Genomic DNA, 144,179 nt, shown 5'->3' with positions numbered 1-144,179 from the left:
ACAACCAGAACTTAGAATTATTCAAAGGTTGTTTACAAGTCAAACTATGGGCTTTATCCAATATTTTGGCACATACAGTGCTCATTTACAAACTTAGAGCTTGTGCGTGTATACCAGTCTATATAATTTTTCTGAAAAACAATAAATATTCAATTTAATGAAGAACTTGGACATCCATTAGTAGCAATAGTTTGCCCGAATATCAACCTAATAATCATTTGATGTTGCTTCTCTACAACATAATGTAAGTTGCATATTCTCTCTGCACTTTTACTTTAAATATACATCGTGGTTATAATTTTACTTTTGCTACTTGAACCGGTGTAGCTGGAAACTCTTTACCGCATGGGTACTTATTTTTATTTTATTTGCTGCCATGTGTAGATGACCTGCCATCTTGTTACTACAATGGGTCGTATTTTGACAATACGAAACTGTAAATGATTTTTTTTTATGGAAGATAGGAGTTTAGGACGACATCAAAGAGGTTATGAAACATTACAAATTCGAAAATTTTTCCAAAATAAGATTATTGCATTTAAGAAGGTGAAATAAAAGTTAATAGGAAAGTACACAGATTTGTAACGGAGATCCCACCACAGCAGTCTCGGATGTGAGGACTCAGCAGGTCATCGAGCCTGTCACATTCGAGGTATTGTACAAAATATACGTCTAATATTCATTTGATAAATTTGTGAGTTCATATGTGTTTTTGTGTTACTTTTATTACATTTGTTACAAGACATATGAGGTTTACACAGGGCATAATCAGTAACATTATTTGTGTATCTTTCACTTCCTTATTTCTACGTGTTGTCTGCATGGTTCTTGTGTTGTCTGTAAGGTAAAATTTTAAGCTTAATAGCCAATTGTATAATTTTCTTTACTTTATTTAAGCTTAATAAACAATCATATCATTTAAATCACAAGTGTTACACATATTAAAATATTTAATGACACTGGTCCATTTCTTTGCTCTTTAATTTTGATGTGTCTTACGTCTAGGTCTGCACATTAATCTCACTACCTGTATCTGTTTCAGCATTTGATTCTTTTTCTGTGTTTGTATCTGTGAGATTCCCAGTATCCTATTTTCATGTTTGCCCTTATTCGTGTACGTGATTATTTTTGTTTGTATACTTCATGTAAGCTACTTGACACTTGTAGGAAAGATTTTCAGGCTGTGCACTAGAGGATTTGCCATTGTTAGTAGTGTAGAGTCACGACTTGCCATTAGGAGCCGGTTCTGGTATGCAATATAGGGTAGCGACCAGAGGTGTACAAATTCCCCTTGCAGCCTGCTTGCCCCTAGCACCTCTGCAACCATTCATGCAGGTCAGCCTGCCGCGATGTAAACACAAGAGTGCGCGTGTACTGAGGCATAGTGGCCAATGCGGGCGATGCGGGCTCCCGCAAGCCCGGGCTACCTGGGTTCCCGCAAGCCTGCCAAGCTTCACGGGACCCGCTCAGCTTGCTGCGCCTGACAACAGGTTGCGCTGTCAAGCTACCGTGACTAGAGTAGCCAGGTAGTTAGCCTGCAGTTCATTTATCGCAACGGTGGAGGCAGCACAATGAATTGGTCGAACTTTAGTGAGATTGAAAAAAAATTGACAACTGGCGAATACATGCTGGTAACGAAACAGAGCACAAGTGCCGCATGGGAAACGTTTTCGTGTGTTTATGAGGCCGCTTCAAATAAATCGGTAGGTGTGTCTCAATGCAAACTATGTAAAAAGCTCTTAAGTACTTATTCGGGAACCTCGAGTATGTTACGACATGTGTGCAAATTTGACAAGCAGTTCCCTCACTCCGTAAATATCTTGAAAGAGGACAAAGATTTAGTGGCCGAAAAGTGCGTCGAAATGTGTGCTAAGGACCTGAGACCATTTAGCAGTATAGAGGGAGAAGGATTTCTTAATTTAGGGCAGACACTGATCGACATAGGTAAAAAATATGGCTCAGTTGATATTAAAAATGTTATGCCTTCCCGAGTGACAGTAGCTAGGAAAGTTCAAACCTTAGCTGATAAAGTGCGCAGCAAAATGCTCCCAGATATAGTGCATGCGATTCGTTCTGGTATATGTGCCAGTACAATTGATCTATGGACAGACAATTACAAAGGGGTGCATTACATGTCCGTGACAATGCATTACATAAATTCAGACTGGCGTTTGAATAAATATGTACTAATGTGCTCTGCGTTTCCTGACTGCCCAAAAACTGGCTCGAATATTCGAAACGAGTTGGAAGATGGCTTAGAAACTATGGGTGTTTCTCGTTAAGACATTGCCAAAATTACGTTTGTCACAGACCAGGGCACTAACATTGTCAAAGCTCTCGAAGTATATCAGCGTCTTCCATGCATGGCTCATAGTATAAACACAGTCTTGAAACATGTTCTGAGCGAACAGTTTTTGAAAGAAAATGTTCCAAATATATTAGCCATTCTTAATACAGTGCGGGCTACGGTTTCGTACTTCAAGAGAAGAGGTCTCTGTGTGAGACTGAACTCATCTTTAAAGCAGTGGTTTTCAACTCGTTGGAATAGTTATTTTGACATGCTTGTATCAGTCCATTCTCAGATTGATTCAGTGAAGGCTGTTTTACATAATGAAGGTGCCTCTGATAAGATGCTGGGTTATGACCACCATATAACTGGCCAGCTTATAGAATTTCTTAAGCCGTTTAAAGAAGCCACAGTTGATCTAGAGAGTGACAAGGATCCAACCCTACATTTACTTCTACCGTGGTTTTATGCCTTAAAAACTCACTGTACCGTACGGGATAACGATGAAGAGGTTTGTAATTTTATTCCATCTGAATATTATAGAACCACTTGTGAAATATGTATGTTGAGAAAATATATTTTCAGGACATGAAACCTTTGAAACAAGCCGCTGATGCCTTCCTAGAACAGAAAATGTGCGTTAGTATGTTGCATAAAATTGCAACGTTTATGGTGGCTAACTACCGCGCATTAAGAAAGTTAACCGAGGATGAAAAAATTGAAGTTTACCAAGCAGCACGACAGATGTGTGCTGAAGGTAAGCTCCTAAGATAATGCATATATTCTTCATCTACATGTACATGGTTACTCTGCAAGACACACGCAAGTGCTTAGTTGAGGGTTCATCGAACCACTTTCAACTTATTTGTCTCCTTTTCTCGAATTTCGCGCGGGATAGAACACCTACAGCTCTCCGTCTGAGCGCTGCTTTTTTTGTATTTTATTCTGATGATCATTTCTTCCAATGTATATGGGACTCAACAATATCTCTTCGAATTCGGAGGTGTAAGTTGGTGATCGAAATTTCATATATAGATCGCGCCACGTCAAAAAACGCCATTGTTGAAATGATTACCACCCCAACTCTTGTGTAATTTCCGCGACACTCTTCCCCCTGTTTTACGATCATACCAAACCAGCTGCCCTTATTTAGACTCTTTCGACCTCTTCCGTCAATAGTAAGGCTCTCCAACTTCGTAGCAACGCTCCAAAAGAGTGTTTTGTCATTAAAACGCCTACAGCGTTTTCTGTGTGTCCATTCCTATTTAAGTAGGTCGTAATTGTAATCAGAGGTATTAAGTAGAATCTACAGCCTTTAGATTTGACTGGTTGATCTTGTAAACGAAGTTTAACGGACTTAGTTTAGTACACACAGGAATAACCTCGCTCTTGTCATTATTTATTGCAAACTGCTAATTTTCACACCAAAAATATATACCTTATTTAAATCGTCCTGCAGTTAGTTTTGATCTTCTGGTGACTTTACAGGGCGATAAATGATAGCATCATCTAAAACCTATTATAATTTCAACTATGTGTAGTACGATCTTCACATTATTCTGCAAATATTAATTGGAACCTGTACAGTTTCAGTACAAGTGCCCAATCACAGCAACCAAGAAACAAATCCAGGGCCGTACAAAATGGCGAAATTTGAGGACTGGGCAGAAGAGCCTCCTCTCCTACATGATGAAGTCAGCAGATACTTGCAAGAACACTGTGTGAACGAGGGAGATATTCTACAGTGGTGGAAAAATAACTCCCAACGACTTCCTCGACTTGCGTGTGTGGCAAGAAAAATATTAAATATACCAGCCACTAGTGCGTCTAGTGAGAGAATTTTTAGTTGCGCTGGAAACCTAATTAGCGAAAAACGATCACGTCTTAATGCAGACAGACTTAACGATCTCGTCATAATTAATTCAAACACTAATCAGCAGACACATTGAAAATACAGTAGAACATTGAACGGGAAACTATGAGTTTGAGCGCAAATTTACTAATTAAGAGTGCAGATTTCTTTCTTGTGCTTTCTGGGCGTCAATTTCTGAGATAGAAATTTTGTAATGCATACAGTTCATTTTTATTTTAGACTAAACTTTTTGATTTCAATCCTTCCAAGTGACATTAATTATTGTTTGTAAACCATTTTCTGTTACTTGGGTTTGCAAAAGTAGCCAAATATTTTTAGGAGTATCTGGTTTGGCCTAAATAATACTTTCAGGGGAACTGAAGGAAAATTTGTAAAGATTTTATGTTGAAAAGTGTTCTGCAGAATAAAATATTCATTTGTGGAGTAAGGCAATACACATTATGAGTTTAAATTACAATTTATTTTGTTGAGTTCCACACACATTGCAAAATGTAATTTTATTCTTGTATTTCTATATTAAGGGGAATCCCACATGCAGAGTCAAGATGCTGAAGACCTAGACACTACAAATACTCCTAAAATGAAGAGCGTCTTTTTCCATGAATGTATTGTAGTAGGAATATAATGGAAACTCTGAGCCACTCTCCACAGCGTCTATATCTGCGTCATGAGGATTCAGACTCGTCGTTTAGGTCTGTGTTATGAGGGTCTAGAGTCGTCGTTTAGATTTGCATCATGCATGTAAACACTCGTCGTCTTAGTTTGCATCATGATGGTCCGAAATATGGTCCCTCATGATGCAGACCTAGACTACAAGTGTGGACTCTCATGACGCAAACGTAGGAGCCGCGAAAAATGGCTCAGGGTCGCCATTGTATTCCCAGTACTATAGTTTTTAGACGAACTGGATACGAAACAAGTCCTTCGATTTTGTTAAAATGCATTTTGGCAATTTAGAATGATTTTTCCAACTTCGAATGAATTCACAGAACCAGTAAAATACATCCTGGAAACGTAGTTAAATATTTATATAATTGATGTCATACTTGGCTGAAACATACTAAAGTTAAAGAATCTAGACTTCCAAAATCTTAATTTGGTTCTCATTGCAGTACAGTGGTTAATAGGGGCGTAGATAATTTATTCTTCTGGGGAGGTGACCAATCTTCTTTTTGGGGGGTGGAGGTTCACTTCTTTAGAACAAATATCCATCCGTTTCGGTGTTGAAAAGTGCAGCACAGACTGCATTGCGTTGCCTGGGCATTTATTTATTCCATACTCTCGTAGTCCATCTTCCCTCCCGTATTTTCTCTCTATCCATTTAGTCCTCTCCCACTGTCTCTTTGATCACCTTTGTACTTTCCTTTTAAAATTGTGGCTTCTATTACGTTGTTCTTTAACTTCTTCCCCGCAAGCCGGGTGCCATTACAAAGACGTGGCTGGTTTACCTTTCGCAACATGATTGCCGATCCGACTTCATTACAGATTGGGAGGCGGTAATCCGGGGAAATCCAGCGAATTTAAAAATTCCGTAGGACAGTTGACTACATCATCTTAGTTAGTAACGGAATAAACCGACTTGTATGTCAGCAATTCGCCAGGTGTCATATTTTGAATCTGAAAATTCATTTCGTTAACATCAAGGTTTTTTGCAGCCAATATAACACGTTCACTCAACCAAAAATGGTTTGCAACTGTTAAACGACATTTGCTGTGCGCGAATTGTCCAACACGATGACTGTGAATGTGTCAGACAGCTCTCAAATTTCAAAAAGATCATAGACATTTCGTTTAAAAGAAATATATATATATATATATATATATATATATATATATATATATATATATATATATACACATTTCTTTTAAACGAAATGTCTATGATCTTGAAGAGAGTACCTTACAAAAGATTTTGACATCGTTTGCGGGTTACCATGAAAGTTCACTATGTACGCATGTTTCCATGGAGAATGTTTTTGAATATTTACATGTCCATGTATATGTATATATATGTATTTGTCTATGAGTGTGTATATATATATATATATATATATATATTTATTTATTGAAGGTGTCCCGACAGGGCAATATGCGACATACAAATAGCCATGTGAAAAACATGATTTTCAAGATTGATGCCACAAACATATATATATATATATATATACATATACATAAACATATATATATATATATATATATATATATATATATATATATATATATATATATATACATATATATATACATGCACATGTAAATATTCAAAAACCTTCTCCATGGAAACATGCGTACATAGTGAACTTTCATGGTAACCCGCAAACGATGTCAAAATCTTTTGTAAGGTACTCTCTTCAATGTACTGTCCGAAATATTATGTAGACAGTGATGTTCCTCTTGATGGTCAAGTGTGCAAAATTTCTTCAAGATCGGAATAAAATTGTAGGTTTGTGTAGAAGTGTGTACGTAAAGTACCCTCCGCCATGCACCATTCAGAATTTTAAGCAGGCAGCGCCCTTCATCCTGCTTTGAATATCAAGTGTGCCAAATTTCATCAAGATCGGAATAAATACGTACAATTTGTCGAGTTCCGTTATGTAAAGGAACCTCTGCCATGCACCATATGAAATTTTATGTAGACTGTGACCTTCCTCTTGGTTTCAAGGTATAGTGTGCAAAATTTCATCAAGATTGTATGCAATACAAACACACGGACACAATGAAAACGCACTTTCAGTTTTTGTGAAATTTTCCAATTTTTCGGTCGATTTTCGAAAAATTTTATTTCATAAAAACCTTGTCCTGAAAATTACGAACACAGCAAAAAAAATTTAGCCGAACTGGTCCAGGCGTTCTCGAGTTTTACGCTTATCAACACATTTGGCAATTAATTTTTATTTATATAGATAAGAAGCCCGAAATATACGCGTAAAGGAAGAATATACAAATAAAACCAATATTTTTTTTACCTGAAATTAATACATATATATAATGTTGGGGTTTGTCTTTTGGTGCTCAGGTAAAATAAAAACTTTTGATTAACGTTCATAATACGACAATGTCGGGCGCAGACTAAACGGCTGCGTAGCGCAGCTCAGCAGTAATATGGGCAGGCAAGCAAGTTTCCCGCAGCCTGCCCGGGTTGGGTTCTGCTTGGCTTGGCTGGGAGTGAAGCAGCCTGCCCGTTCTGTTGACAACGAGCGGCGGCCTGCCCGCCTGGCCACCGGGCAAGCATGGGCGGGTTAAAAGCGGGACATGTACACCTCTAGTAGCGACACAAGGATCAAACTGGATTATAGTTGCAGACAGTTAACATGGGTCTGGACAAGGTGATCAGAGGTTTACTCGTGAAGCTGTTTTATCAAAATAACAGCAATAGTGCTGCTGCTCTTAGCAAGTATTGACCATTGCTGATGAGGTCACTCGGTTACTCCGTAACACATTTGGTGAAAACTGAATCATTGGCCACTCATTTTAAACTGTGTGGCCACTGCAATCACCAGATTTGAACCCATGTGATTTCTGGCAGTGGGGTTACCTGAGGGACAGGACTTATCAATGGGACACTAACACGTGTTCGAGGTTGAAGAGCATAGCGACGGAGGTAGCCAACATTCCAGCCGAGAGGTTTTGGACAGCAAAAGAGCAGTCTACAGCGCAGTTTCAGTCTGTCACAGATGCAGATGATCATCACACTGAGCAACATTTATAACCTGGATTGTACACATGATACACAATTAACAAATATTACCCTCTCAAGTGAGGATTACAATGTGTTTCTTTCAATGGTTTATTTGTTATTTCTCTTCTGCATGTGCTTACAATTCTTTCCACAAAGTTTCACTGTCCTATGATCACTCATTTTTCATGAGAGCCCTCTCAATGAGCAGAAGTTTAATTATAACAAGCCTGTGTATGCACTGTCTCTCATCTACTATCATACATGAAAAATATCTGTATACCCATCATATTATGTATTAACAGTTAGCAGTTTCAGATACACTTGGTTAATGGTCTAACATAAAGGCCGAAACTGGCTGTTAGGACTTAATAAAGTTCTAATTAAGCTACTGGAGAAGATTTTCATAACCTAACAAGAACTTTACATGTAGATATGGTAAACAGTTAAGATCAGAAAGCAGCCAGTGTGACTGTAACTTCTCAGCAATAAATATTTAAAACAGTGGCTACACTACTGATCCGCTCCTAACAGTGTGATTGGAAGATTTTGGTAAGGGACTGTGTGTGTAAATTTTTTTTTTTTTTTTAAGTATATCCAAGGTGATTTTTTTACTTCAGAGTCTCCGTTTTCAAAAATTTCTGGAGTACGGACATAATTTTGAAATTGCAAATTCTAGCCAAAATTTTGTTCTTAAAAATGGATCAATGGTTACTTAACATTGTTTACTTGCAAACCAGGTGCACTTAACATGTGTTAGGTTTGACTTACCACTGTTTACTCGGGGTTGGCGAGTTAAAAACCATCACTGTGCAATCTCTCAAAAATACAAATGTCCAAAACTGTTTCAGTTTATGACACTAAAATTTGCTTTACCAGTTTTTGCAATAAAGTATTGTACCAGAAAATTAATCTATAGTTCACTTTACTATCATCTTACAATGGCATGTAAGTTTTTAGATATGAAGTGATAAGTTTGAAGCTTAAAGTGATTTTATCTCACTGTGGAGAGTGAGACGCCGTGGTGGTTAACAGCAGAAAGTACTTGACACCATAATACCGCAACTTTGGACCTTAAAATGTCATACGCCAACTGGTTTAAATTAGACTGTAATGTCACATGCAAGGAAATACATATCTGCGTTAAGTCCTAAAATGGGCAAATGAGCTGCAGTGCAGGTATAGAGAGTAAAACAAGAGATACACTAGGGTAGAGAAAAAAGACCAATTCACAGTTTTTCAAGAGAATGATCAGCTGAGAATAGTGTGTAAGTCCTTTCTGTTTGACTTAGTATACTATACACCATGATCAAACAATAAGGGAACTGCGAATAGTATATTGTGGCAAGACTTAACACTGCACAACAGGACTGTAGTGCCGACTGTTGTGGGCCCATGTTGCACTTGAGCTAACTTCTCGTCCTTTGATGTGCAAACTGAACTCATGGCAATTTTTATTCACCTCTGTTACAAAAATATTATGCTTGACAACTAATCTTTTCAAAGTTTCATATTGCATAGTGTTTCCTATATGCAAGCTTCTGAAAATTGTATTTTTATGTAACTGTGTCAATATTTAACTCTTCATGAGTATGAAGTTTGAAGTCTCTATCTCCAACAGAAATACATTCTCTTCATTTTAATTAGGGCCAGTGTTACATTGGTTATTGAAGTATGATAAATTTTCGCACCAGGAAAAGTTTTCTTCTTGTCATTGTGTAGCTTAAAAATTATTACACAAATTGAAATAACATCTTGGTGCCTACACAAAATGAAATTGTTTAAAATGCAGTCTAACGTACCACCAGAAGAAAATTTCAGCTGGCTGAAAAATATTTCTTAGTCTCACAAGAGAAAAGAGTAGTTGAATGGAATAAAGTGACAAGCACAAGTTTCAGTAGAAGTAAGAGGTTCATTAAAGTACTCGGTACTCTAGTTGGACAATGGAGAAGCTCAGAGTTGATGGGACTATTGCTGCTCGCAGTGACAGATACAATCATGTCTTCGACACACTGATGTACGAGTTCTATTGCACTGAAATGTCAATGGTAGGGAGGCATTCTCAGCATTGTATTCAATATTTTATTGTCATGTCATTCTCAAGATAAACTGCATGCTACTGATTGTGCTACAACCCAAGTTCTAATATTTATGTCCTTTTCCGGTTACTGTCAAATGGTATACAACATTTCTCTAGACAGAAAACAATGTCTCTTTTTCTTCATTGTCTTTGTGGGCACCTTATCCTGCACACCTGAATGATATGGGCATTATCCACAACAATTACAACCTTCAAACCACTTCACAAACTTACCTTGAGTTTCTTCGAGCTTTCAGGAGGTCTTAATTGGAATGAATAACAGCAGACAATTTAGAATCAAGCCTTTTGATGTTCCAACACATACTACAGTTATTCTCTTCCCGTTGCTGACCAGAGCTGCCATATTACACCTTATGGTATTGTTGTCCAGCCTTCTTTTAAGCTATGTCACATTCACCTACGTTTTATCAAGCCAAATGATACCATCAAAATTTGTCCCTACTAATTCTCTTAGAAAATGACAGTGTCTGGCTGCAATATTTTGACATTCGATTATAAATTTTGAGCCTACAAATAGACTTCTAGCAGAATCATAACTTTTTCACCATTTGTAGCGAGGAATGGGGATAAGGAATGAAAGAGGAAGCCATCTGGTAGAACTTTGCACAGACCATAAGTTTAAGAATTATGAAAGAAGGTTGTCTACGTGGAAGAGGCCTGGAGACACTGGAAGGTTTCAGATAGATTATATAATGGTAGGACAGAGACTTAGGAACCAGGTTTTAAATTTTAAGACTTTTCCAGGGGCAGATGTGAACTCTGACCACAATCTATTGGTTATGAACTGCAGATTAAAACTGAAGAAACTGTAAAAATGTGGGAATTTAAGAAGATGGGACCTGGATAAACTGAAAGAACCAGAGGTTGTAGAGAGTTTCAGAGAGAGCATTAGGGAACGATTGGCAGGAACAGGGGAAAGAAATGCAGTAGAAGAAGAATGGGTAGCTTTGAGAGATGAAATCATGGAGGCAGCAGAGGATCAGTAAGTAAAAATATGAGGGCTAGAAGAAATCCTTGAGTAACAGAAGAGATACTGAATTTAATTGAGGAAAGGAGAAAATACAAAAATGCAGTAAATGAAGCAGGCAAAAAGGACTACAAACGTCTCCGAAATGAGATCGACAGGAAGTGCAAATTGGCTAAGCAGGGATGGCTAGAGGACAAATGTAAGGATGTAGAGGCATATATCACTAGGGGTAAGGTAGATACTGCCTACTCGAAAATTAAAGAGACCTTTGGAGAAAAGAGAACCTGTTGTATGAATATCAAGAGCTCAGATTATAAACCAGTTCTAAGCAAAGAAGGGAAAGCAGAAAGATGGAGGGAATATATATAGGGTCTATATATTGACAATGTACTTGAGAGCAATATTATTGAAATGGAAGAGGGCGTAAATGAAGATTAAATGGGAGATATGATACTGTGCGAAGAATTTGACAGAGCATTACAACTACTGATAGCCTTGGGAGAACCAGACCTAACAAAACTCTACCATCTGGTGAGCAAGATACACAAGACAAGTGAAATACCCTCCGATTTCAAGAAGAATATAATAATTCCAATCCCAAGGAAAGCAATTGTTGACAGGAGTAAAAATTAGCGAACTATCAGCTTAATAAGTCAAGGTAGCAAAATACTGACATGAATTCTTCACAGACGAATGGAAAAACTGATAGAAGCCGACCTTGGGGAAGATCAGTTCAGATTCCTTAGAAATGTAGGAACATGTGAGGCAATACTGACACTACGACTTATCTTAGAAGATAGATAAAGAGGAAAGGCAAACCTACATTTCTAGCATTTGTAGACTTAGAGAAAGCTTTTGACAGTGTTGACTGGAATACTCTCTTTCAACTTCTGAAGGTGGCAGAGGTCAAATGGTTCAAATGGCTCTAGGAACTATGGGACTTAACATCTGAGGTCATCAGTCCCCTAGACTTAGAACTATTTAAACCTAACGAAACTAAGGACATCACACACATCCATGCCTGAGGCAGGATTCGAACCTGCGACCGTAGCGGCAGCACGGTTCCGAACTGAAGCGCCTAGAACTGCTCGGCCACAGCGGCCGGCAGAGATCAAATACAGGGAGTGCAAGGCTATTTAGAATTTGTACAGAAACCAGATGGCAGTTATAAGAGTCAAAAGGCACGAAAGGGAAGCAGTGGTTGGAAAGGGTTTCTGAATAAGAGAAATTTGTTGACATGAAGTATAGAGTTAAGTGGCAGGAAGTCTTAAAAAAGTATTTGTATGGAGTGTAGCCATTTATGGATGTGAAACATGGACAATAAATAGTTCAGACAAGAAGGGAATAGAAGCTTTCGAAATGTGGTGCTACAGAAGAATGCTGAAGATCAGACAGGTAGATCACCTAACTAATGAGGAGGCACTGAATAGAACCGGGGAGAAGAGAAATTCGTGGCACAACTTGACTAGAGGAAGGGATCGGTTGGTAGGACATGTTCTGAGGCATCATGGTATCACCAATTTAGTACTGGAGGGCAGCGCGGACGATAAAAATCGTAATGGAAGAACAAGAGAGGAATACACTACGCAGATTCAGAAGGATGTACAGTGCAGTAGTTACTTGGAGATGAAGGAGCTTGCACAGGATTTAGTAACATGGAGAGCTGCATCAAATCAGCCTCTGGACTGAAGATCTCAGCAACAACAACAACAACAACAACAACAACAACAACAGTGAGGCCTATTTTCTATACTGAAACAGATCAGCTGCTACAAGGTGGCATGCAGCTTTGTAAGTGTCAGATGCTTCTTTCTTGTATAATACGCATGTATTTCACAATTTGCATTTTCCTGAAAAGAGTCTAGATTTGTGACCCTCCTTTCAAGTCACCTCTTGTTTCCTGGTGTCACCAAGTTAGATGACTTCCTTCATTCTTCTTTCACGAATTTGGTCTTTGCAGATTCTTATTACTGTCCATTCGCTGCTCTGTAGAACAGCTGCAGTTTGCTCCACCACCTTAGGCAAAGCAATGAGAGAAACTCCTGCATTCCTCTCTCGCTAAATATTCTCTCAAGGGAGAACTGACTATGTATTATCATGCTGTGTCAACCACTTTTTGAAAGCTTCCTAGGAGTGCGCGGCCTCAGTCTGCCTCCCTTTCAACTACTTTCATCATGCATAGTAAGACACTGAAAGCTAATAGCTACCCATATCTGTTACAACACCTGGCTGCCATAGTGAAGATGACAAGAGCGTGGGAGCCGAACGAACGAACGAACCGGGCTTTTGCAGGGTCCCCCCGACCCCTGGTTGGCGGAGTCCTAGTAGGCTTGCCCTACTTTGCCTCCAAGTCTTCTTACATTTGGAATGGTTAATTCTTCTCTTTCATTTGTGTCTTCTTGTGGCCCTTCTCAGGTTGGTTAAACTTCTTTGTTTCTGCACTGCAGACACTGGGTGGGCCCATGACAGGCCGACTTCGCTGCTCCCGGCGCAGACGGCGTTGGGAGCGCCTTATTTCGATGTCTGTTGAACAGCCGCCGGTGAGGCGATCATCACTGTTTCGGCCACTCTTTGCAGCGTGTCGGCAAGGTGCGTTACTTTGTCGATTGCCACACAGAGTGCTGAAATTGCTGCAGCCAGCCCTCCTACAAGCACTGCTGTTGTGGCGCCTTGGCTGGATGCTGCTGGGTGACGTGAGGCGGCTGGCGCGTTACCACGCCTTTCGCCTCCCGTCGATGCGTGGTCTTCTTTGCGCGCCTTCCCTTGGACGTGGTAGGCGAGCTGGTCTTCGGGTGTGCGCTCGTGCGCACGTTTTCCAACGTGGATGTGCCGGATTCTGTTGCCCCCTTCAGTGGGGACGGAGTTAGCAGCATTGGTGCCGGCGCCTGTCTTGCGTGTGCCGGCCGCCTCGCCAGTTTTGCGCCTGGGCGCAGACGGCGGAGGGAGCGGTCGGCGGTCGGCAGTCGTTGTGGCCTGCTGCCCGTTTTGGCGAGCTATTGCGGCTTTGAAGACTTCGCAGCCGCGGTAGCTTGCCACGTGTGGGCCGCTGCAGTTCGCACACTTGGGCGCGTGCGACCGCGGTAGCGGACACAGTCTGCTGGCATGGTCCCCGGCACACTTCACGCACTTCTCAAGGAAGGAGCAGTGGCGAGCCACGTGCCCCATCCCCTGGCAGCGAAAGCATTGTACCAGGCCCCTCTTCTGCTTCACGTTTTCGACGGTGACCTTTGTATTGGCCACCCTCGTCACCTGGTAGAGCCGCCTGTTTTCCGGTGTATCGGTGGCGATCACCAGAAGTGACGGAGACTCCATGTGACTGACGTGCGACTTCACGCATGTCACATTGCGCACGCAGAAGTCGAGCTCCGTCAGTTCTTCTTGTAGCAGCTCTGGTTGAGCTGCCATGGGTAGTCCTTTGAAGACTATCTTCAGAAGTCGCTCGGGGACGGCGGTGTGTGTGTACCAGTGGAGGCCTTGTTTTGACGCCTTGCTCGTCACCCGGATGTAGTCTTCTGTATTTGCGACTTGTAGCTGCACCAGGTTCCCTGTTGCAGCTCGCAAGGTGAAGTCGGCAGTCGTCCACTGCCTCACGAGCTGCAGGAAACCCTTGTAGTCTTCTGCCACCTCGAAAACTATGTGCGGCGGCCTCCGGTGTGACCGTCTGGTGGTGGGGACGGCTTCTTCATCGTCTTCATCATGCGAGCGGCCTGCTTAGGCAGCGGCCGTGGAGGCCGACTGCTCGGATGCAGGCTGCTCAGTCTTCTCTTCGACCACAAGTGCCTCAAAACGGTTTGCAGTCAATGTGGGCGGCAGTGAAGGCGTCGTCCAGGGTCTGGCCGCACGTTTCGACGTGACGGTCGTCCAGGTCGCTCCCGCACCGCTGTCATCAGGTAGGGCGCGTCGTCTGCCCCCGTTTGTGGAGACAGCGAGCTGCCTCCTCTTCTTCGGCGTCTTTTTGGCGCCGGTTGCTGCGGTTGTGTGAGACCTCTTGCGCCGCTCGCTCGCTGGGCGTTGCTGCGCGCTGGCCTTCATTCTTCGCGCCCTCTCGTCGGCCGGGAGTGCGTCGTGCACTATGATGTCTTCTCCAGATACGTCGTCTCATCCATGTCGTAGTCCGTGGACGGTGGCCGGTTTGTTCTAGGCGGCGGGTAAGACGGGGCCACCGGGGGGAGCACGCTCCTCCGGACGACGGTCTGCCACACCAACATCTCCAGTCGTCGTAGTTGGGGGGCCGGATGGGGCCGTCGACCGAGTGGGCTCGGCCGAACGGCGATCCGCCACACCCATTGCTCTGCTGAGCGATCCTCGAAACTCCGGGCATGCCCACGACATCACTGCCCACTGCCGGAGCGACGACTGGAGTGGGAGCCAACAGCATCAACTCCCACTGGTATATTTCTGCCTTCTGCCTGTCAAGTGACAACTAGTTTAAATTGGACTGTAGTTGCCAACAGCATCAACTCCCACTGGTATATTTCTGCCTTCTGCCTGTCAAGTGATAACTAGTTTAAATTGGACTGTAGTTGCAAAAAATGATACCTTAAAACTATAAATATATATATAACAGAAATATTATAATTGCTAGTTGAAAGCAATATTGTTCAAATACTTGTATATTTATTAATAGAAACTGACGTCATTCGTGGCCAGTAATGTCACTGAGCTTGTAGCCTAAGTCTACAAGTTTTGTTGAGAACCTCTGTCAAGTTTCTTGAATTTCTAACCTGTCATGACTAATAGCTCTGTGCACAACATTATGTCTTTATCTTGGGTTCCATTGCTCACAATCACCAATATAAGGGGCAAGTGTTTTGGATACCACTTGCCTACAACCACTTGTATACAATCTGAAGAACGAGCAGGCTGTAGCTATCCTATAGTAAAGGATTAAAATCAACACTTCCTCCAGCCCAAGCAGATTGCTTGGTTCTTTTGCATTAGCAAGTGGTCTAGGGTGGGCTTTGGATGGCTTATTAAAAAACCATTTGTTTATTGATGGCTCTTGAGATGACTCAGAAAAATCACGATTCTTGAGTACCAGAAGTACCACATATATAATTTCTATTCATGACAAATGGTCAATATTTTTACCATATTTTCTTAAGATGTTCTCAGGGAAACCTGAAATATTTTTAGACATCCTTATTCGTTACTGAGATCCAGAGGTTCAAAATTACTGTAATTATGCAGTTAATATCTGGTCTGAGGTGTAAATGTAATTGTCTAATTAGCTAATGTAGTGATTGTTGGTCCTTCCTTCTCATCCCATCCAGTAAGTCACCCCTCGGGTTTCTGGACGAGTTTTTCATACTCTGCCAATTTCCTACACCTCGCCAGTCCTTTTTCACCTTGAACCCCTCTGCCACACGAAGGAGCCACTGGCTCCTAAAGCTTGCAAATTTCCTCTACCTTTGTATGTGTGTATTCTCTTGCCGCCATTTGGTGAGTATACTTTTTATCTATGCTGTTACATTATATTTACAAAGTGTATCAATAAACTGTCAAAACTTTACTGACCTACAGAATTAATTTCATACAAGCAGCACACCTGCTGCAACAGGGCAAAGAAGGGAACAAGCTGAAAAATGCTCCTATCGGAGCAAAAAAGAGATGAATATGTTCCTCTTTAAAAGACTGACAGAAGAGTGGGGAGCCTGCTGTCTCAATACTAATTCTGCCTTCCTCACCAAAAATCTTGGCAAGCAAACTTGCACATTTTTGTGCTGAAATAGAGTAGCAGTGACGTAGTGACAATGGAATAAGACAGGAGAAAATGCTAGTGGGAGAGAGGAAGTGGCAGTGAAAGAGAATGAGAGGTGGACGAAGACAACGTAAGAGAGACCCAAAGAGACACGAGATAGTGATCATCAGCAAGACACAGTGTGTAGTGTTTCAAGAATTTCTGCGTAAATTCTAGAACCACTTGGCCTTCTACAGTCTCGAACACATGATATTTTAAATATAAGTGTGAGAGAGCCTATCTACTGTGCGTCACCTGTCTGTGTGTGCAGGTTCGAAGTGTGTGGTGAGAAGGCTGTAGACACGGCAGCCGAACGGCACTGACAAGAACTTGTCAGTCGCGCCAAGGAAGGTGTAATGAAAGAACACGGCAGCCCCAAGGAACTTCTATGTTATTCCGTGCTGTTTTATAACTTTGACTATTGTAGTGATGAGAGGGGGGAGGGGCAGGGGGGGGGGGGAACATTGAGCTGGGAAAAAATTTTTAGTAACTTTTAACACAGACGTGCTAAAGGCAAGACTTGTTCGTGATTCCCGTGGTTGTTGAATCAACTACATGGTAAATGTATCATAATTTGTGTCTAATGTGAGATGACACATGTGACTTACAAGAAGTCTAATGTTTATGTGAGAAATGATAATTTTGTTCTTTATGGAAGTTGAAATACATTGACAGTGAACTTAAAACAAATATTCACAAGTAGGGGGAGGGGGGGGGGGCGAGAGAGAGAGAGAGAGAGAGAGAGAGAGAGAGAGAGAGAGAGAGAGAGAGAGTCATATATATTCCTTTAACTAGCATCATTCATCGGAGAAGTAGTTTTTGGAGACTGACATAGCCGGCTATCCAGAGAAGAAGATCAGCTGCGCATACCAAGTAAGTCTACATGTGTAAAAGAAGTGAGAAAGTTGCAATCCAACTTCACACATTCTTGTCATCAAAAACATTAGAATGTGGCAACCGTGACAGGACCGAAGGAAAAAAGGAATTCTGAGACAAAAGCGAGAGAAAAAGCTATCAAGTGTTGCCATAGCAACCGAACATAACAAGACAAAAAAACCATTTCACGAAATTGGATTCTGCCTAAATATCTGATGGAGAAAATTTGTAAATGTAAATAAGGGAGAAGAAGTGAAAAAGCCACAACGAGAATAACCGGAGAGAAGATCTCGACATATTAGACTAAGAAGAGATACACCTAGAATAATACAATTAAGAAAATCTGCTGTCGAGAGTATACAGTTCTCACACATCGTGGGTATGCAGAAACCAGCATCTGACGCCAGCAGCACCAGTTGTTGTTCACCGGTGCTGACCTATTTCCACAGCCGCTCACCAACGCCTACGTGGAAACCAACAACTGATGCCACCGGCACCAGCTGCTGTTCACTGGTATTGATTACACATGCACTCATTGACACAGCCCAAATTCTATGCCGGGTGAGCGTAAAACAGAATTTTATTGTATTAATACAACGTGGAATAAGCCATTGAATGAACATTATTAGTGTAATTATTATACTTAACCCTTAAATGCACAGTGTAGCTGATCCGCTAGAAACCATTCCTCTTCGATTCACAGCACGAGTTTCTTTGTTACTTGTAACATGTACCATTTTCATTTGTGTACATTCTCAATTTGACACATAGTATAAGAAAACTGCAACCAATCGCACCACAAGGCTGCTACAATCGATATTTCATAAAGTTGTGTTGCTGCTGACCTGCACGTTTTGTTTGTGAAAATGGAAGTGCAGAAAGTGTGTTTGTATGTCGATTAATGTGTTTAAAAACTTTTTGGGACATGAGTAAGGTATGTGGAAATTACACTACTGGCCATTAAAATTGCTACACCAAGAAGAAATGCAGATGATAAACAGGTATTCATTGGACAAATATATTATACTAGAACTGACATGCGATTACATTTTCACGCAGTTTGGGTGCATAGATCATCAGAAATCAGTACCCAGAACAACCACCTCTGGCCGTAATAACGGCCTTGATATGCCTGGGCATTGAGTCAAACAGAGCTTGGATGGCGTGTACAGGTACAGCTGCCCATGTAGCTTCAACACGATACCACAGTTCATTAAGAGTAGTGACTGGTGTATTGTGACGAGCCAGTTGCTCGGCCACCATTGACCAGACATTTTCAATTGGTGAGAGATCTGGAGAATGTGCTGGCCAGGGCAGCAGTCGAAGATTTTATGTAGCCGGAAAGGCCCGTACAGGATCTGCAACATGCGGTTGTGCATTATCCTGCTGAAATGTAGGGTTTGGCAGGGATCGAATGAAGGGTAGAGCCACGGGTCGTAACACATCTGAAATGTAACGTCCACTGTTCAAAGCGCCGTCAGTGCGAACAAGAGGTGACCGAGACGTGTAACCAATGGCACACTATACCATCACGCCGGGTGATACGCTAGTATGGCGATGACGAATACACGCTTCCAATGTGCGTTCACCGCGATGTCACCAAACACGGATGCGACCATCATGATGCTGTAAACAGAACCTGGATTCATCCAAAAAAAATGACTTTTGCCATTTGTGCACCCAGGTTCGTCGTTGAGTACACCATCGCAGGTGCTCCTGTCTGTGATGCAGCGTCAAGGGTAACCGCAGCCATGGTCTCCGAGCTGATAGTCCATGCTGCTGCAAACATTGTCGAACTGTTCGTGCAAATGGTTGTTGCCTTGCAAACGTCTCCATCTGTTCAGTCAGGGATCGAGACGTGGCTGCACGATCCGTTTCCGCTACGCGGATAAGATGCCTGTCATCTTGACTGCCAGTGATACGAAACCGTTGGGATACGGCACGGCGTTCCGTATTACCCTCCTGAACCCACCGATTCCATATTCTGGTAAGTCATTGGATCTCGACCAACGCGTGCAGCAATGTCACGATGCGATAAACGGCAATCGCGATAGGCTACAATCCGACCAGCAACGTGATGGTACGCATTTCTCCTCCTTACACGAGGCATCACAACAACATTTCACCAGGCAACGCCGGTCAACTGCTGTTTGTGTATGAGAAATCGGTTGGAAACTTTCCTCACGTCAGCACGTTGTAGGTGTCGCCATCGGAGCCAACCCTGTGTGAATGCTCTGAAAAGCTAATCATTTGCATATCACAGCATCTTCTTCCTGTCAGTTAAATTTCGCGTCTGTAGCATGTCATCTTCGTGGTGTAGCAATTTTAATGGCCAGTAGTGTATTTAAATCATAATATGTTTGTATTCTAATGTATATAGTGTAGAAAATCGTGAGAAATACTGTTTGTAGCTATTCGGCTACAATGTGCATTTACCATATTTCAGAACATAACCTAACATGACAAGAAGAGACAGGAGAATGATATATTGGAGTGGCTGGAGATCCCTTTATGCAGTGAAGACAGTTTGGACTCATCATCTGATGACTCCTCACAAGACCCAACTTACGCAAGAATATGAAGATTCTGGCAACAGCAGTAATAATGAAAAACGAAGTGTGGGAACCACCAGACTCCACAAAGCTTACATTCTACTCCTGGGACAGTGCTACCTACTTCTTCCGGAAATTGTGCATCGATAATATCACCATATAGTAAAAGAAATAATTGGGAATCTGCAAATACTAACAATGAATCAGATTTTACACATTTGAGTGCACCAAAAAAATGCAGAAACATTGTTTGGAAAGAGAAACATTTAGTTATTTCTGAAAGTCAGTCAAAATTTCACAGAACCACAGAGTTACCAGCTGAAATAATTAACTTCGACACTCTTTATCAGTTTTTTTTACCCACATATTCCCACCAGAATTTTTTGAAATAATTGTTGAGGAATCGCACAGGTACAGTGTTCAGAAATATCCCAATAAACCACTAGCTACATCCTGTGACGAAGTGAGAAATTTTATTGGTATCGAAATTGTAATTTCTGTTGCACATGTGCCCAAAACAAGAGATTATTGGGATACTGTCATTGGTAATAAATTGATTAACACTACAATGTCAGTAGGTAGGTTTGAGCTCATCAGACAAAATCTTCATTTCAATGACAATGGTAACATTAATCCTAGGGGAGAAAATGGCCAAGACAGACTTTTCAAGTTGACCTGCTGAGATCTCGATTCCAAACAGTTTCTATAGAAGAAAACGTGTCTGTCGATGAGCAAATGTGTTCCACAAAAGCGAGGAGTTATCTCAAACAGTATATGCCAAATAGGCCACATAAATATGGGTACAAGCTATTCATCATTAGTGGAATCTCAGCGTTTGCATAACGATACCGAAATTTTCACTAATGATGAAAACTGCCATGAGAAAAGTTTTCCTGGGCAGGATGATTTAGGGTCCAGTACAAATACTGTTGTTCACCTTAGCCGATTACTGCAAAAAAAATATATAAAACATAAACTTTATTGTGACAATTACTACGCCTCATTACCACTTCTAGTTTACTTACATAAACAGGGCATTTATTGTTTAGGAACTGTGAGTAGAAACAGAGTGACAGATTGCAAGCTTCCAAAACTTACATAAACAGGGCGTTTATTGTTTAGGAACTGTGAGTAGAAACCGAGTGACAGATTGCAAGCTTCCAAAAGAAGATGATTTGAAAAAATTGGGAAGAGGTACGTGCATTGAATGTGCGGCAACTGTTGAAGGAGTTGAAGTCTCCAATGTTGTTTGGAAATACAACAAAACTGTTATGCTTCTTTCTAGTCTTACTGGAAAGGAACCTGTGGGGGAAGTTAGCAGGTATAATAGGAAAACAAAAACAAGAATAACAGTGCCATGTCCTCAGTTGATGAAGTTGTACAACAAACATATGGGAGGTGTAGATTTATTAGACAGTATTATGGGCAGACACAAAATTCTTACAAGATCTTGGAATTGGTTGGTATCTTAGAATATTCTATCATGTGTTAGATACGGGCATAGTAAATGCATGGAGGTGTAGATTTATTAGACAGTATTATGGGCAGACACAAAATTCTTACAAGATCTTGGAATTGGTTGGTATCTTAGAATATTCTATCATGTGTTAGATACGGGCATAGTAAATGCATGGATTTTGTACAAAAGAGTAGCAGAGTGTACAGGCAATCAAAAGATCATAAAGCTAAGCAAATTCCGCATTGAGGTTGCTGAATGCCATGCTGGAACCACAACACCAAAACGTGGGAGACCAAGCTATGAATTGGAACAACAAATCCAGCAAAGAAGAGAAGAGGACCAACTGCTCATGTGCCAACAAAGGATGTAACACTGGACCACGTGGGTCATTTTCCATCCCACTTGTAAATAAGGCAGAAATGTAAATTTCCTGGATGTAAAGGATTTACATGGGTTTATTGTGAAAAGTGTGTAGCACCATTGTGCTTTCATAAAAATAAAAATTGCTTTAAGGAATATCATATGCAAACAGACTGTTGCACATTCCACACTGAGTTGAAAATTTTTAAATTAATTCTGTACTTCATTTAAAAGAATTTTCATGTTGCTTTTGCAACCTACTGAAGCTTATGTGTTTTATTATTATTTTTCCTTGCCGAATGTTGGAGAATAAGTCTCTGTGAGTGTATATGGACAACGTTCACTTTTGCAATGAAGCTGAATTCCCAAGTACTAGTTGATGTAAAGTTGTCACTGTGGTATGTCAGTTAACTGCTAAATGCATTTTGTAGCTGATCAGCTACAAACCATTAATTTGTATCTAAGAGCCTCAAATTCTGAAATAAATTTTTAACTATTTTTCTGCACCCCCTAAACACAAGAGTAGGAATTTTTTCAATAAAATAAAAAAAAATCATGCATTTAAGGGTTGAAGTTAATTTTTAGATTCTCACAAGGTCTAAAGCTTGTAAAATTATGGATCAGGAATAGCAAGTTGGAGGAACTTCAGAACCACCCATGGCTATGAAAATTAGTACAGAAGTGCCAGACTGGTCTGAGTTAGTAAACCTAATCAAAGCTCAAAATACTACTTTAAGAAAGGAACTGAGTGTAACTTTAAGTGAAAAAATAGATACCCAGAGTCTTAAGTTCAGACTCAGTAAATGCTAAATTAAATGATAAATTAGATGCCCAGAGTGAAACCTTGAATAGTCAAGCAACCAATCTAGGTTTATTAAGTGCCAAGGTTGATGCACAGAGTAGAGAATTTAGTAATATATGCGACGGCATGGATGCTTTAAAGACTGAATTTGACACTCTGAATGGTAAAAGCTGACAATATGTAATTATATTTAAAGAAGGAACTAAGTAATTCTTTAAGCATTCATGTAAATCAAATGTTTGCAGAATCCAACCAAAAACAGGCTAATAATTTTCAGAGTTTGACTAAAAAGTTAGAATTGAATATTGAGGAGAAATATAGTAGCGTAGAATTAGAGATAAATGAAAAGTTAGGATCATTGGAGGAAGTATGTAATGCCCAGTTTAATGCTGTAAAGCAGGGATGGCATACTTTGAAAGAGAGCATTAATAAGCATAGCGAATTAATGCCTATCATTCAATCGCAAATTGCAGGTGTACGTACAAGAGTAGACAGTGTAGAAAGAAGCTTCAAAGAGAAGATAGCAAGCTCTGATATCATAAATGTACGTAGTCTGGAGGAGCAGGTAGAGGAAATTATAGACTGGAAAGTCACTGAGAGAATAACATCTGGGAATGCATCGCCTACCGTTTCTTCTGAATTTACTGATACCAGGAAGCACACAGACGAACTCTGGAGAGAAGTCTAACTTATCCAGGAACAAGCAGAAAAACGAGAAACTTCACCCAATGTTGTGTTGACTAGTGCAGTAGTTACTGATTTGCGATGGGGGGCGAATTCGGGGTTATCAAGACAGTTCCCTAAATTCAAGCCCGACGGGGAGGTGCATCCGACTCATTTTTTGAAAAGATTCAACGAAGCCTTGCCAAAGAACTAGGAAGATTCTAAAAAGATTGAATTTGCTGTAGGGTACCTTTTAGGGGAAGTCTCAGAATGGGGTACTGTAAATATTAGAACTTTTCTTCGTGGGGAGATTTCCAGAAGAAATTTAGAGAGAAATATTGGTCTGCTAGTGCGCAGGAGAAACTAATACCAGATTTCAGAGACCCGAAATACTACAATAATGCTTGGGGTACCATGAGGAAATATTTCGACTAGCATCTAATATGGGCAATGTATTTAGATAAGCCGAGGGAGGAAGAGGGGTTGGTTTGAATTTTGATTAGACGATTACCCATCTAAGCAAGGAAAGACATCTCATGTAGTGGCTGGAAAACAGTTGAAGAATTGTTATCCCTCACTGATGGACTAGATGTCCTAAATAAAGAATGTAATGAAACTTTACATCAAGGGGAAAACTCGAATTTCAAAAGGAATAGTGGGAATAATTTCAAAAATCATAAAGTCAACCTAGCTAGACTACACCAGCACAATACAAAAAATGGTAACAATTATCAGAACAAGCATCCACCTTCGAATTTAGGTCCAGTAACTTCGCAGGAATTTGTACCAAGTAATAATAGAGCACAAAATGGTAACATAGTACCTCGATTCGGTAACCAACCTGTGATTACTAATGAGGAAAATGTAGTGCGATCTGGATCCAGGGCTAAGGCCCAGGTCGTAGAGATACACTAGGAGGCCTGGTTAATGATAAGTATGTTAAATTCACGCACAGAATATCTACAAAAGATTGGTTACTGCTAGAAGAACCTAACATAGTTATCAACAATCCACAACCTGTTATAGCAGGGACTGTGGAAACTTCTGAAGTTAACATATTTGTAGACTCAGAGAGTGAAGTATCACTCATATATAGCACATTATTTAATTTATTACAGACTAAAGAGCACCTACCGCTATTGCCAGTAACTGAAGTTTACATAGTCGGTATAACAGGAACTAAAAGTAAAGTTGTGAAACACGAAACCCAAGTGAACTGTAGTGTTAGAAATATCTTATTTCTTCAAACACTTTTAATAGTAGAAAATATTAATAGAAATGTATTATTTAGTTTAGATTGGTTGTTAGAATTTAAAGTCATCTTAAATTTTAAGGAAAATCTTGTTTGTTTTGGTAAAAGGAACAGTAGATGCTGGATACCGTTTGTGACAGACAGCTACATTGGTAAACAAACAACGGGATGTCAGTATCTGTGATTAACAGCTACATCACAATTATCACCATAGACAGCTAATGTAGGTCCAGGAACACAACGAACTGACATACAAGACAAAGTTAACTAGTCACTAATATTAATCGAACAACAAAAGCGAGATTTTTATAAAATTTTACTGGAGTATGAAGTAGTGTTCTCCGATTGTCCCAGTAACATCTGCAACTATATTTGTAAATTCAAAATCAAAGATGGCACTCCATTCTTGTGTAAGCTGTATCCAATACCAGTAAGTTTGAAAGAAGCAGTGAGGGAGGAAAACAAGAAAACGATTGACAACAATATAATAGAATGTAGCTCCAGTGTCATGAATAGCCCTTTGGTCGTGGTGAAAAAAGCTACAGGTGGGGCACAATTCGTGTTAGATGTGCGGACATTGAATAAGCATATAGAGAGAGAGAAAGAGACAGACTGATTAAAATCGACGAATTGTTATCCAAATTCTGGAAAGCAAGGTTTTTTAGCACGATGGACTTGACTGTGGGACATTGGCAAATTAGGTTACATCCTGAATCAAAAGAGTATACAGCTTTCTTATTTAATAGTAAATCATATCATTTCAATGTATTGCCATTCGGACTTAATATTTCTGTATCCATATTTATACGTGTGATGGATGAAGCATTAGGGAGAGATTTATTGAAGGATTTAATAATACATTTAGATGATATCCTAATAATATCAGCTACTTGGGAAGAGCATTGTCTCACCTTATGCAGAACTCTGAAAAGATTTAAAGAGAAAGGTATTACGGTGAAACTGTCCAAACCGTACTTTGTGCACCAAGAACTTAAGTTTTTAGGACATATTGTAGGGGTGCAGGGAATTAAGTTGGACCCTGAACGCATTAAAGCTATTAAAGTGTGTCCACGCCCAAGAAATGTAAGACAGTTGAAGGGATTTATAAGAATGGCTAGATACTATCGACGGTACATACGAGGTCATGAACTAAGTGACCCGAAAATTTTACATTTATTAAGGAAAGGAGTACTGTAGATTTGGGATCACGAAGCAAATGATGTGTTTGAAAAGGTCAAAATGCTTGTTGAATCACCCATATTACATCATCCGGTTATGGGCGAACTGTTCAAAATTTCAACAGACGCATCTGATTACGGTATTGCTGCAGAACTTTTCCAAGGACAGTGTGATCTAAGTGGTGTAGAACACCGAACAATAGTTTTTGCTAGCCATAGTCTAAATAAGCATGAACTGAATTACACAGCTACTGAAAAGGAACTATTGGCTATTGTATGGAGTATCCAAAAATTTCAAACACTAGTATGGGGGTCATAAATTCATGTTTATACATATCATCAAGCTCTATCCTTTCTAATGAGCAGTTGATTGTTACACAGTAGATTAATGCAATGGATGTTTTTCCTACAGGAATATATTAGGATACAATATGTAAAAGGTTCTGAGAATATTGTACCGGATGCTTTGTCTAGGTTACCCATATGAATAGAAGAGTTGAAACATACAAAAGGTCCCGGGGTTATTTTCGCATTCAATTTTGTCAGTACAATATCCGAACATAAGGGTACAGGAGGTGGCTCAAAGAATAACAGAAAGTATCCATCATGATCCCTATTTTACAGAAATGTTTTCTATGTGTATTCGGAATTCCTTACCTTCTAATCAAGTGGGAAAATGGAAAATTATGGTTCATCATTTGTTTTGGAGAGACAGCGTAACATCGCAACGTTGGTATTTTATACATTCCGAAAGTAATGGAGGACGCACTTGTGTAGTACGTTCGTACAGGATATGGACACTTCGGAATCAAGAAGTGTATAACCCACATGAATAAGTTTTATTATTTTAAGAAGCTAGGGCATAAAGTAGCATCTTTGATTAGAACTTGTGAAATCTGTCAGAAGGTCAAAGAGAATCACACTCACGTGAAATACAAAATGTATCCGATTATTTCTAAGTCGTTACACGATCTCACAGCAGCAGATTTTTTTGGGCCAGTGCCGAAAGGAAAGGGAGGAGTGTCATACATTTTGGTCATCATAGAGTGCTGGTCAAAATATGTTAAGCTATATCCCATCAAAAAAGCAAATATGCCGACAGTTATACTCTGTTTAAATCAATACCTTCTAGAAGTACGTAAACCAAAACAATTTCTTATGGATAATGGCCCACAATTCGTGAGTAACGAATTTAAAGGATTTCTATTGTGGGAAGGTATTCATCAAGTGTTAATATCCAACTATAACCCTTCCTCGAACCCACGTGAACAAGTAATGAGCAAAATTGGAAAACTATGCCGTACCTACTGCCATGAAAAGCATACTTTATGGGCAACAAAAATTAAAGACTCTGAACTTATTCTAAATGACTTACCACATTTATCAACTGGATTAACACCTTTACAACTAATAGGCCAACCCTTTATAGGAGAAACTCTCATTATACATTTTAGTTGGCCTGAACAACCGAGTGCTAATTACAAAATGAACAAGGAAATAGGTTCTAAGAATTGAGGTGAAAGGGCACAACAAAAAGTAAGTAAGCTGTTGAACCTCAGTAAGAGGTCGATGACCTAGTTCTTGTAAATCATCATCTTCAAAGCTCTGCCCCGAAGAAAGAGAGTCATAAGTTTTTCCAAAAATATGAAGGACCATACCGAGTACAAACTGATCCATCCCAAGATATTATTTTTAGTACATCCTACAACTGGATCAGAAAGGGAAAGTATAATGTAAAGGACATAAAGTTATACAAATCTCCAGGGACATTAACATTCTGAGTTAACGGGTGGAGTGATGCCCATTGGGTCCCGAGTTGTTTTCGATGTTTCTTCCGTAATAGTTTTTATGCATTGAATTCCTTCAAAATCTTAAGCTACTCTACCATCCCACATTCAAAGATACTGTTGTTGTTGTCTTCAGTCCTGAGACTGGTTTGATGCAGCTCTCCATGCTACTCTATCCTGTGCAAGCTTTTTCATCTCCCAGTACTTACTGCAACCTACATCCTTCTTAATCTGCTTAGTGTATTCATCTCTTGGTCTCCCTCTACGATTTTTACCCTCCACGCTGCCCTCCAATGCTAAATTTGTGATCCCTTGATGCCTCAGAACATGTCCTACCAAACGGTCCCTTCTTCTAGTCAAGTTGTGCCACAAACTCCTCTTCTCCCCAATTCTATTCAATACCTCCTCATTAGTTATGTGATCTACCCATCTAATCTTCAGCACTCTTCTGTAGCACCACATTTCGAAAACTTCTATTCTCTTCTTGTCCAAACTATTCATTGTCCATGTTTCACTTCCATCCATGGCTACACTCCATACAAATACTTTCAGAAACGACTTCCCAACACATCTATACTCGATATTAACAAATTTCTCTTCTTCAGAAACATTTTCCTTGCCTTTGCTAGTCTACATTTTATGTCCTCTCTACTTCGACCATTATCAGTTATTTTGCTCCCCAAATAGCAAAATTCCTATACTACTTTAAGTGTCTCATTTCCTAATCTAATTCTCTTAGCATCACCCGACTTAATTCGACTACATTCCATTATCCTCGTTTTGCTTCTGTTGATGTTCATCTTATATCCTCCTTTCAAGACACTGTCCATTCCGTTCAACTGCTCTTCAAAGTCCTTTGCTGTCTCTGACAGAATTACAATGTCATTGGCGAACCTTAAAGTTTTTATTTCTTCTCCATGGATTTTAATACCTACTCCGAATTTTTTTTTTTTGTTTCCTTTACTGCTTGCTCAATGTACAGATTGAATAACAACAGGGAGATGCTACAACCCTGTCTCACTCCCTTCCCAACCACTGCTTTCCTTTCATGTCCCTCGACTCTTATAACTGCCATCTGGTTTCTGTACAAATTGTAAATAGCCTTTTGCTCCCTGTATTTTACTCCTGCCACCCTCAGAATTTGAAAGAGAGTATTCCAGTCAACATTGTCAAAAGCTTTCTCTAAGTCTAAAAACGCTAGAAATGTAGGTTTGCCTTTCCTTAATCTATTTTCTAAGATAAGTCGTAGGGTCAGTATTGCCTCACGTGTTCCAACATTCCTGCGGAATCCAAACTGATCTTCGCTGAGGTCGGCTTCTACCAGTTTTTCCATTTGTCTGTAAAGAATTCGCGTTAGTATTTTGCAGCTGTGACTTATTAAACTGATAATTTTCACATCTGTCAACACCTGCTTTCTTTGGGATTGGAATTATTATTTGGGGGAGGGGGGAATCATACTAAATAGCATTTGTGATTACATCATCCCCAATGATTCCTGGTGGAGGATTTCCTTGTTCCATAACAACCCCCATAAAATCTCTCGGGGGACTAAAGAAGCTTCTGCATAAGTGTTTCTGGTACTACTCTTATGCATCCTGCAAGAGCACGCATGAGGTAGGGATTTGCACAGTGCATTCGCATCTACCTGTCCCCAGTCTGGAAATGTCCCGACTTTTCTCAGCTGCAACATGAGGTGGAAATTTGCAGACGTTGTCACCGATCTCCGTCATTTGGCACAGCCTTGGGACAAGATATATTGATTGCACCTGGTCAGCTCTTATCTCCCTCGGTTTCGACTGGTGCGGTCTCCACGTATAATTAGGTCATAGTTAGTTTGGACCTCAGTTTCGACCGACGTGGTCTCCATGTATATCTTTGTCATACCGTATTTACTCGAATCTAAGCCGCACTCGAACCTAAGTCGCACCTGAAAAATGGAAAACGAAATCAAGGGAAAAAAATTTTCCTGAATCTAAGACGCACCTGAAATTTGAGACTCGAAATTCAAGGGGAGAGAAAAGTTTTAGGCCGCACCTCCAAATCGAAACAAAGTTGGTCCATTTTAATATGAGACAATTTAGGTCGAATGAATGACGATACAGCTACAGTAGTTTGGTTCGAGACGTAAGCTTAGGAGTTAAGTTTTACCAGGTAGCCATTGCTATGCGTCAGACGCTCCGTCCGTATTTATACGGGTACCCTTCCTTTTTCACGTGCTTCGTCTGGTTTGAATTGATTGCTTATTTTCCTTTGATCTCATAAGTGCCGTTCTCTTTGTTATAGGTGTTTACGTCACTGCTGAAATGCATTACTGTACTGTGTCATGCATTGTTTGTCACATTCTGATAATGAGTGTTTACGGTCTGTCGCCGCTCGCGGCATGGCTTGCTTTTGTGCGTGCTACCATCGCTTACAATTAGAGGGGGGGGGGGGGAAATGAATTGTCTCATTTGCGAAACAGTGGCAAGAGACTGCTATTTGTTGTTACTTACACGGCTGTTTTCTTTGATAATAATCAACAAGAACCAAATAATAGACTGCGTATGATAAAAGATGTTCTGAACGGAAGTTTAGCGAAAATTTTTCTCCATTTGAAAATCTTTGCAGACGCCTCTTCGGTGTATTACATTCTGCACAGAAATTAGAGTCATCTTAGATTTAAAATCTAGTCAATTGCCGTGCTTCATTTCTGACTGTATCACTATAAGGCATAAGAATAATACGAATATAAACATGACATGATATTATATTCTTCCGCGTTTGCTGTTGTCTCACTCTAGTTTCGTAGTTTATTAGGCAGACAAGATTTAAATGAGATAGCAGCAAACACGAAAGAATACATGCAGGGTGTATACGTGGGCAAGGAAAAAAAATTCCCGGATTTCCCGGTTGAAAATACACTTTCTAACGGGTGAAAATACACTTTTTCCGTCTTAAGTGTCAATATACTTTTCCTCGGCGCTGTAAAACTTCTTATCAATCCTTAGAATGCTTATGGTTTTCTACACAGACGTAGAATTTGCCGGAACTTTAGAAAACGAAACCCGGGGGGGGACACGTTTTGGAAAGATCTTTGATGTGCAGCAACGTGTACACTGCATTTTTTCGTGTTACGGAGGTATAAATTCGATTTCCACCAAACACTGCATGTTACTTTCCGAAGCAATGAAATCGAGATTGCGACGCGCTTTTGTAAGCTAGTCATAGCTCATGTCACGTGATCTCGCCAGCTGATGTCAGCATAGGACACATGATGTAGTCAACCAATTGCAAGATTACACGTAAGTAGCGCGAGCGCACAAAAAAGAACAGTTAATTGTTTAAATTAATATACATAGTGTTGCTACAAGAAAGACAAAGCTTTCACAAATAATATTGGTCTCGAAGATTAATAAGCTTCAAGAGAAGCTTCCACATATAATGCTGATCTTTTTGCTCGTGTTACACTTTAAGGTACATCACACAAATGTGCCAGTAAAATTTTTAATAACGACTTAAATGTCTGATCTTCTAGGCTCGAAATTCTTCTAGATGGTCGTCCTCAAAGAGTTGATTTTTAAATGAGAGTCAAACGCTCTGTGGTTTAAGAAATTCATCGTACATTCTCGCACATATGGTACTTCATCTTGCGTAAAAGGAAATTTACTTTGAAAGTAACAATTTTCAAACCACCATTCACAATATTTTCCCGTGACCTGTCAGAAATTGGTTCGTTTCAGCAGTTGCCAGAGAGCGCCAGATAACAGGCTTCACTGCGCCAGCGCAGCTACGATGACGCAGGAAGCCCGCATGTTCGTACGTGTAAAACATAAAAAGATCTTGTATTATGTCATAAAAGAAACAAAACATCAAAGGACACTTCAAGAGCATCGGAATTTCGGGAACCATACTAAAATGCATAATGCGGCTTAAAGTGCACAATCCTGTATCCAGATTCGGATGTAAATTTTCTTGAGTACCAGTACTGTATTTCATGTTCGGTTCTTTATTATGGCATAATGCCATACGAACTAGAAGATGGAAAACGTGCACTTGAAATGCAGCGAACAGTGTGCAGCCAACACTGTGAAATTAAACAATTTGTTTCAAATAAGTTGACTGCCTCGGCGCAAAAGATTAATAAAAGCCAAATCTCTTTAGCAAACCGTCAAAAATAACTTCATTGTTCTGCAAGGCGATTCATGCTTGACTGTCAGAAAGGTGGGAAAAAACCTGAAACTTACAACATATTTTAGCCTTCCGCAATTATGCGAACGTATTTTAATTCATTTGGCAGCTCCCGGCCACAGAAATCCGCTTTGTTTTCATTTAATGTGAGAGCAATAAACGAAGAGGAAATACGAAAATCACTGGAGACTACCCACATCCCCACTACAACTCAGACTGCTCTATGCATCAGGTCCGAATCTACGATATTTCCGAACCGGAGCAATTTAGATAGAGGCGCCCAGCCATACATCTGTAACCAGAAGCGGGAGATACTACGGTGTGTTGATGATTTTCACTTATGGACCGTCTGACAGCAACTGAATAAAACACAATTTTAGTGCCATACGCGTTTCGCCTTTATTTTCTGCAAGGCATCATCAGTGGCCTGTAATATGTACATAGGTTAGCTATTTTATTTACATTTTTGTCACTGTGCCTATAGGTTATAAACAGTTCTGGTGGTTGGTATTTCCTATTAAGTAGTAATGTTTTGAACTGTACTTACAGGTTGCGTAGACAGTTTCTTACATATTACGCTCCTGTTACATTTTTGGTCTTATTCTTCTTCCTATGAGCGCCAATTTGCTGTTTTTTCTGCATTCCACAGCACTATGCACTGAACGCTTTTATTTTTTAATGCAATGTTTTGGTTTCTGTTGGCGACTGTCAAATGTTTTTGCCAAAGATCGAATATTACTGCCAAACTTATGAGTGTAACTATCGAAGTATCTGTGGTCTGTTGGTGTATTCATTTGTGTGGGCGCTTTTGTGTGTGTGTGTGTGTGTGTGTGTGTGTGTGTGTGTGTGTGAGTGTTTTTTGGTGTCATATTATTTTATTTTATTGTATTTAATTATTTATTTTTGTTTATGTCCTGTGTATGTGTGTGTGTGTTTTGATATATATATATATATATATATATATATATATATATATATATATATTTTTTTTTTGTGTGTCTGCCTGTATTTTGGTGTCATGCATTTTTTTTTTTTTTTTTTTTTTGAGGGGGGGGTCTGTGTGTGTGTGTGTGTGTGTGTGTGTGTGTGTGTGTGTGTGTGTGTGTGTTTTGGTGTTATATACTTTTTTTATGTTAGCATTTCCTTTATTAAGTGTAGTAAGGAGCCTGTGCTGATGTGTGTGTGTTCATTTATCACATGTTTGTTTTCTGCTATGGCTTTCTGGATGTGGAAGTTTTCTTGCATTTGTATAAGATGTTTGTGATGGTTGCTTATTCTCATTATTTTCATTTCTTGTTCCATGTTTGTAGGGTGATGGTTGTAGTGTTTTAAATGCTCTGCAAATGTGGAATGGTTTGTTTCATACTTCCAACATCTGATATGTTCTTTGTATCTTGTTTCAAAATTCCTGCATGTCATGCCTATGTATACTGCATCACAACTTTGACATTCAAGTTTATATATTCCTGATTGTTGGAATTTGTCCCTCTTGGTAGCTGGCTGGCTTAGGTGTGATTGAAGGGTTTGCCCAGGCTTATATGCTATTTTGAAGCCCTGTCTCTTTAGGATGTTTGCAACTCTGTGTGTTAGTTTATGTGTGTAGGTCATGGTGTACCATCTGGTTCTTTTCTGTGTGGTGTTGTCATTGTGTGTGTTTGTTGAGTGTGTTTGTAAGTTTTCAGCTTGTGAGTTCTTTTGTATTGTGGAAATGTTGTGTTTGTTTTTTATTTGTGTTTTTATTTTTTGATTGAGCCTGTGTACCACATGTGTGTCATACCCGTTGTTCCTAGCTATTTGTATGATCGTGTTCATTTCTTGTTCATAGTTTCTCTTACTGAGTGGGATTCTGTTTAATCTATGTAACATGTGTCTTAGTGCTGCAAATTTCTGGCTTTGGGGGTGGTTGGATGTGGAATGTATTATTGTGTCCGTGGCTGTTGGTTTTCTAAAGATGTTAAATGTATGTTTTCCATTTTCTTTTTTAATTGTAATGTCAAGAAAATATATTTGATTTTCTTTTTCTTTTTCAAGTGTGAATTTTATGTTCTTATGAGCTTTGTTTATTTCTGAATGGAGTTCATCTATTTTTTCACTTGGCTCGTCTATCAAACAAATAATGTCATCCACGTATCTGTACCAATATATGATTTTGAAACTTTCATTTGTGGTTATCTTATCAAATATCCGATTTTCAAGGTGACTGATGAAAATGTTTGCTAGTGTTCCTGATATTGGGGATCCCATGGGCAGTCCATCAGTTTGTAGATAATATTCTTCCTCAAACTGAAAGTAGTTTTGTTCAGTTGTCAGTCTGAGCATATCTGTTATTTCTTTTATTGCGTCTGTGGTGAGGTTGCTGTGGGATGAGAGATTTTGTTCTATGATTTCTATTGTTTCTGTGATAGGGATGGAGGTATACATATTTTCTATATCGAATGAAATCAGTGGTGCTGTGTGTGGTACCTGTATGTTCTGTATATTTTCTATTAGGTTTCCTGTGTTTATCACTGTTCTGTTGTTTTCTACTTTATAGTGTTTTGTAACTAACTTTTGGAGGTGTTTGGCTATGCGGTATGTTGGGGCTTTCTTGAAGTTGATAACAGGTCTCATTGGCATTCCGTCTTTATGTACTTTCGGTTGACTGCGGAGTGTTGGTGCTTGTGGGTTTTTCTGTGTTAAGTAGTATTTTTGTTTGTCTGTGAGTGTGTGTTCAATGTTTTTCAGTGTTCGTTTCACATTTGCCTGGAATCGTGTAGTTGGATCTGACTTCAGTTTTTGTATTGCGTTGGTGTTTATGTATTCCTTGGTTTTTGTGATGTATTGCTCTTTATCCATGAGTACTGTTACATTTCCCTTGTCTGCTCTTGTTATTAATATGTTGTTGTTTGTTAACTTTTGTTTTAACCTTTTCATAGTAGCTGCTTCTGTTTGGTTGTTCTTATTGTGTGTCTGCTGTGTGTGTTTTATTATGCCTTTTATTTCTTCTTTTACTAGTTCTCTTGTCAGTCCTATGTTTATTTCACAATTATTTTGTTGTTCTTCACGTGTAAGGATGTGTTCGGTTTCTACTATGAGATTTTCTATGTATTGATTGTTCACCTTGCTATTGGTGCAGTGTTTCAAACCTTTTTCCAAGAGCATTTTCTCGTTTTCGTGTAGTTCTGTCTCTGTTAGGTTAACTAAGCGTGGATGGAATGAGTGTTGGTGTTCATGTGGTTTCACATTTAAAATGTAAATGTATTTTTGCGTCTTTTTTACTGTTAGTTTCATTATCTTGTGTTTATGTTTGTTTTGTAAATGTTTCATTGCTATGTATGTGTTGTGCTCAGTTTTTTCTACTAGTGCCATGAAAACTGCGGCGTTTCCTACGTTTTTTGCCAATTCTAGATGAGTTTCATAGAGCATCATGTTTAGGTGCTGTTTTTTCGAATAGAGCATCTTAATTTCATGTAGTAACCAAAATCGTTCTGCAAATGATTTCGACTTTTGTGCCACTGTAGAACTGTTTTTAACCTTTACATTAATGTAGCTTGGAATTAAATCGTTCTTTTTGCATGTTCTGTTGAATTTTATATGCTGTATCGTCTTATGGAGTCTCAGATGTATTTTCTTAAACCTGTTGTACACGTTGACAGGGAATGCTTGACATAGCTGTATTGACATCTTCAATTTTTTGGTCCTGTCCTCCTCAGTTGCGCGTAATACTACGGTGTGTTGTTGATTTTCACTTATGGACCGTCTGACAGCAACTGAATAAAACACAATTTTAGTGCCATACGCGTTTCGCCTTTATTTTCTGCAAGGCATCATCAGTGGCCTGTAATATGTACATAGGTTAGCTATTTTATTTACATTTTTGTCACTGTGCCTATAGGTTATAAACAGTTCTGGTGGTTGGTATTTCCTATTAAGTAGTAATGTTTTGAACTGTACTTACAGGTTGCGTAGACAGTTTCTTACATATTACGCTCCTGTTACATTTTTGGTCTTATTCTTCTTCCTATGAGCGCCAATTTGCTGTTTTTTCTGCATTCCACAGCACTATGCACTGAACGCTTTTATTTTATAATGCAATGTTTTGGTTTCTGTTGGCGACTGTCAAATGTTTTTGCCAAAGATCGAATATTACTGCCAAACTTATGAGTGTAACTATCGAAGTATCTGTGGTCTGTTGGTGTATTCATTTGTGTGGGCGCTTGTGTGTGTGTGTGTGTGTGTGTGTGTGTGTGTGTGTGTGTGTGTTTGTGTGTGTGAGTGAGTGTTTTTTGGTGTCATATTATTTTATTTTATTGTATTTAATTATTTATTTTTGTTTATGTCCTGTGTATGTGTGTGTGTGTGTGTGTTTTGGTGTGATATATATATATATATATATATATATATATATATATATATATATATATATATTTGTGTCTGCCTGTATTTTGGTGTCAAAAAAAAAAAAATATATATATATATATATATATGTTTCCTTCCATTATATATATATATATATATATATATATATATATATATATATATATATATATATATATATATCAAAACACACACACACATACACAGGACATAAACAAAAATAAATAATGAAATACAATAAAATAAAGTAATATGACACCAAAAAACACTCACTCACTCACTCACTCACACACTCACACACACACACACACACACACACACACACACACACACACACACACACACAAGCGCCCACACAAATGAATACACCAACAGACCACAGATACTTCGATAGTTACACTCATAAGTTTGGCAGTAATATTCGATCTTTGGCAAAAACATTTGACAGTCGCCAACAGAAACCAAAACATTGCATTATAAAATAAAAGCGTTCAGTGCATAGTGCTGTGGAATGCAGAAAAAACAGCAAATTGGCGCTCGTAGGAAGAAGAATAAGACCAAAAATGTAACAGGAGCGTAATATGTAAGAAACTGTCTACGCAACCTGTAAGTACAGTTCAAAACATTACTACTTAATAGGAAATACCAACCACCAGAACTGTTTATAACCTATAGGCACAGTGACAAAAATGTAAATAAAATAGCTAACCTATGTACATATTACAGGCCACTGATGATGCCTTGCAGAAAATAAAGGCGAAACGCGTATGGCACTAAAATTGTGTTTTATTCAGTTGCTGTCAGACGGTCCATAAGTGAAAATCATCAACACACCGTAGTATTACGCGCAACTGAGGAGGACAGGACCAAAAAATTGAAGATGTCAATACAGCTATGTCAAGCATTCCCTGTCAACGTGTACAACAGGTTTAAGAAAATACATCTGAGACTCCATAAGACGATACAGCATATAAAATTCAACAGAACATGCAAAAAGAACGATTTAATTCCAAGCTACATTAATGTAAAGGTTAAAAACAGTTCTACAGTGGCACAAAAGTCGAAATCATTTGCAGAACGATTTTGGTTACTACATGAAATTAAGATGCTCTATTCGAAAAAACAGCACCTAAACATGATGCTCTATGAAACTCATCTAGAATTGGCAAAAACGTAGGAAACGCCGCAGTTTTCATGGCACTAGTAGAAAAAACTGAGCACAACACATACATAGCAATGAAACATTTACAAAACAAACATAAACACAAGATAATGAAACTAACAGTAAAAAAGACGCAAAAATACATTTACATTTTAAATGTGAAACCACATGAACACCAACACTCATTCCATCCACGCTTAGTTAACCTAACAGAGACAGAACTACACGAAAACGAGAAAATGCTCTTGGAAAAAGGTTTGAAACACTGCACCAATAGCAAGGTGAACAATCAATACATAGAAAATCTCATAGTAGAAACCGAACACATCCTTACACGTGAAGAACAACAAAATAATTGTGAAATAAACATAGGACTGACAAGAGAACTAGTAAAAGAAGAAATAAAAGGCATAATAAAACACACACAGCAGACACACAATAAGAACAACCAAACAGAAGCAGCTACTATGAAAAGGTTAAAACAAAAGTTAACAAACAACAACATATTAATAACAAGAGCAGACAAGGGAAATGTAACAGTACTCATGGATAAAGAGCAATACATCACAAAAACCAAGGAATACATAAACACCAACGCAATACAAAAACTGAAGTCAGATCCAACTACACGATTCCAGGCAAATGTGAAACGAACACTGAAAAACATTGAACACACACTCACAGACAAACAAAAATACTACTTAACACAGAAAAACCCACAAGCACCAACACTCCGCAGTCAACCGAAAGTACATAAAGACGGAATGCCAATGAGACCTGTTATCAACTTCAAGAAAGCCCCAACATACCGCATAGCCAAACACCTCCAAAAGTTAGTTACAAAACACTATAAAGTAGAAAACAACAGAACAGTGATAAACACAGGAAACCTAATAGAAAATATACAGAACATACAGGTACCACACACAGCACCACTGATTTCATTCGATATAGAAAATATGTATACCTCCATCCCTATCACAGAAACAATAGAAATCATAGAACAAAATCTCTCATCCCACAGCAACCTCACCACAGACGCAATAAAAGAAATAACAGATATGCTCAGACTGACAACTGAACAAAACTACTTTCAGTTTGAGGAAGAATATTATCTACAAACTGATGGACTGCCCATGGGATCCCCAATATCAGGAACACTAGCAAACATTTTCATCAGTCACCTTGAAAATCGGATATTTGATAAGATAACCACAAATGAAAGTTTCAAAATCATATATTGGTACAGATACGTGGATGACATTATTTGTTTGATAGACGAGCCAAGTGAAAAAATAGATGAACTCCATTCAGAAATAAACAAAGCTCATAAGAACATAAAATTCACACTTGAAAAAGAAAAAGAAAATCAAATATATTTTCTTGACATTACAATTAAAAAAGAAAATGGAAAACATACATTTACATCTTTAGAAAACCAACAGCCACGGACACAATAATACATTCCACATCCAACCACCCCCAAAGCCAGAAATTTGCAGCACTAAGACACATGTTACATAGATTAAACAGAATCCCACTCAGTAAGAGAAACTATGAACAAGAAATGAACACGATCATACAAATAGCTAGGAACAACGGGTATGACACACATGTGGTACACAGGCTCAATCAAAAATAAAAACACAAATAAAAAACAAACACAACATTTCCACAATACAAAAGAACTCACAAGCTGAAAACTTACAAACACACTCAACAAACACACACAATGACAACACCACACAGAAAAGAACCAGATGGTACACCATGACCTACACACATAAACTAACACACAGAGTTGCAAACATCCTAAAGAGACAGGGCTTCAAAATAGCATATAAGCCTGGGCAAACCCTTCAATCACACCTAAGCCAGCCAGCTACCAAGAGGGACAAATTCCAACAATCAGGAATATATAAACTTGAATGTCAAAGTTGTGATGCAGTATACATAGGCATGACATGCAGGAATTTTGAAACAAGATACAAAGAACATATCAGATGTTGGAAGTATGAAACAAACCATTCCACATTTGCAGAGCATTTAAAACACTACAACCATCACCCTACAAACATGGAACAAGAAATGAAAATAATGAGAATAAGCAACCATCACAAACATCTTATACAAATGCAAGAAAACTTCCACATCCAGAAAGCCATAGCAGAAAACAAACATGTGATAAATGAACAAACACACATCAGCACAGGCTCCTTACTACACTTATAAAGGAAATGATAACATGAAAAAAGTATATAACACCAAAACACACACACACACAGAGCCCCCCTCAAAAAAAAAAAAAAAAAATTGCATGACACCAAAATACAGGCAGACAAAAAAAAAAAAAAAAAATTATATATATATATATTATATATATATATATATATATATATATATATATATATCACACCAAAACACACACACACATACACAGGACATAAACAAAAATAAATAATTAAATACAATAAAATAAAATAATATGACACCAAAAAACACTCACTCACACACACACACACACACACACACACACAAGCGCCCACACAAATGAATACACCAACAGACCACAGATACTTCGATAGTTACACTCATAAGTTTGGCAGTAATATTCGATCTTTGGCAAAAACATTTGACAGTCGCCAACAGAAACCAAAACATTGCATTAAAAAATAAAAGCGTTCAGTGCATAGTGCTGTGGAATGCAGAAAAAACAGCAAATTGGCGCTCATAGGAAGAAGAATAAGACCAAAAATGTAACAGGAGCGTAATATGTAAGAAACTGTCTACGCAACCTGTAAGTACAGTTCAAAACATTACTACTTAATAGGAAATACCAACCACCAGAACTGTTTATAACCTATAGGCACAGTGACAAAAATGTAAATAAAATAGCTAACCTATGTACATATTACAGGCCACTGATGATGCCTTGCAGAAAATAAAGGCGAAACGCGTATGGCACTAAAATTGTGTTTTATTCAGTTGCTGTCAGACGGTCCATAAGTGAAAATCATCAACACACCGTAGTATTACGCGCAACTGAGGAGGACAGGACCAAAAAATTGAAGAAGCGGGAGAATGTACTACTCATACGCGATTCAACTGCGCATGCGCAAGAGCCCGCCCGCAACTGCTCAAATGAATCTAATGTAAACAGCTGTCACGTCACACTCATCAGAGGCAATTTCTTTTTCGGAAGCACAGCATATTCTTCCTAAAGCCTTTGACACAATTGATTGGCAGACGCTTGTACGAGCACTGTTTTGTTGTTGTATATGACGCATTTCCTTTGCGACTTAAGTTTTATTTTAGTTTTTTTTTTCTCTCGTTCATGTTTTGTTGCTGCAGTATTATTCTGCAGAAGCGGGATACAGTAATATCCTTCGTTAGAGTATTGGTTCTTACCAGTCAAAATCACAAAAATTTAACTGGTAACTAAAACAATGAAAAATTCCCGGGTTTTTCCCGGATCGTATACACCCTGACATGGCAAAATGTTTATATTCGTCACAATAAAGGATGGCAGCCAAAAACAGTTGCAGGATAGAATTTTTTTATTAAAATTCTTGACCAAGGTTTCGGTACATATAAATATACCTTCATCAGAAGTAAACTTCCTGAATAGAAAGACACATTCATTAGAAAAGCCATATCAACGAAAGTGAGAAACAGAAGCTTAAATAACGGTGAAATTGCTAAAGTAATACAGGCACACAATCTTTAGTACTTACTAAAATTACATCATACACTGGAGAATAATGAAACAATTATGCCAAAAGGCGTCGTCAGTAATTAAAATATCATCTCTATTTGTACAACATGTGTAACGGGCACAGGATCAAAGCGAACAGTTTAACAATGTTACTCCGCCTATGAACTGTTGAGACACGAGTGTGAAGGCACTAAGGTAGATTGTTTCGCCGAGAGAGGGCACTTGCATGTGCCAGACTCGCGCATATTACAATCCATAAATACACACATAAGCGCATCAAAAATTATTAAAGGTTGTGTTAATTCAAACTGCAACTGTTTTTGGCTGCCATCCTTTATTGTGAAGAATTTTAACAGTTGCTGCTGCAGCCATGTTTAAAATCTTGTTTATATTCGCATTATTCTTATGGTGAAGAGAATACTGCATGTAATTCACAATTCATAAAAGTTCCTATTAGCAACCATCTCTTCTAACAGGTAGGAAAAAATTCAGAATGTAGAGTTGACCATATTGACAAAAACCCCAAACAGTCTTGCCAGTCGGATTTTCGTAGTACATTGAAATGCTGCTACATTCGAAGATGAACAATACGGAATTTGTATTTACTTCGTTGGATAAGTAATGAAAATGCAGTGGTCGAAGCTCGGGGCGGAGAAAAAAGCTCGTCTTCTACCTTTTTTTAAAATTTATTTACTGACGCAGAGGTTTTTGCGCCAGTATTTATCTTTGTGCCTGCAAAGCAAGCCTGTGTAGCGCTACATATATTCGACGGCAGAAGTTAGTTGTGGCAGCACCTGCCAACATTTTTCTGAACTTCCGCTTACTTTGCACTCGATTCTAAGACGCAGGCGGTTTTTTGGATTGCAAAAACCGGAAAAAAGTGCAGCTTAGATTCGAGTAAATGACATTTTTGTTTCGAATGATCTTCGTATATAATCTCTTCACCACTTTCTTTGCAAACCTGCGTGTAGAGGTCTTGGTAAAAACAACGTCATCAATTTTGTATGTATCATTGATATAAGGTGTCATTATGACGACTCCAACACTGGTTTTCTTGAAAGATGCCGGGTAATCTTCTCATTGGTCATCTTTTCATTGGTCACATATTTCTAGGTAAATATGGAGAACCGTGTTCTGGTGCATAACTTTCAAAATAATTTCTGAAGTCATGAGAATACTATTCTCATACTGAATGTCATATAATCGTGCCAGAGTTCAAATTTATATTTCTTGATGCATATTTCTCTTAGTGAACTGAAGGAAATATTAAGTTAGCAAAACATATAATGATGGATGACTAATTAAACAACTGTGATAACATACAATTTAGATTTTCTACTTTGTACAAAATATTTTATACCTTTTATGAGATGTGATGTAGATGGGAGGGTTTTATATCAGTTTTGAAAGGGGTAGGTATTGTTGATAACAGCATGACTTACGAGAACACATAAATCATAACTAACACAAAACACACACACCACACCTTTCAAATGACCCTCACAAACAAGTGTACCTGATTCTTCATCACTTGCCGTTTCCACTGGGTTGCTAAGATTTCCTTTGGGGAAATACAGACACAAGCAGACATATATGTCTGCTTGTGTCTGTATATGTGCAGATGGATGTGTGTGTGTACCTGTCCTTCTCACCCCCCCCCACCCAAGGTAAGTCTTTCCGCTCCCGGGATTGGAATGACTCCTTACCCTCTCCCTTAAAGCCCACATACTTTCGTCTTTCCCTCTACTTCCCTCTTTCCTGATGAAGCAACCGTGAGTTGTGAAAGCTTGAATTTGTGTGTCTATCAACATACTAACGCTTTCGTTTGGTAAGTTACACCATCTTTGTTTAATATATATATAAATAAAATAGAGGGAAACATTCCACGCGGGAAAAATATATCTAAAAACAAAGATGATGTGACTTACCAAACGAAAGTGCTGGGAGGTTGATAGAAACAAAAACATACACACAAAATTCAAGCTTTTGCAACAAATGGTTGCTTCGGAGTACGGTTGCTTCAAAGTCATTCCAATCCCGGGAGCGGAAAGACTTACCTTAGGGGGAAAAAAGGACAGGTATACACTCGCGCACACAAACACATATCCATCCACACATACAGAGACACAAGCAGACATTTGTAAAGGAAAAGAGTTTGGGCAGAGATGTCAGTCGAGGCGGAAGTATAGAGGCAAAGATGTTGTTGAAAGACAGGTGAGGTATGGGCGGTGGCAAATTGAAATTAGTGGAGACTGAGGTCTGGCGGATAACGAGAAGAGAGGATATACTGAAGGGCAAGTTCCCATCTCCGGAGTTCTGACAGGTTGGTGTTAGTGGGAAGTATCCAGATAACCTGGACGGTGTAACACTGTGCCAAGATGTGCTGGCCGTGCACCAAGGCATGTTTAGCCACAGGGTGATCCTCATTACCAACAAACACTGTCTGCCTGTGTCCATTCATGCGAATGGACAGTTTGTTGCTGGTCATTCCCACATAGAAAGTGTCACAGTGTAGGCAGGTCAGTTGGTAAATTACGTGGGTGCTTTCGTACGTGGCGGTTACAAGGATAGGAGCCAGAGGGTAGGGAAGGTGGTTATGAACTGTAGATTATAACTGAAGAAACTGCAAAAAGGTAGGAATTTAAGGAGATGGGACCTGGATAAACTGAAAGAACCAGAGGTTGTAGAGAGCTACAGGGAGAGCATTAGGGAACAATTGACAAGAACGGGGGGAAAGAAATACAGTAGAAGAAGAATGGGTAGCTTTGAAGGACGAAGTAGCGAAGGCAGCAGAGGATAATGTGCGTAAAAAGACGAGGGCTAGTAGAAATCCTTGGGTGACAGAAGAAATACTGAATTTAATTGATGAAAGGAGAAAATATAAAAATGCAGTAAATGAAGCAGGCAAAAAGGAATACAAACGTATTCGACAGGAAGTGCAAAATGGCTAAGCAGGCATCGCTAGAGGACAAATGTAAGGATGTAGAGGCTTGTCTCACTAGGGGTAAGATAGATACTGCCTACAGGAAAATTAAAGAAATCTTTGGAGAAAAGAGAACCACTTGTATGAATTTCAAGTGATCAGATGGAAACCCAGTTCTAAGCAAAGAAGGGAAAGCAGAAAGGTGGAAAGAGTATATAGAGGGTCTATAAAAGGGCACTGTACTTGAGGGCAATATTGTAGAAAGGGAGGAGGATGTAGATGAGGATGAAATGGGAGATATGATACTGCGTGAAGAGTTTGATAGAGCATTGAAAGGCTTAAGTCGAAACAAGGCCCCGGCAGTAGACAACATTCCATTAGAACTACTGACGGCCTTGGGACAGCCAGTCCTGACAAAACTCTACCATCTGGTGAGCAAGATGTATGAAACAGGTGAAATATCCTCAGACTTCAAGAAGAATATAATAATTCCAATCCCAAAGAAAGAAGGCGTTGACAGATGTGAAAATTACCGAACTATCAGTTTAATAAGTCACGGCTGCAAAATAATAACACGATTTCTTTACAGACGAATGGAAAAACTGGTGCAAGCCGACCTCTGGGAAGATCAGTTTGGATTCTGTAAAAATTTGGGAACACGTGATGCAATACTGACCCTACGACTTATCTTAGAAGCTAGATTAAGAAAAGGCAAACCTACATTTCTATCATTTGTCGACTTGGAGGAAACTTTTGACAATGTTGACTGGAATAATCTCTTTCAAATTCTGAAGGTGGCGAGGGTAAAATACAGGGAGCGAAAGGCTATTTACAATTTGTACAGAAACCAGATGGCAGTTATAAGAGTCGAGGGACATGAAAGGGAAGCAGTGGTTGGGAAGGGAGTGAGACATGGTTGTAGCCTCTCCCCGATGTTATTCAATCTGTATATTGAGCAAGCAGTAAAGGAAACAAAAGAAAAATTCGGAGTAGGTATTAAAATCCATGGAGAAGAAATAAAAACTTTAAGGTTCGCCAATGACATTGTAATTCTGTCAGAGACAGCAAAGGACTTGGAAGAGCAGTTGAATGGAATGGACAGTGTCTTGAAAGGAGGGTATAAGGTGAACATCAACAAAAGCAAAACGAGGACAATGGAATGTAGTCGAATTAAGTCAGGTGATGCTGAGGGAATTAGATTAGGAAATGAGACACTTAAAGTAGTAAAGGAGTTTAATTATTTGCGGAGCAAAATAACTGATGATGGTCGAAGTAGAGAGGATATAAAATGTAGACTGGCAATGGCAAGGAAAGCATTTCTGAAGAAGAGAAATTTGTTAACGTCGAGTATAGATGTAAGTCTCAGGAAGTCGTTTCTGAAAGTATTTGTATGGAGTGTAGCCATGTATGGAAGTGAAATATGGACGATAAATAGTTTGGACAAGAAGAGAATAGAAGCTTTTGAAATGTGGTGCTACAGAAGAATGGTGAAGATTAGATGGGTAGATCACATAACTAATGAGGAGGTATTGAATAGGATTGGGGAGAAGAGAAGCTTGTGGCACAACTTGACTAGAAGAAGGGATCGGTTGGTAGGACATGTTCTGAGGCATCAAGGGATCACCAATTTAGTATTGGAGGGCAGCGTGGAGGGTAAAAATCATAGAGGGAGACCAAGAGATGAATACACTAAGCAGATTCAGAAGGATGTAGGCTGCAGTAGGTACTGGGAGATGAAAAAGCTTGCACAGGATACAGTAGCATGGAGAACTGCATCAAACCAGTCTCAGAACTGAAGACCACAACAACAACAACAACAACAACAAAGGGCAAGCATACCTACATGGAAATAGGACGACCTGTCGCCTGAGAAATAGGGATGTTGTATATAGGAGTGTACCTATCAGAATGGAAACAGGAAGTGCTCTCAAAGGTCAACCTATATGTAAGGTATAGGTACTGATCCTAGGAGAAGGGGACAGTATTGTGACAGGAGTCACACATTTTATAGGGATTATTCTGGTAAGTTTGAATTCTATGCACAACAAGCATTTTTACGTTTTATGTAAGTTTACGGGCATCAAAAGTAACACTTTCATGTTCCCCAGAGTTCCTCCAAACTACAACAGATAATGAATGAGTACATACTTGGAAAAGGTAATACAAGAAGTGGGAACAGAAAATAAGATCACTCGTGTGCCATGGAGGGGGTGGGGCTTGGGGGAGGGGGAGGGGGGGGGGGGAAATAAATAAAAGTAAAAAAAAGAAAGAGAGAGAGAGAGAAAGAGATTGTTGCTGATGTGAAAAAGGTATATAAAAACCTACATAATAAATGTATACTGTTAAAATGAGAATTGTTATTGTTTGACAGTATTGATTATTGTACATAGTGATTATGCATAAAATATCACGTGTTCGATCTGAGGAGGGGTGTAAGTAGCGTTTCGAGAATTTCCACACAAATTCTAGAACCACTCGGCCTTCTACAGTCTTGAACGCATGATATTTTGAATATAAGTGTGAGAGAGCCTCTCTACTGCGTGTTACCTGTCTGTGAGTGCAGGTCCGAAGTGTGAAGTGAGAAAACTGTAGACACAGCGGTCGAACGGCACTGACAAGTACTTGTCAGTCGCGCCAAGGAAGTTGTAATGAAAGAACATGGCAGCCCCAAGGAACTTCTGCGTTATTCCGGGCTGTTTTATAACATTGACTATTGTAGTGACTGGAAGGGGAGGGGTGGGGGGGGGGGGGGGGGGGGGGGGGTGAATAACAGTTGAGTTGGAAAAAGATCTTTAGTAACTTTTAACACAGACTTGCTACAGGCAAGACTTGTTAACAATTTCCGTGGTTGTTCAATCAACCATGTGGTAAACACACAAAATTCAAGCTTTCGCAACCAACGGTTGCTTCAGCAGGAAAGAGGGAAAGACGAAAGGATGTGTGTTTTAAGAGAGAGGCTAAGGAGTCATTCCAATCCCAGGAGCAGAAAGACTTAGGGGGAAAAAAGGACAGGTATATACACATACACACACACACACACACACACACACACACACACATCTTTCAGCACATATACAGACACAAGCAGACATATGTAAAGGCAAAGAGTTTGGGCAGAGATGTCAGTCGAGGTGGAAGTTCAGAGGCAAATATGTTGATGAATGACAGGTGAGGTATGAGTGGAGTCAACTTGAAATTAGCGGAGGTTGAGGCCTGGTGGGTAACGGGAAGAGAGGATATATTGAAGGGCAAGTTCCCATCTACGGAGTTCTGATAGGTTGGTGTTAGTGGGAAGTATCCAGATAACCCGGACGGTGTAACACTGTGCCAAGATGTGCTGACCCTGCACCAAAGCATGTTTAGCCACAGGGTGATCCTCATTACCAACAAACACTGTCTGCCTGTGTCCATTCATGCGAATGGACAGCTTGTTGCTGGTCATTCCCACATAGAAAGCTTCACAGTGTAGGCAGGTCAGTTGGTAAATCACGTGGGTGCTTTCACACGTTGCTCTGCCTTTGATCGTGTACACCTTCCGGGTTACAGGACTGGAGTATGTGGTGGTGGGAGGGTGCATGGGACAGGTTTTACACCGGGGGTGGTTACAAGGGTAGGAGCCAGAGGGTAGGGAAGGTGGTTTGGGGATTTCAAAGGGATGAACTAAGAGGTTACGAAGGTTAGGTGGACGGCGGAAAGACACTCTTGGTGGAGTGGGGAGGATTTCATGAAAGATGGATCTCATTTCAGGGCAGGATTTGAGGAAGTCGTATCCCTGCTGGAGAGCCACATTCAGAGTCTGATCCAGTCCCGGAAAGTATCCTGTCACAAGTGGGGCACTTTTGGGGTGGTTTCTGTGGGAGGTTCTGGGTTTGAGGGGATGAGGAAGTAGCTCTGGTTATTTGCTTCTGTACCAGGTCGGGAGGGTAGTTGCGGGATGCGAAAGCTGTTTTCAGGTTGTTGGTGTAATGGTTCTGGGATTCCGGACTGGAGCAGATTCGTTTGCCACGAAGACCTAGGCTGCAGGGAAGGGACCGTTTGATGTGGAATGGGTGGCAGCTGTCATAATGGAGGTACTGTTGCTTGTTGGTGGGTTTGATGTGGACGGACGTGTGAAGCTGGCCATTGGACAGACGGAGTGGCATGGGATTTGTAGTAGGACCAGGTGAGTCTGGTGGAACCAAATGAGTTGAGGTTGGAGAGGAAATTCTGGAGTTGTTCTTCACTGTGAGTCCAGATCATGAAAATGTCATCAATAAATCTGTACCAAACTTTGGGTTGGCAAGCCTGGGTAACCAAGAAGGCTTCCTTTAAGTGACCCATAAATAGGTTGGCGTACAAGGGGGCCATCCTGGTACCCATGGCTGTTCCCTTTAATTGTTGGTATGTCTGGCCTTCGAAAGTGAAGAAGTTGTGGGTCAGGATGAAACTGGCTAAGGTAATGAGGAAAGATGTTTTAGGTAGGGTGGCAGGTGATCGGCGTGAAAGGAAGTGCTCCATCGCAGCGAGGCCCTAGACGTGCAGAATATTTGTGTATTAGGAAGTGGCATCAATTGTTACAAGGATGGTTTCCGGGGGTAACAGATTGGGTAAGGATTCCAGGCGTACGAGAAAGTGGTTGGCGTCTTTGATGAAGGATGGGAGACTGCATGTAATGGGTTGAAGGTGTTGATCTACGTAGGCAGAGATACTTTCTGTGGGGGTTGGTAACCAGCTACAATGGGGCGGCCGGGATGATTGGGTTTGTGAATTTTAGGTAGAAGGTAGGGGTGCGGGGTGCCGGTGGGGTTAGGAGGTTGATGGAGTCAGGTGAAAGGTTTTGCAGGGGGCCTAAGGTTCTGGGGATTCCTTGAAGCTCAGCCTGGACATCAGGAATGGGATTACCTTGGCAAACTTTGTATGTAGTGTTGTCTGAAAGCTGACGCAGCCCTCAGCCACATGCTCCCGACGATCAAGTACCACGGTCGTTGAACCCTTGTCCGCCGGAAGAATGACGATGGATCGGTCAGCCTTTGTGTGTGTGTGTGTGTGTGTGTGTGTGTGTGTGTGTGTGTGTGCGCACCACATTAATTAGTTTAACCCAGGAAAAGAATAACAATATTTATTAGGATATACTGCTGCTCACCACGTAGAGGTATTAAACAACAGAATACATTTAGAAGTTGACTGTTTTGGATATTACTAAGCTACTGAACAAAGTCCTTAGCCATTTCTTTCCCTGGGCCATCAGAGTTGTGTGTGTTATGTTTTAGAAGGACGATACAGTCTAATAGCGTAGTCTACTTTTAAATGTGCCAGTCTGCTGCCCCCCCCCCCCCCCCTTTACAGTAACCAATATCAATGTGTGTGCGATGAGCTTTCGTAAAGATAATACCACTTGCTGTCCTGTTAAAACTATCCTCACAACAATGATGTAACACCCCTCCCCAAATCCTCTGACTTCCCTTTTACTTTAGAATCTTATACTAATCTTACAGGTGTTTAAGCAGTTAAACAAATAGATCAATGAAACACTTATTGCATCATCTCTTCTTACATATGCTGGAATCCAATGGTTATGATAAGAAGTAACAGCCTCCAGTTTGAAGAAATACAAGTTTTACACGAATCATGTTAACTTTGAGTCATCAGTAATAAATTTATAAGCGTTGGAGCCAAATCAGTATCCTCTGTTTTCTTCAACTTGTTTTTGAGAAGATTTAAGTTACGATAATGACTAAACTGGACACATTTATTTCCAGTACATGCAAACAATAAGTTTTATATAAAAATTTTATTTGTAATTCTTCTAAGCCTTATGACAAATTCTAAATTAAAGTATCATCAAACATTACATAAATTGCTGGAGACTAAAACTGGCAGCGGTGTTCTTTCTTGTACCTGTATAAACAGGCAGCACAAAATGCAACCATCTGCTGGAAAGTTCGAAACAATCACAATTTGAAAACATTAATGCCCAAATTTTAGTTTGATCAAACATCTCTGGGATCAAGTATATAAAATATATGGCTTGCATTAATAACACTTTAAACAAATGCCAAGATCTGTAGCCTCAAAATCAGTGCAACTAGAGTAACGGCAGTACAATTACATATTGCAATATTATTGTATGATTTTAATAGTCAGTCACATATACTCAGGTTCAGTAATAACACAAAATAGCTTGGCTGATAAACCACTTGGTGAGACTCCCAATTATCAGCACATTTGTCAATGTGTAACACTGCACTACTACTGTCAAATTATTATTATTTGCCAGGTTCAAACCCATCTTAAAATTACACATTACACAAGGGGGAAAAACATGAGGGCAATTGTACCGTATCACCTTTGCATTGTAGCATAGTTTTTCTCATTACAAATGTAAAACAACTATCCTTTATGATAATGTGAAACTGATGACGTGGCTTGGATGGCATGCCTGCTTCAGTCTTATGTACGAGTTCTACTGCTCCATGTGAAGCAGCAATGTTATGGGGCAATGATCACTGCCATACACCTCACTGCGTATTATACTGTCACAAACATTTGATTTGAGCTGCTCTGACAGGATGAAGTAGTCTAATCTCCTGTAAATAAACAAAAATCATTAGTTTATGATAAAAAGGTACATATGTAGATGATAAACAATAAATACTTTGTCAATTGTGTCATTCCAATGGGATGAATTATTTACCCCCCCCCCCCCCCAAAAAGGGGGGGGGGCAAAGGATCTAAATGAATTTCACAGTGAGTTAACCTGACTCGATTAGTTATGGACTTTTGTGGGTGGCTCCTCATTTGAAGTTATGTTGTTCAAATTCTGATGGGAAAAAGGAATTTCTATTACAGTGTTGTAATAAAATTTCTAGTCAGCAAACTATGAGACAATACACAGAGTTACATTTCAATACTCTCCACAATGTCTTCTGGAGTAATGGCTTGTGAGACTGATCAGCATGTCGGATGGGGATTTTAGGTTTAGAAGCTCCCTGTGCACTGTTTGAGAGTAGACCATGTGCTGGCATCATATTTCAGTCTTTCCATCCTCTCTCATCGCAACAACAATCCATTGCTAAACAACAACACACTACACTACACTACACTTACCATGTCACATTGGAAATAATTATAGATCAAGAAAGTTACAGTTTTGTTACTGATGGGCTCAATAAGATACCCTCGAAACAGTACTATATGCCTTCTCTGAAAGCTACCTAGAACAAATAGTTAGGCACCTCACCCATGATGGAAACATATTGGATCTAATGGCACCAAACAGACCTGATCTCTTTTGAGGATGTCCACATAGAAACGGGCATCAGTGACCACGACGCAATTGTGGCAAAAATGGTTACCTAAAACAAGCCTGAACACACACACACACACACACACACACACACACACACACACACACACACACACAGTGTTTCAAAAAGGACTTCACAAATTTGAAAATTCATATACAGTAATTCATAGTACCTAAAGCTGTCATTGTTAGTGTCAGTCCGTAGGGAAATACATCAAGTTCCATTTCGTGTAGTTCGTCAGCGCATAACCACACTGTAAGGAGTACTAGTGGCAGTTGCATAAAAGATTGCTGCTTTCATTGCACCCAAGTGTGCTAGCTGTGTGTTTTGGTTTGAAGAATCGCAGTTGGCAACAATAGTTCAATGTAATTTCCATACCAGGTACGCTAAAGATCCTCCTAGCAGGCCTACAATTTTTGAGCGGCATAAATGTTTTGTCAAAATAGGGTGCTCACTAAGACATGGGAAATCATCAGGTCGTCCAAGCACATCTGACGAATTTGTTGAACGACGGAGACAACATTTTGTCAACAGCCCTATGAAATCGACCTGGCATGCTCCTCACGAACATTAAATCCCACATACAACTATTTGGAGTGTGTTGAGAAATCCATTGCATTTGAAACCGTACAGACTGACAATCGTACAAGCAATAAGACTGAGAAAATTGCTCGCAAAGAACTTCTGTGTGAATATGTTAAACTCATTTAATGAGGATGAACATTTCTTGTGCAAAATCTTCTTTGCTGACGAGTTGACTTTTCACTTAAGTGGCAAGGTTAACACACACAACTGTACGATTTGTGGCAGTGAGAATCCACATCAAACATTGCAACATGTTTGCGATAGTCCTAAACTGAACGTTTTTTGTGCATTGGGCAAGAACCAAGTGTACGGCCCCTTTTTTTTTCCTTGAGAGAGACATTAGTGGGGTAGTGTACCTGGATATGGTCCAACAATTTTTGTTACCACAGATCGATGAAGTCTGTGCACTTTCATTTCGGGAGTCAGCATCTGGGGTACCCATCATGCAAAGGTCTTCCAATAGACAAGCAATGTTCTTGTGAAATGCCGATTGTGCTTACAATTTCTCTGAGTGATACGGCGGTCATCCTGAATCAATCTGTCAACATTTTGCTTGTGAAACTTGGTGGTTGCTGTCACAGGACGTCTAACTCTGTCACGCAGGTCAGATGTTCGTGCCTCAATATCTTTAAACTTACTCGCTCAAAGACGCACAGTACTCACATCAACACAATCACCATAAACTACTTTCATTCTCTGATGAATCTCCTTTGGGGTGACACCTTCTGCTATCAGGAATTCAATGACTGCACATTGCTTAAATCACACTGACTGACCAACGACCATCTGTGCATGGTTCCATACCTTACACCGTAACAAGATGACCGTTCAATGCTATGGCTTCCTGCTAACTGGAACTGTAGAGAAGAGGCTGCGGAACACGTCAGTACCTGCCGCATACCAATGCTGCCAACTGTTGAAAAGTTACGAAGGTGAAGGCATTACTTTTCAGTAAACCCTCGTAAATTACTTTCAGACTTTCTCACAATAAAATTCAATGATGCCAAAAGGCATTCTAAGCAGAAGAAGTTTCCTTAAACATTTGTACATACATTCGATCAATAATGTCCCCCCCTCCCCCCTCCACCCACAAGCACAGATATCAGTTCATGCGCCCACTTGAGTCAGGGTAGTGAACAAATGGAATGTGTGTGACCGAGGTGAGGGATGATTTTGATGATAATTGTGAGTTTAAAGAGACTAAATAGCTATGACCATCAGTCTCTTATTCACAACCCCCCCTCCCCCCAATGAAATCTGCAGACCCCATCTGTTTAGAGTAATCTAATATGCAAGTGTGATAACATTTCCTAATCCAGAATGAGATTTTCATTCTGCAGCGGAGTGTGCGCTGATATGAAACTTCTCATTCTGGAAACATCCCCCAGGCTGTGGCTAAGCCATGTCTCCGCTATATCCTTTCTTTCAGGAGTGCTAGTTCTGCAAGTTTTGCAGGAGACGAGATACTGGCAGAAGTAAAGCTGTGAGTACCGGGCGTGAGTCGTGCTTCGGTAGCTCAGATGGTACAGCACTTGCCCACGAAAGGCAAAGGCCCCGAGTTCGAGTCTCAGTCGGGCACACAGTTTTAATCCGCCAGGAAGTTTCAACATTTCCTAATGTTTGTGAGCATGTATGTGAAGTGGGATGTGGGTACCCACCCATTATTTACTTAGTGGGATGTGGGAAACTGCCTAGAAACCACAGCCAGACTGGCCAGCTCAACTGCCTGTGTCCCAGTAGTCGTGTGGTAACATGCTTCACTATCCAAGCCGAAAAGATGAGGTATGAACAGGTTGGAGGGGTGTTGAAAATATGGCCCTGGGGTGGAACACATAAGTGTATCCAGAACACAGTTAGAAGAGGAATGGGGTGGGGGAGGGGGGGGGGGGGGGGTGGATTGCAGGGGAATGGTGGAAGATTCAGAGCAGGACCTTATCTACTGTAAACTTTACCCACCTGTATCTCCTGTCATGAACTGTTTTTTTACCTACCCCTGTACTCGCACCACTTTCACACTATGTTCCTTCTGCACATTCCTTACTCAGCACAAATTTCCAAAAACCTACCAGTCCAGTTTCTCCCTTTTCCTTCCTCAATGACCAAACCCAGTCAATATTACACATGCATGTTGTGGGAAGGAATTTTGCTCAACAGCTAAGCAATTTTTCATCCTTTTCATCTGCCTGCTCTAGCTCTATCCTCATTTATGATCACACACTGGATTTTACATCATAGCACTACACTAAAAACTTTGCACACACTCAGATGGGACAAAAATAGGGTAGGAAATTTCATCTGCATATACACAATACTCCGCAAGCCACCTAATGGTGTGTGGCGGAGGGTACTTTCGGTACCACTATCTGATCCCTCCAACCTGTTCTACTTGCAAACAGTGCGTGGGAAGAACGATTGTCGGTAAGCCTCTGTATTAGCTCTAATTTCTCGAATTTTCTTCTCATGGTCAATATGCAAGATGTATGTGGGGGGAAGTAATACGTTCAATACGTTCTCCAACTCCTCCTGAAAAGTGCTATCCCGAAATTTCAATAGTAATTCTCTCCATGATGCACAACCCCTCTCTTGTAACGTCTGCCAGTGGAGTTTGTTTAGTATCTCCATAACACTCTCTTGCCAGCTAAACAATCCCATTGCGAAATGCGCCGACCTTTGGATCTTTTCTATCTCCTCTAACAGTCCTACCTCATAGGGTTCCCAGATGGATGAACAATACTCAAGAATCTGGCGAACAAGCATCTTTTAAGCCACCTCTTTCATGGTGGAGTTACATTTCCTTACGATTCGCTGATGAATTTCAGTGTGTTGTCTGCTTTTCCGACTACCTGTTTTATAAAGTCATTCAACGTAAGGTCGCTCTGGATAGTTACGCCTAGATATTTTATCGCAGATGCTGTCTCCAGCTGTTTGTCACCCATAGTGTACCTGTACACTCGTGGATTTCTTTTCCTATGTAAGCACAATATGTAACATTTATTTATGTTCAGGGTCAACTGCAAGAGCCTGCACCATTCACCAATTCTCTGCAGGTCATTCTGCAAATTTTTACTATCTTCTGGTGTTGCTTCTTTGGCATACACAACTGCATCACCTGCACATAGCCTTAAAGAGCATCTGATGCTTTCTATTAGATTATTTATATATACATTATAAACAGCAATGGTCCTATGACACTCTGGATATTGCCTTTACATCTGCTGATTTTGTTCTGTTAAGAGCAACATGTTGAGTTCTACCTGCAAGAAAGTCTTTAACTCCCTTAGGAATTCACACACATGCACAAAGTATTGAATCCAAATGCAAGTCTGCTCCAATACTCCATAAGCTAGTATTTTCTTTCATTAAACAGCAATGCAGGACAGTGTCAAATGCCTTACTGAAATCAAGGAACACATCAACCTGACCGCCGTTGTCCACTGTGCTGTGGATCTCACAGACGAACAGAGCAAGCTGAGTTTTGCAGGATCTCTATTTGTGGAATCCATGTTGATTTTTAAAGAGATGTTCATTTTCCAAAAACATCAAAATTCTTGAGCATAAAACATGTTCCACAATTTTACAACAGATTGATGGCAACAATATAGGTCTATAATTGTGGATCTGTCTTATGGCCTTTCCTAAAAACAGGAATGACCTGTATCTTTTGATAAATTACTGCTAGAAGGGGAGGAAGTTCTTTCGCATAAGCTTTATAGAATCTTATAGGTATCTCGCCTGGTCCTAATGCCTTCCCACTACTAAGCGATTGTAGCTGCTTTTCAATTCCGCGATCGGTTATCTCAATATCTGCCATTTTGATGTTCGCACAGTGATTGAAAGGAGGGACAGTGTTACGATCTTCCACGGTGAAACAACTTCGGCAGACCAAATCCATCATTTCGGCCTTCTCTCTGTTATCTTCCATTTCTGTGCCAGTGTGGTCACTGAGAGAATGAGTAGATGATTTTGACTCATTTGACTCACTGACTTTACATACGACGCAAATCTCTTGGGGTTTTGCTCAGGTCGGCTGACAACGTCTTACTTTCAAAATCATTGAATGCTTCTCTCATTGCTCTCTTTACACTAATTTTCGCTTCGTTCAGCTTTTGTTTGTCAGCTAGGTTTTTACTTCTAATGAATCTGAGATGAAATGCTCTTTGTTTACCTAGCACTCTTCTAACATGGCTATTAAACCAGGGTGGATCTTTCCCATCCCTTAAAACCTCACTGGGAACATACTTGTCTACGGCATATTGAATGATGCCTTTGAGTTTTTTCCGTTTGTTCTCTACATCTTCATCCTCATCACCGAATATTTGATGCTGACTGCTGAGGTATCCTGAAATTTGTATCCTGTCACCCTTGCTGAGCAAATACATCTTCCTGCCTTTTTTGACATTCCTTGGAGGACCCGTTGTCATATATGCTGTCACAGCTTTATGATCACTAATACCTTCCTCTGTGTTAACTGATTTGATAAGTTCAGGTCTATTTGTTGCCGGAAGGTCTACGATCTTATCCTCTCAAGTTGGTTCTCTATCTGCTCATCGCTATGCCCTTTCAAAGGAAACATCCTAATATCTGCCTTAATCAAATTAGAATGACCACAAAAACCTTAATCTGGATACCCATACTAGGATTTGAACACAGATACTCTTAAATGCTAGCCTGAGACCACTATCCCAATGGAAAGTCCTGGATAGAATAACAACAACAACATGGGAAGGACAGATTGCTAATGACCTCATAGAGGAGGTGCTGAGTCTTCATAGGTGCAATGAAAACAGAGTTTCACTATATTCCCTGCTCTTTCAGGTTCCACCTTATCTCCTATACTTTATCAGTTAATGTTCTGCCTGCCAATGTAATTATTCCTGGCCCTTCAAACAGATCTCACTTCCTCTTTCAACATTATGTATTTTCATTTGTTTTTCTGCACCATCCTATACCAGACGTAAATTTAGTTACATCTCCTGCCTCCTCTCTTCACACGTGTCCACCTGCTGACCAGCATTCCACTAATACCATCCTTTTATTTATTTTTCTCTTTGATTTCATTGTGTTTTGATGTCTATTTAAGTTTGTTTTCGTCTTTCACTATATGCCCTACTCCTTGAGGTTTCACCTTTATCCCTATACTCCATCTGTTGCACTATTTCTCACTATCCGTATCTACCATATTTACTCGAATCTAAGCCGCACTTTTTTTCCGATTTTTGTAATCCAAAAAACCGCCTGCGGCTTAGAATCGAGTGCAAAGCAAGCGGAGTTCAGAAAAATGTTGGTAGGTGCCACTAAAACTATAACTTCTGTCGAATATATGTAGCGCTACACAGGTATGCTGTGTAGGCACAAAGATAAATACTTTCGCCAAAACCTCTGCGTCAGTAAATAAATTTAAAAAAAAAGAAAGGTGGAAGACGAGCTTTTTTTTTTCTCCGCCCCGAGTTTCGACCACTGCATTTTCATACATTATCCAACGAAGTAAATACAAATTCCGTATTTTTCATCTTCGAATGTAGCAGAATTTCAATTTACTACGAAAATCCGACTGGCAAGACTGTTTAGGATGTTTGTCCATATGGCCAAGTCTACGTTCTGAATTTTTTCCTACCAGTGAGAAGAGATGGCTGCTAATAGGAACCTGATGAAATGTGAATCACATGCAGTATTCTCTTCACCATAAGAATAATCGAATATAAACATTTTGCCATGTATTCTTTCACGTTTGCTGCTATCTCATTTAAGTCCTGTCTGCCTAATAAACTACGAAACTAGAGTGAGACAACAGCAAACGCGGAAGAATATACGTATCGTTTCATGTTTATATTCGTATTATTCTTATGCCTAATGTGATACAGTCAGAAATGAAGCACGGCAACTGACTAGATTTTTAAATCTAAGATGACTAATTTCTGTGCAGAATTTGATGTACTAAAGAAGCGGCCGCAAAGATTTTCAAACGGAGAAAAATTTTCGCCGAACTCTCGTGCAGAACATGTTCTATCATATGCAGTCTATTATTTGGTTCTTGTTGATCATTATCAAAGAAAGCAGCAGTGTGAGTAACAACAAATAGCAGTCTCTTGCTATTGTTTTGCTAATGAGACGATTCCTCTCTTTTTAAGCGGCGGTAGCGCGCACAAAAGCAAGCCGTGCCGCGAGCGGCGACAGGCCGTAAACACGCACTATCAGAATGCGACAAACAATGCAAGACACAGTACAGTAATGCATTTTCAGCTTAGGATGACGTGAACACCTACAACAAAGAAAACGGCACTTATCAGATTCAAACCAGACAGAGCACGTGAAAAAGGAAGGGTACTCGTATAAATACGGACGGAGCGCCTGACGCATAGCAATGGCTACCTGGTAAAGCTTAACTGCTAAGCTTACCACTCGAACCAAACTACTGTCGCTGTATCGTCATTCATTTGATGTAAATTGTGTCTCATATTACAATGGGCCAACTTTGTTTCGATTTGGAGGTGCGGCCTAAAACTTTTCTCTCCCCTTGAATTTCGAGTCGCAAATTTCAGGTGCGGCTTAGATTCGGGAAATTTTTTTTTCCTTTATTTCGAGTCTCATTTTTTAGGTGCGGCTTAGATTCGAGTAAATACGGTACATCCAGTTTATGGGGCACAGTATAATCAGTGGCTGGAAAAATGCTAACTAACATAAAAGCCTCAATATACCCTTACTATGCATCACTAATAATTAATAATTTATTTCATAACTGTTCAATGAGAGAAGGCACCTTTTTTGTGTTGACACATTTATTCTACTAATTTACAGATTGAGATGTCACAGCTTTTAGTCACAAGAACTTATGAATCTTTCACCAAGATGTTTCCAATGGATTGGTTTCAGACAATATACTAATTATCAAGTATTCACATATCAAAGCACAACATTAAAAACGAAAAATTATAGTCACAAAATATGAAATTAAATGTGTGAACATTCAGTGGAAAGTTACTCACCAGCCAACATTCCTAGACCGAGCATTTCCCATGTATGTCCAAAAAGTATATGCTCCAGTTTTATCAGGATACAACTGTCTGAATGAATCAATGAATCCTTCCTTGAGAAGGGCAGTCATGCCATCACGCTCCTCTTGAGTAAAGCCAGCGTTCTTTGTGTTGGTCTTGGGATTGGCCAAATCTACATAAAGTAGTCAGATGTTAAGTCTGAGTTGAAGCTGTTAGGATTACAGTGGAACATATTCCATTCTAATTTATACTCTAACATCCAAAACCACTAGGAAGTACACAAAGTAAATTATGCACAAAATGCATGTACCACTTCACATGTGGCTGAAATATGAACTACGAATTAGAAACTGAACAGGGTATCCAGCGATTCTCAAATAAAAAAATTCCAGAGTTTTATCAATTGTTGCATTTTTCTAGGGTCATATTGTGCATACTCCCTACCCAATTTTCATAGATTTTATGACTAAATTTAAAAATTTTGCTGGTATGTATAGAGAGATAATCTGAGTTTTATATACTTCAGATGTCTTCAGAGTGAACTAAAAGACTGATGCTCCAGCACTTTCTCTGTCTTTTTGAACTCTTAGACCGCGCCACTGTGCACGTAGCACAGATACACAGGCACCAGAGACGTTGGTAGGTGACGAAGTGCAATGTGCAAGATCTGTTGAGAATGTGGCCCCTCATACATTGGACAGGATGGCTCTTACAGTCCCTGAAAGATGTACAAGACACTGTAGGTACACCTACATCTTAGAGCGAAATAAATTGGCTGGGGCACAACACCATTGATACTGGTCACTCTCCATTGTACGAAACTAACAAAATTTTACTGTTCACATCATATTTCTGAGAGCTGACAGTGAAACAGGCAACTGACATTCATTTGGCAACGAATTTAATCAGGGCGTATACGTGGGCAAGAAAAACAAATTCCCAGATTTCCCAGTTAAAAACACATTTTTTCCCATGTTAAGTGACAGTATACTTTCCCTCGCAGCTGTAAAACTTACCAATCCTTTAAATAATACAGGTTTTATACATCGGTGTAGATTTTCCCTGCACTTTATGAAATGAAACAGCCAAAAAACAATGTGTTTTGGTAAGATCTTTGATACGCAGCAACAAAAAATTCCACCAAATACAGCAAATTAGCTTCCAAAGCACTGAAATCGAGACTGTGATGCGCTTTTGTCAGCCATTTATAGCCCATGTCACATGATCTCACCAGCCAATGACAGCAGATATTCAGAGCATAGGACATGTGATGTCAACAGCATAGGACATGTGATGTCAACAGCCAATACTATCGTTACTGTTAAGTAACACTAACATACAAATAGGAAAAGTTTGAGGTTCAAATTAATATACATATAGTACAGCTACAAGCAAAGATAAGCTTTCACTTATAATATTGGTTCTTTTTTGCATATGCTACCCTTTCAGATATATTAAGTATAAATGCAAAATTTTAAATATTAACATAAATGGCTGGTCTTCTGGGCCTGAAAATTTTTCTGTTTAGCAAAAGTAACAAAAAGCAGATTTCAGAGTACCTGACGGCTCAACACAAAAGTTTTGTCTCAAGTACAGACAGTGTTGAGGATCAGTGGACAAAGTTCAAAACCACCGTACAATAGGCCTTAGATGAGTATGTGCCAAGCAAGATCGTAAGAGATGGAAAAGAGCCACCGTGGTACAACAACCGAGTTAGAAAACTGCTGCGGAAGCAAAGGGAACTTCACAACAAACATAAACATAGCCAATGCCTTGCAGACAAACAAAAATTACGCGAAGCGGAATGTAGTGTGAGGAGGGCTATGCGAGAGGCGTTCAATGAATTCGAAAGTAAAGTTCTATGTACTGACTTGGCACAAAATCCTAAGAAATTTTGGTCTTATGTCAAAGCGGTAGGTGGATCAAAACAAAATGTCCAGACACACTGTGACCAAAATGGTGCTGAAACAGGATGAGAGACTAAAGGCTGAAATACTAAATGTCTTTTTCCAAAGCTGTTTCACAGAGGAAGACTGCACTGTAATTCCTTCTCTAGATTGTCGCACAGATGACAAAATGGTAGATATCGAAATAGACGACAGAGGGATAGAGAAACAATTAAAATCGCTCAAAAGAGGAAAGGCCGCTGGACCTGGTGGGATACCAGTTCGATTTTATGCAAGAGTATGCGAAGGAACTTGCCCCCCTTCTTGCAGCGGTGTACCGTAGGTCTCTAGAAGAGCGTAGCGTTCCAAAGGATTGGAAAAGGGCACAGGTCATACCCATTTTCAAGAAGGGATGTCAAACAGATCTGCAAAACTGTAGACCTATATCTCTAACGTCAATCAATTGTAGAATTTTGTAACACGTATTATGTTAGAGTATATTGACTTTTCTGAAGACTAGAAATCTACTCTGTAGGAATCAGCATGCGTTTTGAAAAAGACGGTCGTGTGAAACCCAGATCGCACTATTCGTCCATGAGACTCAGAGGGCCATAGACACGGGTTCACAGGTAGATGCTGTGTTTCTTGACTTCTGCAAGGTGTTCGATACAGTTCCCCACAGTCGTTTAATGAACAAAGTAAGAACATATGGACTATCAGACCAATTGCGTGACTGGATTGAAGAGTTTCTAGAAAACAGAACGCAGCTTGTCACTCTCAATGGAGAGAAGTCTTCCGAAGTAAGAGTGATTTCAGGTGTGCCGCAGGGGAGTGTTGTAGGACCGTTGCTATTCACAATATACATAAATGACCTTGTGGATGACAACGGAAGTTCACTGAGGCTTTTTGCGGATGATGCTGTGGTGTATCGAGAGGTTGTAACAATGGAAAATTGTACTGAAATGCAGGAGGATCTGCAGCGAATTGACACATGGTGCAGGGAATGGCAATTGAATCTCAATGTAGACAAGTGTAATGTGCTGCGAATACATAGAAAGATAGTTCCCTTATCATTTAGCTACAAAATAGCAGGTCAGCAACTGGAAGCAGTTAATTCCATAAATTATCTGGCAGTACACATTAGGAGTGATTTAAAATGGAATGATCATATAAAGTTGATCGTTGGTAAAGCAGATGACAGAGTGAGATTCATTGGAAGAATCCTAAGGAAATGCAATCCGAAAACAAAGGAAGTAGGTTACAATACGCTTGTTCGCCCACTGCTTAAATACTGCTCAGCAGTGTGGGATCCGTACCATATAGGGTCGATAGAAGAGATAGAGAAGATCCAACGGAGAGCAGCGCGCTTCGTTACAGGATCATTTAGTAATCGCGAAAGCGTTATGGAGATGATAGATAAACTCCAGTGGAAGACTCTGCAGGAGAGACCCTCAGCAGCTCGGTACGGGCTTTTGTTGAAGTTTCGAGAACATACCTTCACTGAAAAGTCAAGCAGTATATTGCTCCCTCCTATGTATATCTCGCGAAGAGACCACGAGGATAAAATCAGAGAGATTAGAGCCCACACAGAAGCATACAGACAACCCTCCTTTCCACGAACAATATGAGACTGGAATAGAAGGGAGAACCGATAGAGGTACTCAAGGTACCCTCTGCCACACACCGTCAGGTGGCTTGCGGAGTATGGATGTAGATGTACTATCCAAATGAGGAATGCAAAATAAGATAGCTACCCTTAGCATAATATTAATTTCAAATCTAGATTCTGTGACTCAAAGAACACTAATATTTTGCTGAGCGGTGATTTCAATGTCAATTTTGTTTATTCATACTCTACAATACAATTATGCAGTATTTAATATCAGGTTTACATTCACACAGGATAGCAAAAACCTAGTAAAAAGGAATGCAAATTTCTTGCAATGCCAGAACTATGGACAATAACTTTTTCAAAAAGTATAAAAAATTAACAAGGTTACCTGTGAAGCCAAGAAACTGTGTAACTGGCGGTTTATATTCTACTCGAGGAGTAGATATAAGGCCTTGTGGGTAATTTTTTTTTGCAGGTTTGTAAAACTCTACTAAAACTGTCAATATATTTGAAATAAAACATTTTATTCAATACTACTGCCCAAATTTACCCACTTTGTCAGTCTCAAGTGAACATTTACGTATGTTCATATGTATATAGCATTAAGAGGTATTACATTATTTCGTAAAAGAAACAGGACATCAGAATACTCCAAGAGCATTGCGATTTCGTAAGCCACACTAAGATGCACAATTAAGCTTAAAGTGCAGATTTGTATATCTAGATTCACAATGAAGTAGGGACCTACCTGGTATTAAGTTTTTCCGTGTGGTTTATGGATGCCAATTTTTTGGACTACCAGTATTGTATTATCTCAGGTTTGATTCTTTATTATGGCATTATGCCATACATGCCAAAAGATGAAAAATTGCACTTAAAATTCAGAAAACATTGGAAACTAGCCTGTAGTGTGGAAGCAAAAACTTCGTTTCAAATAAATTGTCTGCCTCTGTGGAAAAAATTAATAAAAGCCAAATTTCTTTAGCAAACTGACAAAAATAACTTCATTGTTCCACAAGACAATGCTTGATTGTCAATAACAAATCTAAATCTTCCATAATTATGTGGATGTATTTTAATACGTTCGATAGCTCCTAGCAACAGAAATGTGACGTGGGAACTGTAAATAATGAGAAAACAGCAAAATCACAAAAACAACTTTCAACTCAGACTGCTCTGCAAAAATGCGAATCTGGCAGCTTGGGCATGCTAGAAAAATTTTCCAGCTAGCATCCAGCTACTTGCTGCTACAGCTTAAGCAACTGTGACATTACTGCTCATCGAAAGCAGTTTGCTGGTATGAAGTATAACATAACTTTTGTCCTAAGGCCTTTGACACATTTTGCTGTCGGCAGATGCTTGTGTTTGCGCTGTGTTTTGTTGTTAATGGCACATTTCGTTTGCAACTTAAGTTTCATTACGGTGTTAGTCTCTCGTTTATGTTTTATTGTTGCAGTATTAGTCTGCAGTTGGGGGTTAAGTTAAAATTCTCTGTTCGAGTATCAGTTCTTATCAGTCAAAACTACAATAATGTAATTGAAAATTAAAACGATGAAAAATTCCTGGGCTTTTCCCGGTTTTCTCCGGGATGAAAAAATTTCCAAGTTTTACCTGGATGTCCCAGGGCATAAACACCATGTTAATTAATAGAGATAGTGGCTTCACCAGGGGTTATTCATGGAATCTGGTGCTTTCCGTAATAAACTCACAAAGACGCCACAACAGTGCTGCTCCAAATACTACACTGACATCCCAGTGTGGATTGATTGCGCAGCCACAGATATAATTCTTGCACATCGTACTTCTTTGTTGCCCAACAGTGTCTCTGGCACTTGTGTATCTGTGGCCACACGTGCAGTAGCATGGTCTGCAAGTTTAAAACGATGGAGCGAGTAATGAAGAGTCTTTCAGCACACTATGAAGATGCTGAGCAATACACAACCAAGTTATTACAAGAAGCAGCTGAATTTGCGACTGCACACCCAAAATGAAATGGAGCAGTCACTGCCCAATGAAAACATGAAGATGCATGTGTAATGGATTAATGCGTCACAGAAGTGAGACAAAATTTGATGGGGCATCACTAGAAGAACCAGTTACACCCGCTTCACTCATTTCTGTAAATAATATTAGCAATCACTATGCACAACACAGATCAACACTATATTCAGAACGGCTACTTAATACTGCAGTGCATAATATTGTTATATAGTTACGGGTGGCAAAGAGTGTCAACATTCCAGAGCATACGAAGTCAGCTGACAGAGAAGCAAAATAAAAGTGTGTGACCAGAATTCAATAATAAAAATCACACTTTTTACAAAGAGAATTAAGAATAAAATTACAGTACAATTTATAAATCTCTTTCAATGCAGGCATTGCCATGAAAGAGAACGTAAGCAAGCATGATAAATGTGTTTGAATATTCAAGTTCCCTCTTATCCCACTGACCAACATACAAAATTAATCAATGCGATCATGATCCCCACCAAATTCGTTGAGAATTTATGTTACTGACCTACCCATAAAGTATACTGAAGAGTTAAAGAAACTGGTACATGTACCTAATATAGTGTAGAGGCCCTTTGAGCACGCAAAAGTGCCGCAACCTCACATAGCGTGGACTCTACTAATGTCTGAAGTAGTGCTGGAGGGAACTGACACCATGAATCCTGCAGAACTGTCCATAACATCTGTAAGAGTATGAGGGGGTGGAGACCTCTTCTGAACAGCATGTTGCAAGGCATCCCAGATATGCTCAATAATGTTCACGTCTAGGGAGTTTGGTGGCCAGCGGAAGTGTTTGAACTCAGGAGAGTGTTTCTGGAGCCACTCTGTAGCAATTCTGGAATTGTCCAATTCTGTCGGAATGCACAACGAACATGAATGGATGCAGGTGATCAGACAGGATGCTTATGCACATGTCACCTATCAGAGTCGTATCTAGACATATCAGGGGTCCCACATCACTCCAACTGCGCACACACACACACACACACACACACACACACACACACACACTACACCACTGCAGGGCCTCCTCCATCTTCAACAGTCTCCTGCTGACATGCAAGGTCCATGGATACATGAGGTTGTCTCCATACCTGTACATATCTATCTGCTCGATACAATTTGAAATGAGACTCATCCGACTGGGCAACATATGTCCAGTCATCAACAGTCCAATGTCAGTGTTGACGAGCAGGAGAGGAGCAAAGCTTTGTATCGTGCAGCCATCAAGGGCACATGAGTGGGCCTTTGGTTCCAAAAGCCCATATCGATGATGTTTCACTGAATGGTTTGCACACTAACACTTTCTGATTGCCCAGCACTGAAATCTGCTGCAATTTATGGAAGGGCTGCACTTCTGTCACAGTGAACGTTTCACTTCAGTTCTCGTTGGTCCCTTTCTCGCAAAATCTTTTTCCGGCTGCAGCGGTGTCAGAGATTTGATATTCACGTTAAGACTCACTTAAATCTTGATAACCTGCCATTGTAGCAGCAGTAACCGATCTAACAACTGCACCAGTCACTTCTTGTCTTATATAGGTGTTGCTGACCACAGTCGTATTCTGCCTGTTTACAAATCTCTATTTGAATATGCATGCCTATACAACTTTCTTTGGCATTTCAGTGTATTTGGGAACACACAACAGACACTGGCATCAGCCTCATGACCACAAAAGTGACTTAAGGTAGTGAAACATGACAAAGCTGTGCCTAGCCATCTCTTTGTAAGGTCAGTGTTAATTGCCACTTCTGGGCATAAACATGATGCCCTCCATAAAGGAATATGCTAGTGGCAACGTATCTCAACTTCTGATTCAATCAATATTCTCATTAATTCTCTATCACACACAGGAGGAAGTACAGAGGAAAGGAGCTAAGGGGCTATCTGACTGAAATTTAGTCTGAAACATCTCAACCTGTGCAGCCATACCCTTTTAAAAAAAAAAAAAAAAAAAAAAAAAAAAAAAAAGGGAAGAAGAAGAAGAAGAAGAAGCTAGTTCTCAGCATCTTGTCCCTCAGATATTCTAAGGAATTCAGATTGTGACCTTACACTTTGATTTTACTTCCTTCTACTTATTAGGAATACTACTATTCTTCAGTGAACTGATAATTTTATTTTCCAGTTCATTGCTGTTAACAACGTCTTCCAGTGGTGCAGGTTCTGCTGCTCTGTGAGCTTAGCAGCACAGGCTGTTCTGTGTGGTTGCTCAGAACTTCCATTCTCAGTTGGTGGATGAGTGGACCTTATGCCTTGCTTGTATCAATTTTTGTTTAAGTGAAGAGAAGCACCCTTGCTGCTAGAGGCGGCAGCCAATTTATTCTTGTTGTTGTGTTGGTCCTCTTCATGCCATTTCTGCCTGATGTTCGAGTTACATTTTCTCTGCTTTCACGTAAGAGGCAGAGGAAGCAGGAGTCAGTTCCACTAGCATAGAAAGTCCGTAATCAATGTTAACATATGCCTAATCCATAAAGATGTGTACTTCATAGTATTTATTTGTCACAAAGATTGTCTTAGTGAGACGAACAGCTGTGACTGGCTGACGCCTCTTCATGTGTGGCAGAAGCCACGTCTGTAGTCAGCAGCACACTTGTTTGCCTAGGGCCTAGGTAGTCTCAACACGAGCACTCAACTGGCTTGCGGAGCTGAACCTGTATCTCCCGCACACACATTCTCTTGCTGTGACTTCATCGCACTGAGTACCAGCCAAGTCAGTCAAGTCGAGTAAATCACGATTTTATATTACTGCATTTGTGTGCGTACTTTTGAGATTATGTTTTATTGGCTATCTTAAAATGGTTATATTTACACTTTGAGAACAACGTACTACACTGTGTTTGCCCATGAGGCTATTAAGAGTGAGTATGTATGTATGTAAGAGTATATTAAGCACTAAGCTGAATAAATAACTTTCTCTTTCCTCTTGATGCCTTTCAAGATCCAAATATTGTGTGGCTCACTTTGAAGTGAACTTTTGAAGTTGTTTTGACAAATTTTATGGTTAGCTGATGATGATGATGTTGGTTTGTGGGGCACTCAACATCGAGGTCATCAGTGCCCGTACCAGTTCCAAATCTTTATAGTTCAGTCTCGGCACTTACTGAATGATAATGATATGATGAGGACAACATAGATACCCAGCCCCTGGGTGAAGAAAATCCCTGACCTGGCTGGGAATCGAATCTGGGACCCCGTGATCCACAGGCAACAACACTAGTCACTAGATCACGAGCTGCGGACATTATGGTTAGCTGATGTATGGATGTGATGCATACATGTCACAACAGTGTATAGGCCTTTGTACATGCAATACACTATGTTAAAAATTGTCTGGTGTGCACTATGTCAGCTGTGATACAAACCTTTGGTCTGTATTCACATCCTGTAATGCCAGATATATATTGTAACAAACAATGTAAACTCCACGTTGAAATATAAATAATGTAAGGAGAAGACAGACTGCTACTTGCTGTAAATATGACTCATTAAGTTGCACACATGCATAATTAAAAGACATTTACAGATTAGCTTTCAGCCACAGCCTTCACCTGAAAAAGATAGAAACACACACACACACATTCATTCACACAAGCAAGCACACTTATGCACACGTAACTGTACTCTCCGGCATCTCAGACCAGAATGCAACTATCGTGTGGAATGGAAGCAGTAACCTGGAAGGGGTGGGGAGGGGAAGGGATAGCAGTGTACAGGTGGGATGAGAGAAGAGCACTGTCTGGCAGAGTGTGTGTGTGGACTACGACTGCTAACAGGCCCAATAAACTGCTATTCTTTCCCCTCTCTGCCCCCTCCAGATTGCTGAGCCCGTTCCATGTGATAGTTGCTTTCTGGTCTAAACTGTGGGAAATGACGGACATGTGTGCTTGAGGTGTGCATGCTTTTGTGAAAGTGAATGTGTGTGTGTGTGTGTGTGTGTGTGTGTGTGTGTGTGTGTGTGTGTGGATGGTGGGATGCTTTTGTAAACGTGCAACAAACTACTCTGCCTGAAAAAGTTCACATTTTTCTAACATATCTACATCTATACTCTGCAAACCGCATATGAGGGCTGTTCAAAAAGTATCAGACTTCCCTTTATAAAACCAATCTTTATTCAGATACAACTGTTTGCCACTATAGTCCACGCAGCGTATGAAGAACTCCGACACCTCACACCACCATTGCAAACTTCCAACTGCGAAGTGCAAAAGGCTTCAAACATTAAAAATAGCTCTCTGTAAAGCAGACGCAATACTGAGACACTGCCACAAACATTTACTAAATCGCATTATATTATCAGTTGAGGTTGGAGTGTGAAGCTGCTGCGCACAGCCCACTGCAACTGTCAGGGATCAACTTATGCTCACTCAACTATAGTCACCTCCCAAAGTAGTCCCCCTCAGCTTCTACACACCTCTCCCCACGCTGCTGCCTTTGCTGGAAGCATCGCTGGAAAGCCTCTCTTGATATGGTGTGCAGCTGCTATGTTGAATTCTGCATAATGTCTCCCTGTTCTGAAATATGGTCCCTTTCAGAGTATTTTTCAATTTAGGGAAAAGCCAGAAGACACTTGGTGCTAGGTTATAGGAATATGGAGGCTGACAACCCACAGCTGTATTGTGTTTGGCAAAAAAAAACTCTCAATTAATTGAAAATGATGAGAGGGTGTGTTATTGCAATGAATGTACCAACTGTCTGCTGCACACAAATCCAGCCGTTTGGGTCTCACTGCTTCACGAAGGTGGTGAAGAACCTCTTGGTACTACTACTTACTGACATCAGTACCTTCTGGGTCATATACTCGTGATGGACCATGCAAATGGAGTCGAAAAAGATGGTCAGCATGACCTTCACACTGCTGCAAACCTAGCTCTACTTTTTTTTGGGTTTCGATATGATGAACGGTTCCATTGGGGTGACTGAACTGTGTTTCTCAGCTGTACCCTTATACCCAGAACTCATCAACAGTGATCACTGTGTTAAGGAAATCTCTGAAGAAGCTTTCTTCAGCTCCGTTGTTGGCAACTATGGCATAAATTTTGCTGAGATCCTCCCAAGTCTAAACGTTCTGTTAACATGGAATGAATGGCGCCAGTACTGATTTTAACCTCATCTACAAGTTCTCTGACTGTGATTCCTTTTTTCTGCACCACCAGGGTCCTTACGTGATCAATAAAAACTTCGCCTACGGATGATGAGGGCTTACCTAAATGTGCTCCACTCTTCACTGATGAGCAGCCATGTTTGAGGCAGTCGTATCACTCATTTCCCTGTGTGGTGCCCATTGCTTCATCTCCAAACACTTGTCAAATCATGCGGATTGTTTCAACTTGACAATCGCCAAACTTAAACCAAAATCTGATGAAATATATGATGATCCACTTTTTCTGTCTTTTACCCACAACACAAAATCCAAAAACTGACACACGTCTTAACTTGTCAGCAGCTAGCAAGTGCGCACTATGTACGTCTACAAACTTAGTGCCCCCCACCACCACAGTTAGTTTAAAAAATAAGGTCTGATTGTTTTAGAACAGTGCATATTTTTTAAAGCTTTAAATTATAGATGAAAAGCCAAAAGAATTTTATGCAGTTATAAGATTAACTGTTGTTGAACGATTAATATGGAAATATTTATCACCGAAAAGACTTGCAAAGTAACAAAGTTCATCTCCAGTTGACACTACAGCATAGACATAAACTTCTAATAAAGATATCGTATGTCATTTTGTAAACTGCCACAATATCTGGATAGTAATAATAAATATTCCCGATATAACTTGCTAAAATATATATATATCGACCTGCCAGCGCTTTTGTTTGGTAAGTTTCATCATCTTTCTTTTTAGATATATTTTTCCCACGTGGAAGTTTCCCTCTATTTTATATATATATATATATATATATATATATATATATATATATATATATATATATATATATATAAAAAAACAAAGATGATGTGACTTACCAAATGAAAGTGCTGGCAGGTCGACAGACACACAAACAAACACAAACATACACACAAAATTCAAGCTTTCGCAACAAACTGTTGCCTCATCAGGAAAGAGGGAAGGAGAGGGAAAGAGGGAAGGAGAGGGAAAGAGGGAAGGAGAGGGAAAGACAAAAGGATGTGGGTTTTAAGGGAGAGGGTAAGGAGTCATTCCAATCCCGGGAGCGGAAAGACTTACCTTAGGGGGAAAAAAAGGACGGGTATACACTCGCGCACACACACACACATATCCATCCACACATATACAGACACAAGCAGACATATTTAAAGACAAAGAGTTTGGGCAGAGATGTCAGTCGAGGCAGAAGTGCAGAGGCAAAGATGTTGTTGAATAACAGGTGAGGTATGAGTGGCGGCAACTTGAAATTAGCGGAGATTGAGGCCTGGTGGATAACGGGAAGAGAGGATATATTGAAGAGCAAGTTCCCATCTCCGGAGTTCGGATAGGATGGTGTTAGTGGGAAGTATTCAGATAACCCGGACGGTGTAACACTGTGCCAAGATGTGCTGGCCGTGCACCAAGGCATGTTTAGCCACAGGGTGATCCTTATTACCAACAAACACTGTCTGCCTGTGTCCATTCATGCGAATGGACAGTTTGTTGCTGGTCATTCCCACATAGAATGCGTCACAGTGGGTTGGCAGGCCTGGGTAACCAAGAAGGCTTCCTCTAAGCGACCCATGAATAGGTTGGCGTACACCCAACCCAAAGTTTGGTACAGATTTATTGATGACATCTTCATGATCTGGACTCACAGTGAAGAAGAACTCCAGAATTTCCTCTCCAACCTCAACTCCTTTGGTTCCATCAGATTCACCTGGTCCTACTCCAAATCCCATGCCACTTTCCTTGATGTTGACCTCCACCTGTCCAATGGCCAGCTTCACACGTCCGTCCACATCAAACCCACCAACAAGCAACAGTACCTCCATTACGACAGCTGCCATCCATTCCACATCAAACGGTCCCTTCCCTACAGCCTAGGTCTTCGTGGCAAACGAATCTGCTCCAGTCCGGAATCCCTGAAGCATTACACCAACAACCTGACAACAGCTTTCGCATCCCGCAACTACCCTCCCAACCTGGTACAGAAGCAAATAACCAGAGCCACTTCCTCATCCTCTCAAACCCAGAACCTCCCACAGAAGAACCACAAAAGTGCCCCACTTGTGACAGGATACTTTCCGGGACTGGATCAGATTCTGAATGTGGCTCTCCAGCAGGGATACGACTTCCTCAAATCCTGCCCTGAAATGAGATCCATCCTTCATGAAATCCTCCCCACTCCACCAAGAGTGTCTTTCCGCCGTCCACCTAACCTTCGTAACCTCTTAGTTCATCCCTATGAAATCCCCAAACCACCTTCCCTACCCTCTGGCTTCTACCCTTGTAACCGCCCCCGGTGTAAAACCTGTCCCATGCACCCTCCTACCACCACCTACTCCAGTCCTGTAACCCGGAAGGTGTACACGATCAAAGGCAGAGCAACGTGTGAAAGCACCCACGTGATTTACCAACTGACCTGCCTACACTGTGAAGCTTTCTATGTGGGAATGACCAGCAACAAGCTGTCCATTCGCATGAATGGACACAGGCAGACAGTGTTTGTTGGTAATGAGGATCACCCTGTGGCTAAACATGCCTTGGTGCACGGCCAGCACATCTTGGCACAGTGTTACACCGTCCGGGTTATCTGGATACTTCCCACTAACACCAACCTATCCGAACTCCGGAGATGGGAACTTGCTCTTCAATATATCCTCTCTTCCCGTTATCCACCAGGCCTCAATCTCCGCTAATTTCAAGTTGCCGCCACTCATACCTCACCTGTCATTCAACAACATCTTTGCCTCTGCACTTCTGCCTCGACTGACATCTCTGCCCAAACTCCTTGTCTTTAAATATGTCTGCTTGTGTCTGTATATGTGTGGATGGATGTGTGTGTGTGTGTGTGTGTGTGTGTGTGTGTGTGTGTGTGTGTGTGTGTGTGCGCGCGCGAGTGTATACCCGTCCTTTTTTCCCCCTAAGGTAAGTCTTTCTGCTCCCGGGATTGGAATGACTCCTTACCCTCTCCCTTAAAACCCACATCCTTTAGTCTTTCCCTCTCCTTCCCTCTTTCCTGATGAGGCAACAGTTTGTTGCGAAAGCTTGAATTTTGTGTGTATGTTTGTGTGTCTGTCGACCTGTCAGCACTTTCATTTGGTAAGTCACATCATCTTTGTTTTATATATATATATATATATATATATATATATATATAATATGGAAGGAAACATTCCACGTGGGAAAAATTTGTGACAAAGTGACAAAAAATATATAAAAGAGTCAATATACAGGGTAAGTCAGGAGGAAAGGTACATGCTTTCAGGAGTGATAGTATCAGTGATTCTGAACAAAAAAATTTCATACGGATGTATGCCCTATTCCGAATGGTTTCAGAAATAGAACACATTTAATACCACTTTTGCAAGTTTTTCTTGAATAACTTGAAAATCACACCTTTCAGTGAAAACATGGCACAGTACAAAATTAAACTATATTAAATTTCCTACAAGAAAGGTCCTATTCATTTTTTTTCTCTAGAACTAATGGTTTGTGCGAAGAGAGCATGAGAATGTTGAAAAACTCACTCAACATGCATGCGCTGGAGCTTATGTAGTTTTTGTAGGCCAATTTGAGGTAGCAAGTTGAGACTAACAGTTTGATACGGGACACTTGTGGTCTATCAAGCTGTGAAACTACCTTTGGTTTTATTGCTGTCGCAGTAACAACGTGACAGTTTTTAAAAAACGCTGTTTTCAAGGAACTACAAATTAATGGCCCTGATATCCAAAAACTCTCGACGACAGGGATATGATAATGGCGCAAATATGGTTGGCATTAATAAAGAATTCAGAACGACAATATTCAATATTAATCCCTGAGCACTCTTCTCACTGTGCAGATGCCACTTTGGAATTTGCTTTCAATAGATACAGCTAACACTCCTACAACAGTTAAAACATTTTTCAGGTTCATCAATAAAGTTTATGTGATCTTATAAAAACTAAATTAAAATTGACATTAAAATCTGTGTCTGAAACATGTGGGAAAATGAAATCTGAGAAGTAAAAGTGATTTTTCAGTTTGATGATGTAATCGAAAGGGTGAATTACCAGAAAAAATAAAACTGATGACTCCTAACTCTTAACGAGTGTGAAGCAATCTTGAACGAAATGTTAATTTTGAGGGTATCATTGCAATGCACATTTGTTTGTTTTGTTTTGTTTTGAGGTGCTAATACAACTAGGGTCATGTGTGTCCAGGTCAAAACCGTAGAACACGAAGACAAAGAGAGGAGTTAAAAACTACTACATGTCAATCAAAATTGACGGAAGAGAAGAAAGGTGAAAACAGGGACATGAGAAAGGTGTATAAAATATGACATAGTGAAATGGAGGTCCAGAACTAAAAATTAATTGGTCTTTGCCATGTTGCTACGACGGATAAAAAGTAAAACAAAGTTGACAGCTCACATGTCGTTCACTAAAACAGTACGCAACCTAGTCAAAACGATCACCTTGTGGCGAGAGGACCAAGAGGGGGCCATCCAAACCACCTGGACAGGCTTAATAACCCGGAACTTGTTCCCATGAAGGGAGGACCAGTAGTGGTGCCAAAGTGACACCACCTGCTGGTGGACAGCAAAACAGAGATCAACAGAGGGAATATAAGTACTAGCGGGCTGAAGTACCAGGACTACAGCCATGGCAGCAGCATCAGCGGCCTCGTTTCCTGTCAGATCGACATGGCCAGGAACTCTCAATAACATCACAGTAGTTCCAATGAGAGTGAGAAAGTGACAGCATTCCTGATCCCGTTGCACTAAGGGATGGATGGTGCGCTGCACAAAGAGACTTTGAAGAAGCAGATGAGGCACCTGAAAAGCCTGTGTTGTCGGATGTACTGTGTGGCCTGACACAGGATGAAGAGCTCTGCTATAAATACCGAGCAATGTTCCAGAAGCCAATACCGAAAAACATTGGTGCCAATCACAAAGGCACACACGACATCACCGTCAGTCCGAGAGCCATCAGTGTAAAAAAAGGCACTATTGTGAAGTTCTGTGCAAAGGTCATAAAACTGAATGCAATAGAGCTGGGCAGAAGTAGTATCCTTAGGAAATGAATAAAAGCCAAGACGAAGAAGGGCTGCCGCACAAAGCCAAGGTGGTGAAGTGTTCACACCCACTCGGAAAGTTGCAGGTAGCACGAAGTTAAGCTGCTGTTGGAGTAAGAGCCCAAAGCAAACTCCAGGAGGTAACAGATAAGAGGGACACACCCCATACTGGCAATCAAAGAAATCGCTGAAGGAGGAGGTATAGGATGGAGGGCCACACATGGCAGACAAACGGAATGCATATCTGTTGAGGAAAAAGTCACAGAGGTAGGACAGTGGTAGTTCGGCAGCTTCTGCATACAGACTATCAACCGGGCTAGTGTAAAAGGCGTCAGTGGCCAAATGCATGGCCCAATGGTGAATAGCACTGAGACGATGTATGAGGGACAGACATGCTGATGCTTAAATGAAACACCCATAGCCTAATTTTGAACGGACAAGGGACTGGTACAAACAGAGGAGGGTGGTTCGATCTGCACCACAGGAAGTACCATTGAGAACATGTAAGATACTGAGGGACCGTATACAGCGGGCTGCTAGGTAACACATGTGGGAGGAACAAGAAAGTTTCTTATTGAGCTTGAGCCCCAAGAATTTCATGGTTTTAACGATTGGAAGAGCAACAGGCCCAAGATCTAAAGCTTGTGGAAGAAATCAATTACGCCCCCAGAAGTTCAAACAAACGATTTTGTAAGTGGAAAAACGAAAGCCATTGTTGATGTACGATGAGTAAAGACGATCGAGACATCGCTAAAGATGCAGCTTTATGAGAAAAGCCCGTGGAGAACTGCAATAGATGGCAATATCGGCAACTAAAAGGGAGTCAGAGACGCCCGGCAGGAGACAGGCCATTATAGGGTTAATGTCGATAGCAAAAAGGATTATGCTAAGGATGAAACCCTGAGGTACACCATTTTCCTGGATAAAGGTGTCCGACAAGGCACAACCCACATGTCCCTTGAAAACTTCATCTTTTAAAAATTCCTGAAGGAAGCCCCACGTGTACAGAGTACGGAGGATACCAGTCCTTCAGCAGGTATCGTAGACTTTGTCCAAATCGAAAAACGTGGCCACAATCTGGGATTTCCGCAGAAAAACATTCATGAAATGGGTGCACAAAGTGATGAGATGGTCAACTGTAGAATGCTGCACTCGAAATCCACACTGTTCAGTGGTTAGTGAATTGCGAGACTCAAGCCACCATACCAGCCGGCAATGAACCATGCATTCTATCGCCGTGCAAACACAGTTGGTGAGAAAAGTCGAGTGAGAGAAGGAAGGTGTTTGTCTTCACCGGGCTTTCGCATGGTATGACAGCGGCTTCATGTCAGCATCTGAGAAATGTACCCTCTGCTCAGATGTGGTTGTACGTATGAAGCAGCGAGTTCTTTCCCATAAGAGAAGGATGCTGCAACGTCTGAATGTGAACAGCATCTGGCCCTGGGGTGAAGGATCGGGATGAAGTGAGGGCACAAACTAGCTCCATCACAATAAAGGCGGTGTAGTAGCACTCACTATTTGGAGAAGAGATAGGTATCGTCCGAACCTCCTCCACTTGTTTCCACTGGAGGAAGGCATGGCGATAGTGGGAGGACCTTAAAATCTCTGCAAAATGGTGGTCCAAGGTGTTGGAGATAGCAGTACGGTTCACAGTGACATCGTCTACTTCTGTATGACCGGAAACTGGGGAACGGACCTTGGTCCCAGGGAGCCATCGGAGGTTGGCCCACATGACGGATGAGAGAGTGGAACTGTTAAAAGAACTAGTAAATAAAAATCAGCTAGATTGTTTGCTATCACGAAGAACGCAGCAACACTGCACATGCATCTGTTTATAATGAATGCAGTTTGCCATCATAGTATTATGGTTAAAAGCTTGGAGAGCACGTCTCCGCACACAAATTGTGTTGTGGAACACATCAGTCCACCAAGGGACCGGGACATGGCATGGTAAAGAGGAAGTGCAGGGAATGGAACATTCTGCGACGCTGAGGACAATGTTTTTATGATATTCTAGCTAGGCATCACACCCGGGGAAATGTTGCTCGTTGAAGATTGCCAAGGATGAGTAAAGCCTCCGGTCTGCCTTAGTAAGCTGCCTTTTTGATGTGCACAGAGGTGGAGCAGGAGTCAGCAAACGGATAGCACATGGGAAATTGTCACTCGAGGATGTGTCAGAGAGAATGGACCACTCGAGACGATGGGCAAGCTGGACAATGCAGAAGGATAGGTCCAAATGGGAACAGGTGCACAAGGAGTCTGAAAGCAATGTGGGTGCTCCTGTGTTAAGACAGAAAACGTTAAGATGACTGTGGAGGTCAACCAGGAGGGCACTTCTTGGACAGGTTCTGGAAGAACCCCAAAGGGGATGGTGCACATTAAAGTCACTGAGCAGTAGAAAGGGGTGAGGTAGCTGCCCAAGAAGCTGGAGGAAATCTGCCCTTGCGACATACGACGGAGGGATGTAAACGGTACAAAGGGAAAAGGTTAAGAGAGGAAAGAAAAGGCAAACTGCAACAGCTTGAAGGCGGGTAATTAGGGAGAAGGGGGGAAATATGAACGTCATCCCGTATGAGAACCATGACTCCCCCATAAGATGGAATGCCAACCTCGAGGGGAAATTCATAATGGACCGGGAAGAAATGTGAGAGCCAAAAGCGGTTGTGAGGACGCAATTTTGTTTACTGAAGGCACAGAACAAGTAGACACTGTGATTCTAAGAGCAGCCGTAAATCCTTTTTGTTGGATTGAATACCACAAATGTTCCATTGAAGAAGAGTCATGACGAGGAAAAATGAAGGGGTGTCACTTCGGCAGCTGCTGAGTGCCAGCCTTAGAATACTCGCTGCTATAGGACAGAGGCAGAAGGAGTGTCGGCATTCTTCTGCTGTCGGCCTGCAGAGTCCGGGTCGGAAAACCGGTTGGTGGTGCACACCGGCAACATGGAGGGTGGCCAGGTGAGGGTATCACATGGTGACACCGTCAAAGAGGATCATCGAGTTGGCAAAGGAGAAGACTGTTTGCCTTTGTTTGACGTCTTCAAGCCCTTCGGTTAACAGAGGAAGACTCGGGTGTTGGTTAGCTGGAGGGACATAGGAAGTCTTCACAGGAGCATTCCTTCTGTCCTTTCCAGCCTGCCGGTTGTGTAGCTGGTGACTTCGCCCCATGAGGCGAGTATTTGGTGACGTGCTGCACAGCTGGGGGAGGAGGCGGGGACGCAATGACAACCGTGATGCTATATTTGAGGTTGCATGTCTGCGTGGCGATGTTATTTGTGTGGCAAGATGTAGCAAGAAGAGTACTGTAGGTGCCAGATGGTAGAATGCATGGTTTCTGTGTAGGCAACAACTTGCGAGTAACCGGGCATGGCACTTTTCCTTCACCCACATCTATTGGACAGCCTGCTCGTCGAGATAACGGGACAATCCTGTGAGGAGGCAGCACGATCACCACCACAGTTGATGCAGCGGGGAGGAGTCGGACAGCCGCCCTCATGAGCACACTATCACAGGTTACGCATTTGGCTGTCTGTCGACAGGACTCACTCGAGTATAGTTGTGACAATTACATTGGTAGCAGCACATTGGGTTCTGAATACACAGTGTGGTTGTAACAATAACACTGGTAGCAGCAAATCAGATTGGAATATACGGTCTGACTGTGGTAACTTCATAACCTGCTTTGATCTTTGCCAGAAGAACTACTCTATCAAAGGTGAGAAAGGTTGTGCGTATGGGCACTAAGGAACCATCTACATTTTTCATCACCCGATGACTGGCAATGACATCCTGATCAGAGAGGTACATTTTGATTTCTACCTCGGTCAGACCATCGAGAAGCCTAGTGTAAATAACACCATGGGAAGAATTCAGCATTTGATGGGCCTCGACATGAACAGTATAGCCATGGACAAGCGAAGCTGCAAGCAGTAGTTGTGCTTGAGAATCAGAAGTAATCTCCAAAAGCAAATTGCCATTGCATAAATGAGAGCAGGATTTCACACGGCCAGCAATTGCATCAACACCTTTCTAAATAATAAATGGATTTATCTTACAGAAGGACTGAATGTCTTCAGTACGTGAAACCACGAGAAACTTTGGCACAGCTCAAAGGGTCTTTGAATCGTTAGTCTCATTCCGTTTACATTTTGTAGCTGTTGACTATGAAGAAGATTGGTTCATTGCGAGAAAATGCCCCATGCCCGCCAGCATCTCTGATGGCGATCTCCTTCCATCCGTGGGGGCAGGGGGGGGGGGGGCTTCAGGGGGGTGGTGCACCCGCCTTAGGTGATTGTTCACACCTCCTGAACACATGACAGAAGGACCAATTGGCAATTTGTGAAGGTAGCAGCTCAGGCAGTCACCTCTCCCTGGGCCTGGCCTGTACCAGGGGAACGTGCAAACCCTAGATGTCGACCCGGGGCTGAGAATTACGTGTTCCCAACTCACCTGTTATGCATCAATCACTTGGGGCAGCCTTCAGGAGTGCACAAGAAGGAATCAGAAAAGGAGGAATCTCAAACACTGGAGCAGAGGAAGGGCAGGGGAAGGTGAACAAAGAAAGAAAGAAGGAACAGTGGAAAGTATTTTGATATTGACTACTGAAAATGCAGAATACGTTTTCAAAATCGGCCCCGACATATTTCCCAAGGGAGGGCAGAAAAAACAGCAAGAGGATAGATATGCAGCACGGAAAGGAAAAGATGCTGCAAAGGCTGGGGGCCTGTGGTAGCTAAGCATGAACAAGCCAGAGAGTGGCGAGCCCCCTTAGGGTGGGCAGTGCACGTGTGATAAGAGAGTTTACTACATGCGAACAATGTTAAGTGAACTATTACTATTGATATTTTCCATTCATTTTGTGACTGGATTCAAGAATTCCATAACACAAGATTTGAAACAAACGTTGCAGAAGTTCAACTGTTTGCAGGAAAAAGTAGGTGTGAAATTGAGTCTTAGTTGTAAAAAACAAAAAAACAAACAAACAAAGTACAATACTTCGAGAAGGCAAAAATAGCGACATATGGCCTTTCGAACTTCACGAGGATCTCAAACTTTTAAAATCCCATCCGCTGGCCTCTGAGATGCAAAAGAACTTATTCAGTGCATTTTGGAAACTAATTTGGAAGAAGCATATCCAAATGTTTGCATTACAATCAGAATCATGCTCACAGTTCCGGACAGGGCATCATCACCCGAGAGAAGCTTCTCAAATTTGAAACTGATTAAGACAGACTTGATAAGCACGATGAAAACAACTCTGGAAAATGTGTGAGCAAAAATAAGAAACAGCTTAAAACATCACTAAAAACATAAATTGACTACGCAAGTTACTTACTTCCTCAAGAAAAGGACCTTACTCCAAAATTTTGGACTTATTTTTTTCAAAGAGATCGCAAAATATGCAACTACAGTAACTGGAAAATAGCCATTTCATTTTGTCCTTTAAACACTGGAAGCCCATCCTGTTACATTCCATGTACTCACTCATGAAATGTTTCCCTTAGATCCAGAAAACTTCAAGATTTTGGAGTAAGCTCCTTTCAAAAATGACGGATTAATAAAGAGATATACTTTCCACTTATAGTTATACTCTTTTGAGACTATATTTCAGCCTTTCAACGTTTTATTGCTTGTTCTGTAGTAGCTTCATTCACAATGTCAGGATTTACTTTTAGAATAGAAGAGGACTTACACACACTTCACACTTTTTCACAGTCAACACTCTCCTCTGCAATCTCGCATTCCCCACTCATTTATCTAACAGTGAGTGCTTGAATTTTTCTTTAGTGCCTTTTTTACCGTATACCTTTCAAACATATGAAATGTCAATGAGAACTTTGAAGTATATGCACATTCAATTTTAAGATTAGCTGGAATGCTGCATACATACCAATTGCTTCGTGAGATACATTCATGTCACCACATAAAATAACTGGTTTCTTAGCATCAAGCTCTTTCAAGTATGCACGAAGATCTGGATCCCATTTCATACGTTTTGGCAAAGTCACAAGACCACGACCAGCATTGGGCACATCTGAAAAATTAACAAAGGAATTCATCCTTATACTTTCACAATGAAATTCAGAGTACAGTAGCACTCAAAAGCTAGGAATGCGACCACTGTAGGAAAACTAACTAATTTTATGAATGACTATATGTTGTACACATTGCAGACCAGTTCCTATTATGAAACAATTTCAGCATATGATATACCAAATAATGTGATGGAAAGAGTAGAGAGAAACGAGGAGGACAGAAGAGAGCATAAAGGGGTGAAAAATAGATATAACTTTTATTCAAAATTACAAACCCATTCCAAAACAAGCGAATGCGAGCACTTAATAAAGTAACAATGTAATGCTTTGGAAAATATAAATAAGAAAAGTGTGATACTAGCATTATTTGTACCAGTAACTCCAAATTCAATTTATGAATAAGGAGTAACAAATGCTAGCGAACACAGAAAGTTTGAAACAATCAACAGAACTTACATGCACCAACAACAAAAAACTTCTCATACTCTGCTGTGATTAGTCGACCTTCTGAGTCATGTTCGTCTTTACCAATGCCGTACTTCACATCAAGTGGTTTCACTTTTGTTAACAAAGCAACTCCAGCATATCCTTCTTTCTCTCCTGTTGGAAGTACATACAAAAATAGTTAACAAACAAGGTAACTATTACAAGGGATGAACATAAAATGAAGGCACATTTCCCTCAAGGTAAACTACTTTTATGTCTATAGCACATCATTACAAAAACTACTAGATCAATATGTTACAGTATGTAGAAAATAAGATTTTAGTTGTATTTTAAAAAACGAGAAACAACCAAAACAATTTCTTTGTTAAAAATCTCAAAATAATCAATTGAACTGGGTAGTAAATAAGTCCAATTAGTTTTGTATAGTGTATTTACATTTATCAAAACACGTAGAATAAATATCATTCAGTTGTATGGACCATAATTATGCACCCAACTTTTCACCATCTTGATAGGGCATAATCGGAGAGTTTGAGGAATCGTAGAAATAGTGTTGAAGGGGTGTGTGTGTGTGTGTGTGTGTGTGTGTGTGTGTGTGTGTGTGTGTGTAAACTGTAGAGTGAGACCAAGAGATGAATACAATAAGCAAGTTCAAATGGATGTAGGTTGCATTAGTTATTATGAGATGAAGAGACTTCCACAGAAAGTAGTAGTGTGGAGGGCAGTATCAAACCGCTGACTGAGGACGACAATGACAACCATTTCCATTATGCTTTTCCTATGAAATCTCTACAGTTTCAGTGTGTAATGATTGTACATCTATACGTATCTCCAAAATCCATCTTATGAAAGGTACTTCTGGTACACTATTTTTTCCTACAGGGGGGTTGAGTAGAAAGGTCGTAGGTGATTTCGGGGATTATAGCTACCTTTATTAAGCACAAAGCTTTATTACGGAGCACATTCCATTGTGGTTATTCTATTTATTCGCATAAAGAATTCCCTGCTGGCTTTGTGCAGTGACGAACTGTAAAGCTTCACTTGACGTAATCAGAAGTGCGGCAAAGAGATTGGTACACCATATGTGGCTCCGAGGAATATCAACAACTCCAACATAATATACAGCAGTTTTGTCAACAGATACTTAACCTTTTTGCAGTAGCATTTTGTTTCAATTGATGCGTGGGAAGTCTGAATTGGATGACGGTCTAACATGATAACTCTCTCATCTGGTGCGTAATCAACATGTATTGAAGTCCGATCACAACAACAAGTTGTTGGAATCTGATTTGGTAGATGTTGCCTTCGCTATCAAACACTACCTCTCCCAACATCCATCGAACTCCAAGCCCACAACCCCATTTCTTACACACCTTATCAACTTTATCATGACTCCAAACTACTTTTCCTCTGAAGGGAAGGTTTACAAACCCATGACACACACATGAGCATCCGCATGGCACACTCCCACGCCAACCAGTTTGTTGCGGGTTGATATTTGTAATTATAGACACTCTGGAAATATTTATTATCCTTGAATTAATGTTTTATATTCCATGATGTACGTTCCTTGGAGAGAAATAAATTAATGTTGTATTGCAATCACGGTGTTGTGTATCCGTAATATTTTGGTGCCGAAACCCGTGAAGAAATTGCGATTTCCTGCGTCATTTCAACAATTAACGGCTTACTTCACGCTGTAGGAAACACATCGGACCGCATCACAAGCTAAGTCCATTCCAATATAATATGATCGCATGAACTGGTTGCTTCAAAACAATTTTTGCGGCTTTGTATTGCAACCTGAAACTTGCACTCGGAGTAGCTAGTTTTATTAAAAGGTTTTCGTTCACTTACGTTTGCGCATATGCTGCTTGTTAAACGTTTAAGCTATTCACATGCGCACTCGTAAACAATCTTACAACAGCCATCTTTAGTAAGACATAATGCAGGACGAATCAGAGATACAGTTAGAAAACTTCGAAGAAAGTGAACTAGGGAGAGGACTAATGCTATGCGGTTTTGTGCGGCTGTTGATGCTCTTACCATAGAAAGCCCGTGTGATGATTTTGAATATTACAGGGAACGTCTTCAAGAAACTCTAGAGACGCTCATTTCATTAGATGACGCTATTCATAATTTTCTCTCCGACAATGAATACAATGCAGACGTGCTGAGCTGTGAGGAATATATAGACAAAGTCAAACGCGCTATACAGAAGGCTACAAAAGCAATTGATTACAAGCTTTCAGCCACAACGTCGCAGATGAATATCACGTCACCACCAGTGCTCACACAACCCACTGTATTCCACTCTGTCAAGCTACCAGCAATTAAGCTTGAGTCATTTTGTGGAGATGTTGAAATGTGGTCCCGCTTCTGGGAACAATTTGAATCGACCATTGAAAAAGACCCATCCCTTTCTATAGTAAACAAACATGTTTTCCTACGAGGGTATCTGTCAGGCAAACCGAAGCTGCTAGTAGATGGAATACCTGTAACGGCTAACACGTACGAAGTAAGAAAGAAAATTTTATTGAATGGATACGGAGATAGCAATCGCATTATACAGGCGCACCTCGATTATTTGGATGCGCTAAAGCCTGTACACTCAGCGACACCTGAAACGCTGAACAGTACATTCCTTGAATGTAACCGTCGTATTCATGCACTGCGTGCCTTAGTAGAAGACGTCGTGGCATACGGTAAAATTCTCACTCCGAAAATTCTGCTTGCATTTCCCACTGAAATGTGCCAGAAATGGGTCATTCATGCTAGAAGAACTGAAGTAGCAGAAGGAGATGTACTGAAACTACTTAACTTTTTGGAAGAAGACGTTCATGGTGCTCTCACTGCACAAAAGATTCGTACAGAATATCAGTCATCTCCTAGCTTCACGCCCACTGCAGCAGCGCTTCACAGAAATTCAAAGCAAGCGAAAAATCCGCGTAAGCCTAAACGAGAAGTACCGGTACAACCATATTGCGTATTTTGCGAAGCTCGCTCTCATTGGGCTCAAGACTGCAACATAGTAACTGACAGCCAACAACGTATCGATAAACTGAAGCAAGATAATCGCTGTTTTATATGCCTAATCTGAGGTCATAATGCTAGAAACTGCAGTAAGAAGGGCAAGGTCTCGTGTTCTAAGTGCACGAAAAGTCATCACAAAGCTATCTGTACTGACACCGCTGCCTCTTCTTCATCTTCTCAGCAAATTAGCTCTACATCTGTAGGGAGAATCGACGTAAGTTCAGCAAGTTTTACTTATCTTCAGACAGCTCGAGTTTGGGTCGGTGGACCCGCAGGATTAAGCAAACTTACTTGCTGCGTTCTGGATAGCGGTAGTCAGTCAAGCTTCATTTCCAAGTTCCTGATTGATGAGCCAGGTTTAAGAACTATAGAACATCGTGATCTATCTGTCAACGCCTTTGAAATGCCATCCGCAACTTCAACGCATCGTAGAGTCGTAGAATTCACACTACAGGGTACATGGACTAATTCCAAGATATCTATGACTGCTTTTGACAGCACATATTCATTTTCCGTGCACCCAACTGTGCCTTCCAATTTAAGAAAACTTGTACGCACACGGGGACTTCAGTTTGCGGACCTAAGAGATGGTACAGAAGATCTTCCCATTGAGATTCTTATCGGAGCAGATTACTATTGGAAAATTGTTAAAGATTCCCCTCCGATTCGACTAACGTCATCAGTTGTTCTGGTACCTTCCATTCTAGGTTGGATTCTTAGTGGAAGCAAATCAAGCACCACGGCTAACCTTGTGACGGCAAACTACATCAGTTTAGAGACAGCGACAACAGACGATATTTTACGACGTTTCTGGAATTTAGAAACAATGTGAATCACAGAAGATGAAACAACAACTCTGAATCAGAAGGAATTGGCGATATTGCAAGATTTCTCAAAATCCTACTGCATCGAAGACAAAAGAAGAGTCGTGTCTTTCCCCAGAAAACCCAACGTTATGTTATCTAATAATCTTCAGCAAGGAGAGAAGAGATTTGCTTCACTGGAGAAAAAACTTACGGAGGACAAGAAACTGAAACAAATTTACAAGGCGCAAATGATAGAACACATCAAGAAGAAACATGTGGAAGTCACCCCTTCTGGACAGAAATTGCGGGACACATTTTATCTGCCACATCATTCAGTAAAGAAAGAAAAGTTAGGTGTCATCAAATGGAGGATTGTATTTGATGGTTCGTCGTACGACCAGAATGCACGTTCATTGAATGACTCTTTAGACATAGGTCCTAATTTACTCCTGACATTCTTTCAATACTACTGAGATATCGTCTACATCGAGTAGCCTTAATTGCCGATATCAAACAAGCATATCTACAGTTAGTTCTTCACAGGAAAGATAGAGATCTCACGACGTTTTTTTGATACAAAGTAATCGTAGATCAACAAGGAAACTATATTACAACTGACGAAAGGATTACATACCACTTCACCCGGCTACCTTTCAGACTTACCTGCAGTCTGTTTCTTCTTGCAGCCACGCTGGAAGAACTTGCTGTAATGCACAAAACAAATTTTCCGCGAGCTGCTTTACTTGTTGAAGATAACAATTATCGTACATGGATGATTTTGTAGCAGGTGCTAAAGATGACAATGTCGTAATTAACTTATATTATGAGCTTACATCACTCATGGGACAGATCAGTCTACCAATGGCAAAGTGGGCCACAAATTCAAGCTAACTGATTGGAATATGGCAATCAGAAGGTGTCATAAACACTGCAGAATACATAGAAAGAAGGATCCTTTATTGTATGATTATATGATAGCGGAACAAACACTGGTAGCAGTTACTTCTGTAAAATATCTGGGAGTATGCGTACGGAACGATTTGAAGTGGAATGATCATATAAAACTAATTGTTGGTAAGGCGGGTACCAGGTTGAGATTCATTGGGAGAGTGCTTAGAAAATGTAGTCCATCAACAAAGGAGGTGGCTTACAAAACACTCGTTCGACCTATACTTGAGTATTGCTCATCAGTGTGGGATCCGTACCAGGTCGGGTTGACGGAGGAGATAGAGAAGATCCAAAGAAGAGCGGCGCGTTTCGTCACTGGGTTATTTGGTAACCGTGATAGCGTTACGGAGATGTTTAATAAACTCAAGTGGCAGACTCTGCAAGAGAGGCGCTCTGCATCGCGGTGTAGCTTGCTCGCCAGGTTTCGAGAGGGTGCGTTTCTGGATGAGGTATCGAATATATTGCTTCCCCCTACTTATACTTCCCGAGGAGATCACGAATGTAAAATTAGAGAGATTAGAGCGCGCACGGAGGCTTTCAGACAGTCGTTCTTCCCGCGAACCATACGCGACTGGAACAGGAAAGGGAGGTAATGACAGTGGCACGTAAAGTGCCCTCCGCCACACACCGTTGGGTGGCTTGCGGAGTATCAATGTAGATGTAGATGTAGATGTAGATGCAGATACGGATGTACTGGGAGTCCACTGGAACACACAGACTGATACGCTCAGTGCTGTTCACAACAATGTTACCGACGATGTTATAAATCGTCCTGCCACTAAGCGAGAAGTACTACGAAACACTGCTAGATTCTATGACCCACTGGGTTTGTTGTCGCCTGTGTCCCTCACTGCAAAAATAATTTTTCAAGAAATTTGGTCAAGATGAATTGAATGGGATGAGCTTTTACCCCTCAATCTTAGCAAATGCTGGCGAATGTGGGTATCAACACTGCCATCATGTTCACACACAAAAATTCCCCGATGGGTTGGTGTATCTGAAAGCACTGAGCCAGAAATCCATGTCTTTTGCGATGCATCAGAAAAGGCCTACGGAGCAGTCCTTTATGTACGGTGCACCACAACAAATATGGTATCAGTCCATTTGGTTTGCAGTAAAAACCGACTAGCTCCCATCAAAAAAATAACTCTTCCACGGCTGGAACTTCTAGCGACACTTCTTGGATCAAGACTACTTCATTATTTCTGTTAAGGCCACGAACTATAATGCAAGTCGTGCAACATTGTGGACTGACCCAACTGTAGCCTTAGGATGGATACAACATGACCCTAATCGATGGAAAACCTTTGTGTCAAACCGTGTTACGGAAATACGACTAACGAATCAGTCACAGTGGAGGCACTGCCCTGGTGACGAAAATCCAGCTGATCTAACCTCCAGAGGTACCACAGCAGATAAACTTGACCATGCTTCTGTATGGTTACATGGACCTGCTTGGTTAACAAAGAACAGAACACAGTGGCCTCGAATTTTACAGACAGAAGAGCACTCTTTGCCAGAAAAGAAGAAATTAACAGACAAAGTCTTCATGGTACAAACAACGATTCCTATTTTAACAGCTACATGGTACAGTAGCTATTTCAAGCTGTTAAGAGTTACAGGATGGGTACTTCGCTTTAAACGGCACTTACTGAAAGAAAACAGAACATCTGGAGAACTAACAGCATCAGATTTGGGCGAAGCACGCACTTACTGGATTCAAGTTTTCAACAGCAACATTTTGCGCTCGAACTGCATGCACTATACAACAACATGCCTCTACCACGTAATTCTCACATAGCTCGCTACAACCCATTCTTGGATAATGGTCTTATTCGTCTCAGTGGACGGCTGCAGTTTGCAGAATTACTCAGATCAACGCCACCCGATTCTTCTTGAAGGACATCATCATTTCACACGTTTACTGATCCAGCAGACTCACATTCGTTTGCATCACCTTGGAGTAAACATAGTGTTATCTGAACTGAGAACAGAATTCTGGATCCTTAGAGCTCAACAGGCAATTAAACATATTCTACACCGTTGCCTACCTTGTAAGATGGTGAAAAGCTCACGTTGTTCAACAAACTGAGGCTCCATTACCAGCTGAACGAGTTTCACCACTGAAACCATTTACAGTAACAGGTATTGACTTTGCTGGTCCATTATATGTCAGACAAGGACATATTACGAAGAAAGCGTATATTTCTCTATTCACATGCGCAACAACACGAGCCATACACCTGGAACTAAGCTCAGATATATCAACTGACAGATTTCTTCAAGCCCTACAAAGGTTTGCCGGAAGACGAGGAGTGCCCAGCACAATTTACACTGATAATGCTACTACCTCCCATGCCACGCACTTAGAGCTGAAGGAGCTCTGGCAGGCTCTCATGGCAAGCGAGACGCACAAGTACCTCGCCCAGCAAGCCATCACTTGGAAATTCATCGCCCCACACGCGCCTTGGTGGGGCAGATTCTGGGAACGGATGGTGGGATCTGTCTAACGCTGCCTGGGAAAAGTTTTAGGACAGGCACAGTCGGACGAAGAATGTCTCAACACAATCCTGGTCAGCATAGAAGCAGCACTAAACTCTAGACCAATTACGCAAGGGAGAGAGGAATCTGAGCCACTGACGCCCGCACATTTCCTTGTAGGTGATCGACTCACAACATTACCTACTGGTCCAGAATCACCAGTTAGAAAGGACTTGTCCAAGGAATTTCAACGGCTGCAGAAGATGGTAGAACACATCTGGAACAGGTGGAAGAAAGAATATCTGATCCTGCTCAAAAACTTCCATGAAACTCATCAACCAAGGCCAGGTTCAGGAAGACTCCAGCTGGATGATGCCGTTCTTCTACAAGAGGATGTTCGTCCACGACACGTGCAGGAAGGCGTGCATAGAAGATCTTCATGAAGGAAGAGATGGGAAAATACGAACTGTAACCTTACAAACTTCAGAAGGATCCATAATCTCACGCCCCGTTCAACTGGTCAATCCTCTAGAAATTGACCAGGGTGGGGAGGGTGTTGCGGGTTGATATTTGTAATTATAGACACTCTGGAAATATTGATTATCCTTGAATTAATGTTTTATATTCCATGATGTACGTTCCTTGGAGAGAAATAAATTAATGTTGTATTGCAATCACGGTGTTGTGTCCGTAATACAGTTTATGGGTCAGCTAGAGGAAATCTTCCTAGCCACTCAAAACCCCAACCTCTAGTCTAGTTCGATTTCACCGATGATCTCTTCATGATCTGGACTCAGGGCTATGGCACCCTATCCACATTCCTTTACAACTTCAACAACTTTTCTCCCAACTGCTTCACCTGGTCCTCCTCTACCCAACGTGCCAGATTCCTGGGCGTTGACTCCACCTCTCCGATGGCTCCATCCACACCTCATCCCATTAACCACAAACAGTACCCATATTTTGACCACTGCCTTCCCTCCCCCACCAAAAAATCCCTCCCATACAACAAGTGTGGAAGAGATACCTGCAGTGACGAGTGCTCCCTTGCCCAGTATCCTGAAGGTCTCAAAGACTGGCAACGCTCCCCGAACCTAGACCACAAACAGATTTCCCATGCCATACCCACACACATCCCCAACAATCTGCTATGAAGGCCCACCCTGCTCATCACCCAATATCATCCTGGACTGAAACAAGTGCCTTTGCCAGGGCTTGATTATCTTTCGTCCTACCCTGAAATATTGAACATGTTACCCAAGATCCTTCGTACCCATCAATAACAACAGATATCAAGTAGTCTAGTTTTAGCTACAGTAGAGTAAACTGTGGAATGTTCAGGACGGAATAACAACAATATTATGAAAAGGATAGATTACTACTCACCATATAGAGGAGATACTGAGTTGCGGACAAGCATAACGGAACACTGCTATAAACTTTAGCTTTCTGCCAATTTGACATAGAAAACAAATGCACACATTCACATAATCACAAAACACACACACACACACACACACACACACACACACACACACACACACACGACCATTGTCTGTGGCTGCTGCGAGCATAGACATGAGAAGAAGGCCTTTTGCCTGAAAGGTAAGATATATAGCATTTTTTATTGTGCCTATCTGCAGCTCAGCATCTCATCTACATGGTGAAGAGCAATCTATTTTTTTAATGACACTGTTGGATTCATTAGACACAGACAGCAATAATGTGTCAGTTTTAGTGACCTATATTTTAATGTTTAAGAGAAATCAGAAGAGTAAAGCAAAATTGTGGAATACTGAAAAATTCAAAGAACTGACAATAAGAAGGGAATATGCTATAAGAACATCCAACGTTACCAATAAGAGTAATAACACTAGTCAACAGCCATTTTGCATCTGGGATGTGATACATCAACTAGTATGTATATTGGTATGTAGAATCAGAATATACCTTTCAAAATGTTCTAGCACGTACTATTTTTAAAAGGTTTTTCATTTTTCATATTCAGTATTTTGCTTTTTACTGTTTTTCTGTTCTGATGTTTAATTGTTTGTTTTTGATTTGCAGAGAAGAGCTAAAAGATCTACAAATTGTCAGTAAATGGTTGGTGTGGTAATCCAGTGGTGTGAAAGAGATGCCCAGTGAGTGTTTCCTGTGAAAGATAGTGCAAACTCAACTAAGAAAAATGGCAACTAGTAAATCTCGTTGCTGTCTAAACCACCCCAACAACTTTTGTTATGTATGTGGCAAATTCACTCCAAAAGCCCAAAGAAACCAATCACTGATTTGGTTAAAAAGGCATATAAAATGTATTTTGATTGTCCTGTTGGTGATAAAGATAAAAATTTTGCACCTCACATTGGCTGCATAACTGAAAGGAAAATGCCGAGCCATGCCATTTGCTGTTTCGATGGTGTGGTGTGAGCCTAATGACCACTGTTACTTCTGTCTTAAAAATATTTCGGGACATTCAAGCAAAACTAGACATAAAATAGAGTATGCAAATGTATCTTCAGTGCATTTGCCTGTGTCCCATGATGAGGGGTTGCCCATTCCTGTCTGTAACTTGAAAGCCACGAAACCAGACACCATGTCACGTGAATCAGAAAGTATTGAACATATAGAAGAGTACTGCCCTCAATACCATGACACTTCGTCTCAGCTCTTTCATCAAATGGAATAGAACGATTAGGTTCGCAATCTAAAACTTTTGAAACAGCAAGTTGAGCTCTTGGGGTCGAAACTGCAACAACAGAACCTTCTAACTCCAGGGAAAAAAATTTTTGTTTCAGATCAAGAGGTGCTTCCTTTGCTCACTATATCAACTCGCAGAATTCAATGTGTGTACCTACAGATGTCAATGGTCTGATGGTGTAGCTAGGTGTACAACATAATCCACAGGAGTGGCGGGCGACTGCTTATTGACTCCAGCAAAACCAGCTTGAAAGCAGTACTACTGCATAATGGCAAAGCATTTCCACTGGTACCTTTGGCTTATGAAACCATGGCTTTGCTGCTAGAGGTAATCAAATATAAGGATCATGAATGGCAGCTTTGCAGTGATTTAAAAGTTGTTGCATTCCTTACAGGTTTACAGGCTGAATTCATGAAATACTGCTGCTTTTTGTGTCTTTGGGACAGCCGTGACACCAAGAACCACTATACAGTCAAGGAATGGCCTATAAGGAAGTCATATGTTCCTGGAAATGTAAATGTGAACAATACACCATTTGTTGAGACCAATAAAATCATTTTGTCTCCCCTTCATATCAAGTTGGGCCTTATCAAGAACCCTGTAAAAGCTCCGGATAATGAAGGTGAGGCCTTCAATCACTTAAAAGAAAAGTTTCCCAAGTTAAGTGAGGCAAAGCTGAAAGAGGGTATATTTGTTGGACCATAAATAAGAGAATTGCTGTAAGATCCAACCTTTGATGCCAAACTCATAGATATCCAATTAGCTGCTTGGTCTTCTTTTAAAGCAATTGTGAAGGGCTTTTTGAGTAATAGAAAAGTGAAAACACAAAACCTATGTTACCATTGTGAATGATCTGTTGGACAACTACAAGAACATGGGGTGTAGAATGTCCCTCAATAAACACTTTTTACTTTCTCACCTTGATTTCTTCCCAGAAAATTTGGGAGCCGTAAGCAATGAGCATGGTGAACGCTTTCACAAGGACATTCTTACCATGGAACACCGTTACCAAGTCCATTGGAACCCTTCAATGGTGGGTGATTACTGCTGGGGGTCTTGTTAGGGAGAGTGATGAAACAGCAAACAAAAGACGAGCTCCATCGCCGCATTTTTCAAAAACCAAAGACAATTAGAGGTGAAAATATCTTTTGAACAAATTTGGACCTATTATTGGCACGATGCCCATATATACATATAAAATAGTATTGATTTCAAACGTTCTGAATGAGTACTTTTGTTTTGACTTAATTATGTCAATTTTCACTATTACCATTTTTTATTCTGCTGTGTATCTAGGAAATGTGACGTCATAGAGAAGAACTGACTTTCCCAGTGTATTCAGCACCCCAAAATTTGGTAAATCCACCCATTTACAAACCAGATGCAGAAAAAACATTTAAATTTGTTAACTAGTCTAATTAATACCGTGGTAACAAAAACACCACTGAGATGTTGGTGGGGGTGGGGGGACACACCCACAGATGGAAACCAACTGATGACAGTAAAGATAATAAATTTTATTCAGGAAAGAAATTCTTGGTCCTGTTTAAGGTGGTATGCCACTGCACTCCTCCAACAACCTTTGAAATAAATTATGCAGCCCCCTTTTTTTAAGACAGGGGGGGGGGGGGTGCTACAGTTTAACACGGATTCCAGACTGTGGTGCAACTTAGGATTTTCAACATTAACAAACATTACCAGGCATAAAGGAATAGTTGAATTCTATACGCAGGAATACAGAAACAGACAAAAATGGAATGAAAGATAAAGCACAATGGGTAATTAAGGCATTAGAATCAAGAGGAATGTTAGACACGAGTCATATGTTTTGACCATTGATGCAATGTTAACGACTGCTGTCATGTCACCTATAGGTGCATATACTCAGTTTTGTTTTCAGCTGGCAAAGAAGCCATTGAATGTCGCACATGGGGGAGGGGGGAAGCTGGCTGTGGCAACAGACTGATCTGCAACTTAGACCCAGGTATTAGTTAGGTTGGAAGATAACAGTTTGGTTGAGAGTTGGTGAAACAAACAAACCTGATACTAAAAAAACCTGGACTGCTCTGTAGCTTGGCGCATTTGAAAAATTGCCAACAACATCGCATTATAATGTCATACTGTTTTGGTAAGGATGAACAAAGAAACATTACTGAATACAGATGAAGTAGCCGAAAGATGGAAAGCATATTACAAAGAGCTCTATGGTGGAAAAGAAGACTATATCATGACAGAGGAATGCACTGAAGAAGAAGAAGTAGTGCTAGTAGATGAAATACGTTTTCCAAATATGAAAACTGACTTTAAAATAGTGCTGACAGAACTGAGATCACAGACAGCTCCAGGTCCAGATGACCTACCAATTTAGTTCTGGGAGAATTGTGGAGAAAAGATGAAGTCTGGAAAACTATAAATGTTCTTATAACTACCATTCTCTTCCAAATGTTGTAGGAAGTGCACAACAGTCATTCATAAAAAGAGGATGCAATAGACTGCTCCAATTACAGAAGGCTAACTCTTAATTTTGCAAGAGGTAAAAATACTCAAATCCATAATAACAATAATACTTCCTTCATCAGACCAGCTCCAGGAAAAGTTTTTTTAAAAAACAGAAAATTGCACTTGCCAAGTAATGATCCTATCAAAGTAGACCCCTTGGCTACCTATACACAGTTGCCAACATTTACTAAGGTCTTGGAAGCAAGCAGGGAAATTTTCAATTGTGATGCTTGTAACCTTATTTGTCACAGCCCGTTGGATGTCTGCAGTATCCAGATGAAGCTTTCCTTTCAGTCATCTTTTCAATCACAGAAACAAGTAAAAATAACATAAGGTGAGAGTATGGGCGACTATGGCGAAGTGGGATGGCAATAACACTATGTTTGACCAGGTACTTGGTAACAGATAAAGCAGTATGACATCTTGACTGTTATGCAATAAGAACCAGTCGTGAGAATATCCCAAATCAGGGCGGCAATGTTGAATCGCTTGTCGCAAACGTTTGAAGACTTAAATGAAAGAAGGGTTTGGTTCACTGTTTGAACTGAAGGAATGTACTCATGGTGAACTAATCCTTTACTATCAAAGAATATGATCAATATTATCTTTGTCCTTGACGGTTGTTGTCTGACTTTTTTTAAGACTAGTGGTTCAGGACTCCACCACACAGCACTTTGAAGCTTAGTGTGAGGGTTATACTGGAAGTACCAACTTTCATCCCAAGCAATAATCTTTGACAGAAATGTAGGATCACGCCTTGCACTACCCCGTGGTTCAGCAGAAATTCTTTGTCTTTCCTCTTTCTGTTCGTCTGTTAGCGTGTGTGGGATGAGCTTTGCATTTTGTTTCCATTTCTCTAAATCTTTGTGTAAAATCTTATGACACGCATCATGTACTGAAAGATACCCACGTAAATTGGGAAGATAGAAGAACAATATTATACATATATAAAAATCAAAGTGTGTGGATAAATCCCACAAAATTTTTAAACCACCTGCATGTCTCTGAATGTGTGGGTGACATAAGGTTAAGCGGAGCTGGAAATGCAACAATAGGCCTTAAAAAAACCACATCTTAACTGTGAAATATGAAACAAAAGAGTAACCCAAAAGGAAAGTCTGCCTGAAAGTACACACTTTTGTACTGTGAAATCTAAATGAGTTGTCGGGCAACATTAAATACTGTGTTCTTCCATTAATACATCATAAAATGCTTGGCTCACCCTTGACATGCTGCCTATAAGATGGACGTTACTGTTAGAGCCTTTCACACATGCCTACAATGGCCTTTCAGACGAAATCTCACTTGCGAGCAGGGTTTGTGCAATGACACACTTCAAGACTGAACTGGTCCAAAAAATGTTCAATTGGGCACCCTCCAGTATACACCCACACCGTCCTTTTTTTTCTCTTTTGTTTATGCTTATTTACTTGCAACATGCTCCATTACAGTATTTGTAATACCGAAAGGTGGGCATATACAGGTGGACTGGACATTTATTTGCAGACAGTTTCAGAATGAGTGGTAATTTCACATTACGAGAGCAAAGCAGTTGTGTGTGTCATCTGTGGAATAGCGACTTACAACATTGACAGTAATATCTCTGAACTTGTGTGTCTTTGTAGTAGTCAAATGTTGAACATGGCAGAACTTTTAGCATAGTGCATACTGGAGGAGGATTTTGCTACAGATAATTGTTAGGAATTGTTAAACTGATGGGAGGACTTACAGACACAGCATATACGGAACAGAGAGAATGGATTTGCACACGAGTATATTTTTAAGGTAATAATTTTTACTGGCACATACTGATAATGTTAGCGATTCTTGCAACAGAAGAGACCAACTCTCAACTCAGTTTAGGTCATCTCAGTGTATTCATTTCAATTTGCCTAATTGTAAAAGCATTGCCCTTTAAGACTTTTGTAAGGAAAGTAAAGTTTTTGGTTTTCTATGATTTTTATATTGTTGAGAAATAATGGTAGTTTAAAACACAGCATTGTCACTATAATGAATGGATTAGTATTTTCATTTCAAGTAAGAAGTTTTTTTTTTCAGTATGAGAAAATTATCCCAATTTTTCTCCCAGTGGTTTATTTTTGCTTTAGCATATTTTAACTGGCGAAATTTCTTCGTGCTATCCTGTTGCTGCTAATTATGCTACTATTTTTCCATGTGAGATTATTTTCATATTTGTTGGTTCTTCCATTTCTCACTTCACATCTCAAGCACTCAAATTCCAAGCATTTTCTTTGTAATTGAGATTTTTAATGCGCCAGTGAACAGTGCGTGTATCACAGTGTTGCTACGTGTGTGTGTGTGTGTGTGTGTGTGTGTGTGTGTGTGTGTGTGTGTGTTGGATGATGATGATGATGATTTTAAGACAAGGGAGAGAGTGAAACCCGGTGCTGGCAAGATTCCTTGCTCCTGCTGGAAGTGCGCCAGGAGTTGAGCATGGTGTGTTCATAAACCACCGTCTTTAAATATAAACCAATCACTAATATTTCAAAGTTATGCCTTCGGCAAGAAACTGCAATTTCTGGAGTTTTGGTAGTCAGTAAAAACTGGTAACAGTGTAGAAGGGGGGCAGGGGAGGGGTGGGAAAACGAATGCACGCAACTATCCATTCATTTGTTGATTTGAAAACCTCCCCTAGAGGTCAATTTTAATTAAAAACTGCAGGAATAATTCATAGCAGATATCCTGGGGATAGAGGGCTCATGTTTCTGTCACTAGCATTCCCTATAGTGCCTCACTTAATGTCCATCACATCAGTAGAGACCTTAGCAATGATACCTGCTTCTGCCTCTAGTAAGGATCTTCACAAATCCCACGATGGACAATGCAAGAGCATGGCAGTAGTGTTATCACCCTTCTCATGCAGAAACAGCAGATGTGTAAAATTTTTGATCTTGCTCTAAGTGAATAAGCTCGTTTCATTTTTGTTATCTTTATTATTGCAAAACTTTGGATGTGTTAGCATATGTGAAAATGCAGGACCAGAGAATTTAAAAGAAGCATACTTTGCTCAACAATGACAAATGTAATATATTTACAATTTTGGCATGCTGTTGACTTGTGACGTGTAAAGCTAAAATGCCCTGCCGAGTTTCCGTACGAGCAATTACCATAATTTATTTTCTTATTATTTATGTCTCTTCACATGCAACAACGCTACTGAGAACACTTCAGCTGTTCATTTAGTGTTCAGACCATTAGACAGAAACACAAGGACAGAAAATTTGAAGAAACAAAAGAGGCTCAAAGCATAACCCTCACTGGATCCAGAGGAGCACAGTGACTGGGGTAGCTCTTGCTGGTTGCTGTATACCTAAATAACAGTCAATAGAAATGTTTTATTTCAGTTGACGCAGACTTCTGTATTGAGATATAAGTGGTTTCATGAACACTTGTGGAAGTTTAGATCAACTAGTCCAGTTTATTGGAAATCATATCCAGAAGATGACAAAAGGGAATAAAAACAATGAATACAAAAGACAGTCTCAGGCACTTCACTTACGTCTATTCACTTGAAAGCAGAGAAATGTTTGCCATAAGTTTCTCTCTCCCCCCAGCTTAAATGTGACAGTAGATATGGTCAGAAGTGCTCTTTCTAAATGATGTGTTTTGTTAAGTAACACAAATTTGCAGACAGCGGCCACACTACACGCTGTCAGAAAGTGATGATGGCTCTATAAGGCAGAACATTTAGAGTTATCCCTTTGTCAAATTTCACTGGTGTAGATAGAAATAATCAAGAAGACATCTTGATTAAAATGCGCATATTTCATTAATTGACAATGACTACAAGAGCCAAATGTAAAGATGACAATTGCAAGTATCTCCTCCAAACTATACACAAATATTTTAAGAGTATAAGTTAGGATTTGTTAGCTCAAAGAAATATGAGTGTTTTAACTGTTTCACATTTTCACTCAAAGAAATAAGAGTGTTGTAACTGTTTCACATTTAATTTTGTAGCAGTTGCAGTAGCTAAGTAAGGAAAAAAGAGGAGATCTGGCTCCAAAGAAGCAGATAAGATGTAGACTGTCAAGACAAGAAGCGAAACTAAATTTTTGTAAACAAAATCAAATGGAAACACAAAATGAGGATAAGTGGACATTTTTACATACATGGAAACTTCCTACAGTGCGTGCGGCAAGAGAAGAGCTCAGACAGTTGACATGGCCTTGGGGCATGTGCTTTGCACATCCACGACAGCCAATCACGTTTTGAGCTTTTGTTTACGTGACCATGGCTACAATCCAGTGTTGTCAAAGTGCTGGGCAACTGTTGCTGGCTCGCTGCCCATCCATGTCTAACACTGGCAACTGCGCTGCCAGCTGTCAGAGCTCTTCTCTTGGCGTACGAAGTATAGTTAATCACTAGATAGGGGCCTAAAAAGCCAAAACCAGTTGTGGAATGAAGGAAAAGTTTAAATAACAGTGTAAGTGGAAGAAATGCTGATAAGATGATGACGTTTGAATGTCTGGAAGATCTCTACTTTTGTGTCTATGAATGTATATCACCCTATTGATCTACATCTACATCTAGTTCCATACTCCGCAAGCCACCTGACGGTGTGTGGCGGAGGGTACCTTGAGTACCTCTATCGGTTCTCCCTTCTATTCCAGTCTCGTATTGTTCGTGGAAAGAAGGATTGTCGGTATGCTTCTGTGTGGGCTCTAATCTCTCTGATTTTATCCTCATGGTCTCTTTGCGAGATATACGTAGGAGGGAGCAATATACTGCTTGACTCCTCGGTGAAGGTATGTTCTCGAAACTTCAACAAAAGCCCGTACCGAGCTACTGAGCATCTCTCCTGCAGAGTCTTCCACTGGAGTTTATCTATCATCTCCATAACGCTTTTGCGATTACTAAATGATCCTGTAACGAAGCGTGCTGCTCTCCGTAGGATCTTCTCTATCTCTTCTATCGACCCTATTTGGTACGGATCCCACACTGCTGAGCAGTATTCAAGCAGTGGGTGAACAAGCATACTGTAACCTACTTCCTTTGTTTTCAGATTGCATTTCCTAAGGATTCTTCCAATGAATCTCAGTCTGGCATCTGCTTTACCGACGATCAACTTTATATGATAATTCCATTTTAAATCACTCCTAATGCGTACTCCCAGATAATTTATGGAATCAACTGCTTCCAGTTGCTGACCTGCTATTTTGTAGCTAAATGATAAGGGAACTATCTTTCTATGTATTCGCAGCACATTACACTTGTCTACATTGAGATTCAATTGCCATTCCCTGCACCATGTGTCGATTCGCTGCAGATCCTCCTGCATTCCAGTACAATTTTCCATTGTTACAACCTCTCGTTACACCACAGCATCATCTGCAAAAAGCCTCAGTGAACTTCCGATGTCATCCACAAGGTCATTTATGTATATTGTGAATAGCAACGGTCCTACGACACTCCCCTGCAGCACACCTGAAATCACTCTACTTCGGAAGACTTCTCTCCATTGAGAATGACATGCTGTGTTCTGTTATCTAGGAACTCTTCAATCCAATCACACAATTGGTCTGATAGTCAATATGCTCTTACTCTGTTCACTAAACGACTGTGAAGAGCAATCCGAACTTACAGTCTACTGGTTACACATTCTTTTGAATTAGCACAGAAGTGGATATGACTCTTCATTCCAAGACAGAGTGGAAGAGCATGTGCCAGTGTACCACTCTGATGGATGAAAAGAAACCATTCAAAGTTACAAAATCAATTCTCATTCGCACTTTGCTGTACGTAAGTGTTCTCAACTTTAAAAGTTTATCTTCAATAAAGATAGAAGCTGAAGTAAAGAATTAATTTGTGCCATGGCTGGGATTTGAACCTGGCTCTCCTGCTTACTAAGCACAAGTGCGAACAAATACACCACCGTACTACTGTGGCTACCACAACTCCCTCCCTAACACAAACCCCAGTTCACATCTTCAGCTAATTTTCCCATTCTTAAATCATCAGTATTGCCGAGGCTCTCTGATGTTGTTGTAGCACCCCAACTTTGTATGTAAAGAGGAAATCCTACCCGTACCTCAGGTTCAGGTGATCTATTGACCTCCTGGAATTATATTTTCCTGGAGACATATGCATCTTAACTTTTATCTCTGGTAAGGATAGAAGCTCAAGTAATGGACTTTAACGCAGGTCTCCTGCTTGGTATGCAGATGGGCTAACCACTACATCACCGTACCACTGCAGTAACATTGGCAATCCTGCCAATTTAACAAGGGGAAAATTGGTTGAGGGTGTGAACTGAGGTCTGTATTACGGAGAGCATTGGACTATGGCAGTCCATGTAACTGTCTTAGCCCCAATGGTATGCTGGTGTAGTGGTCAGTATATCTCATCTAGTAAGCAGGAGCCTCAGGTTCAATTCCCAGCACAGATTTTAATTCATTACTTCAAATTCTATTCTTACCAAAGATAAAGTTGAGATGCATGTGTGTCCAGGAAAATGCAATTCCATTAGATCAACTTTAAAAGTGATCGGAAGAATATTCACAAACTTCTGATGCATGATGCTTGTGTACTTCACTATGAAAGACATGAACATCTCTCGGCATTTTATAAAACAGAACTCGACAAAGTAACCAGGAAAAGAAAGAAACAACTTTTGGTGCATCTTTCTGCTTACAAGGCATACTTCTGATTGCAGTAGAACTTCTGCAGACAGTGTGTGACAACACATGATTCCAAGGGATAATCATAAATATTATGACAGTTTGTTGATCACTGCAACTATGCATGATGAAATGCCTGAACTAGACATTGAAGAGTACTCTGATGCAGGTTAAAAGCATTATTTGAATTAGATTTTTTGATAAGAGTATGATTGTTGGCTGACTGGTTTGTAGCCTTTCATAATTTTTCACAGTAGAAAAGGGGGGAGAAACACTCACCTGATACCCAGTATGTGTGATATCCCTCTACTTTTGCTTCTGGTGGAATGTTGGCTTCTGAACATCTAACTTCTTGCAAGCATATTATGTCTGGCTTTTCACGTTTTATGTATTCCAAGCCATTTTTCTGAAACATAAAATGAAAACATATGAGGATTGAATTACACATAGGAAATTCATTTTCCTTTTTCCCATTAAGAACAAGGTATAACTATACGTGATACGGTAATGGAAATTACATTAACATCTAAGTCAACTATCTCAAATAAAGGGACAAGAAAATGGTAAATATAATGTTCACCAAACAACCAAGCACATTTTCTACATTAAAATTAAGAAGAAAAATATATACTGGGCACAACAAGGGATACATTGTGTTACCAGTGCTGGCTTTCCAGATCTAATTCATTAGCAGCTGGAACATGAATGACGCCACACTAAAAGAGTTTTGCAGACGCAAGAGTTGTCATATGAATAACCACAACAAGGAAGATATCAAGATATGCACTCTGTCCATGCATGTTTAGAACAATTTAAAACAGGAAAGATCTCTGTGCATACAGATCACTGTTGGACTCTGGAAAGGAAGCCCAGCCAATTTTTCGCACAACACAATGGTCTAATTTTCCCATAAATTATTGCAAGGTTCAAAAGACACCAATTAAAATAAATTCTAAAATGTCAGTTGATAAAGTGATCTGCTCTTTTTAATGCTGAAAATAGGCAATATCATACAAAGACTGTCGAACAATATGTATACCCAGCACAATAGCATAGCCAAACATGCTCAACCCAACTACAGCCCAGCTTCGGCCAATACTGCATCAATACAGAGAGAATTCTTCAGAAATTCATCAACATAATCTGAAAATTGCAAATTAGTTTTTCTGTTATTAGTTTTATGACATCATCTGATGTTACAAGTGATTCAGCAGAGAACATAAAGAGTACATACCATTTTATTTTGGGAAAGATGTTAATTGTGAACTTAAACCAAAGAGATATTCACTGCATGTACACAGGTCTTGAATGTTGTATCATTACAGATGTAGTGAGTACCTCTCAAGGATTAAATATGAAAAACATGGAACACAAACAAAATCATTATCCTGGTGATTTAGGGTGCATTAGAACACAAATATTAGCTCCAGAGCACAGATAAATAAAAGCTTGTATTGGAGTTGTGGAAGACCTGGAGCTATTTTGGCCAAACTTCATACATATGATTTAATAAATGGGAAACAACCGTCTGATGATAAAGCACCTTTAGTACCCTTGAAGAATGGGGTTGGGGTGACAAGGAGATGACACATAAAAATAACTTTAAAACCAATATTACTGTGGAATTTTTTGGGGTAGTTAGGTTGTTTGGTAACAGTCCCACTGACATTTTACCACTCGTTCTTGGGGTAGGAGAGTAGTGAAACAATGGATACTGCTGAACACACAGTTTTCGGGCCAGCTGAGCTGGTTTGAGACAGTCTGACGTCTTTAACTTCAATACGTATTTTCTCTTACCATACTGATATAAGATTTTTATTGTATTCTGTCGTGAGTAGAAATGCCTCCAAGGACCACAGTGTTTATCAAAGACTGGAAGATTAACAAGATCTTAGACAAGAAACATTTAAGTAGAGAGGTAAAATACTTGCAACACTACAAAAATTCAATGGCGGAAATCAGCAGCGGAATAACAACAATATGAGAATGACTGATTACTGTTCACAACACACAGGAGTCATCGGGTGACAGACAGCCACATTGAAAAACAACTGCAAGCCATTATTTAGCTATTAACGTCCTTTGTCAGATGTACATATAAAACAACAACAACAACAACAACAACAACAACCCCCCCCCCCCCCCCACACACACACACACCTGCAGACAGGGTCACTATCCTTTCTGAGCACACGGCTCGATTGCAGCTGCATCTAAGGTGAGCAATGATCTTTGCTGGTATGGGAAATGGTCATACAGAAAAGGTGTGGGGGCACAGCAGGATAGGAGAGAGGGGAGATGCTACTGCTGCCTTTGAGAGTAGGCAGGGATGTGGCTGAGACAGGATACTGGGCTGCTGGATACAGCATCAAGAGGCTGCACTGCATGCTTGGAACTTTGTTAAGTCTCCTGTGCGACACTGTGTCAAACGCTTTCTGGAAATCTAGGAATAAGCAATCTGTCTGTTGCCCTTCATCCATGGATATCATATGACCAAAGAGTAAGCTGAGTTTCATGAGTGATGCTTCGTGAATTTGTGCTGATTAGTGGAAGAAGCTTTTCTGTCTCAAGAAAATCTTATTTTATTCAAACTCAGTTATGTTCAAAAATTCTTCTCCAAACTGACATCAAGGAAATTAGCCTGTAATTTTTTGGGTCTGCTCTTTTACCTTCCTTAAATACAGGAGTCACCTCCCTTTATTCTAGTCGTTTGGAGATTCATGATAAATGCAAGTTAAGTAATTGGTCAATGTCATAGAGTACTTACTCTTGTTGCAAGGTATTTCTTACCCCATGAAAAGAACGAACACTTGTGAAAGGAGCTATGTGATCTACCAACTTAGCTGCAACCACTGTGTGGCATTCTACAAGGGCATGACTATGACAACAATCTCTCTGTTCACATGAGCAGTCACCACCAAACTCCAGCTAAGATGCAGCTGGACCGCCCAGTTACTGAGCATGCTGTCCAACATGATTTGCTAGACTTCAATAACTGTTCACAGCCTGTGTCATCTGGATTCTTCCAACACCAGATTTCGTGAATTGCACAGGTGGGAACCCTCTATGCAACGTATCTTTTGTTGCTGTAATTCCCCCTGACCTCAATCTTTGTTAGTCCTCGTCCATCTGCCTATCCTTGTACCTGCTCCCATTCCAGCCACAATGTACACGCACCTTCTATCCCCCCACCCACAAACACACACCAGTGCACCTGCACAGTCCTTTCCCCTCTCCTCTCCCCTTAGATAACTTGTGCAAATATTCTGAGAATCAATAATAACGAGGGTAGGTAGCAACTCACCGCAAAGGTGATCGCTGAGTCACAGACGCGCACATAGAAAAGACAATCACACTCTCAAAACTAAATTTCCGGACATATCCCTCGTCACAAAACAAGAATACGCACACATTCACTCAATCACGACTCATGCACGCATGACTGCTGTCTCCACTCACTGCGCCTACAGTCTCTGAGAATCAGATCCAAACAAACCATTCCTCATGCATCCCTGCCTCTCGTCTGCAGCTGCCAGGCTAGTGGTGACAAGTGGTGGCAGTACTGACTACAAGCTGAGGGAGTGCTAGATAGGGGAGAAGCAGTAGTAATGAGGGAATAGGAAAGCAGTGTACATTTTTAGCTGCACCCAACCAGTGATGCTGCGTGACATCTCAGAAAACAAACCATTTCATCTACTGAGATACAAACAAGATTTTTCCGGTGTTTCTTTTTTCCTCCAAATTTCCCTTACACATTTGAAATTCCCTGATTTCCAGAATCTGTGGCAACCCTGAGGACACTAAAAAGGAAAAACAATACCTAACAAGGAAATAGAGATTGCAAACAAGCAGCTGCCCGCATGTGGAGCATAGTTCTCATACCAAACACAGTAGTGTATGTAAGATGATAAAGTTCTGATACATTTCATAGTAATCTGACATGCCAATGAAAGAAGCTTTGCGAAAAACAATGTTGCAGCTCATATTACTGCTATATTTCTATGTAACACTCCAGTGATTTGGTGCATAATGCGGTATTTTCAGAGTGTGCTGCAATCTCAGACCAGCTCACAATTCTACATGTACACCCACATTCTGCAAACCCCTGTGAGATGCATGTCAGAGTGTACGTCCCATTGTACCAGTTATTAGGCTTTCTATCTGTTCCATTCATGTACGGAACATGGGAAGAATGATTGTTCGAATGCCTCTGCACGTGAAGTAATTATTCTAATCTTATCCTCATGATCCCTAAGTGAGTGACGTGTTGGGGGTTGTAGTATATCCCTGGAGTAATCACTTAAAGCTGGTTCTTGAAACTTTGTTAATAGACTTTCTCGGGGTAGCTTACATTTGCCTTCAACAGTTTGCCAGTGCAGTTCCTTCAGTATCTCTCTGACGCTCTCCCACGAATCAAACAAACCTGTGATCATTCGTGCTGCCCTTCTCTGTATACATTCAAAATTCTCTGTTAGGCCTATATGGTATGGGTCCCACACCCTTGAGCAATATTCTAGAGCCAGACGCATGAATGATTTGTAAGCAATCTCTTTTGTAGACTGATTGCACTTTCCCAGTATCCTACCAATAAACCGAAGTCTACCACCTGTTTTACACACAACTGAACCTCTGTGATCGTTCCATTTTTCAACCCTACAAAGTGTAACATCAGGGTTTCATATGAGTTGGCCAATTCCAACAGTGACTCACTGATATTCTAGTCAATGGATACTACTTTCTTCGTTTTGTGAAGTGCAAAATTTTACATTTCTAACATGTATAGCAAGATGCCAGTCTACCCACATTGAAATCTTATAAAGATCCGACTGAATATTTATGCAGCTTCCCAAAGATGGTCCACCATTATAGATAACGGCATTGTCGAAAAGCCAGTAGTAGCCATTAATACTGTCTGCAAGATCATTAATATACAATATGAACAGCAAGGATCCCAACACACTTCCCTGCGGCACACCTGAAGTTACTTCTACATTTGATGATGACTCTCCATCCAAGGTAACACGCTATGTCCTCCCTACCAAAAAGTCCTCAATCCAGTTGCTAATTTCACTTGATACCCCAAAAGGTCGTACTTTTGACAATGAGCTTACATGGTGTACTGAGTTGAATGCTTTTTGGAAACCAGGAAAAACTGCACCTACCTGGTTGCCTTGATCCAAAGCTTTCAGTGTCCCATGAGAAAAGTGCGAGTTGGGTTTCACTTGATCAATGTTTTCAATATCCATGCTGGTTGGCATTGAGGAGGCTGTTCTGTTCAAGATACCTCATTACATTGGAGTTCAGAATATGTTCCAAGACTCTACAACAAATCGATGTCAAGGATATTGGACAGTAATTTTGCGGATACTTCAACTACCCTTCTTGCAGACAGACCTCAGCCGCAAATTCAGTAGAAAATCTGACAGGGATTCTATAGGGCTCTGGAGCTTCAATTATAATGATTTCAGTGTAGGGGCAATTCTTCTGGGTTTTCCATTTAAAAGGAACATTTGAAAACAGAACTAAGCATTTCAGCTTTTGCTTCGCTTCCTGTCATATTCGCTACGGACTGGACACTAAATTTGATACCACTAACAGCCTTTACATACAACGAGATTTTCCTTGGGTTATGCGAAAGATCACTTGACAATATCATGCTACAGCACTCACTGAAGGCATCTCACATTGCTCTCTCGACAGCCAAATGTTTTTCGTTTAGCATCATCTCTCTATCCATAGCCTTATGCTTTATTTTACTTTAGAAGTTTCTATACAGTGACTGTATACCATTGAGGTTCCCTCCCATTACGAGCTGCTCTACTGGACACACATCTATCTAGTGCGTGGTCAACTATTCTTTTAAACTTGAGCCGAGTTCCTCTACCTGCTCCTGCCCTGTGCTGAAAGTTTCAAGTTTCTCACTGAGACAAGACACTACTGATTTTTCTAATCTAGTTTACTGAACATATATATTTTTCTGCTTGTTTTAGTTGTCCTTTGTACTCTGGTAATCACTGAGGCCACAACCGCACATCAATTTTGATGTGGAAATCTACAAAAACATCAGGTCTATTTGTTGCCATTAGATCCAATAATTTTCCATCATGCCTGAGGTTCCAAACTATCTGTTCTAGTTAGTTTTCAGAGAAGACATTTAGTAAACTTTCACGTTATCATGGCTACCACTAACAAAACTAATTTTTCAAATAAATTGTTGAATGATAAAAGTCTTCACCAAATATTACAATATAATTGTGGGACTTCCATGCAAAATGAACTGAGGTTTTCTCTAAGGTTTTCAGTTACATCAGGAGATGAGTCTGGTGGGCGATAGAAGGATCCAATTATTTTATGGCAACCCCTGATACCAAGTCTTGCCCGAACAATCTCACATGCAGCTTCAATTTCTATCTTGGTGGATTTGAGTTTCTTGTCTACCATATCAAATACATTTGCCTATCCTTTCCATATACACTTAAATTTTCCTCAAAAATCTCAGGTTTCAACCAGCTTTCTATACCTAGTATTATGTGAGCTTGACTGCTTTTCATGAGTGCTTCAAGCTCTCGCACTTCATTGCGTATGCTTCAGCAGTTTATCATTAGGATTTTAATACTCACACCTGTGGAAGGCATTTCTTTTGACCTTACACTGATACTGCTGGGTTACCCACAGCTTTTGTTTTCTGGATTAGATGGAAGTCGCCCAATCTAAAAAACCTTGTGTGCACCCCACACATAGTCAGCTACCTGAGTAGGAGATTCTGATGTTTAGTGCACATCTGACCTATTTAGGGGGACCCTACAGTTCTCAACCCCGTGGCACAAGTTGTAGCCTAGCTTGTCACAGAACTTTTGAAGTTTCTGGTTCAGTCCTTCCACTCGGCTCAGAACCAAAGGGCCAGGATCAGATCTGGGGACAATGCTCCAAATTGTGAACTTCGTTGAAGTTCCCTGCACAAGGCCAATCTTCTCAACCTTCTCCGCCATTCACTGGAATGACCCAAGAATGACTTCAGAGCGCAGACAATGGGTATCACCTGTTCCAATGTGTGCCAGTTGGTTGCACCCTGTTACCTCTGCAGCTGCCAGAATAGCCTCTTCAACACGTTGAATGAGGCCCCCGGGCATACACACTGGGTGTGCCTGGTGTCCTTTCCTGTCCCTTGCTGCCATTTCCCTACGGGATACCATCATTTGCCATACATTTGAACTGCTGACAATTAATAGACGCCTACCCTTTCGTGTTTGCTTCCTCCTGACACCAGACAAAACAGGTTTCTCCAAAACAAGTGAAGTGAGTCCCACTGGCTCAGTGTCATTCAAAGACAGTACCTCAGACTTGTTGCGTTAGCAGGATCGGTACGACTTCTAAACCTCCATGGTCCCTGTCAACCCTGTACAGGACGCCTACGTCTAACACTGATGTCCCACTCACAGTCAAGTGGATGGATAATTACAGATCCTGTACTTTCTGCAGAGGAGACAGAATCCATAGGAGAGGATAGTACTACGATGGTACCTTTGGTACCATTTTCACAGGTACACGACTCTTGGTAGCTCTTCCAACACATCAATTTGCAGCAGCTGCCAATCATTTGACTATAGTCAGGGTGATTTCCAGCAGCTCAGAAATGTCAACCAACTCATCCTGCATTTGAGAACAAACAGCATTCACAGTGGATCTGCATATTGCCTAGTGCAATGTATTACAAGGCAGTGAACTTTAAATTAAACCTGCTGATTACATCTTAATCTGTTGAGCTAAAAAGTTGCTAATTCTCTACAAGAATTGAAGCAGGTACGCAAAACAAGATTTCTGTTACGGCAACACAAAAATCTGTGGTAGAAATTACCCATTTGCAGATGAAAACTAAACAAAATACTGCCATTGAAGTTACTATCCTCATAGATCCTGCTACAAGAGATCTCTCATACCCCATATACCAATGATTCCAACTGATTTACCTATTGATTTCAAGCAATTTCAATTCTCAATCGAGGTTTCGTTCGTAAGAATGATAAGCAAGGCTCAATGCCAGAAAGTAGGGAGAGACAGGAAATGGACATAGAACAGAAAAAAGAGGAGATGGACAGAGAGAGGGAAAGTGGAGAGATAGGGCGATGACACTATAGGAGAGAAGAGGGAGGGGAGGGGGGAGGAGGAGGGCATGGACAAAGACAAGAGGAGGAGTAGATGGACAAAGAACGAGGGGAAGGAGGATGAGGAGAGGATGTACAGAGCTTGGGGGAGGGGAGGAGATGAACAGGGGCAGGAGGAGCGGAGGAGAAATTTAGGATGTACATTCAATTAAAAAAAAAAAAAAAAAAAATTAGCAACTGCGAAGCGTTGCAGGTCCGGTTGTTTATAAACCAGCTCATTTTCAGTGAATGATTCTGATCAACAGTGAAAGTGAATCAAAAAGGACTTTAGAACTTTTGAATGATATAGAAATTTATTGAGATAACTTATAGGTTTGGTAGATGTGTCATTTTGTAGAAAACAACCTCAGGTTTCAAACAAAAGTATCAAGTGTCATTTCCAACACCAGCATATGTTTGATTTTTCAGTCGGCCAAACTATTTGATGGGGGAAGAACGTACACACGGCCTTTAATGAAACCCACAGGAAAGAAATCCAGTGGTGTCAAGTCTGGGGAGAGAGATGGCCATGGTAGAGATCCTTCACAGCCAATCCACTGACTTGAGAAACAATTATCAATGAAACCTCAGACTTTCGTGAGGAAATGAGGTGGTGCACCATCTTGCTGGTAATGAACCCTGGTATCTCGATTATCATCAATCTGTGGAATTAAAAAGTTTTCAAGCATATCCAGATATAAATACCAGTGATAGTTTTCTCCAAGAAGAAGAAAGAGCTGTACAATTTCAATTTGCTAGAAGCACAAAACACAGTAACTCTGGGACTGTCATGAATGTTTTCCAGGATTGCATGTGGATTTTTGCTGTCCCATATTCTGCAGTTGTGGTTGTCCACCATGCCATTGATATTAAAGGCTGATTCATCACTGAAGATTATTGTGTTCAGGAGTATCTCGTCGTACTCCATCTGATGAAACATTTCTGCACAGAATTCCCCACAAGCAACCTCATCTGCATCACTAATGTGCTGTGCCATTGTGAATCTGTATGGTTTCCATGTACGAGTCTATGTAGTAATAGCTAAACTGTCTTTTATGGTATGCCAGTCTTGTGACACACACATCACACTGGTTTTTGTGGAGTGCGGGCAAAGTTCTGCCTAACCTGTTCAACATAATCATCAACATGCAGACAATCTGGTGATTTGTCATGTCGCAGTGAACAACCCATCTCAAGAATGTTTTTGCGCCAAGAGTAAATAGTAGGCCTGCCTGGAGATTCTTTAGTGTATTCGGTGTGAAATTTATGCCAAACATTTGGTTGCACAATTCGTTTCATGAAACCAACACACAGTGGGCACACTCCGTACCAGTGAAAGCAGCGATTTTAACTGTGCACTTCACTGCACTCTGGGGGCGGAATGGGGTACTGATGCACTAAGTGAATCAAACTTGATGTTTGCTACAAAATGACATATCTACCGATTCTGTAAGTTATCTCAATAAATTTCTGTATCATTCCAAATTTATAAAGTACTTTTTGTTTCAGACTGTCTAATAATAATAATAACAATAATAATAATAATTGTATTTTTGCAAAAAAATTAATTCCAATGGAAAAAGTAGGATACCTATTGCACAATAAGAGAGGAGAGAGCGAGGAAATGGACATATGAGAGGGGAAAGAAGGAGATGGACAGAGAGGAAGTGGAGTTCTCAGAGGTGTTTTTCAAGCTTTGGAAACAGGTAAAAAGCGGGAGGGATCTAACTGTCAGAAATGTAGCATACATGGAAAACAAGTAACATCCAATATACATCTCCACTGTACACCTGGGAGAAAGTAATAATTCCAAAACAGGCGGGACATGACAGCAACAATGTTATGTGTAACGTAAAATACCTAATGACATATTATAAATTTTCAGATCATAGTTACAAAACCATTACATTAAGACCATCGCTTCTCTATGTATTTACAGAGCACCTGATCAACTGATGACGGCAATTTTCCGAAATAAGCTCATTGTGAATGAGATAAAATATAAACAACTTACATAGCAGTGTAGCTGGCTATTATTCATAAATCATCATGTCGTTAACAGACATTTTGCACTGCACACCCCAAAGAACAAAAGTTTATTTGTAAGTCTTTTTGTTGTGCCTATCTGCGACTCAGCGTCTCCGCTATATGGTGAGTAGCAACTTTCCTTTTCATATATTATTACATGTCCAGAGATAAATGTTTTGAGTTCCTCTTAGAGAAATGACCAACTGCCTCGTTATCTAGCTTAATGAACACGTGAATCTTTCTACTCATTTTAGTCCCCTTTGTACTTTAGTATCATATAGATAGTTTTTGGTAGTTTTCAGTGAAACCATTTAGTATTGTTTCGTAAGATGTCTTGTCACACCAACTACTTATAAAACTGTAATAATCCCAAACAACTGTATGCTGTTTCGAGTCTCCTCCAAAGACAATGGTATGATGTAGGGACGTATGTACTAGCGAGCTGAGGTTTTCTTATATTTTGGGGTACATCTGGGGGTGAGTCTGGTGGCTGGAAGAAGGATCCAATTATATGTTTACACCAATTCTTGATACTGAGCCTTGCTCAAACTATCTCGCATGCAGCTTCAATTTCTATCTACTGGATCCGAGTGTCTTGTCTACTGTGGCAAATACACAACATCCATTTTCCAATAGCCTACCCCTTTTATATACACATATATTAACTAAAAAATTTCATGGCTATCAATTCCAGGTTTTACTTCAAATGTTCAGATGTTAAAAATCCAAATATAAAAGTGAAACTCACAGAAATTACACTTCTTTCTCCTAAAACCAATAATTTTGAATCCGTCATGCATTGTTTTAAGTCCCATATTTCATTTTGCACATCTCTCTTATGCTTTCTACTTATCGAGTACAAGAAATTTCTAAAAGACAGTCAAGGTCACTGAGGACAGAACTGCCGGTATTAGTTAATGTTATCCCATTCCCATAAGCAGCTACATTCAAGCAGTAAACTTGATATCTGAGAAAGCCTAGTACAAGGGGAGTACAGGTGTCCCACAGGCAGATAATGCCCATTAATCACAATCTTATTGTTACAGCCATGTATCTCTTCAGCATGCAAATCTCTTAAAAGGTTGTGGATTTCCTCATAGGGATGTTTATAACATCCTCACTACTCTGGTAGCGAACGTAAGATTATGCTCTCCAAGATACACAACTTTCTGCCATACACATAATGGTGGTGGCTGAAACATGTCCATTTTCAATTTTTGCAATTTACCAAGCACCACATGCACAAGACACTCATCATTATCTTAGTGTCCCTCTTAAATATGCATGACTTACTGGTTAATTTCTTTGACATTCATTTGAATGATAAGCTGTAAACCTACACAGCAAGATATAATTAATACACGTACACTACAACTGGTAAGGCATATAGCAAATGTAAGTAATTTCAGCTGTATTTTGAAAGCACACATGGTGTTTCATAAATTAAAATCTGACAAAAACTTAGTTGGGTGCATTTGTAAAGCAGGAGGGAGGAGGGGGCAGGAGGAGGCAGGAGGAGGGGAAGGTGAAATTTTGACATATCCAATCAGACAATTCCCTTGGACGTTTTAAGTAGTGTAGTTGTGTTCTAACTGAGAATTCAGAATGCCAAATTTAAGGAGTACATCACACTAAAAGTAAAGAACTATTTGCTGGTAGAAAATAGTTATGCCTATTTCCTGTGACCGTGTGCTACTTCGTAATTCCTCTTAAGGCTGTCATGTTATCTCTATCTCTATCCCCCCCCCCCCCCTTCAGTACACAACTTTCATTATACTGAGGTGAAACTTGAGAAAAAGTATGTAGACAAATGAAATGTCAGCTGGTATAAAAAGTCTCAGGAGTTTCTCTTTATAAAGATCTTATAGAGAGATCAACAATAACTGAACTACAAATGCCAGAGATTATTCAAATTCAAATGTAATTCTGTTTAAAGGACTAAATTTTTTGTTGGTAACAATAGAAAGGATAAATTTCAACTCCTGTGTGTGTGTGTGTGTGTGTGTGTGTGTGTGTGTGTGTGTGTGTGGGAGGGGGGGGAGCACTCTATCAAACATCTGTCTTCAAAAACTAGTTCTCTATAGAGTGGCATGATGTACATAACTGAAGATTTACCTTGAGCCATGCCTTTAAGCCTCCAACATTCCAGGAAGATATCTTTAGATTCCATGGTTTCCCATCACTCGTAGTCTTATCGCTCGAAAAGTCAATTGAGTCATAGTCATTATCAACACGATTCATCCTGCTCTTCTTTGCTTTTGTTGCCTTCTCAGGAGCTTCCTCAACATCCTCATCCTCATCTTCATCATCATCATCTTTATCTTTGTCCTTTGCAGATCGCCTTCTACTGGTTCCACCTCCCTTTCTACCCCTTGCCTTTTTTTTGGTCCCTTCAGCTTCCTCAAAATCATCATCATCTGGTGACTTAGTTTTACGTTTTCTAGACCTCGCTTTTGTGCGTCGCTCTTCATCTGAGCTTACATAATCATCTTCATGGTACTTAACAGTTTTATTCAAGTTTCGCATACTCTGCCGCCCACCGGAACGTGGCTGTGGCTTTTCATCTTCCTCCTTATTACTGTCTCCATCAGGATCGTTTCTTTGTTCCTCTTCCTCCATCTTTTCCGACATGTTATCTTCCTCTTCCTGCGTTAAAAAGAGAGAGAAAACTTTAAAACACTCTGTATACAAATGTGACAAAAACACATTTAACCAACTTTATTTCTCGTTCTATGCAATGAGTTTTACCTTACAGTGTACAAGATAAAAAGCCAATTTGCTTTATGCTACATGTAGCAGAAGACAATAACAAATTCTGTAACAAACACATGTTACTTTGATGACAAGCTACACCAGCAACAATCACAGCAAAGTTGTCCAAAAGCCCGAGTGTTAAATCGCCGAAATGGTGTTAACACTATATTGCCACAATAAAGTTAAACACAAACAATGAGAAGCAAATATGATACTGACTAACATTTTTGATGCAATTTGTTTTAGAAATACTATTAATTCAATGGAATGGCTTATGTTTTGCCGAAATATCACATACCCTTGTAATAGGCACATATTCATCTGAAAGATAATCATGTGCTTGTTAACACTAGCACCCCTCCCTGTAACCACCACGACAAATAGTGAATTTCCTGTCCACAATATGGATGGATACCTAAATACAATTATGTCAAATAAACTCGTTGTTACTGTGTGTGTGTGTGTGTGTGTGTGTGTGTGTGTGTGTGTGTGTGTGTGTGTGTGTGTGTGTGCAGTCTTTATTCCTAGCAAGAGAGAGTCCGAACGCCAGTGTTAATTGTTTTCTATTACTGGTTTCTGCGCACCGCACCAGTCCTCTACAGGTAAATGGTGGCCTTTCCCTAATTTTACCTAAATACTGATTTGAGATCTCTTAGTAACATATTTTGACTAAAGTTCAGTCTTGATCACACCGGTTACCTATGTCATTGAAACATAAATGGTGTCATCAAGACTGAACTTTAGTCAAAATATAATAATCTATTGATCACTGTATTCCAAAAATGTTTACCAAAATCTTAGTAACATAGTTTTTAAAATATGTCAGTAACACTGCAATTAATCAAGTACCAGAAATATTTAGAATATGGGGTTAATATATACAACAAAAACTGTTGGGAAAAGGAGCAAAATCAATATTAACATGAAACACTGAAGAAGAATAACCATGCAGAGTTACTCATGGACAACTTATTTATTAAGTCCGTAACATTATTACTACGCCAATGTATATTTTGATGTAGGACTCTGCTGCTTTATTATCAAGGCACAAGATGGTTATTGTGAGATCTTCACTGAGATATCAACGTGTTGTAACAGGTATCAGTGAATTTTACTGATTGCTGGGTAAACATTATGTATTGGAGCCCCTTTGCATTTTTCAATGTGGAGTGGATATAAACATTAGTTGCTTTCAGCAACTCACAAGCAAACTGTCACTTTTCAACCAAACCTAGGCCTCGGGCTGCACTACAGATCAGTCAGTCACTACATCTGAGATTTCAATATCGGGAGAAGGGGGGGGGGGGGGGCTCTAATACAAAAGGCTTGCGTTACTTGGCGATACAGATAGCCGCACCGTAGGTGCAACCACAAGGGAGGGGTGTCTGTTGAGAGGCCAGATAAACGTGTGCCTCCTGAAGAGGGCACCAGCCTTTCCAGTAGCTTCAGGGGCAATAGTCTGGATGATTGACTGATATGGCCTTTTAACATAAGCCAAAACGGCCTTGCTGTGCTGGTACTGCGAATGGCTGAAAACAAGGGGAAACTACAGTCATAATTTTTCCTGAGGGCATGCAACTTTACTGCATGTTTAAATGATGATAGCGTCCTCTTGGGTAAAATATTCTGGAGGTAAAATAGTTGCTCACTCAGATCTCTGAGCTGGGACTACTCAGGAGGACGTTATTAGGAGAAACAAAACTGGAATTCTATAGATTGAAGCGTGGAATGTCACTTCCATTAATCAGAAAGGTAGGTTAGAAAATTTAAAAAGGGAAATGGATAGGTTAAAGTTAGATATAATGGGAATTAGTGAAGTTCAGTGGCACGAGGGACAAGATTTCTGGTCAGGTGAATACAGGGTTATAAATGCAAAATCAAATATGGGTAATGAGGGAATGGGTTTAATAACGAATAAAAAATTTGAACTCCACATAAGCTACTACGAACAGCATAGTGAACACGTTATTGTAGCCAAGGCAGACATGAAGCTCATGCCTACCACAGTAGTACATGTTTCTATGCCATCTAGTCCCGCAGAAGATGAAGATATTGAAGAAATGTATGATGTGACAAAAGAAATTATTCAGATAGTTAAGGAAGATGAAAATTTGATAGTCATGGGGGATGAATTCGATAGTAGGAGAAGGAAAAGAAGTAGCTGAATATGGACTGGGGGGGGGGGGGGGGGTGGTGGTGGTGGTAAGGAATGAAAGAGGAAGCTGCTTGGTAGAATTTTGCACAGAGCATAACTTAATAATAGCTAACACATGGTTTAAGAATCATGAAAGGAGGATGTATACTTGGAAGAGACCTGGAGACACTGGAATGTTTTAGATAGATTATATAATGGTAAGGCAGAGATTTAGAAACCAGGATTTAAATTGTAAAACATTTCCAGAGGCAGATGTGGACTCCAACTGCAATTTATTTGTTACGAACTGCAGATTAAAACTGAAGAAACTGAAAGAACCAGAGGTTGTAGAGTGTTTCAGAGAGAGCATTAGGGAACGATTGACAAGAACAGGGGAAAGAAATAGAATAGAAGAATAATGGGTAGCTTTGAGAGATGAAATAGTGAAGGCAGCAGAGGATCAAATAGGTAAAAAGACGAGGGGCAGAAGAAATCCTTGGGTAACAGAAGAGATATTGAATTTAATTGATGAAAGGAGGAAATATAAAAATACAGAAAATTTAGCAAGCAAAAAGGAATACAAATGTCTCAAAAATGAGATCGACACGAAGTGCAAAAAGGCTAAACAGGGATGGCCAGAAGACAAATGTAAGGATGTAGAAGCATGTATCACTAGGAATAGATAGATACTGCCTACAGGAAATTTAGAGAGACCTTCGGAGAAAAGAGAACCACCTTTATGTAGATCAAGAGCTCAGATGGGAAACCAGTCCTAAGCAAAGAAGGGAAAGCAGAAAGAAGGAAGGAGTATATAGAGGGTCTATACAAGGGCACCTGTACTTGAGCGCAATATTACAGAAATTGAAGAGGACAGAGATGAAGATGAAATGGGAGATTTAATAGTGCGTGAAGAAACTGACAGAGCACTGAAAGACCTAATTTGAAACAAAGCCCCAGGAGTAGACAACATTGCATTAGAACTACTGATAGCCTTGGGTGAGCCAGCCATGACAAAACTCTTCAATTATGTAAGATGAATGAGACAGGCAAAATGCCCTCAGACTTCGAGAAGAATATAATTACTCCAATCCCAAAGAAAGCAGGTGTTGACAGATGTGAAAATTACCAAACTATCAGTTTCATATGTCACACTTGCAAAATACTAACACAGTTTCTTTATAGACGATTTGAAAAAACTGGTAGAAGCTGACCTCGGGGGAAGACAGTTTGGATTCCATACAAATGCTGTAACACACAGGCCAATACTAACCCTACGAGTTATCTTAGAAGATAGATTAAGGAAAGGTAAACCTACGTTCCTAGCATTTGCTACTTAGAGAAAGCTTTAGAGAATACTAACTGGAATACTTGTTTCAAATTTTGGAAGTGGCAGGGGAAAAATATAGGGAGCTAAAGGCTATTTATAATTTGTACAGAAACGAGATGGCATTTATAAGAGTCGAGGTGCAGGAAAGGGAAGCAGTGGTTGAGAAGGGAGACAGGGCTATAGCCTATTCCCGATGTTATTCAATCCGTATATTGGGCTAGCAGTAAAGCAAACAAAAGGAAAATTCGGAGTAGGAATTAAAATCCATGGAGAAGAAATAAAAACTTTGAGGTTCGCCGATGACATTGTAATCCTGTCAGAGACAGCAAAGGACTTCGAGGAGCAGTTGAGCGGAATGAAGTGTCTTGAAATGAGAATATAAGGTGAGTGTCAATAAAACTCAAAAAAGCTTAATGTAATGTAGTCTAACTAAATAGGCGATGCTGATGGAATTAGAGCAGGAAACAAGACTCTGAAAGTAGTACACGAGTTTTGCTGCTGAGGCAGCAAAATAACTGATGGTGTCCGAAGGATTGATGTGGGGGGGGGGGGGGGGGGGGGCGTGGAGACCAAACTGTAAGGTCATCTGTCTCATTGGATTAGGGAAGGATGGAGAAGGAAGTCAGCCGTGCCCTTTCAAAGGAACCATCCCATCATTTGCCTGAAGCGATTTAGGGAAATCATGAAAAACCTAAATCAGGATCGCCGGACGCGGGATTGAACCATTGTCCTCCCGAATGCACGTCTATTGTGCTAACCACTGCGCCACCTCGCTCGGTCACGTGGCCGTAGTAAAGAGGATGTAAAACGTATACTGGCAGTGGCAAGCAAAGCTTTTCTGAAGAAGGGAAATTGCTAACATTGAATGTTGATTTAAATATTGAGAAGTCTTTTTTGAAAATATTTGTATGGAGTGTAGTCATGTATAGAAGTGAATCATGAACAATAAACATTTTACGTAAGAATAGACAGGTGCTACAGAAGTAAGCTGAAGATTAGATGGGTAGGTACTGAACAGAATTGCGCACAAGAATTTGTGGCACAACTTGAGTAGAAGAGAGAGGGTGGTAGGACACATTCTGAGGCATCAAGGGATCACTAATTTAGTATTGGAGGGAAGTGCAGAGGGGAAAGGTCATAGAGGGAGACAGAGATGAATACACTAAGCAGTTTCAGAAGGTAGTAGGTAGCACTAGTTACTCCGAGACACAGAGGCTTGCACAGGATAGTTAGCATGAAGAGCTGCATCAAACCAGTCTCTGGACTGAAGACAACAACAAAAACGACAAGACATCACAATGAAGTAACTTCCAAATTTTCTTTGAATTATTACATAAGTATATGGTTTTATAAGACACTTGTGACTTCACAAATAAAGTGCTTTGAGCACTAACTGAAGCCCTGTTGAGGCAATGCTTTGAAATATATTCTAGCAAAGTAAAAACTTTACTGAAAACACAGTACACAGACTTTATTATAAGTTTTCTATTCTTTCACTCTGCCAGTTTTGGCGATAATAGCCACTAAGAATACCATGAAAAAAATAAGGTACCCTAAATCCTGTTAATGTTCAGCTACGTAGCCTACCTGAATGTAAGTGTATTCCGCCATTCCTGTTACTAGAAAGTCACAAAACCAGTGTGCTTGTCATTATCTCTAAAAACAAAAACCATCATCTGTCAGTGATGTGTGTTCAACCACACCACCATTACAATAATTAACTCACATACTACGAAACTTGCAATCCAACACATGAATTTTTGCAGAAAGAAAAAAATAATAATTCTTTAGGGTGTCACCATTTTCTATGTCTTGACAATAAAATCTTACAAAAGATATTAATGTAAAATTGAGTTCATGTTTAGTAGTGCCCTACAGACCCTTGCTAGCATGTTCACAAACACTGTAATAATAAAATTACTTGCTAAATAAGAAAACGATAAAACAACATATTACTACTGGAATTCTTAATCTGTAGCACTGTACACTAGGATCCAAAAGTAACGTTGAGATTGTGGACAGTTAAATTGAGCCTCGCATGGATTTGGGTGATCAGGGCAACCTGTGGCTCGCCAATAGTTTACTTAATATGAGCTACAAATGTGGGACACACATTTATCTTTTATTAAAATGTGGTATACCTGTTTACCTTTTATTATATTTTCTAATTTGTTACTGTCAAACACGTAATTTTCTTGTTATAAAACACTTTGTGGCTACACTCACCCCAATTTGGACTGAAAAAACAAGGATTTATCTTACAGGAAGAAAATTAAAAGTTACACGCTGCAGTCACAAAAATGTTCGTGTTCATTAGATACTAATAGCTATGTAAACAGCTAAAAACACTAGAGACTTGTTATTTCAAGAGTCTACGGATTGGTGTTCCTGAACATATTTGTATCCAACAACGTTTCCAGAATTGTCTCCGCTGAACAAATGTAATAAAATATGTCGAAATGCATTCCTCAAATGATGTATGTTCCGCCTAGCACCTACTTCTAAGCAATACCTACACGTCGCCGCGAATAACATGAGACAGCTTACTAAAGAGAGTCAAGAACGATTTTAAAATTTCTGGCGATTTCAATCTAATTTTGGAACTCGTGCAAGTGAAACGCTATTTACTAAACAATTTGTTCAAATAACAATAATTCATATAATTTCTAAATATATTAAGCTATGATTACCCGGTACTTACTAGTATTAAACGTAGACAACGATTTGGCGCACAAGCTTAAGTTCAAACACTATGTACAAAATAATGAATTTTTCGCCGAGTGAAATAAAATTTATGGTAATAACGAAATATTTTTACAAAACACAACAAAATTACGGATTTATCAGAGCATACCAGTCTTTAAATCTGAATAAACTTAAATTATATAATTTCTCACAATCTACGTTATTCCATTCAAACAATATTTTTAGCGCCAATAACGCATGCCGGCCATATTTCCTTCGTATCACGCGTTTAAAAGTAAAAGTGTTAAGAAATAAGTAAAACCTTGTTGCGTATGTAGAAATAAGTACTCTAAATTTAAAGTTTAACGAACACCTGTCTTATTTTAAACTGTACCTCCAGTTGACTGGAAACGACCGTGAACAACTTACCTTGGCGATCACTGTTTTCTTAGCTTTGGGCGGCATCCTCGCAAGAATATTCAAATGACTAAAATTAAATTTTATGGGAAAATATAAAGCACTACAGTTATTCAGCGTACAATATACTAAAGAATATCTACCATGTGCAGCCTCAAGTGTGGAATATATTCTTCGAAAATACGGAATAAGAGAGCCGGTTAAACACGGATAACACAAACAACTGCTGCTCAACTTTGTCAATAAAGCACGGACAACCGCCATGTATGGGAAGCAACAAGCAATGCTGTAATATAAGTTATCCGCATAGATTTTTGGTGGAATTTAATTAATATGTTTGTAATAATCAGTAGCGCGAATCCAATCATATACCATCACGTGTCTGTATTTTTGCAAGAGTGCCCCAAAATATTCGTTTTAAAAACTTATAGGATTGTTGGATAATTGAAGAAAATATTGTATTGTGTGTTAGCGGTGAAGTATTGTTTCTTTAAACGGGTGACTAGTCACACCACTTGCTATGATCACTGACTATTTGACTGAGATACATCTCATTTTTAAACTTGCGGCAAAGTTCTCGCGGCTAGAAACCTACAACGTACAGAAAACAAAACAAACTTATAGACAAAGAAGAAATTAAACTAAAAAAATCATGAGAAAAACGTTTAAACCATACTTGCAGCCTCTGACAGGTACCCGGTGTACTACCACAACTGCGGTAGGGTCGAAACCCAAGCAGTCTTAGTTGTGTCCCGGCCGTTTAGTGGCTACTATGCAGATCCATATTCTCTCCCTCGTTTTTATTAAAAAATGATTTCATATGATAAGTACCGACGATAGTTTACAGTATACAAGGCTAAGTAGTATCTAGCAAAGGGCTGAACTGTCAAAGCTACCAGTAATTATCCGTCAACATTTCACGAAAACAATTTATCAGCTTAATTTCTTTTGTAGTAATTTTGAAGGATTCTAAAGGGCGCAGAAAAAATATGTGCACAATGGAAAAAAATTTCCGAAGAAAGAGAGGGAGATAGTTATGTAGGAAGCGCTTTCACTGCGACAAACAGGTTATGACACACATTCACGAGACCCTTTCCTTCACGGCATACCGAACAGTAATGTGATTCTCTCCTTGCTTTCACCGTTGACAGCAAGCACAGAGACGAATCGCTGTGTCTAAAATGTTTGTGCAGTCGATTAAATGTGGATTGTTTCGGAAATGTGGAGTACTCTTGACGCACAAGAATGGAACAGCTGATCAGCTAGCGCCCGTTGTTCTACAAAGACTTCTGTTCGATAAAACATATCATGTAAGCAGTGGACGACTTGGTGCAGTTAAACTGACACACAATCAGAAACCAGACTGGAACAAAGCTGTCTCCGAAGCAGAAAAAATAGTTGGATACCCTACCTCATTTCTCAGTTTACGGTGGCTTTTAAGCGACGAAATTGCTAACGTTGCTCTCCACCTCAGGAAATTAGTGGGTTCAAACCACCCTCTGCTGAAAACTGCTAAGTGAGTTATCTTTAAATGTGTATGATTGTCTATTGTAGTACGAAGATAACCAAATTGCATTGTTTACAGGGGTTTGTTATACAATGGTCGCAATAACATGCAAGCCTGGGGACTAATTGTACTGCTAATTTCCAAAGCTGCAGGACATTTGAATGTGGAAGAAATGGAGGAAGATAAAGCAGCAGGGGTTCTACACAGGTAGAGAGTCTGTATTTCCTATAGGTGATTTTATCTAAATGTCACCAATGCTAAGCAAATGTCATAAACTACCAAACTGGCTCGTTTGTGTTTGGCAAAGTAACTACCCATAGCTTTAGCTGTCACTGTATTTACTAACAACACTTGGATACATGTTATGCAATATATATTCCTTTATGTGTATTCAGCTGCGTAGATGGGATTTGTAGAACAGCTTTATTTTACGCTGCCTGAGAATGATAAATGATACTCTTACAGTCAGCGAGCCTTAGCAGAAGTTACAGAAATGATCCGCACAAGTCACCTGGTCCATAAAGGCATGGTTAATATATATCCTGGCCTTTACCCTGAAGCTGCTGATCTGGGTGATATGACTTTTGGCAACAAGATTGCTTTGCTAAGTGGTGATTACTTGCTGGCTAATTCTTGTATGGAGCTGGCATCTCTGCGCAATCAAGATGTAAGTGTAGCATGATGTAAAAGAACCTTGCATGACTACAGTGGTGTGCTCAACAAAAGGGATAGGGAAAATAATGAATTATGTGCTTTTTACCTAAGTTTCTTCTGAATGTTTGGCTAATTCTGTCTTGTAGGTGATTCAGTAATTAAATGTCATTTCTTATTGTTAGAGAGAGATGACTGCTTTTCTGCCAGGATGCTTGTCTGCATGAATTTGTTGAATGATTCTACTGCAGCCATAGGTGAAATTCACATCATTTTAAGACCACTGTATATTATGTTAGTCTTAAATCATGGTTTAGCAAAATACAACCAAAAAATGAAGAAAACAAAAACACAACCTAGGACTTTTCTCATTTATTGACACTCCAGTGCAGAAAACAAACACTCTCTCTCTCTCTCTCTCTCTCTCTCTCTCTCTCTCTCTCTCTGTCTCTCTCTCTTTCCTGCAATTTGGGTACAGAGTTTTTATTCATTACACACTTATCACATAATCCTAGAAGTATTTCCTGTAATTCTCTGGTAAACCTCATATTTAGCTCATTATAGCACTACATGGCTGATCATAGTGAGACAATACTGTGGCTTTGTTGATGAATGCCTTTCAGTTTTTGGTTCTCACAGTGAGTCTTGTGCCCCTCCCTCTCCCCCACCCCCTCCCCGCCCCAACCCCCTCATGGGTAATTCTGTAGATGCCTATGCTTAAGGATACACTAACTTGTCTTCTATCTTGGAAACCTATTTTTCTCTGCAACAACAGAACACCAATATTAGGAATAATCAGTGTCACTTCAGGCAGGGGGGGTTACTTTCATAGTCTCAGATATTACTAAAATTAGCATATTTTAAATTCAGTAGTAAATAAGAAACACACCATGTTTTTTCCAAATTCCTGCCCCGAGATACAGGCCTCCAAAGATGACACCGCAAACACCATTTTTAAAGAAGCGAATTTTGGAAAAAATTTTAAAATGCTGTATCTCTGTAACAGTTACAGAGATTTTGTTAGAGTTTTTTTTTTATTTGAAAGATAATTGCTTTATGATTACAATGGTATCCTCTGTGTGGACATAACTTCAAAGTTCTTTTACTGTCGCATTTTGAATTTTTTTTTTAATATACAGAAAAAAATTTTTTTTTCAAAAATGCCTATTCAGAAAAAGTAGATTTTTTTATGTTGATTAGTACCATGTAGTACTATATTGTCTGTAAAGGAGAACTTCCACTTTTTAGTTGGACAGGTTTTATTTAAAAAAAAAAAAAACATTTTAACTTTCAGGGGTAATGTATGTCTTCACTGAAGTTGTTTCTTACTAATTTATTTGTAAAAATGTTAAGCTTTATTGCAGTTATTTTTTATCACTTTCATTGTTGCACATATTTTTTATACTTTGTTGCAGTTTCTTGTCAGTTTCTTTGTCGTGATTGTTCATTGCAGGTTTATGTATTGTAGTTGTTCAGTGCTAATTTGTTTACTGAAGAGGCTTCTAAGAAATCAGAGACCATCCACTGGGTTCTGTGTTTTTGTGAGGAATTTGCCAATTGACACAGTTGCAGTGTGTTTTGTGAAAAGGAATGTTTGAAACGTCTTCTGACTGGGATCACAGAAGAGTGAAGTATGCTGACTATTTATTTGCATACCCATAAAAGAGTGATATATGAGACTTTGTCCAGGTTGGGAAAAAGTGTTCTCATTTGAAGACTCTGTTTCAAAGTGAACATGTTTCCAGTGACGACTCTTTGTGTTCTAAATGTTTTGACAGAATATAACAACAATGAACGATGCAGATTTTTCGTCAATAGAGGAAGAATTAAATACCCTGATTAGTCAACTTACAGAGGCAGGTGGTGTTAGTGCTGTTGAGAAGCCGTGGTCAGTGAAGTTGAGTTATAAGCTCTATGCATCAAGAAAGTGCAGAGAAATTATTAAAGCTATGGATGAATACGCTACAGCAAAACTGACCACACTCTTCAACGTAGAAACTCCGTCTTCAGAAGAAAATGAACCAAAGCACACTTGCACCTCTTGCCAGGAATTTTTCACAAATATTAATTCAGCTGTTGAATATTGTGCATCCTACAGTGAAAAGACATATTCAAAGAAAACAATTTTGAACCATGTTCCATCAGTATCAAAGTACGTGGTAGACAAATCAAGAAATGTGAGGTCTGTAAAAGGAGTCCTTGGAAGACCAGATCCCTTTTATGGTCATCCTGTAGAAGTAGCTCAAGTTCAAATAGTGCAGTGATTTTATCTGGAAGATAAATGGGACTGTTCTCACCAGACTGCCAACAGAAAAGACACTATAACTGTGACAGCTGGAGGTCAAAAAGTGGTGAAAGTGAAGAGGTACATGACTCACAGTATTAAAGAAACTTTTGCAATTGATGAGAGCAACTATAAAACTTCATATATTGGAAGACCAAAATTTTATGCACTACGACCTAAGTGGATTGTTCCACACCCACCTAGAGACGTCTGTTTATGTATGTACTGTGCGAATTTTGACCTTTGTGTGGTAACTCTGAAGAAACTACTGGAGCATGTGACATATGACACCTTGGTGAAGTCATGTGAAGTCATTAGTAGTCTGTGGCGTAAAGCGAGAGGCTTGTTATTTCAAGAATGTTGTGACTGCCCTGGAAAGGGAAGACTGTCTTTACAGATGCTTGGCCTGGAAGACGTAGCAGACACCTCTCTGCAGAAATTACATGTGCGACATGGGCGGGAAATAGACTAATTAAGAAAACTGTTGCCTTGACAGTTTCATTGATGAACTTGGTAAATGGTTAGTGAAAGCGGTAACACAACAGCATCTGAATAAATTGCAACAACACATTGCAGAAGTGAAAGGGTGTGTACAGTCTGAAGAACTATGTTTAGAACTTCACTGTGGTTTTGCTGAGAACTGATCTGTAATTATCTCACAAGAAGTACAAGGGTATCATTGGAGTATTGACCAGGTTTCAACTTTTACAGGAGTGACATATTTTCAAAACAAGACAAAAGTGTTGCAGCTGTAAGTGATGACACAGGACAGACTCAGCACACACTTTGCTAGCAACACACAATATTCTTCAACTGCAAACAGGGGCAGCAAAGCTCATCATCGTTCCTAGTCACCTTAAAAATTGTTACCAGCTATTTGAACTGAGGCTTGTGCCAACTGACTGGGTATACAATGCTGCTGGTCATGGGAAGGGGCCTTGTGATGGTGTAGGAAGCCAGCTGAAGGACCATGCTACAAAACATAATCTCTCCATACCAAATACAGGTGCAATTCAGAATGCTGAGGATTTCACAAGTCATGAAATCTTATGCATCCACAGCCCTCATTCTTTTGTCCAAAGAGAAAATCGAAGAATTCCGTGAGCAGAAAAAAGAAGAATGGTCCAAACTATTCCTGGGAAAGGAATTCAGAAGACTCATTTTTGGACTCAGTGTGATGAGTGCACTCATAATGCACACACTGTAAAGAGCAAGAAAGAAGAAATTTCATTCATTTGGCCAACACCTCAGAAACGACAGGATATTATTCAGATTCACAACCTGAGAAGGAGGGTGTTTGTGGCGTGAGAGTATGACTGTGACTGATGGATTATAGACACCAGTTATGAGTTCAACAAAACTGTAGTGAATGTTATGCTACCACATGGACCAGGTGTTGGATATAGGTTTCCAGCTGAAGGACAGCAACAGTGCCATCATTGCTGAATTCCTGTTCAAATGTTTTGAAGATTGTTAAGTGCTCCAGTTCCTATTGGTTCAACAGGAAGGCATCACTCTATACCAAAGGAAGATACTGAAGCAATGGAACCCATTTGTAGTTCATTGACTACCTGATTTCAGTACAAAACAGAGGGCGCAGAAGTTGTATAAATTGAAACCTTTAAGTCTTTGGACCTTTCACATACATTTCGGAATCATTTAAAATGCTTGAATAATGAGACTCTTACTCATCTTTCAAAACTAAAATTATGTTAAATAAGGCTAGGTTTTGATTTTTATGAGCCTGTTATGTGATAATAAAACAGGTTTATGTATGCCAAAAATTTCAATTGTTTATAAAAAATGTTCAATCAAAAAATGGAAGCTCTTCTTTTCAGGAAATGTAGAACTATATGGTACTAAACAACAGAAAAAAATCAAAATTTTATGGATTGAGAATTTTGAAAAAAAAAAAAAATCCATGAATTATAAAAAAAAGTTCAGAACGCTATAGTAAAAGAACTTTGACATATAAATCCAAATAGAGGATATCTTTGTAAACATAAAACAATTATCTTTCAAATAAAAGGAATACCCCAGCAAAATATCTAGAACTGTTCCAGAGATACAGCATTTTAAAATTTTTTCCAAAATTCGTATCTTCAAAATGGTATGCGCAGTGTAATCTTTGGAGGACTGTATCTTGGAGCAGAAAATATTTTGGAGAAAACAAAAAAATACATGTTCCTTACTTAGTTCTTCATTTTAACATATGCTAAATTCAATAACATCCTAGCCTGCGTGAATTGATAAGACTATGCTCTTAGCACTTAATTCTTGGATACCACAAATTTATATTGATCCTTTCTCTTCTGTGTGTTTACAGCTGTATGTCCTCATAGTAATAATTTTTGCTTGAGTGATAACACATTCTTTTGTCAGTGAAATTCAACTACCTTCAGACAGCTGCAGAATGGTTATGCTTGTTTTCAACTTTAGCTACATAACAATTTTATATACCATTGCAATAAAGTACCAATTATGAAAATGATGCTGATACGCATGTGTTGCGTGTAGTTATTATTATTATTATTATTGTTACTACTACTACTACTACTATTTCTTTCCTGCCCGATCCTCACCTTATCCTGTACTATTTTGTCAATGTTTTATGTGTATATATTATTTCTGTTGCTTCTGACACGTCTAATAATATTGTACTAAATGGCCTATTGACAAATAAATAAATAATAAATCTATTCAGGAAATGAGCGAAGAGCTGTTCCGGGGCTTTGTATTGCCTCTCCCATCAACCTTTGTGCCACTTCTGTAAACCTGTTACGTGGTTTCTTTTATGTACTATGAGCTGGTTGCTGCCCTGGGAGGAGGTGGTAGGGCTTACCCCAGCAGCCAATGAACTACAAGCTGATTACAATATTTTACCCTCAGCATTCTCCACATAAGGGCCTCTCCATTCCCCACATAATGGTCTCCCTCAGCATTCTCCACATAAGGGCCTCCTTACATTGTGCAGTTAGTGTTTAACTTGGTTGCCTAATTTTGTATCTCCTATTGGTTATGAACAGTAGATTAAAACTGAAGAATTTATTTTATTTTATTTTCCACAGACCATTTAGTACAGTAGTATTGGGCATGACACATTCATTACAGAAATAATATATACACATATAAAACATTAATAAAGTGGGATAGGATAGGGCAGGAAGACAGCCATGGCCTAATCAAAGGAACCAACCCAGCATTCACTTTAGCAACTTGGAAAAACTATAGAAAACCCAAGTCAGGATGGCGGACAGGAAGTAAATTATGGACCTTCCAAATGCGAATCCAATATTTTAAGACTGGCATAGCCACCTCGCTCGGTACATTTGGAAAAAGGTAGGAAATTAAGGAGGTGGGGCCTGGTAAACCGAAAGGAACAGAGGTTGTTCAAAGTTGCAGAGGGTGCATTAGGGAATGTTGGACTGAAATGAGCAAAAGGAATACAATAGAAGATGAATGGGTAGCTTTGAGAGATACAATGCTACCGCTGTGGAGGATCGCATGGGTAAGAAGACAAGACCTAGTAGAAATACCTGGATAACATTGGAGAAATTGATCTTAAGTGACAAAAGAAAAACATATAAAAATGAAGCAGATAAGAGGGAATACACATGTCCAAAAAATGAGATTTTCACAAAGTGCAGAATAGCTAAGTGGAAATGGTTAAAAGGCAAATTCAAGGCTGTAAAAGCAGTGCAACTAGGGCAAAGATAGATGCTGACTATAGGAAAATTGAGAGACCTTTGTAGAAAAAATAAGCAACTTTATGAATATCAAGAGCTCAGAAGGCATCCGAGTACTTAGCAAAAAAAGGGGGATGTACAGAGGATCTATATGAGGAAAACGAACTTGAGGACAATGTTATACAAAGAGAGGAGGAAGTAGGTGAAGATGAGATTGGAGATATGATACTGCGAGAGGAGTTTGACAGAGCACTGAAAGACCTATATTGTAACAAGGACCCTGGAATATATGATATTTCTTTAGAATTACAGAGACCCTTGAGAGAGCCAATCAGGACAAAATTATATGCCTGGAGTGCAAAATATAAGAGAAAGGTGAATTACCATCAGACTTAAGGAAGTATGTAATAATTTCAATTCCAAGGAAGGTGTTGACATGTGTGAATACTGCCACATCGTCAACATCATGGTTGCAAAATGTTGATTGAAATTATTTACAGAAGAATGGAAAATTTGGCAGAAGGCAACCTTAGGGAAGTCAGTTTGGGTTCTGGAGAAACGTAGGGACAGATGAGGCAATATTGACCCTGCCATTTATCCTAGAAGATAGGCTGCAGAAAGAGAAAGCTATCTTTATAGGATTTGTAGATTTAGAGAAAGTTATTGACAATGCTGTCTGGAATAGAACTGAAATTCTGAAGGTAGCAGCAATAAAATGTAGGCAGTAAGTGGTTACGTTTAACTTATACTGAAACCAGACAGTGGTTAGAAGATTCAAAGGACATGAAAGGGAAGCCATCAAACAGTGCAGGAAACCAAGGAGAAATTCAGAAAGAGAATCAGGCAGTAGAAATAAAAACGCTGTGGTTTGCCATTGACATTATAATTGTGTCAGAGATGGCAAAGGATTAGGAAGAAGAGTTTAACAGAATAGATAGTGTCTTGAAAAGGAATTGTAAGATGAACATCAATAAAAGCAAAACAAGGACGAGGGAATTTAGTCAAATTATATTAGATGATGCTGAAGGAATTAGATTAGGAAACAAGACTCAAAGTGGTAGAAAAGTTTTGCTATTTGGGCAGTAAGATAACTGATAATGGCCGAAGTAGAGAGGGTATAAAATGCAGGCTGGCAATGGCGAGAAAAGCATTTCTGAAAAAGATAAATTTGTTGACATATAATATCGGTTTACATGTTAGGAAGTCGTAAGTTATTTATCTGAACTGTTGCGTTGTAATGAGGTAAAATGTGGACAATATGGAGTTCAGACAAGACAAAGAATAAAAGCTTTTGAAATGCAGCGTTACAGACGAATCCTGAAGATAACAATTGTGTAGCTATCGAGGAGCAGAGGATAGACTAAATGAGAGAGCTGCATCGGACTTATGGCCACGACAACAAAATGAAATGTATGCACCTGACATTGATCATGGCTGCACTATAATAAAAATATTCTCTTATCTCTTTGTTCAAGCAAGTCATTTTATCTAGTAACTATTTATTTGCATGACATTCTTTTTGAACCTAGCATTCTTATACATTATATTCTATATAATGCACATTTATATAAGGAAACTAAATCATTAAATGTGGAAATTTAAAAGTGTTTACATGTAGTAATTCAGATGAGGTAAATATTGGTGTGGTTTTGTTTCATAAATAATGCTATTAATTCAAATTAAAAAAAGGGAAATGGATAGGTTGAAGTTAGATGTAGTGGGGAATTAGCGAAGTTTGGTCACAGGAGGGCCAGATGGGCACAGGGTTATAAATACAAACTCAGAGATCTAATAATGAACAATAAAATAAGAAGCTACTATGAGTAGCATAGTGAATGTGCATTATCATGGGCCAAAATAGACACAAAATCAACACCCACAATAGTACTACAAGTTTATATGCCAACTAGATTCACAGATAATGAAGAGATCGAAAGAAAGTGTGATAAGATAAAAGAAATTATTTCAGATAATGAAGGCAGAGGAAAATTTAATTGTGATGGGTGACTGGAATTCAGTAGTAAGAAGAGGAAGAGAAGGAGAAACAGGATGATATGGACTGGGGGAAAGGAATGAAAGAGGAAGACACTTGATAGAGTTTTGCACACATTGTCATTTAATCACCACTAAGAAGGTCGTATACATGGAAAACACCAGGAGACACTGGTAGGTTTCAGATTGATTATTAAGACATAAATTTCGGAACCAAGTTTAAACTGTAAGTCGTTGCCAGTGGCAGATGTGGACTATGACCATAATTTATTGACTATGATCTGTTGATTAAAACTGAAAAATTTCCAAAAAGTAGAAAATGAAGCAGATGGGACCTGGATAGGTTGAAAGAACCAAGGGTTGTTGAGATTCCAAAAAGAGCAGTAGGGAACAATTGAGTGAAAAAGGGCAAAGGAATATGGCAGAAGATGAATGGGTAGCTTGGAGAGATAAAATAGTGAAAGCAGCAGCAGAGGATCAAATAGGCAAAAAGGACAAGGCCAGGTAGAAATCCTCAGATATCACAAGAGAGATTGAATTTAATTGATGTAAGGAGAAAATATTGGTGAAACAGAATAAGAATGTCTAAAAACTGAGATTGACAGAAAGGACAATATGGCAATACAAGAATGGTTATTGAACAATTGTAAGTCTATTGAATTTGTATAACTAGGAGGAAGATATGAGGGTTGCCCATAAAGTAAAGAAAATTTATGTACAACACTTGGTGCTGATCCCGCAACACCACGATTGTAAGCATGCCAGTGACATGCATCGCCCCCTCCCCTCCCGTCTCAGTGTAAGCTGAGGTTTGTTGCTAAACGGTCATGCCTCTTTGTCATGTAACTTTTTGAAATGGTGGGACCCATCAGAAGTCCTGCCAAATGCAAAGTGTACAATGTGATTCAGTTTCTGAATGCACAAAAGGTCTGAAATTTATAGGTGAATAAAGAATGTTTATGGTGACAGTGCAACAAATGAGTATTCAGAGAGGAACTTGTGCACTATGTTTAACCAAGGAAGAACTAGTGTGCATGACAAAGATCATCAGTTATTATAGGCTTGAAGGCAAAAGTTGAAGACAAAATTCAGGAAAACTCCAATTTTCACTTTATGCATGTTCCACGACTCTTTTCCTCAAATTTCATGATCAGTCCTATATGAAATAGCGATATAGTATCTTGGCTACAAAAAATGCGCACTCAGTGGGTACCTAAGAATTTTACAGATGTCCAAAAGATGAAATGGATGGGAGCACTCCATGAATTTTTACTTGAATACGACAGAAGAGAACAAATGTCAGTCTATGGAGTGGCATCACTGAAACTCTCCCACAAAACCCTGAAAAAAATAAAATAAAATAAAATCTCAACATCAGAAAAGGGATGACAGTTTTTTGGGGTTTAAAGGGTTTGATCCATGTGAAATTCATGCCAAGAGGAGAAACGATCAGTTCAGAGGCCTATTGTGAAACACACTCATCATTTTTGCATACCATCCTAAATGAGATGCAGATTGCTGTCGGCAAATGAGTTTCTGATTTATGGCAATATGCAGCCTCATGCATCAGCACAAATAGCTCAAGAATGAAGAAATTTTTGGTCACCCTCCTTACAGCCCTGACTTTGCTCAAGTGATTTTCACTTGCTACTGAAACTAAAGAAATTTTTTGGTGGAAGACAGTTTCCAAATGATGCAGACCTCAAACAAGCAGTCACATCCTGGCTCAAATCTTTGGGTAGAGGAGTACAACACGGGAATTGAAAATTGTTCCCATGTTATAACAAGTGCCTTGATAGTTATGGTGACTTCACTGAAAAACATATTAGGTTACTGTAACTTTGCAAATAAAGTTGTGTGTTAACATCTTTCATTTTTATTTAGTTAGACCAAAATGTTTTTTACTTTCTGGGCAGCCCACGTACATATCACCTATGGCAAAATTAAAGAGGCTTGTGGAGAAAAGAGGACCAACTGTATGAATATCAAGAGCTTAGATGGAAAACCAGTCCTAAGCAAAGAAAGGCAAGTTGAAAAGTGAAAGGGCTATTTAGAGGAACTGTACAAGGAAAATTATCTTTAAGGCAATATTACAGAAAGAGAAGAGGATGTAGATGAAGCTGAGATGGGACATATGATATTGCAAGAAGAATTTGACAGAGAACTGAAAGACCTAATTGTAACAAGGCCCGTGGAATAGATGATATTCTTTCAGAATTAGTGATATCCTTGGGAGAGTCAGCCATGACAGTTATTCCATCTGGTGTGCAAGATATATGAGGCAGGCAAAATACCTGCAGACATGCAGCAAGAGTGTAATAATTTCAATCCCAAAGAAGACAGGGACTGAGAGATATGAATTCTACCAAACCATCAGTTTAGCTAATCATGGTTGCAAAATATTGACACAAATTATTTATAAAAGAGTGGAAAAACTAATAGAAGCCTACCTCGGGGAAGATCTGTTTGGGTCCCAGACAAATGTTGGAACATGTGAGATGATACTGACTTTATGTCCTAACTTAGAAGATAGTTTAAAGAAAGACAAACCTACATTTATAGCTTGTGTAGACTTTGCTAAAATATTTTTATATCGTGACTGGAATACACTCTTTGAAATTCTGAAGATATTGAAAGGTTATACAGAATATCTGAGGAGGAATTGTCAATGTTCATGGCTATGACACAAACGATCATTAGAAGCAAAAGTCTTGTAAACATGGGCTCTAAAATGCATATCGTATGAGCTATGAGCATGTGTTCAGTAGGAGAGACATATTTCTCATTAATGACAATGAACAAATGCTCATAGCTTTTAAGGTAAGCATTTTAGAGCCCATATTTACTGCACTTTATTGTTTTGAAAGATCATTCCTGCCATATACCTGAACATCCACCATTCCTCCTGGGACACCCTGTATACAACTTGTAAAGAAACCAGACAGCAGTTATGAGAGCCAAAGGGTATATAAGGGAAGCAGTGGTTGAGAAGGGTGAGAGACAGGGCTGCTCTCATCTGTACTTTGAGCAAACAGCAAAGGAAGCCAAAGAAGGATCTGAAGAAGGAATTAAAGTTCAGGGAGAAGAGATAAAAAAAATGGTATTTTCTGACGGCATTGTACTTCTGTCAGAAACAAAGGTCTTGAAAGTGCAGTTGAGCAGAATGGATAGTGTCTTGAAAGAAGGATACAAGATGAACATTAAGAAAATCAAAACAAGGGCAGTGGAATGGAGTCGAATTAAATTAGGCAAAAATCAAACAATGGAAAATCCAAGATGGAATGTAACAATATTAGAGAAGGAAAGTTGCTACTCAGCAAAAAGCGGAGATGCTGAGTCGCGATGGGCACAACAAAAAGATTCACACAATTATAACTTTCGGCCATTAAGTCCTTTGTAAGCAACACACACACACACACACACACACACACACACACACACACGGAACCGCAACTTGCACACACATCTGCAGTCTCAGATAACTGAAACCACACTTGAGTATAATCTTACGGAACGATGTGGCATTTGGTGTCTCTAAGTGTCATGGTGCAACAGTCATTCTTGATACTCTTTGGACTCTCATACAGACGGTGTGTAAGGAGATTGCTGAGGAACATATCCGGACAAGGACTCCCATACGACAGTTTGTGGGGGAGGAGTGGAAGGCAAGACTTGAGAGCATGGAATATTTTTAATATTTTGGAAGATGAATGGTGACTTGTAAGCAGCCATTAAAAAGATTCATTTCAGACCTTGCTAAATACCTGCGTAATACTGACTTTTAAGTCATTTTCTTGATAGAACAACACCTGACTACACTATATTTTTTTCCTTGCCCTTAGAGCTGGCATGGAGGAGACTGGGGAGGGGGGGGGGGGCGGCAGGAGAGGTCCTTGCTTGCTCTTTGTATGTTTGCCCTTCCTTTAATCCACATCTTCTTAGATTTTTTTACAGTAAAGCTGTTTCAAACAACACACTGCTTTACTAACCATGGTCCTACTGTAGATGGTCTGCTCATGTTTTCCCCCAGCCTTTGAGCTGATTCACTCAGCTGATTATAGGAGCAACTGTAGTTTAACTGGAATTCCAAAACAGTGGTGCTAAATTGAAGAGAGCGTTGATATGTTTCTGAACAACCCCTTTTTGTACAGTCTGTATGAGAGTTCACAGCATCAGCAGTGACTGTTGTGCCATGGTATGTAGAGGCTCTGAATATGGTGCAAGGTGTTCTCACACAGCTCTGAATTACATTGAGCTAGATATCGGGTACTGTTATGTAATGCTAAGCATATGTGGACTGCCATGTACCTAATTTGTGAAATAAAGGGCATCTCTGTCACATGTAGTATTTTTAGCTTTGCATTTTTCATGAGTGTTAATCTACAGACTGTTTGTGTCATGTAACTGACTTACCAGAAAGTACTCCCCCTCCTGTTAGGCAAACATTTGTGTTCTGCAATCTTATTTAACTGTAGAACACTAAAGTGGTGAAAACATTACATTGCTATTGAAGTATCATAAATTCTACCACTTCAGATGTATTCAAAGGAAGTCATAATTTATAGGTTATGCATTAGTTAATTACAATTATTGGATCTCCAGTGTTATGTTACATACTGAATTATGCATGAAATATTCTGTTTTATACCCTACTGCAATCATAAATTTTATGTGGGTTCAGTAATCTAGGGTTAAGCAACACAAACTTTTGTGTGTGTGTGTTCAATTACAGAATTAATAAGCTATGCAGTGATAAATCAGCCTTGCTGAATACAAACTCTTGGGTTGTTTTTGTAGTTGTTCAGTCATATCACTGAAGTGACTTTGCTAATAGCCCGTTAATCATCATTTGTCTAAGCTGGAAAGCAACTCTAGTTTAAGCTGTCACTTTACTGGAATCACACATAATAGTCTGCTATGCTGCATTATTAAAAGTACTGGATTCTAGATGCACATATTATAGTACAGTAATACAAATGATTCCTTTTATTCTGACAGCTGGTTGAGTTGATGAGCAGTGCTGTGAGAGATTTAGCTGAAGCTGAATTTGTGGGAAGGCGAGACAAGCAGAACAATCCATTACCTTGGCCTCCAGGTTCTCCAGGTTATCGTGATGCTGAAGAAGACTGGACAATACGTAATGTGCTTTCTGCTGGTAGCTTGCTTGGCAAATCATGTCAAGGAACACTCAAACTTGCGGGACATGGACCGCAACTGCAGCAACAAGGGTACCTCTTTGGCAAACACCTTGCACTTGCTTGGCAGGTATGTTATAGAGAAAACTTCACAGATATCTGAAGGAGGTTATTTAAAACTTGTTAGGTAATAGTTTAAAATGTGTGTGACATAAGGATTTTCTGCAGATCCCTTGCCAAATGGGTCACATTTCCTGTACTCCCATCCAGTACATCATCTTTCAGTTTCATCACAGGTATAGCGTACCTTAAGGGGATTTGAAGAGCAAAGCTGATCACCCAGTGAATACAAAATGCTCCAGTGCAATGGCTGCTTCATAAGCTGGGCCATCTGGAACCCCTCACAGAAGACTAGCTTCACTGACTTACAGAATGGGTAATTGTCCTTACAACACATCCTTCAATCTTTCTGGCCTCAATTTACACAAGGCTTTCCACCTCCACCCAGTGCCTCCCATTTCACTCCATCAATCTACACTCATGCATTTCTGTCTATTGTTACACTCTTCATTCATATTCACTCTCTATCCTTCCCCATGAATTTTTACCTCAAAAGTAAGACATTGTTGAAAAGCTTAATGATGATTTCAAGCTCCTTTCTATTCCTGTCAACTGCTTTAATGCCACATCTGCAGTGTGGGCAGAAAGCAAGTGCCTACTGGATATAACTAATATTTCCCAAAATAACTGCTCTACTTTATTGAAAAAAAGATTTATTAAGATCAGCAGAATATTGCAGATTGTTTTTATAATGTGAATTCTACATAGGCACCAGTTTTTTCTACCAGTGTCTCCAAGTGTTTACAAATGTTCTTAACCGAGTTCAACAGGAACACTTGCAGTGCATTAGAGAGAAAATGCTGGGTGTTTAGACTAATTGCAAAATGTAGCAGAACACCATCTTGCATAAATAAGAGATTCTTTATTTTGTCATTTGTGGACAAAATGGCCAAACGTGAATTTTCAGCATGGTCAGAGTTCATTGTGTTGCAAAGAAGGAATGGCTAACTAGTTGTTTCGATATTATACAGCATGACATCATTATCTTGGTGTGATGTTGCATTTCTGCATCAGTTACATGTGGAGAATCGCTTATCCAGTAATGGAAGTGTGGCAGTTTACAAATCATCCCATAAGAAACACAGCTTAATCATTCCAGCTTATATTTAAAAACAAGTCGGGGAAGTGTATGAACCAGCATACTACAATTTCTCTTTGCTCTGTCCGATGATCACAGATTCAGCACACAGTTCCTGGCAGTAATGTGGCTTCCACGGATTTATATTGTGTAGTGCATTAGGCCATTTTCATGGGCTGCCTGATGTGTTTAGTGTTCTGAGCTTTGGGTGAACATTTCTCGCAATAGCCACATATTTTCCTCTGGTATGGGGTGACCAGTTCTTCCTGTACAGTAGCAGGGGTCTACCACGGAGATCACTCCTGTAATTTCCAAGCCTTTAGGGATGAGTGCTTGGAGGGGTTGAATCACAACAAATATACAGCTGCACTTTACAACATGGTATGTCAGCAAGGTGAGAGTATGTGTCTGGTGGAGTTTCCACAAGCTCCCTTTTGTTTGCTAATGAGGGCCAATAGCATAGTCAGTCTTCCCTAATCTGTGTGAAGTGGCTAGTTGGTAAGATTCACAGTGCATCCTGAATGTCCCAGTCACAATCTGCTAGACTTGCTTTTCAGCTAAAAAGGTTTCCAGTCCAGTCAGTTATTTTCTTGAATTGCTAGCTAAATTGCAAGGCACATGTTTACAGAAATACTGATTATTCCAAAAATCTACACTATTTTACTCATTGTCGTAGTGAGCAACATATTATTAAAGAGAGAGAATCCCCTAAAAGAGTGAAGAGCTTTGGGTCCGTCCTCACTCATTTCTGAATGTCAGTTGACACAACACTTGAAAAAGTTTACGAGGAAGGCCACACAAAAATAAAGAGAAGCTTGGAACCTCTCTAGCAAATGACAGTGGCTCTCTTTTCTAGGCATTGAGTCTAACTGAGGTTGAATGACAGATATGTCATTCCGCACTGCTCAAACTTTATGCTAAAGTCATTTACAGCAATAGACAATTCTTTTTATACATATAACATAACCATTACATTAGCAAATAAAACTGTTTGACCATGTCAGTTGTTACCTTACAATTCCATGTTGCAGTCAAAAAATTCTTTTAATTTATAGAAGGGGTTGGCAAGAAGCCACTTATTTAACGTTTTCCTAAATTCACACTCTGGAAGGTCTTTGTGGTAGCTTATGAAATAGCTTGTGGCCCACTAGCTCATAGCTATTGATTGACTTTGATAATCTATGGTATGACATATGAACAGACTTATTAGTTCTTGTGTTGTGACCATGAATATTATTTTTCCATTTTACTTCATATAGATTCTTTTTTTTACAGGTTAGCACTTGGTATATATACGGATCTGTAACAGTCGCTATTTTACATTCAGAGAATACGAGCTAACAATATGTTCTATCCTGAGAACATGTAATGACTCTTGATTGCTTTCTTCTGCAGAAGTAATATGTTTTGAACATGGCTTGAGTTTCCCCAGAGAATAAGTCTATATGACAAAGTACTTTGAAAAAGTGCAAAATAATATGTTTTAACATTTCATAAGACATCTTAATAAGTAAATTACTCTGAATAATTTAACACTAATGTATTTTATGTGTTGCTCCCAGGACAATTTGTCATCTAGGTGTACCCCCAAGAATTTTATATAACAGGGATCACTAAAAGGACTGACATGAACCAGTATGACACTTGGGCGAGTGTATTGTCAGCAGAATCTTTTAACTTATTTAGATCATGGTTGTACTTTAGGAAGGTAGTGTCATCTGCAAATAGCACTATTTTGGAACTTATAAAGCAGGGTAGGTCTTTGATCAACACCAAAAACAAAAGTGGTCCCAATACAGATCTTTGCGGAACTCCCACCTTAGTTTGTTTCTCGGTAGACGTTTCTGTGCCAGTACAACAACTTGCCTACGGTTTTGGAAATGAGACTGTAGTATTTTTAGGCTGTTCTCTCTGCTGCCATAAAACTGGAGCTTCTGTGTGTCACATCCTACACAGTCAAATGCTTTACTCAGGTCAGAGAATGTGGCATGAACAAATCCCTTCTCCTCAAACACTTTAAGGACATATTTAATTACAGAGTCTATTGCATCTATTTATTTTTTTCTAATTCCATATTGTGCTACATTAAATATTCCAAGTTTTTCAAAATGAGCAGGCAGCTGATGGTAAATGATGTATTCTACTATTTTGGTCACAACTGAACTATTGATATTGGTCTAAAATTCGCATGGTTGTCTTTGTCACCCTTTTCATACACAGGATCCACGCTAGATAATTTCAGCTTCTCTGGTAAGTATCCCTCTGGTAAACATTTATTTATGCAATGAGTCAATGGATAAACAATGGAATCAATGACTTTTTTCAGCATATTGCGAGACATCTCATAAATATCAACACTATCTGATGACTTAGTGTTCCTTACTATTCTTAATACAGTACAAGGCGTTACCTCAGAGAAAGTGAGAATATTACTTTAGGGCATCCCATAATGATATTTTTCTAAGAGTTCTGATGGACTTGCATCAGGCTTACTGATGCCATTGCTAACTTCCTTGATAGATTTAACGAAATAATCATTAAACTCTTGTGGAGAGATATTGATTTTGACCTTATGTGATTCTTTGGCAACACTATTTATGAGATTCCAATTAGCTCTGTGTTTATTGTTAGAAGTCACAATTTACTAGGCATTGTGCCACTTTTTAGCTTCAAGAACTGCTTTTTTATAACCATTTCTCCATCTTACATACAGAGATTTTGCATTTTCTAACTCAGTATTATTGTATATATCTAACAGCATCATTACATGATCCTTCATATCAGACAGCGTTTCAGTGTACCAAGAATTTTTCTTTTTTGACACCTTCTTTTTACAACCTCTGTCTGTTACTTTATATATCCTAACGGGAATATTATCATTAAATATTTGCAGAAATGCGTTAAAGAAACATTCAGAATTTATCTTGGCTGTCTCATTATTTGATTCATATAGATTACCATCATTTCTCTGGCAGAACCAATCTCTATCTGCAAGGGTTTTCCTGAACTTGTCAATTTTTCCATTGACGAATTCACAGAGATTTGTTCTGCCAGAGAAATGACCTGGTAACATTCATTCTCCTCGGAACCTCCACATGTGGATAAGTCTGGTGTGATGCTGTACACGGAAATGGGATTCGTCTGAAAAAATGATATGGTGCCATTCTTGTGTTCAGTTTTGTAATTGGGTACACCACTATTGTGTCCACCTCTCTATACTGCTGCCACAATGACTGCTATGCTGAGAGTCTGTGGTGCTCTGAACATCATCACACTATCCATGTGGATACCTGTATTTCTACAAATAAGCCCATTTTCTGATCCAATGCACATGACACGGATGTATGATCCCGTTGATTCCATATTCTCATGAATCATGGGATCCTGATTAAAGCAAGCAGCAATATCACAGAATGATAAACTGCAGCCTCAATAGGCCATGCACATGAGGAATAACACATTATCTGACAGACAACTAAATTTCAGCAGTGAATTCTGAATGAGAAACTAGCTGTACAATCTTCTTTTATATACAGAAAGTAGATGGCATTATCCCTATGTAATTTGTGCAGTTAACACTAAAATGCTAATCATCTGAATATCCAAGCATACTTGCACTTCAAGCCAATGTGATGTTTGCTGCATGCCGCTTTCATGCGTTGCTATTTTAATAGCCAGCAATGTAGGTGAGATGATGTGTGATCAACAGAAATAAGATTGAAAACAATATTGCCCTTATGGGCAATATCCTCGCACCTGTTAGCTTCAAAGGACATTGTCAAAAGATCAACAACATTTTCAACCTGCTTTATACACCTGTTGAATGATCAATACTTCAGCTGTGTGGTGAATGGTTAGCTCTAACCCTTGAACTATTTGAGGACCATTTTAACAAAGCTCAACAAATACCATTTACAGAACATTACTGGATAGGTATTTTTTGGTTGTACTCAATATCGTTGATTCAAAAAATTTCAAAAGTATAATTCTGGCCATCCATGTAGCTGTGAATTGATAAAGAAATAACTGAAGTTCATCACTGAGCTCCTTTATTGAGGAAAAAAAAAATCTTAGAAATTACACATTTTTACAAAACTCAATATATCCACAATTTCATCTGTGTTTCTCCTTCAGTGCTATGAATTCTTTCATATTTTTATTTGCATATTTCCAAAGGAGTGAGTGAATTTTAAAATGTACATGCTCTTTTTACACAAAAATTTATAGTCTATAATTTTTTGTATGACACTTTTCATTTGGAGTAGCCATTTCTGAGTTATAGGCATTGCAACTTGTGCATAATTCACTCTCCTGCCAAATAGGTAAAAATTACTGGTCTTTAAAGATCAATTGCTTTGTTGCCCAACAAGTGCTTAGCAAAGAATTGGTGTATCTTGTAGAATATTGTGCGATTGCCTGACAGTAAGCATGAGTTTAAAGGTTATTAAATTTAACTTTTAAATTTCATTTCTAAGTTTGAACCACGCAGTACAATAGAAGGATTAGTTGAGTTTTGTGGAATCTTAAAAAATGGACATGGCGAGTTTTGTGGTAACTTGCTATAATCAGGTTCCCTTTACAATTGCAGATATTCAGTTTTGTCATATTTTCTTTTGCCCATTAAGCTATGCTCTTATTAAAGAACCAGAATCCGTCAAACGCATTCTGGAAAAAAAAAGGTGTTTGTTGAGTTTTTTTAGAATGTTCCTCATTTGTATTCCACCCAGGAATTTCCAGTCTCATATTGATACAAAATGATATTTAAATTTACATCACCTCATGAAATTATGGAATCTGGTGCAGCATTAATGTATTTAGCAGAATGTCACTAAAAGTTTCTTCTACTTGTGTGCAGTACATTGCAAACCAATACTGCAGAAGCAATTTGATGTAATTTATTCATATTCTTTTGTTTTATGCAGGCATGCCTTGATCTTGAACCTTTTGCATCACATTATACACCAGATTCGCCCTTTAACTTGACATCAGCACCTATATTGTTTCACTTAGAACATGATGCGACACTTTACAAGGAAATAGAGAAAGGGCATGAATCGGTGCTGAATGTTGATTACACCAAGGTAAGTCTGGAGAAAGAGAGAAAATTATTAGAGTATGACTGAATTACAAATGTACAGCCAAACATTCAACACATTAGAAGTACATATACTGGAAATGAGTGATGGACAATGATGTGACATACCATTCACCTTTGTTTCAATTTCTTGAGATTATGCTGTGTAAATTCATGATTTGAACTTAAGTTTTGTGCTTACTGTAAAGATGACATGTTATGTTGCAGATAGGCACAACTAAAAGACACTTGAACATTAGCTTTTGACCACAGCCTTCATCAGAAACAGAAAACATACATTCATTCACACAAGCAAGTGCACCTCACGCACACATGACCATCATCTCTCAGCCTCAACCTACTGTAACATACAGTTACCACACCCTCTGTCCTATCACCACCTCTCCATTCTCATCTCCCACCCTGTTTGTATGCCATCCTCTGTCAGTGCGCCCACCAATCTTTCCTGCTCCTTTACTTTCTCATTTCCTGCTCCCCCCTCCCCTCCACTCCACCTCCCAGGCCCCACAGCCTCCCAAAGCTGCACCTGTTGGCAATCCAGTCCCTGACCAGTTTTCTCTCCATTCACCTGTACATTCCCCTTCCCTGCCTCTGCCTCTTCCAGATTGCTGCTTCCATTCTATGTGACAGTTGCATTATGGTCCGAGCTGCTGAAGATGGTAGTCATGTGTGTATGAAGTATGCTTGCTTGTGTGAATGAACATCTGGTTTCTTTTTCTGAAGAAGGCTGTGGTCGAAAGCTAATGTGTAAGTGTCTTTTAGTGGTGCCTGTCTGCAACAGAACATATCTTCATGGTAAGTAGCAATCTATCTTTTCCTTACGTTGTTGACACTCTAACCTATAATTTCCATTGTTTGAACTTAAGTTTTGTGTTCTTAAAATGACCTGATCCCAGCTGGGTATGGCTAATAGATATCTAGCTGCCTTTTGTAAACTCATATTTGCAGTTGAGGGAAACAAGGTTTCCCAACAACGTGATACAGAGATGGAGTATTATATTTGAAAAAAAGGTAAGTTTATTACCCTCTGAAATGTTTTTTCCTCATTGCAATTAATTTTATCATAAATGAAAAATTAACATTCATATTTTTCATTGAAAAAGTTACACAATTACAATTTGCATGCTATCTTTTAAAGTACACATTCTGAGAAGAGCCATTAAAAAAGGGAAAGATAATAAAAGAAAAAGTTTTGTCTAATGAACCATATTGATATTAGATGATTACGGAGTAACCAGATACATGAAAATATGCAGAGGACCTCAGACTTTCCCAAATACTGTTAGAAATTCTGCAGTCAGGAAAATAATCCAGGTGTCAATATTGAAACCCGGGTTCAAGTCCCGGTTCAGTGTTTCATTGTGTTTCTAGTAAATGGTACACCTGTTGTATAATTGTATTTGCAAATTTTATGTTTTTAATATGACTGCAAATAGGCAGCTGTATTTGATCCTTCAAACATATCTGAAGGACATTTGAATCAAACTACACAGGCACAAAGTAGTACAGACACTGCAATAACTGTATTTGATGCGAAAGCAAATGCAAACTGATGAGCAAAACATTGTTTCTCCCTATGCGGTAATCATATAATATACAAGCAGTATGGAACGAGACAACAGGACATAAGGGAGTCTGGATCAGTCCTGGCGGCATGCTCAGATATGCTGAATTGGTTATGGCAACTGCTCGCGATAAATAGGAAATCCAGGTTTCAGTCCCGAATTGGCACAAATTTTCATGTGTTTCTAGTAAAAAGGTACAGCTGATGTATACTCATATTCTCAAATTGCAAATACATTTCATGCATCACTCAATTAAGTTCCTTATATTCCTGAATCAGATATTGATAGCCATCATTAAACCAAGCTTCACCTCTCTCCCAGTCATCCGTCAGCTGAACATACTGCACTCTCCAAAACAAGCAGTTTATTATAAACGCTCCACAAGTATTAATTCTTGGTCTTCCAAAGCTTTTTTATTTAAATTTGTGTGTTTATTTTATCTTGCAGGTACACAGCATTGTCCAAAAAGGACCTGGAATCAAACGTACAAAACAACTTCAAAAAAAGCACTCCCAGAAAGCAATGGAAGTACTAAAAGTGTTTGATGAAAGTGATGCTCGTACTGCACTGTCAAACATTATAGTTGCTATGGGTGAACTGTAAGTGTATGTACTGTGGAAAAAAAGTAAATCAGTGGAAAAATCAGGATGGAGACTCATTAATGTTAAGAGGCAAAATTGGATCTGTTCTTGTGTTATTCCTGGAGGAGTACTTCTTCATGGAGCCTTGCAGTTTGTGATTTTTTTCAAATGTGTTAGGCACCCCTACATGTGTATTATCTATCTTCATGCAAATAAGACAAAAAACCTGATAAAATATGTAAGACACAAATAATAATAGATCAGATTTTAACATCTATTATTTCAATTTAAAGTGAAGAAGTAACTGAAAACTGGCAGTGTAAATTATGAAAATAATTCCTGTAATGTGAAGTATGTCAGTCAGTTGTTGGTGGCTCACCTCCATTGTGAAAACTTGAAGATGAAAGTACTTAAATTCTGCAATACTAAGAGACTTACACATACAGTGCTCAATTAAGTGAGTCAGTATGAGGAACCTGTTTTACAGCAATAAAAAAAATTTTATATATATATTTTAAAAACAGTTGTTTCTTTAATATATATACTTTTTGTTTGTACAGTTACCACCAAATTATCTGTGTGTGTGTGTGTTCAAACTGCTCTGAAAGAGTCGTCATGAGTGTGCCCTTTCATGTCTACTAGTAGTTAAGTAAATGAGAAGAATAGGAATGAGAGGCAGAAATTTCAGTATTGCAACTGGATGGGTGTAGTGAAGATTTCCACTTCTGGCGATACTGACAACACTTTGCGACTGGAGTTAAGTATTACTTGCTTCACTGTTCTCACGAGAGAGAATACTAAGAAAAGGGCTTCTGCATACTCATTTCTTTCCCACTGAACATCCTCTGCCCTCTGTGTATCTATGACCACATACATCTAAAAACAAAGATGATGTGACTTACCAAACGAAAGTGCTGGCAGGTCGATAGACACACATACATACACACAAAATTCAAGCTTTCGCAACCAACAGTTGCT

At 39.8% G+C, this 144,179-nt stretch overlaps 2 protein-coding genes across 7 annotated transcripts; one reads left to right on the top strand and one right to left on the bottom strand.

Annotated features, from left to right (window-relative positions):
• Positions 1 to 49,654: 49,654 nt before the first annotated feature.
• LOC124711157 (DNA-(apurinic or apyrimidinic site) endonuclease) lies at positions 49,655 to 120,283 on the bottom strand. Of its 6 annotated transcripts, none has more exons than XM_047241068.1 (7): positions 120,184 to 120,283; positions 112,306 to 112,836; positions 100,301 to 100,427; positions 80,928 to 81,071; positions 80,327 to 80,470; positions 58,754 to 58,934; positions 49,655 to 50,465 (listed from the first exon to the last, which is right to left on the bottom strand). In XM_047241068.1, the coding sequence occupies exons 2-7, from the start codon at positions 112,819 to 112,821 to the stop codon at positions 50,342 to 50,344; spliced, it is 1,236 nt and encodes a 411-aa protein (XP_047097024.1). In that variant the 5' UTR covers positions 112,822 to 112,836; positions 120,184 to 120,283; the 3' UTR covers positions 49,655 to 50,341. The 6 variants fall into 6 exon arrangements, with proteins under 6 accessions (XP_047097024.1, XP_047097021.1, XP_047097019.1 ...); XM_047241065.1 differs by lacking the exon at positions 120,184 to 120,283 and adding an exon at positions 119,651 to 119,801; XM_047241063.1 differs by lacking the exon at positions 120,184 to 120,283 and adding an exon at positions 119,520 to 119,648.
• LOC124711158 (all trans-polyprenyl-diphosphate synthase PDSS2) lies at positions 119,845 to 143,722 on the top strand. The gene is made up of 6 exons (XM_047241070.1): positions 119,845 to 121,023; positions 121,093 to 121,221; positions 121,480 to 121,681; positions 134,626 to 134,892; positions 140,883 to 141,041; positions 143,068 to 143,722. Exons 1-6 carry the CDS (start codon positions 120,689 to 120,691, stop codon positions 143,221 to 143,223), a joined length of 1,248 nt encoding a protein of 415 aa, XP_047097026.1. The 5' UTR covers positions 119,845 to 120,688; the 3' UTR covers positions 143,224 to 143,722.
• Positions 143,723 to 144,179: the final 457 nt, after the last annotated feature.

Source organism: Schistocerca piceifrons, chromosome 8 (assembly GCF_021461385.2).
Source record: "Schistocerca piceifrons isolate TAMUIC-IGC-003096 chromosome 8, iqSchPice1.1, whole genome shotgun sequence".
NCBI lineage: Eukaryota > Metazoa > Arthropoda > Insecta > Orthoptera > Acrididae > Schistocerca > Schistocerca piceifrons.
Note: the sequence above shows the minus strand (reverse complement) of the source record. Positions and strands in the feature narration are given on the sequence as shown.

Excerpts from the sequence above, each read along its gene's own strand:
- LOC124711157 (XM_047241063.1), bottom strand. The coding sequence starts at position 119,555 with ATGCCGCCCAAAGCTAAGAAAACAGTGATCGCCAAG. Across the intron at positions 112,837-119,519 it reads AGAAAACAGTGATCGCCAAG|GAAGAGGAAGATAACATGTC; the intron begins GTAAGTTGTTCA and ends TTTTTAACGCAG. Across the intron at positions 100,428-112,305 it reads GCTTAAAGGCATGGCTCAAG|AAAAATGGCTTGGAATACAT; the intron begins GTAAATCTTCAG and ends TTTATGTTTCAG.
- LOC124711158 (XM_047241070.1), top strand. The coding sequence starts at position 120,689 with ATGTTTGTGCAGTCGATTAAATGTGGATTGTTTCGGAAATGTGGAGTA. Across the intron at positions 121,024-121,092 it reads CCTCTGCTGAAAACTGCTAA|GGGTTTGTTATACAATGGTC; the intron begins GTGAGTTATCTT and ends CATTGTTTACAG. Across the intron at positions 141,042-143,067 it reads TGAATGTTGATTACACCAAG|GTACACAGCATTGTCCAAAA; the intron begins GTAAGTCTGGAG and ends TTTATCTTGCAG.